General features: G+C 49.4%; 1 protein-coding gene across 1 annotated transcript; it reads right to left on the reverse strand.

Annotated features, from left to right (window-relative positions):
- Positions 1–14,195: 14,195 nt before the first annotated feature.
- STON2 (stonin 2) lies at positions 14,196–100,774 on the reverse strand. The gene is made up of 14 exons (XM_056546695.1): positions 100,629–100,774; positions 89,971–90,083; positions 89,379–89,581; positions 88,977–89,205; positions 33,804–35,618; positions 31,022–31,224; positions 30,869–30,919; positions 18,426–18,669; positions 18,096–18,166; positions 17,932–18,007; positions 17,443–17,576; positions 17,057–17,365; positions 16,884–16,973; positions 14,196–15,712 (listed from the first exon to the last, which is right to left on the reverse strand). Exons 2-14 carry the CDS (start codon positions 90,044–90,046, stop codon positions 15,605–15,607), a joined length of 3,609 nt encoding a protein of 1,202 aa, XP_056402670.1. The 5' UTR covers positions 90,047–90,083; positions 100,629–100,774; the 3' UTR covers positions 14,196–15,604.
- Between the last annotated feature and the right edge of the window lie 7,298 nt (positions 100,775–108,072).

Consider the following 108,072-nt stretch of genomic DNA (forward strand, 5'->3'; position numbering starts at 1 on the left):
CGATTTATGACATGTCACGCGAGGGGTCGGAGTGATGGGCGATAGTATGGTGGGGGCCCGCCCGCCACTGTTGGGTGTCATAGCCGCAGGTCACGCCCTGTATGGGGGAAAGGGTTGTCAACATTTCTTATGTACAATCTGCATAACATGGAGTTTCACCTTTTCGGGATGCTAAGCTCCATCAGGGTTGGGACACATTGCATCAGGGCATCATACCCCACTCACATCCAGAATGGGAGGGGGAGTGTCCGTCCTTGTGGTGGAGGGAGGTGATTGGTGTGTGGTGGGAGGGGGGAATGTCCCTCCTTGTGGTGGAGGGAGGTGATTGGTGTGTGGTGGGAGGGGGCATGTCCCTCCTTGTGGTGGAGGGAGGTGATTGGTGTGTGGTGGGAGGGGGAGTGTCCCTCCTTGTGGTGGGAGGTGATTGGTGTATGGTGGGAGGAGGCGTGTCCTCCCTTGTGGTGGTGATTGGTGTGTGGTGGGAGGGGGAGTGTCCCTCCTTGTGGTGGTGATTGTGTGGTGGGAGGGGGCGTGTCCCTCCTTTTGGTGGAGCCGGGTGATTGGTGTGTGGTAGGAGGGGGAATATCCCTCCTTGTGGTGGAGCGGGGTGATTGGTATGTGGTAGGAGGGGCCGTGTCCCTCCTTGTGGTGGAGGGAGGTGATTGGTGTGTGGTGGGAGGGAGGAATATCCCTCCTTGTGGTGGGAGGTGATTGGTGTATGGTGGGAGGGGGCTTGTCCCCCCCTTGTGGTGGTGATAGGTATGTGGTGGGAGGGGGCGTGTCCTTCCTTTTGGTGATTGGTGTATGGTGGGAGGGGGCGTGTCCCTCCTTGTGGTGGTGATTGGTGTGTGGTGGGAGGGGGCTTGTCCCTCCTTGTGGTGGTGATTGGTGTGTGGTGTGAGGGGGCTTGTCCCTCCTTTTGGTGGTGATTGGTGTGTGGTGGGAGGGGGCGTGTCCCTCCTTTTGATGGTGATTGGTGTGTGGTGTGAGGGGGCGTGTCCCTCCTTGTGGTGGTGATTTGTGTTTGGTGGTAGGGGGTGTTTCCCTCCTTGTGGTGGTGATTGGTGTGTGGGGGGAGGGGTTGTGTCCCTCCTTGTGGTGGTGAAAAAAAGAAAGAAGAAAGGCGCTCCCTGTGGAGTATAGCCAGCAAGAGGGTGGGGAAGGGAAGAATGAAATATCCGTGCTCACCCTGCTAAGTTGTGTAGTGGCATACAAAGCAATGCTGAAATCCTATGGTCTGCTGCCTTCTTGAAGAATTGTGGAATAGAGATGGACTTCAAAGGAACCAGGATTTTCGGCGCTGACCACGGAGGAATAATTGAAGCCCAGGTAAAGGAATAAAATTTAATAGCAATGCGTTTCAACGATGAAGCTGCACAAGCACGGTGAAACGTGTTGCTATTAAACTTTATTCCTTTACCTGGGCTCCGATTATTCCTCCCTGGTCAGCGACGAAAATCCTGGTTCCTTTGAAGTTCTTCTCTATTCCTTGTGGTGGTGGGAGGTAATTGGTGTGTCTGCTCATGCAGCCTTGTCCATCAGTCATCTCTTATACAAAACAAAAGGAGAAAAAAGCAGATATACTGAAGTGGGGGTGCACACCTATATAGATACAGAATATTGCTGTTATAGATAGGTGTGCACTGCACTTTAGTATATCCGCTTTATTCTCCTTTTGTTTTGTATAGGTCTTTTGGGATATACTGCTTTGCACCCTGATATGTACTCTGATATAGAGGTTGAGCCCCCATTTTTTTGTGTTTGGTTGGATTCATCAGCCATCTCTTGTCCATGACTCATGGACAAGCCTGAGGCTGCTGCAGGACTGGTTAGTGTCCCAGTAGGTATGGGGACCCCTAGTGGTGGGATTCTTAGGAGCTTTTTTTAAATTAAATATTCTAAACATTTTAAACAACCATAATACAAAAGGTCTTTAATTATCATTAGTAACAACATATCAAATGTTTTTAGATCTGACAGCGCCCATTAAGGAGAGGGAAGCGTAACTGGAAATTTAAATTAAATACTCCACCTCCCAAAGACATAAATGTACTTAAGAGATGAGTGTTCCATTATTGAGCCATTCTTTCTTTTCACATTAGTTGCCATCAAGGTCTTTCCTTTTTTCTTTTTCAACTGTAAATTTTTATTAAAGAAGTTTTCAAAGATACAAATCCAAGTAAATGAAAAGAACATACAGGCAACATCAAATAGGGCTGAGGCCCAAAAACCATCAGCATGACAAGGAATAGGTAAACAACAAAAAGGAGGACCTCTGTAAGCAAAAGACACCGTATACATGTGAGGGTAGGCCTCCGATGATGGGTGCTTATGACACAAAAACAACCTTGTCAGTAATTGCGATAATATGAAGAGAACCTTGTACACCAGCCCACTGAGGCAAGCTATGGGCCCAAAGGGAAGGGGAGTACAAAACTAGACCACAAGACAAACACAAAACAAACCACAAGACACAAGAGGAGGCAAAGGAGGAAAAGAAAGAGAAAGGAAGGAAAAGATGAAAGAGAGAAAGGTAGAGCGCTCAAGGTGGCTGTCGATCAGAGAATCGGTCCCAAGGTTCCCAAACAGAGATAAAAGAGGGAATAGAATTGATTAGAGAAGCCATGAGGAATTCCAAGGAGCGGACCTCACATATTCGGGCCAACAAGTCAATTTTAGAGGGGGGGAAGGGTCCTCTTCCAGCACTTTGCCACCAGAGTTTTAGCAGCCAAGGCTATATGCATGAAAAGCCTTAACGGGAGGTGGAGTAGGTAAGTCAGAGGGTTCAGAGGGACAAAATCACCCAGCGTATCAGAGATTATACGCTGCACTATTTTCCAATAATCTATGACCAAAATATATGAAGCACTGTACCCAACCCCACAACACCAGCACTGAGCGGGGATGACAGGGTTCAATCTATTCAATAACTCCAGAGTGTGATACCAGACCATAATCAATTTATACTGGGTTTCCTTGTAAACCGTGCAAATGGAAGCCTTGGAAGCCCTCTCCCATATAACACTAGTGTTCAGAGCAGGCTCTCAACGGCCCATGTAACGGTGCGACAGTAGGGGGATGAAGAAGCGGAGAATAAATCTCGGAGACAAATCCCCTCGCCTGAGGCCCACCACGGTATAACCTTTCAAAGCCAGTTGGTATAGAGACCACGGTGGATTCAAATATGGAGGCCATATAGTATCGCAATTGTAGGACGTGAAAGCGCTCAGACAAGGGGAGCTCCCATCGAGCCACCAACTGATCAAAAGACAGGAGGGAACCACTTCCGCAGAGGGAGAGAGAGAGAGAGAGAGAGAACACACGCAGGGTAGGACCATGCCATCAAGGTCTTTCCAATGTTACATTGTGGCAAATGCTCATTATATATATATATATATATATATATATATATATATACACACACACACACACATATATATATATATATATATACACAATTGAAGATGTGTTTATTAAACATTTTGCAAACATAATAATAGAGAAAGGGGAAAGGTGGAGAGGGTTTACGGTTCAGAAGAAGAGTACAGCTGAAAGCGCAGAGGATTTGTGACAGCAAATGTCCAGGGGTTCACCCAGAGCAACAAAAACCCAAATTTACTTAATTGTGAAATGAGACGAGTGCGGTCAGTCAGAACATAGTGGATCTCCACCACCTGGTTCTAAGTACCATGAAGTCCAAAGCTTTCCTTCAGATTTTGTCTGATCTGTGTCGGGAATAGAGGTGGGAATCCTGTCCAGGTGAGGAAGAAGCATTTAAAGAGGTACTCTGCCCCTAGACATCTTATCCCCTATCTAAAGGATAGGGGATAATATGTCTGATCGATGGGGACCCCCGCGATCTCGGCTGCGGCACCCCAGACATCCGGTGCGTGGGGGGAGTGCAGCCTTAGCCAATCATAGCCTCATCTCACACTGAACTGCTCTGGGCTGCGTGTAGCAGAGTGAGGGAGGAAGTTCTTCCCTGTATGGTTTCAGATGATGTCACGCCTGCTGGGGAACGCCCCTTCCCTGTCTGTGAATCTGACTGGGACTGAGCAGAAAATACAGAGCAATATCAAGGTAGAAAACTAAAAAAAATTATAAAAATAAAGGTAGGGGGTGGTCTATCATGATGGGGGCAGCGACCTCGGGGGGGGGGGGGATTATAAAATATAACAAGATCATGAGAAGTACTCTAAGTTTTGTAAATTTCTATTTCCTATGAATTAGGTAGGTAATATGGCGTGCATCATCATCGCCCAAAATAAGGCGTGATCACAATATGTTCCAGATTATCATCGGTGAAATAAGACTGGTGAGTGATTTAAAACTATTTGAAGTTCTCAGAAGCCAGAGAAGTGGGAAGGAAACCTCAAGTTACGACTCTGGCTCATCCAAGGAGAGGGCGATAGTAATGGGGGCATGACCAGAGGTGACCATGGGAAATATAGTGGAAGAGGCTCTATACATATATATATTATATATATATGGGAACAAGGCTCAGGAGATAAGGTAATTGATCCTAGGGTGGGTAATATGTATAGTCCCTGTAGGGGGAGAGGTGAATGATATGAAGGGGCGCAGTCTGGGCATCCATAGCAGACAAGCCTGACCTGTTAACATCCAGCTATCGGGTGGTGTAAAAGTCTCCTCCTATAAGGAGGGTATAAATAGTTTTTTGGAAAAGGAAGATTAGTTCTGAAGAAAATGTGCCCTCTGCACCAACTCTCCAATATATCTCCTGGAGGACTATATGGGGCTTCAGACTGTTAAGGTGGCCGACAATTTTCTTTTGCTTCACATTCCATAAAACCAATTTCAGTCTGTGAGGTTTGGTGTGCGCGGTAGAGGTCGGAGTTGTAGTACCATCCTATCCCCATGCGTTGAGGAAGGGGCCTTGCATGATATGAAAGGAGGTTTCCATCCCAGCCAGCAGAGGTCTCGCAATGTTGGAATTGGGAATTAGAATTCAGGTGTGTCATGCCCCCTCTCATAGACTTGCATTGAAGGGGCGTGGTTGTGATGTCACGAGGGGCGTGGCCAACCCCAGCAGTGGGAAAACAGCATTCGGAACATTTACTTCCAAGAACTAGCCAGTGGAGTACCCCTTTAAATGATGGCCATACTTGATGTCTTGCACCTCGAAGGCAGCCACTTAGCAGATCAAGGCAAGACTGTGGGAGGAGTAGGCCAAAACTGGTAGAGTGGCAGTCCTGAGAATGTCAGCAAAAGTCCTAGGTAGGAGGAGACACAACAGAGAATCCATAATGCAGCAAGCAATAAGGTACAAGTAAGCGCTTTCTGCATGGTCAGAGCAGCGTAGAGCAAAGTCAGTCCAGCAGGTGGCACCAAGGTGAAATAAATGACAAGGTATAAAGTAGGAAGTCAGAGAGAGCACTACAAGGCTCAGCAGAATATTGCAGGAGATACTGGCTGATAGTTAGGCTGATGTGTAGGTCAATGCGCTGTAGCCCAATTGTAGGGTCACAGACGATATTTAGAGAAGTAAAGTCACATGACAACTTCAGGATGGTTGCGTCTATGCGTGCCTGTCCGTCCACACAAAAGGGCACACAGGTGGGTGGTTACAGGAGATATTTAAGCAGCTGTTAGTCCAATCTGGTACTTCAGCCCATTTGGCCTGTGAGGTGGTACCGAGGCCATAGGTGGTCACCTGCACTCAGTATCCTGTGGTGGCTAGTAGTAGGTCTGGGCACAGTCCACTAATACAGAGGTGGTGGGGAAGTGTCTCCCTTACCTTCTGCTGAGCGATGATGGGTGAACATCCAGGCTACCAAGGGGTAATTGCTCTTCCACCATTACAAGCAGTTCAATGCCTATTCACCAGATCCTGGTACATTCCCAGGGACATGTATGGGTGCAGTAATCCGCAGGTCCGGGCCGATGACTAGGATTGAAGCGCACTTCCTGTCGGCTCGCCCTGTATTTTCAGCTGTGGCTTCAGAAAGGTTGCTAGGCCTCTGATCTGGATCCTCTTCCAATGCTCTGATCTGGCACAGCCAATGGCATGCTGGGAGTTTAGAGATCACTGCTCTATAGGGTGCATACATGGTGGCTCGCACACACTTAGGCTCCCGCACCCAATGTCTCTTAGGATCCTTCGCTCAGTGCTTCCTGTCTGAGCAGTAAAGCGTTTCCTAGTTTGATTTCTCCGTCTTGTTGTCGGACGTCATCTGCTCCAACCGTCAAAAAGCGTCACCGCCGCCATCACTATCTGTTGAGAGCTAAGGCTGCGCACTGGTACAATGTTACTGAACTGTCGCTACGAGAACACAACGTGACAGTCGTCTCCATGGTTAAACACCGTTGCTGGGTTCCGAGCATTCAGCTGTTTTGTTTCACTAATTTCCCTGGTAAGTAACCAATTACAATTCTAATAAATTAAAGTAACTAAACTGGGAGCAAAGTAGCAAACTCTCCACCGACAAGATGGAGCAGCGGTCTCTCGTGCGTCACGCGGCTTCATTGCGCAGGTTCCTGGGTCAGGTGGAGGGCGTGTTGTGACAGAACCTGCCAGTGTTATGGGTGAGCGAGGTGCGAGAGTGTGCCGGAGACGTCATGGCGGGAGAGAAGGGTGGAATCTTCAGCGCTTACTGGACCGATGAGCCGGCCAAGTCTGTTTAACCCCTTCATGGGCAGTGATTGCTACAAGACAATAAATGGCCGTATGTGCTCAGCGCAACCACATAGATCTACACTATTTAAATAAAGGCAAATAAAATATATAAAAATGGCCCAATGGAGCGTTTTGGGTGTCTGTCCTTCTCTGGGGTATAAAGTAATAGTGGTGGAGATATATATATATTTATTTACATACACACCTCCAAAATGGACGCCTCTTCAATGTGGACAGGAACGTAGGCGTATACAGAGTTATTAAAACAATAGCAATTATAAAATCACATAAAATCAAATCACTATTAATACAAAAGCCAGACACACACAGCGCCAATAATAGTAACAACAAAGCATATAAAAATAATAAAATCTTTAGAGGCTTGGATAGCCTCGTTCCCTGGGAGATGCTGTCAAACACTACAGAGAGTCATATGGCCGACCAATCAGCGATGTCCACAGAGTGAACAGAACAGTCCGGCCTCGTTCACACTGCAGAGATTCCGCGCAGGGTTTGGCTCGCAGCCTTTCCATTGATTTCTTCTGCTCAGTTCACGACAGAACTTCTGATGAGGAATCGGATTCCAGCGGGTGAACATGTCTTACGGTGCCATCTGTCTATGGGGCGGCATTTATGTACGTGACAAATTGCCGTGGACACAAGCGCCAATTGCGGATAATTTTGAACGGTAGAAATCCACTGATGAAATTTCCAGCTGAATTAATATGAAACATACCCCAAAGGCCGGCGCACTAGGGACGGTTTGGAGACCACTGGCATAGACCAATGCATCAAGCTCTACATGACGGTCCCTCCAGGACTGATTCAGCTTCACTCCGGACAAGCAGCCTCCTCTCCTCCTGTACCACCACGTTCGGATGATCCTCGTATTGCCCCACAGGCACAAAGGTATTACACAAGGAGCCACCATCTTGTTTTTTCTTCACAGCATATCAAAAGTGTGTCTAAAAAGGATCTACAATAATAAAACAAAACATGGAACACGTCACCTTCCATTGCGGGGGACAAGGATGAACTCAATTCCCTGGCACAGACACCCAGTGTTAACGGGAACAGATCCTCCTGATCCCCTAATAAGTTTATACATAGGAGGTCATTCAGCCTGAATCCCAATCACTGCCAGACAACAGCGTCTGCCCAGCACTGAAGGAGTTAACATCAATTCATGGATTGCCGCTCTATAGCGATTCTATGGAGAGCTCCTAAATATAACCTGCTGCTTTGTCTGAACAAGAACAGAAGAGCTGAGGGTTCTCAGGGCTGGGGGAGCGAGGCCCAAGGTCTATAACGCCCCATCAAGCGGCTAATTATCAAACTCCGCAAAGACGGGCGAAGCTCTTAATGACGGGGATGAAATCAGCAAACGAGACAACAGCGGAGTCCTGAATGGTTTCATAGTCAATGGTGAATTCTCAAAGACGATGAGGAGGGGCGCCCCTCAACACCGAAATATTCATCGATCAGCCATAACATTAAAAGGGAGTTATCCAAGGTTAAAAAAAAAATTAAAAACTGCCGATTTCTTTTAAAACAGCACCACACCTGTCTCAGGTTGTGTGTGGTATTGCAGCTTCAGTAATTCAAGTAAATTGAGACAAGCTGTAATATCACACACAACCTGAGCACAGATGTGGCGCTGTTTTTTTAACCTCTTAAGGACCAATGATGTTGTGGAACGTCATGGCACCCTGGGCTTTAAGGACCAATGACGTTCCACAACGTCATGGCGTTTTCCGGTCCCTGCTGCTCGCCGGGCAGAGATCGGAACCAGATGCCTGCTGAAATCCTTCAGCAGGCATCCAGGGCAAACGCCGAGGGGGGCCATGTAGGCCCCCCATGTCGGCGATCGCCGCAAATCGCAAGGGAAATCGCCCTTGCGATCTGCGGCGATACCGGGCTGATCGGGTCTCTGGGACCCGACCGCCTGGTAATTTTGCATGATCCCGGTTGTCACAGACAGCCAGGACCATGCTAAAGAATAGGAGCGAGGTGGCAAGCCTGCCTCCTCCTCCTATCCCCTGCGATCCGTCGGTTAGTTAACCGACCAATCGCAGGGGGGGGGGGCGGTTACTTCCTCCCGTCCTGCCCGGCCCCTTGAAGTCCGGAGAGGATGGGAGGAAGACCAGAGGACACGGCGGGGGACGGGGGAGTGCTGGGGACCGGCCCCGGTACTTACCTCGTCCCTGAAGACCCGGATCCCGGCGGCGGCGACAGGTGAGTTCCTCTTCAGCCGCGGTCGGGCCCTTTACAGCAATGCACGTCGCTGTAAAGCGACATGCATCGCTGTATTGGGACCCTGTATACTACAACTCCCAGCATGCCCAGACAGCCCTTGGCATCTGGGCATGCAGGGAGTTGTAGTTTTGCAACATCTGGAGGTCCACAGTTTGGAGACCACTGTGCCCTTCCAGATGTTGCAAAACTACACATCCTCAGCATGCCCTTACTGTCCAGGCATGCTGGGAGTTGTAGTTCTGTAACATCTGGCCCTTCAGATGTTGCAGAACTACAACTCCCAGCATGCCTGGACAGTTTTGGCATACTGGGAGTTGTAGTTTTGCAACATCTGGAAGGGCACAGATTGGGAACCACTGTATTAGTGGTCTGCAAACTGTAGTCCTCCAGATGTTGCAAAACTACAACTCCAAGCATGCTGGGAGTTGTAGTTCAGCAACATCTGGCTCTAAAGATGTTGCCGAACTACTACTCCCAGCATGCCTGAGAATGCTGGGAGTTGTGGTTTTGCAACAACAGGTGGCACACTGGTTGGGAAACATTGTCTGTTTCCTAACTCAGTGTTTCCCAACCCGTGTGCCTCCAGCTGTTGCAAAACTATAACTACCAGCATGCACTGATAGACTGTGCATGCTGGGAGTTGTAGTTTTGCAACAGCTGGAGGTCCCCCCCTGTGAATGTACAGGATACATTCACATGGGCAGGGGGCTTACAGTGAGTATCGGGCTGCAAGTTTGCGATGCAGCAAATTTTGCGCGGCAGCTCAAACTCGCTGTAACCCCCTGCCCATGTGACTGTACCCTAAAGACACTACACTACACTTACACAAAATAAAATAAAAAAAAAATACTACATATACACATACCCCTACACAGCCCCCCTCCGCAATAAAAATGAAAGCGTCTGGTACGCCACTGTTTCCAAAATGGAGCCTCCAGCTGTTGCAAAACAACAACTCCCAGTATTGCCAGACAGCCGTTGACTGTCCAGGCATGCTGGGAGTTTTGCAACAGCTGGAGGCACCCTGTTTGGGAATCGCTGGCGTAGAATACCCCTATGTCCACCCCTATGCAAGTCCCTAATTTAGGCCTCAAATGCGCATGGCGCCCTGTCGTATTTCAAGGCAACAGTTTGCGCCCACATATGGGGTATCGCCGTACTCGGGAGAAATTGCCAAACAAATTTTGGGGGGCTTTTTCTCCTTTCACCCCTCATGAAAAGGTGAAGTTGGGGGTCTACACCAGCATGTTAGTGTAAAAAAAAAATTTTTTACACTAACATGCTGGTGTTGCCCCATACTTTTCATTTTGACAAGAGGTAAAAGGGAAAAACGCCCCCCAAAATTTGTAATGCATTTTCTCCCGACTATGGAGATACCCCATATGTGGGCGCAAAGTGCTCTGGGGGCGCACAACAAGGCTCAGAAGGGAGAGTGCACCATGTACATTTGAGGTGATTTGCACAGGGGTGGCTGATTGTTACAGCGGTTTTGACAAACGCAAAAAAAACAAAACCTCACATGTGACCCCATTTCGGAAACTACACCCCTCACGGAATGTAATGAGGGGTGCAGTGAGAATTTACACCCCACTGGTGTCTGACAGATCTTTGGAACAGTGGGCTGTGCAAATTAAAAATTTTGTACAGCCCACTGTTCCAAAGATCTGACAGACACCAGTGGGGGGTAAATGCTCACTGTACCCCTTGTTACGTTCCTCAAGGTGTCTAGTTTCCAAAATGGTATGCCATGTGGGGGTTATTTTGCTGTCCTGGCACCATAGGGGCTTCCTAAATGCGACATGCCCCCCGAGCAAAAATGTGAAATTTGGGAGGGAAACACACATTTTAGTGAATTTTTTTTTTTTTTTTTTTACGTATGCAAAAGTCGTGAAACCCCTGTGGGGTATTAAGGCTCACTTTATTCCTTGTTACGTTCCTCAAGGGGTCTAGTTTCCAAAATGGTATGCCATGTGGGTATTTTTTGCTGTCCTGGCACCATAGGGGCTTCCTAAATGCGACATGCCCCCGAGCAAAATTTGCTCTCAAAAAGCCAAATATGACTCCTTCTCTTCTGAGCATTGTAGTTCGCCCGTAGTGCACTTCAGGTCAACTTATGGGGTACCTCCATACTCAGAAGAGATGGGGTTACAAATTTTGGGGGGTATTTTCTGCTATTAACCCTTGCATACAAGTGAAATTTGGGTGGAAACATACATTTTAGTAAAATTTTTTAAACATTTTTTTACATATGCAAAAGTCGTGAAACACCTGTGGGGTATTAAGGCTCACTTTATTCCTTGTTACGTTCCTCAAGGGGTCTAGTTTCCAAAATAGTATGTCATGTGGTTATTTTTTCCTGTTCTGGCACCATAGGGGCTTCCTAAATGCAACATGCCCCCCAAAAACCATTTCAGAAAAACGTACTCTCCAAAATCCCCTCGTCGCTCCTTCGCTTCTGAGCCCTCTTCTGCGCCCGCCGAACACTTTACATAGACATATGAGGTATGTGCTTACTCGAGAGAAATTGGGCTACAAATATTAGTATACATTTTCTCCTTTTACCCCTTGTAAAAATTCAAAAATTGGGTCTACAAGAACATGCGAGTGTAAAAAATGAAGATTGTGAATTTTCTCCTTCACTTTGCTGCTATTCCTGTGAAACACCTAAAGGGTTAAAATGCTGACTGAATGTCATTTTGAATACTTTGGGGGGTGCAGTTTTTATAATGGGGTCATTTGTGGGGTATTTCTAATATGAAGACCCTTCAAATCCACTTCAAACCTGAACTGGTCCCTGAAAAATTGTGATTTTGGAAATTTTGTGAAAAATTGGAAAATTGCTGCTGAACTTTGAAGCCCTCTGGTGTCTTCCAAAAGTAAAAAATCGTAAATTTTATGATGCAGACATAAAGTAGACATATTGTATATGTGAATAAAAAAAAAAATTATTTGGAATATCCATTTTCCTTACAAGCAGAGAGCTTCAAAGTTAGAAAAATGCAAAATTTTCAATTTTTTCATCAAATTTTGGAATTTTTCACTAAGAAACGATGCAAGTATCGACAAAATTTTACCAATAACATAAAGTAGAATATGTCACGAAAAAACAATCTTGGAATCAGAATGATAGGTAAAAGCGTCTTAGAGTTATTAATGCTTAAAGTGACAGTGGTCAGATGTTCAAAAAACGCTCTGGTCCTAAGGTGTAAAATGGCCTGGTCCTTAAGGGGTTAAAGGAAATTAGCTCAAATTTTCTATTCCTTGATGACTCTTTAGTATCACTTGCCCTTGGTGCTGTGACCCCTGGACCCCATAGGCCTGTGTATTGACCCCCGAGGCCTGGGCCCCATAGACCTGTGTGTTGACCCCTGTGATGTGACCCCCGAGGCTTGGACCCCATAGACCTGTGTGTTGACCCCTGCACCTGATATCCCTGTGATGTGACCCCCGAGGCCTGGGCCCCATAGACCTGTGCTGTGTCTTGTGATATCAAATCCTGTAAGTTATGGGCCGCACTACAGATGTGTAGACTCCGGGGTCAAATCACCACTAGTCGCAGCACCTGGTCGGTTTTAATAATATGATTAGAGATGAGAGAACTTACAGTAAATTCGATTCGTCACGAACTTCTCGGCTCGGCAGTTGATGAATTTTCCTGCATAAATTAGTTCAGCCTTCAGGTGCTCCCGTTGGCTGGAAAAGGTGGATACAGTCCTAGGAAAGAGTCTCCTAGGACTGTATCCACCTTTTCCAGCCCACGGGAAAGCTGAACTAATGTATGCAGGAAAAGTCATCAACTGCCGAGCCGAGAAGTTCGTGACGAATCGAATTTACTGTAAGTTCTCTCATCTCTAAATATGATCATTGTATAAAACTAGAGACAGAATTATTTCTTCATCTCCCCCCCCCCCTCCCAGAAAGTTAGATTTTTAAAATTACTTTTATTAAAAAATATATATTTATATAAAAATACAACTTAAAGGAGTACTCCGGCGCGCACTTTTTTCCTTTATCCTGTCCGGGCTGCAAAATAAAAGAACACACACTTTCTCTTACCTGCCAACGAGCCCCCGGAGCTCCAGTACAGGTGTTCGGTCCCCGGGCTGTATTCTTCTTAGCCCGACACGTCACACGGAGCTTCAGCCTATCACCAGCAGAGGCGGGACATCACTGCGGCCGGTGATAGGCTGAAGCTCCATGTGACATGCCGGGCTAAGAAGAATACAGCCCGGGGACCGAACACCTGTACCGGAGCTCCGGGGGCTCGTTGGCAGGTAAGAGAAAGTGCGTTCTCTTTTATTTTGCAGCCCGGACGGGATAAAAGGAAAAGAGTGCGCGCCGGAGTACTCCTTTAATCCTTTGAGTACTTAGCTGAATACTACAGAGGAAATTATTTTATTTTTGAATTTCTGTTCTGAACACAGTGCTCTCTGCTGACACCTCTGTCCATGTCAGGAACTGTCCAGAGCAGGAGAGGTTTGGTATGAGGATTTTCTCCTGCTCTGGACAGTTCCTGACATGGACAGAGGTGTCAGCAGAGAGCACTGTGGTCAGGAAGAAAAGGAAATAAAAAATAAAAAAAAAGTAATTCCTGTGAAAAACCATACAGCAGCTGATAAGTACTGGAAGGATTAAGATTTAATAGAAGTAATTTACAAAATCTGAAACTTTTGGGTACCAGCTCATTAAAAAAAAAAAAAAAAAAAAAAAAAGTTTTCCACTGGAGTACCCCTTTAAGTAACAGTACAATCCAAGCATGTAGACAGTGCAAACCCTGGTACCACTATGCAACATGAAACAGTGCAAACCTGGGGCTGCCCCATAGAGTGCCCCCCCCCCACCCCCATCATAATGACCCCATGACACCCCGCCCCTCCCAAGACCACCATGTAGAAAAATCCCGCTAAAATCTGGTTATCCCATATTCTTCAGACTCTACCTAGATGCCATATTGTTGCTTACACTTGTCTCCCGTCACATCCTCATCCTCATCATCCTCATCATCATCACTCAGGCTGAGTCATTACAGAATTCAGGTCACAAGTCATTACCTGCGACATCATTAGCGCCCATAATTAGCTTTATATAAAAAGGACGAGTCACGTCCGGTCAACAGAATTTACGGAGAACGAGTCACGGCGGCATTTTCTGCATCATACATACCGATCGGCCATGATGGCGCAGAGGATCTATTGGGGGGGGGGGGGGGGGGGGGGGGTGGGGGGGGGGGGGGGGGGATCTGACTGCCACCTCTTCACATCACACAGAAAAACAGGGTGTTAAAGTTTTTAAAATAACTTTTAATTAAAGGTTTTTGCAAAGGTAAAATATTAAAACGTAATTGCATCAAATCAGATTTCTAATGAAGAAGATTCTAAAGCGCGGCATTAAAATTCAGTAAGACAAAAAAATAAAAATGCAACCTCGATCTGCCATTGTACAGCATTTTACAGACAGACATAATAAATAGCTTTGCCCCCCCCCCCCCTCTCCACAGAACTGTATGTACAACAGCAGGTGACCGCAGCTCAACCCCCCCCCCCCATAAAAAATAAAGAAAAAGAATCAGGTCCAAGCTTCCCCCTCCCCAAATACAGAAGGAAAGTCATCATCTTCTCATACTGTGGGGGGGGACGCTATACTGGAGGGCGTGGCCACGTACCGAAGCTCCGCCCCAGTCTGTGCGCTGTGTAAGGCAGCAAGAATCACACACTACGGCTTTGTTTCCCAACCAGAGTGCCGCCAGGTATTACAAAACTACAACTCCCAGCATGCCCGGACAGCCAAAGGCTGTCCGGGCATGCTGGGAGTTGTAGTTTTGTAATACCTGGCGACACCCTGGTTGGGAAACTCTGCACTAGGATCTCCCGCCACGAACCCATAGAAGAGGTTGACACAGACACAATCCCCATACAAAACAAAAGATATCAGATCTGAAGGGAGAATGCTGCAAACCCTCCAGCAGGGGCTCCACTATAGCACGTTGCTTGTGTGATTTTAGGCACTAGACACAAGGCAGTACAAATATGTAGCGCACCCCCCCCCCCACAATTTGTCACCGTTGCCGTCACCGCGTCTGGAGGGTAGTAATGCACTACAGGAGTAAGGCAGCCGGCGCTGGACGAGGGGGGCACAGAGGATCCGGGAGCGGGCGATCACCAACGTCCCACCGGGGCTGGGGGCAGCGTTACCAGGGTAGACATTGTGGAGCTGCACAGATGTGAACGAAGCCGGAGAAGAGAAGTGGGTGCCAGGGCGTAAGCAGACACTGACATTTTGAGGGTGAACTCTAAAAATCGGGAATCACATCATGGCGGATGGGGGTGGGCGCGTCGGCATCCGGTACCTAAGAGGGTGCCAGGGCCCCTCCTCTTCCTCCCCACAGATAAAAACACTTGGTACGATCTTTAAAAAGTAAAACTTTCCAGAGGATCAAATTCATAAAATGAAAAAAAAAAATTTGAATAAAACAAGGGCTGCCGATGGCGGTCCGCGCCGGCCGTCGCTCCTCTGTCATGTGATCAGTCATGTGACATTCCAGTCCCACAGGGAGATACAGCATTAGTCTTATTGGTGACAGGGAAAGGGGGCGATTCCCATCCTTCGGGGGCGCTTTATCAGTTTCTTTTTTGTTTTGTTATTTTCTCTTAAAAGTCACTCACCCCCCCCCTGCGCTTTATAACCCTGGGCGGGGCCCGAGGGGGGAGGGGCTCACCACTCAGCGTCACCAATGGCTTTGGAGAAAACAAAGTCGCGACCGTTCAGGTTCATGATTCCATCTTTGAGATGAAACTTCCATTTATTTTTACTTCTGTGGATCTGGAAAAAAAAAAGGTGAAGAAAAAAGTTTGGAGATTAGAATGGAGGCGGCGGCGGCCATGATGGAAAGAACCCCGGCTACAGGAGCGGGCATTAAGCTGTAGTTGCAGGATAGGTGATAATTAGCTGATCGCCTGGGACCCCTCCCCCCGTGATCTTTGGATTGGGTCCCCGACTGTCAGTGAGGAGCGCGCGTCGTCTACCAGTAGAGGGAACGCGTTCCATTCATTTCTATGGGAGCGCTGGAGATGCCCACGCGCTGTACTCCGGTCTCTTTGGCGCTCCCATTGAAATTAATGGAGCGCATGCCATCTAGCAGCAGACGACACGCGCTCCTCACAGAGCCGAGGCCCCATTCCAGAGATCGCAGGGGTTCCAGTTTCCCACACAGTGTATGGCCGGATGGCACGGTTGTCGAGTGCACGTGCTCAGCATCTCCACCGCCGGGGACTGGACTCTCCCGTCAGATGATGACGCTTCCTGCAGCCGACACCATCGATTTGTAAGTTATTGTATAAATGGCTTCCGGATCTCTTCCACCTCACTCTCTGACATGTTTCGCCTATCTTCCTCTAGTAGTAGTGTGGTCAGGGGAGATCCAGAAGCCATTTATACAATAACTTACAAATTGATGGCATCAAACTAAAAGGGGAGGGGCACAAACACCGCATCCCCCATAGAACTAGATATAGGAGTGTCGGCCGCGTCATGGTCCCAGTGTTTGCTGTGTATAGGGGATAAGTGTATTTACTCTGCAGATGTCCTTTCATGTATTAGAGTATTTACTATTATCATCGGTGTTTGTTTTCCTAAGGAGGTTTATGTAGATTAATAAACAGTTAAACGCACTGACAACTTTGTTTGGAAACAAAAGCTCCCAGCGCCAGGAGGCTGCAGCGTAAAGCGGACGCTATCTCCGTCATAGGACACCACTGCCATCTAGTGGTATCATTTAGTAGTTGCACCTGACAGGGGAGGGTAAGGCTGCATTCACACTACGAGTAGGACTAAACAAAACTACCGATTGTTTCGCAGATGAGCGGCACATGGAGCGAACCTTTGTGCCCCCCCCCCCCATAGCTGCAGGGACCCCCCCCCCCCCCCGAGATCAGCAGATTACACAGATATGAAGACACATGAGTCGGTGCCATGGGGGGGGGGGGGGGCTCACCTTATCGTACTGGCAGACGACAACGTTCTCCGTGTCAAACAGCTCCTGCCCCTCCTCATCGCTCACGTCATCCTCACTGTTCAGTGGCTCCTGCGGGAGGAAGGGGGAAGAGTGACTAAACCAGAGTCTGAGGAACTACAACTCCCAGCATAACCTGCCAACCCAACCTCTACCTCTTCCACTTGGCCGTCCTCGCCATCCTTCTCCTTGTCCTCCTCCTCTTCGTCATCGTAATCTTCGTCCTCCTCTTCATCCTCCTCAGAAGAAGTGTCTCCGGCGCCATCCACCTGCAGGACAAGAGGCGCCTGCTGCTGCCCCTGCTGCTGGGCGTTGGCCATGGTGAGCTGCCCCTGCACCGGCGCTTGGGGAGCGGAGACGGTGGTCGGGATGACTTGGGTCTTGTTGCCCGTGAAGAGGATCTGCTGAGGTTGGATGATGACGCCCGTCTGCTGCGAGAGGCCACCGGGCAGAGGGGCCAGAACCTGGAAGAGATGGGGGCGGTCACCAGGGCATCTGTCACATGACATCAGGGGTGACGCCCACCAATATGGCTCCTCACCTGCTGGATGACTGGGGCTTGGACCCCACCGGGCTGCATCTGGGGAATCATCTGCTGCTGTAGGACCATGGGCTGCTGCTGCTGGATGATGTACTGGGCGCCGTTCGCGGCTCTGACCACCTGCAGGAGTTGACCTACGGGAAAGAGAGGGAGTGTAATGCTCATCATGGCGGCACCGCTGTTAACCATCACACTGCCAGAGCTTAAAAGAACCGTCCATGACCTCAACATTAGTGCCCTCTTATGTGGTGGTGGGGTTATGGAACTGTGTGCGCTGGCTTCTTTGTTATAATGCCACCTCCTCCCTGTGCCGAGCTCCACTCTGCAGTATAAGGGCTGTGGCCGAAGAGTGGAGCTCCGTCACCCGCACTATCACCGTGTACCAATGGTCAGTGCAGGCAATACGGATGACAGATTCCCGTTAAAGATGGCCGCCCCCCTGCCCTAAACCAGGACATGACACCCCCACCCACCCAGCTCTCTACTTACCAGAGTTGGTGATGAGCTGCTGGACAGGGGTGACCCCCGCAGGCAGGGCCAGGGTAGCCGCGGTGGCTGCTGCACTCTAAGGGATGACAAGACAATTGTGACAATGAGCAGACCCCGGTACAATCCAGGACCCTGCCCCCCCTCCCCAGGACCCCGCTGCCTACCATTCCCGGCGGGGCCATGTGCTGGATCAGCTTGGAATCATTGCTCGGGATCAGAACTTGCTGCTGAGAAGCTGAAATCAGAAGGAGCCGCATTACAAGTGATGAAGACAGAGAGGAGACCCCTTAATGCAGCCTGACCCCTCAATCTGCTGTCTAATTGGAACAAACTTATTTTCTGGGAAAGCTGGGTGACAACCAACATGGCCGCAATTTTTACATTCTCCATAATCTGCCTGGAGTGCCTCCTGGGAAAGCTGAGTGGTGGCACTGACGGCAGCCATGTTGGTTGCCCCCCCCCCTCCCTTTCCCATCCTCAGAGTTGTGCCAGACCTTGGTGTGCGGCCGGGATGAGGACTTGCTGTGTGGGTGCTTGGTGAGTAGCGGTCTGCGGCGGCTGCGTCTGCACGTGGTGGTGATGATGATGATGCTGCTGCTGCTGCTGCTGCTGGGACTGCAATAGAAGCTGCTGCTCCTCCGAGTGGAACCCGTCCACCGCCTTCGACTGCATCAGTTTGTTCTCACCACAGCTGGAAGAGAAGGAGGCGGCGGTCAGCGCGGTGGGTGCATCAGGGGGATGAGGCGGTCAGCGCGGTGGGTGCATCAGGGGGGTGCGGCGGTGGGTGCATCAGGGGGGCCCCGGGGTTAGGACACTCACCGTCTTCAGCTCCACCAGGACCTGCTCGTCTACACCCTCGTCCAGGAACAGCTCCCGCACGTCATTGATCACGTCCCTCGATCACCGAGCGATACAGTTTAGGCTGCAAAAAAAGAGAAAACGGATAAAGAAAGTTATAAAAATCTGTAAAATATTTCTATATAAAAAAAAAATCTTAACCCTTCCAGTACTCATCAGCTGCTGTATGCTCCACAGGAAGTTGTGTAGTTCTTTCCAGTCTGACCACAGTGCTCTCTGCTGACACCTCTGTCCGTGTCAGGAACTGTCAAGAGCAGGAGAAAATCCCCATAGCAAACCTCTCCTGCTCTGGACAGTTCCTGACATGGACAGAGGTGTCAGCAGAGAGCACTGTGGTCAGACTGGAAAGAGCTACACAACTTCCTGTGGAGCATACAGCAGCTGATTTCCCCCCCCCCCCTCCAGACAAAACCCTAAAACCTGCATCATAATATAAGTGGGGACCCTTTTCTTACCTAGACCCGCTCACAGCTGATGGTTTGTTGCAATTGCATCCAGTCTCCCAGTGAGGGGCACTATAGATGTGTTCAGCTGATTATTTGTTACAATGTAACAGCGCAGGTAAAAGGTGCTCAGTGAACAAAACGTAACCATATGGACAACGATGTGAAGCAACTTGGGCGGCTACGCTTATTCTATGAGTGGTCTCCGAACTGTGGATCTCCAGATGTTGCAAAACTACAACTCCCAACATCTGGAGGTCCACAGTTTGGAGACCACTGTTCTATGCGATTGTATCTAGTAAAACAAAATCAACCTACACGGCACCGAACGAGTATCCAGACCGGAAACAACTGCAACAAACCCCTCAGCTGTGAGACGTTTTAGGATTTGTGGCCACACTGAACACCACGCGGACGTCATAGTAACAGACAATATGGCGGAGGATCTGCTGACATTACTTATGTGGGGGGTGACTGCTGTGGCCCCCGACACCTCCAGCGTTCCCCTGATCAATACATTCACATTGTGGGTGGAAATGCCCTTTAAGTCACCCTATATAAAGGGGCAACAAGAGGTTCTGCAGCAGCTAGACTCCCCCCTCCCACAACAGATGTTACATGATCTGCTGGGATTTCTAACAGGTTTCTTAGACTCTAATGTCACATCAGGGGCCGTCGCCCCATTATCCGCTGTCACCCTCTATTATCCCCGGAGCTGACGCTCTATTCCCGGCTGTACACACAGAGCTCCGGGGGCTGAGCAGACGCTCTATATATGGGGGGAGGGGCCGTGACGTCAGCTGGATCACCCCTCCCCCCTCTCCAGCTCTGAGTATATAGAGGCGGCGGCAGAGGGAGAGGAGAGATACAATGTATCAGGACGGGAAACAACGTTACAGTGTGTTCTGCTTATTACACTACAGTGCGGACCGTCACATTACACAACAGCATCCGGGGGGACCCTGCACCCAGATAACAGGGGGGGGGGGCCCTGCACCCAGATAACAGGGGGGGGGGCCCTGCACCCAGATAACAGGGGGGGGGGCCCTGCACCCAGATAACAGGGGGGGGGGGCCCTGCACCCAGATAACAGGGGGGGGGGGCCCTGCACCCCCAATAATAGACCCTGCACCCTACATTACCAATAACAGAGGGGACCCCATAGCTCAGACATTTCCTAGATCTAGGGAAAATTATTGCAGACCTAAAGAATATCCGGGCCCCTAATCTCCCCCCCCCCCCCCCCCGTCAGAAGGAAAAAGGCCCCTCCCCCCCCCCCAAGACTGCCAACCCCCTGACCTGAGGCCCCCCCCCCCCAAGACTGCCAACCCCCTGACCTGAGCCCCCCCCCCAAGACTGCCAACCCCCTGACCTGAGGCCCCCCCCCCCCCCCAAGACTGCCAACCCCCTGACCTGAGCCCCCCCAAGACTGCCAACCCCCTGACCTGAGCCCCCCCCCCCCAAGACTGCCAACCCCCTGACCTGAGGCCCCCCCCCCCCAAGACTGCCAACCCCCTGACCTGAGCCCCCCCCCCCAAGACTGCCAACCCCCTGACCTGAGCCCCCCCCCCCCCCAAGACTGCCAACCCCCTGACCTGAGCCCCCCCCCCCCAAGACTGCCAACCCCCTGACCTGAGGCCCCCCCCCCCCAAGACTGCCAACCCCCTGACCTGAGGCCCCCCCCCCCCCCAAGACTGCCAACCCCCTGACCTGAGGCCCCCCCCCCAAGACTGCCAACCCCCTGACCTGAGGCCCCCCCCAAGGACTGCCAACCCCCTGACCTGAGGCCCCCCCCCCAAGACTGCCAACCCCCTGACCTGAGCCCCCCCCCCCCCCCAAGACTGCCAACCCCCCTGAGCCCCCCCCCCCCCCCAAGACTGCCAACCCCCTGACCTGAGCCCCCCCCCCCCCCAAGACTGCCAACCCCCTGACCTGAGCCCCCCCCCCCAAGACTGCCAACCCCCTGACCTGAGCCCCCCCCCCCAAGACTGCCAACCCCCTGACCTGAGGCCCCCCCCCCCCAAGACTGCCAACCCCCTGACCTGAGGCCCCCCCCCCAAGACTGCCAACCCCCTGACCTGAGCCCCCCCCCCCCCAAGACTGCCAACCCCCTAGACCTGAGCCCCCCCCCCCCCCAAGACTGCCAACCCCCTGACCTGAGCCCCCCCCCCCCAAGACTGCCAACCCCCTGACCTGAGGCCCCCCCCCCCCCCAAGACTGCCAACCCCCTGACCTGAGGCCCCCCCCCCCCAAGACTGCCAACCCCCTGACCTGAGGCCCCCCCCAAGACTGCCAACCCCCTGACCTGAGGCCCCCCCCCCAAGACTGCCAACCCCCTGACCTGAGGCCCCCCCCCCCCAAGACTGCCAACCCCCTGACCTGAGGCCCCCCCCCAAGACTGCCAACCCCCTGACCTGAGCCCCCCCCCCAAGACTGCCAACCCCTGACCTGAGCCCCCCCCCCAAGACTGCCAACCCCCTGACCTGAGCCCCCCCCCCCAAGACTGCCAACCCCCTGACCTGAGGCCCCCCCCAAGACTGCCAACCCCCTGACCTGAGCCCCCCCTCCCCCAAGACTGCCAACCCCCTGACCTGAGCCCCCCCCCCCCCCAAGACTGCCAACCCCCTGACCTGAGCCCCCCCCCCCAAGACTGCCAACCCCCTGACCTGAGCCCCCCCCCCCCCCAAGACTGCCAACCCCCTGACCTGAGCCCCCCCCCCCCAAGACTGCCAACCCCCTGACCTGAGCCCCCCCCCCCCCCAAGACTGCCAACCCCCTGACCTGAGCCCCCCCCCCAAGACTGCCAACCCCCTGACCTGAGCCCCCCCCCCCAAGACTGCCAACCCCCCTGACCTGAGCCCCCCCCCCAAGACTGCCAACCCCCTGACCTGAGCCCCCCCCCCCCAAGACTGCCAACCCCCTGACCTGAGCCCCCCCCCCAAGACTGCCAACCCCCTGACCTGAGCCCCCCCCCCCCCCCAAGACTGCAACCCCTGACCTGAGCCCCCCCCCAAGACTGCCAACCCCCTGAACTGAGCGCCCCCCCCCAGACTGCCAACCCCCTGACCTGACCCCCCCAGACTGCCAACCCCCTGACCTGAGCCCCCCCCCCCCAAGACTGCCAACCCCCTGACCTGAGCCCCCCCCCCAAGACTGCCAACCCCCTGACCTGAGCCCCCCCCCCCCCCAAGACTGCCAACCCCCTGACCTGAGCCCCCCCCCCCAAGACTGCCACCCCCTGACCTGACCCCCCCCCCCCAAAAACTGCCAACCCCCTGACCTGACCCCCCCCCCCAGACTGCCAACCCTCTGAGCTCAGGGGCCCGTTCTATGAGGAGACATCCAGGGGCCCCTCTCACAGCTGTGGCCCTTATTTCCCTCCCCCTCGTCATACAGAACACCCGGAGATGGGCGGGAGCACTTGGAGCCCCCATAAGCTCCGCCCTGACACCCCAATCCTCGGCCCCGGGCTGTGAGGTGACACCCGGGACCCGCAGGCACACGGGGGCTCCGGGCTCTTACCACGGGGTTGGCGTTGGCCGCGGTCGCCATGTCCCGCAGTGCGCGCTCCCCGGCCCCCGGCGCTGCCTCCTCTCTCCGCGGCTGCTTCTCCTTTATATACGGACACCGAGCGCGAGACGCAGCCAGCAGGTCACGGGGGGGATGGTGAATCGCGCGAGAAGAGCGCGTCACCGGGGGCGGGGCCGGCGCGGGCTGACGGGAATCGTAGTTCTCGGGCGCTGGGGGAGCTTCGCCTGTTAACCCCTGAGCTGCCAGAGCGGGGAGGCCTCGGTGCAGCACGGTGATGGAGCGGACCCCGCCTGGAGGGACCTGCTGGGACTTGTGGTTCTACAGGGGCTGCAATGCGACAACATTGTGTGTGGTCACCCCTCCCCCTCCGCGACTGTTACTTCTGTAAATGAACCCTTCCCGGTCTGCGGCCTCTGGGGGAGGGGACCCCGACTGTGCACAAGAGCTTACACTCTACAGGAGATAATACAGCCCCCCATGTAGAAGTGAGGTGGTACAGTCCATGTGTGGGCGGGACTGAACAAAGCTTGTGATGACGTCATACGGTGTGAGGCCTGATCCCTAAACATCCATCTGACCACACGGGGGCAGCAGAGAGAATATACAGTGTCTGCTGTACATCCATCTGACCACACGGGGGCAGCAGAGAGAATATACAGTGTCTGCTGTACATCCATCTCACCACACGGGGGCAGCAGAGAGAATATACAGTGTCTGCTGTACATCCATCCCACCACACGGGGGCAGCAGAGAGAATATACAGTGTCTGCTGTACATCCATCTCACCACACGGGGGCAGCAAAGAGAATATACAGTGTCTGCTGTACATCCATCCCACCACACGGGGGCAGCAGAGAGAATATACAGTGTCTGCTGTACATCCATCTGACCACACGGGGGCAGCAGAGAGAATATACAGTGTCTGCTGTACATCCATCTCACCACACGGGGGCAGCAGAGAGAAGAATAAACAGTGTCTGCTGTACATCCATCTCACCACACGGGGGCAGCAGAGAGCAGAATATACAGTGTCTGCTGTACATCCATCCCACCACACGGGGACAGCAGAGAGAATATACAGTGTCTGCTGTACATCCATCTGACCACACGGGGGCAGCAGAGAGAATATACAGTGTCTGCTGTACATCCATCTGACCACACGGGGGCAGCAGAGAGAATATACAGTGTCTGCTGTACATCCATCTCACCACACGGGGGCAACAGAGAGAAGAATATACAGTGTCTGCTGTACATCCATCTCACCACACGGGGGCAGCAAAGAGAATATACAGTGTCTGCTGTACATCCATCTGACCACACGGGGGCAGCAAAGAGAATATACAGTGTCTGCTGTACATCCATCCCACCACACGGGGGCAGCAGAGAGAAGAATATACAGTGTCTGCTGTACATCCATCCCACCACACGGAGGCAGCAGAGAGAATATACAGTGTCTGCTGTACATCCATCTCACCACACGGGGGCAGCAGAGAGAATATACAGTGTCTGCTGTACATCCATCTGACCACACGGGGGCAGCAGAGAGAATATACAGTGTCTGCTGTACATCCATCTCACCACACGGGGGCAGCAGAGAGAAGAATATACAGTGTCTGCTGTACATCCATCCCACCACACGGAGGCAGCAGAGAGAATATACAGTGTCTGCTGTACATCCATCTCACCACACGGGGGCAGCAGAGAGAATATACAGTGTCTGCTGTACATCCATCTCACCACACGGGGGCAGCAGAGAGAAGAATATACAGTGTCTGCTGTACATCCATCTCACCACACGGAGGCAGCAGGGAGAATATACAGTGTCTGCTGTACATCCATCTCACCACACGGGGGCAGCAGAGAGAATATACAGTGTCTGCTGTACATCCATCCCACCACACGGAGGCAGCAGAGAGAATATACAGTGTCTGCTGTACATCCATCTCACCACACGGGGCAGCAGAGAGAAGAATATACAGTGTCTGCTGTACATCCATCTCACCACACGGAGGCAGCAGAGAGAATATACAGTGTCTGCTGTACATCCATCTGACCACACGGGGGCAGCAGAGAGAAGAATATACAGTGTCTGCTGTACATCCATCTGACCACACGGGGGCAGCAGAGAGAATATACAGTGTCTGCTGTACATCCATCCCACCACACGGGGGCAGCAGAGAGAATATACAGTGTCTGCTGTACATCCATCTCACCACACGGGGGCAGCAGAGAGAATATACAGTGTCTGCTGTACATCCATCTCACCACACGGGGGCAGCAAAGAGAATATACAGTGTCTGCTGTACATCCATCTGACCACACGGGGGCAGCAAAGAGAATATACAGTGTCTGCTGTACATCCATCTCACCACACGGGGGCAGCAGAGAGAATATACAGTGTCTGCTGTACATCCATCTGACCACACGGGGGCAGCAGAGAGAATATACAGTGTCTGCTGTACATCCATCTGACCACACGGGGGCAGCAAAGAGAATATACAGTGTCTGCTGTACATCCATCTCACCACACGGGGGCAGCAGAGAGAAGAATATACAGTGTCTGCTGTACATCCATCTCACCACACGGGGGCAGCGGAGAGAAGAATATACAATGTCTGCTGTACATCCATCTCACCACACGGGGGCAGCAGAGAGAATATACAGTGTCTGCTGTACATCCATCTGACCACACGGGGGCAGCAAAGAGAATATACAGTGTCTGCTGTACATCCATCTCACCACACGGGGGCAGCAGAGAGAATATACACTGTCTGCTGTACATCCATCCCACCACACGGGGGCAGCAGAGAGAAGAATATACAGTGTCTGCTGTACATCCATCTCACCACACGGGGGCAGCAGAGAGAATATACAGTGTCTGCTGTACATCCATCTGACCACACAGGGGCAGCAAAGAGAATATACAGTGTCTGCTGTACATCCATCTCACCACACGGGGGCAGCAGAGAGAATATACAGTGTCTGCTGTACATCCATCTCACCACACGGGGGCAGCAGAGAGAATATACAGTGTCTGCTGTACATCCATCTCACCACACGGGGGCAGCAGAGAGAAGAATATACAGTGTCTGCTGTACATCCATCTCACCACACGGGGGCAGCAGAGAGAATATACAGTGTCTGCTGTACATCCATCTCACCACACGGAGGCAGCAGAGAGAAGAATATACAGTGTCTGCTGTACATCCATCTCACCACACGGGGGCAGCAGAGAGAATATACAGTGTCTGCTGTACATCCATCTCACCACACGGGGGCAGCAGAGAGAATATACAGTGTCTGCTGTACATCCATCTCACCACACGGGGGCAGCAGAGAGAATATACAGTGTCTGCTGTACATCCATCTCACCACACGGGGGCAGCGGAGAGAAGAATATACAGTGTCTGCTGTACATCCATCTCACCACACGGAGGCAGCAGGGAGAATATACAGTGTCTGCTGTACATCCATCTGACCACACGGGGGCAGCAGAGAGAATATACAGTGTCTGCTGTACATCCATCTCACCACACGGGGGCAGGATGTATCCACATAAGTTGTGTAAATACTGTACCTGCGGAGGCCATGTCAGCCGTCTCAGCTCTCAGACCAGTGGTGACCCGGAGGACTTCCTTAGGTTTCGTGGATTAACCCCTCGGAGTGGTCACTATTGTTGCGCAGCCTTTATGGTTTCTAGTAGATTTGTAAGTGACTTCAGTTACCAAAAATATCCCCTTACCCATTAAAGGGGTACTCTGCCCCTATACATCTTATCGGCTATCCAAAGGTTAGGGGATAAGATGTCTGATCATGGGGGTCCGGCCGCTGGGACACCCTGCGATCTCAGCCTGGCACCCTGGCGTTCTGAACATTTATGCTGTACTAGGGTTTGGGCGTCAGTGGTCACGCCCCCTCCATTAATGTCTATGGGGAATATATGGAGGGGGCGTGATGGCGGTGGTCACTCGTAATCCGGCACGAAGTGGAGTTACTGGGGTGCCAGGCCGGAGATGACAGGGGGTCCCAGCGTCCGGACCCCGTGATCAGACATCTTATCCCAGTTAAGTCTTGGCCACTAGGTGTCTCACTTCTCTGCAAACTGTCGTCCATCGTCTGTTGTTAGGAATTCCATCTCTACCAGGACAAAGCATAGGAAGTAGGGGGTGGGGCCTAGATAGTTCTATGGACAGGACTGAGAGCCTGGACTGTGCCTGTCTTCTCGTGGATCCACACTGTCCCTGTAAGGTAATTTAAGGCTTCTCGCTCCTGTCACCTATAAAGTTCTGGACAGCTGTCCCTACTTCATTATATACACAGTGCTGCCTCCTGAATGTAGTATGTTCCCCTCCCTTCAGCCTGTCATCATTGTCAGCAGCAGTTAAGTGCTGTGTGTAACCCCTTCCTTGCTGTGCTGCTGCTGTTTTCCTCCTTTACGGTGCGTTCACACTACGGAATTCTCGCGGAATTCCACGAGCGGAACTCCACAGTGTGAACTTAACATTAGTGTGAATGGGTCTCCGCGAGACCCATTCACACTGCGGAATTTCCGCGGTGGACAATTCCGCTCGCGGAATTCAGCTGCGAGAATTCCGTAGTGTGAACGGGGCCTTCTGCTCATAAAGTCCCTTGCAGACCCATCAGTAACCCCACAGGTCATCTATAGGAGGGAACGGTGTAAATCCTCCCCAGCACAGTGCAGCTTTAGTCCAGGGCATTCATACCAGCACTATGCCATGGCATAGCAGAGAGGAGTGGGTGCTTTGATTGGCAAGAGAAGTAAGGGAAAGGAAATGTCTGTGTGTGAACTACTTGCAAACAGAAATATCTGTGCACCATGGAGGGATCTCTCAGGGGGCTAAAAACAGCAGTGAGAGCCCATGAAGCACCTTGACATCTCTCTGGAGGGTTAATTTAACAAAACCAGGATTCAGAAGATCATCATGTGTTCTCAATAGAGTGGAGATAGCGCTCCTGCCAGACTCCTCTGTCCTCCTCCTCCAGACTCCTCTGTCCTCCTCCTCCTCCAGACTCCTCTGTCCTCCTCCCTCCAGACTCCTCTGTCCTCCTCCCTCCAGACTCCTCTGTCCACCTCCTCCAGACTTCTCTGTCCTCCTCCTCCAGACTCCTCTGTCCTCCTCCAGACTGCTCTGTCCTTCTTCTCCAGGCTCCTCTGTCCCCCTCCTCCAGACTCCTCTGTCCTCCTCCTCCAGACTCCTCTGTCCTCCTCCTCCAGACTCCTCTGTCCTCCTCCTCCAGACCCCTCTGTCCTCCTCCTCCAGACTCCTCTGTCCTCCTCCTCCAGACCCCTCTGTCCTCCTCCTCCTGACTCCTCTGTCCTTCTTCTCCAGGCTCCTCTATCCTCCTCCTCCAGACTCTTCTGTCTTCGTCCTCCAGACTCCTTTGTCCTCCTCCCTCCAGACTCCTTTGTCCTCCTCCTTCAGACTCCTCTGCCCTCCTCCTCCAGACTCCTCTGTCTTCCTCCCCCAGACTCCTCTGTAGTGAGAGTCAATATGCCTGACACTATTACGAGGTCATGTAATGTATTTGGCCTCCTTTAGTACTAGTTTCTAGGGGAGGCCTCTGCTGTAAAAAGCCTCCATTGTTGTTGGTGGAGGTGAGGAAGGGGTTACAGTCCAGAGGGTGAGATTGTGAATGTGTAAAGTCCAGCAGTGTCCACTTGGGGGCAGACTGCTCCTATATTTCAAGAAGTCCGTGTAATAGATCAGGCAAATCACAAAATCTGAAAGTCCTGGTGACAGCCGGAGCCCCTGGCAGGACAGCTGCATAGTGTGGCCCCTGGCAGGACAGCTGCATAGTGGGGCCCATGACAGCTGCATAGTGTGGCCCCTGGCAGGACAGCTGCATAGTGGGGCCCATGACAGCTGCATAGTGGGGCCCCTGGCAGGACAGCTGCATAGTGGGGCCCATGACAGCTGCATAGTGGGGCCTCTGGCAGGACAGCTGCATAGTGGGGCCCATGATAGCTGCATAGTGTGGCCCCTGGCAGGGCAGCTGCATAGTGGGGCCCATGATAGCTGCATAGTGGGGCCCCTGGCAGGGCAGCTGCATGGTGTGGCCCCTGGCAGGACAGCTGCATAGTGGGGCCCATGACAGGGCAGCTGCATAGTGGGGCCCATGACAGCTGCATAGTGTGGCCCCTGGCAGGGCAGCTGCATAGTGGGGCCCCTGGCAGGGCAGCTGTTGGGCCCCTGCTCAACCTCTGGCGAGAATCTCTCCAGCAGATAGAGATGTATGAGAGGAGATCGGACAAGGTCCTCTCCGCGGCCCTCATAGTGCGGCATTTCTGATGTCACCCGGGTGTGGAGATCTGGAATCATCTGAGCAGGTTTACATAACGGTAGAAACCGGAGCGAGTGGGAGTGTAAAGTGCGTCACGGCCGCCAGAGAAATGGCGAAAAGTGCCAGAGAAAGGAAGAAAATGGTCACAGCAAGAATGACATCATTTATTCCTCCAGAGCAGCGCTCCGCTGGTTACTAGAAGGTGCCTGGAGGAGAAGACGTGATGTAATATGTCTCCTGCATCCGCCCATCACCTATATCGCCCGTCCCCTGTATCCGCCCCTCCCCTGTATTCAACCGTCCCCTGTATCCGCCCCCCCTGTATCCGCCCGTCCCCTGTATTCACCCGTCCCCTGTATCCGCCCGTCCCCTGTATCCGCCCCTCTCCTGTATTCACCCGTCCCCTGTATCTGCCCTCCCCTGTATTCACCCGTCCCCTGTATTCACCCCTCCCCTGTATTCACCCGTCCCCTGTATCCGCCCCCCCTGTATCCGCCCGTCCCCTGTATCCGCCCGTCCCCTGTATCTGCCTGTCCCCTGTATCCGCCCGTCCCCTGTATCCGCCCGTCCCGTATCCGCCCGTCCCCTGTATTCACCCGTCCCCTGTATCTGCCTGTCCCCTGTATCCGCCCGTCCCCTGTATTCGCCCCTCCCCTGTATCCGCCCCTCCCCTGTATCCGTCCTTCCCCTGTATTCATCCGTCCCCTGTATCCGCCCCTCCCCTGTATTTACCCGTCCCCTGTATCCGCCCGTCCCGTATCCGTCCTTTCCCTGTATTCACCCGTCCCCTGTATCCGTCATTCCCCTGTATTCACCCGTCCCATGTATCCGCCCCTCCCGTATTCACCCGTCCCCTGTATCCGTCATTCCCCTGTATTCACCCGTCCCATGTATCCGCCCCTCCCGTATTCACCCGTCCCCTGTATCCGTCCTTCCCCTATATTCACCCGTTCCCTGTATTCGCCCCTCCCCTGTATCCGCCCGTCCCCTATATCCGCCCTTCCCCTGTATCCGCCCCTCCCCTGTATCTGCTCAATCCCTGTATTCACCCGTCCTGTATTTCCCACCCCCTGTATCCGCCCCACCCCTGTATTCACCCGTCCCCTGTATCCGCCCGTCCCCTATATCCGCCCGTCCCCTGTATCCGCCCGTCCCCTGTATTCACCCGTCCCCTTTATCTGCTCAATCCCTGTATTCACCCGTCCTGTATTTCCCACCCCCTGTATCCGCCCCACCCCTGTATTCACCCGTCCCCTGTATCCGCCCGTCCCCTATATCCGCCCGTCCCCTGTATCTGCTCGATCCCTGTATTCACCCGTCCTGTATTTCCCACCCCTTGTATCTGCTCCTCTCTGATATTTCTTTTGATGTTCGACACTGAGCACAATATTCGTCTTTTGGTCATTTTAATGACATTAGGACGGTGATTGCCCCCTCCATCCCCCATCATTACATGTAGAATCGTCCCACTGGACGGTCAGTGGAGGAGACCTCAGACTGTGCAATACTCCGCCCTGTGCGGCAGATCTCGGGGTCTTCTGCTCCTTGGTCCTCGATCAGTGTCCTCTACTCTTCCTTCTCTAGTGCAGTAAACTTCTAATGTTACCAAAGTCCCTTTGGCGTTAATGTCCGGGAACCAGCGGCTAAGATGGGACGTTCCAAAATGTCAGTCCCTCAGCTCTGCCCCCCTGTGGGGATACTGTGGAGCTGGTGATGGGCCCCTGGGGCCATCTTTCTACCAATCTTCTGTAATTTATTCTGGTTCCTCATTATTGGGCCACACATTCAGCAGGGTTCTCTACAGGATCTTCCTCCGTCTCGGGGTTCAGTGTTTTCTTCTGCTCAATTTCTACCTGATTAGGGAGAAGAATCAGAAAAATCAACATCCAACCCATAGAAGAGTCAGTGAACAAGGGGCCATGATGGGGGTTAGAACCTGATAAATATTATCTCACCTTGTAGTAGTAATGGGCCGAGTAGTTCACCCACTTTTTGAGTTCCGTCTTCTCCTCTACTGAGATGGAACGCACCGCTGTCTTGGAAGCAGATGCTGCGGGCATAGAGAATTCCACCTCCACATACTTGGCAAACACTGGGGGCACCTCCCGGTCTGAACCCAACTCCAGATGGCAGTAGAAGCAGTGGGGGTGACCCCATCCTAAGAGACGAGAAACCTTTTCAGACATTTTTGGGACATACTGACTTGTTCCATCTCATATAAGAAATAATAACAAAATATTAAGACGTAACTTTTAATTTAAATCCTTTAAGTGCAAATTCTCAACAGTACCGCACATCAAAATAACAAAACTGCGCAGACCATGCACCGATACATGAAGTGACCACCGGAGGGAGACCTTCAGGCCGAGCCAGAATACACCCCGCTGTCACCCCAGAGGGGGTGAGTTATACTGGTTATAGGGCAGACTTATGGACATTCTTATTATATCCATTGTCTCGTGTTCGATTTGATGTATATGGAGCTAGATATGTGGATCAGTGGACAGTGTATATAGATTTATTACTTTGGTGTGTGGTATGGTTAGAAATTTGTTCTTAATTTTGTAGAAGTGGATAAATTTCTTGGTTATTTTTGGGTGATCTTTTCCAGTTTCTCCCCCCTATAACACCTACCCTGCCCATTTCTGTGATTTTACATCTCATCTACACTGCTCTAAATCCTAGGTCTGAATGAATGAACTAATCGTATGAAATCCTTTCGTCTTTACATAGTTGAATGTGACAACCAAATCACCAAAAATTATCAATGGAAATCAAATGTATCAACCCATGGAGGTCTGGATATGGAGTCACACTCAAAATCACAGTGGAAAACCCCACTACAGGCCGATCCAACTTTATGTAATGTCCTTAATACAAGTCCCAATGAGGATCAGTAGTGTGTGTGGCCTCCACGTGCCCGTATGACCTCCCTACAACGCCTGGGCATGCTCCTGATGAGGTGGAGGATGGTCATCTGAGGGATGTCCTCCCAGACCTGGACTAAAGCATCCGCCAACTCCTGGACAGTCTGTGGTGGATGGAGCGAGACGTCCCAGATGTGCTCAATCGGATTCTGGGGAACGGGCGGCCAGTCCATAGCATCAATGCCTTCCTCTTGTAGGAACTGCTGACACACTCCGGCCACATGAGGTCTAGCATTGTCTTGCATTAGGAGGAAATCAAGGCCAACCGCACCAGCATATGGTCTCACAAGGGGTCTGAGGATCTCATCTTAGTACCTAATGGCAGTCAGGCTACCTCTGGCAAGCACATGGAGGGCTGTGCGACCCCCAAAGAAATGCCACCCCACACCATTACTGACCAAACCGGTCATGTTGGAGGATGTTGCAGGCAGCAGAATGTTCTACACAGTGTCTCCAGACTCTGTCACATGTGCTCAGTGTGAACCTGCTTTCATCTGTGTAGAGCACAGGGTGCCAGTGGCGAATCTGCCAATCTTGGTGTTCTCTGGCAAATGCCAAACATCCTGCATGGTGTTGGGCTGTAAGCACCACCCCCACCTGTGGACGTAGGGCCCTCATGGAGTCTGTTTCTCACCGTTTGAGTGGACACATGCCCATTTGTGACCTGCTGGAGGTCATTTTGCAGGGCTCTGGCAGTGCTCCTCCTTGCACAAAGGCGGAGGTAGCGGTCCTGCTGCTGGGTTGTTGCCCTCCTACAGCCTCCTTCACGTCTCCTGATGTACTGGCCTGTCTCCTGGTAGCGCCTCCATGCTCTGGACACTACACTGACAGACACAGCAAACCTTCTTGCCACAGCTCGCATTGCTGTGCCATCTGTGTGGGCTGTAGACTCCGTCTCATGCTACCACTAGAGTGAAAGCACCGCCAGCATTCAAAAATGAACAAAACATCAGCCAGGAAGCATAGGAACTGAGAAGTGGTCTGTGGTCACCACCTACAGAACCACTCCTTTATTGGGGGGTGTCTTGCTAATTGCCTATAATTTCCACCTGTTGTCTGTTCCATTTGCACAACAGCATGTGAAATTTATTGTCAATCAGTGTTGCTTCCTGAGTGGACAGTGGGATGAGCAGAAGTGTGATTGCCTTGGAGTTACATTGTGTTGTTTAAGTGTTCCCTTTATTTTTTTGAGCAGAGAATATAAAAAAAAACATTTAGATTTTCATTTAGCAAAAGGTAATCTTATCATTTACCAATAGCCTAATCTACTGTGGTCCCAAGCCCTGAGAGCCAACAATTACAGAAAGCAACAACCAAGGGCACCTAACTCCTAAGTGCCACCAACTCTCAAGAACAACCGCATCCCAAGAGCCTCAGACTCCAAAGAGCCACCAAACCCAAAGAGCTATTAACCCTGACAGCCAACAACCTCTGAAAGCCATCAACCTGCGAGAGCCACCAACCCTCAAGAGTCAAAAAGCCCTGAGAAAAAAACAACCACTGTAAACCAACAACTTCCAAGAGCCACCAACCCACAAAAGCCATAAACCTTGACAACCACCAGCCCCCAAAAGGCATCAACCCCCGAGAGCCACTAAACCCCCAACAACCACCAATCCTGGAAAGCCACCAAACTCTAAAACACAAGGACTGAGGACCATCAACTCCCAAAAGCCAGCAATTCAAGCAATCTAGTTCTAGAGCCTGAACTGGAACCTGCACCGACCAACCAGATACTAAAGGTGGGGTCTTCAGGGCTTTGGTGACCTAAGAGAGACAGACACAGTGTGTGATGGACACATTTTCTCACCTGAGTTCTTATCAGGAAGTCTGCTTATTCTCCATACGATGGCATTATAGGCGTGTTCATATTTTGCAGTTCCCAATGTCACTCTCATTGCTGGCTCTGAACCAGAGAAGCTGGGGGAACCAAAGCTGGCCTCCCTATTTACTTTGGCCTTCAATGACCTCTCCCCAAGTACACTGTCTCTTCGGAAATAGTTCACCCAGTCTGGTGGCACTGGGTGTCGAATTGAGATATTTTCACAGGGAACCTGGGATAAAGCATCCCTGTTAGAAGAGAAGCCAGTAGACATGACCACCCAGCTCTGCAGCTCAACCTCAGCTCCACGAACACAGGCCACAGTTCTGAGGGTGAAAGGCAAAGTCTTTTCAGAAAATACAGTCTGGAACCTCATTAATTCAAACCTGCAGGCATCAATCGGTGTGAACAGAACATTTCTGAGGCTATGGAAAGCCTCCTCATCCACTGAGGAATGGAACTGGCAGTCATGTAGTCTTACCCACTTGGTGGTTGTGGTTGGCATGATATCATGCCTGGAGACAACTTCATTGCCTTTGATGAGAACATCGTTGAGTCCTATCCTGCAGTCTGCCATCCCTGAGATGAAACTAAGAACATGGACATGCGTGACCACGGAGTGTTGAAGAAGCTGGTTGTCCCCCTTGGCCAGAATTCCTCGGAATTCATCTTTAACATCTACAGTGATCTCTTCCTCAATGTAATTCTGGTGCATGGTGCTGAGGTCCACTGTGGGGGGGAGGTGGAACAAAATATCTTGGACTGTTGAGATAAAGCTTATTAAGTCCAGGTAGTCAGCTGTCCCCAGCTTTATAGTCTGCTCCCTCTCTCCAGTGTGAGTGACAAGTGGCATGGGCTGATACTTGCGTTTCTCCCTGTATAACACCCGGTCGATGCGGATGGTGTGAATCCTTCCATTTTCATCATAGTTTTGTAGCTTAGGATCTGAGATCTCATGGTTGACCTCCAGTTTGAATTCTCTAAATGGCTTTTCCAGACCCTTCTCATAGAAGAGCTGTAGGAATCCAGCTTCTGTGACCTTCACATAGATAGGACCCCAGTGTCTAGAAGACATAATGTTTTTTTTCTCTGGAATTCTTAAGAGCATTGGCCATCCTTCTTTAGGCTGAGGTTTTGTGAATGATAAAGTGGGACCGATAGGTTCATCGAATTTCAAGGGGTCGTCTGGTAGAGAAGGGCTCCCAGGAGAATCTGGGTCCTCAATCTGAATCTGCTTGAGTTGTTCTACCACATCTGCCTGTAGGACCTTCTTCCTGTAATCTTCAAACTGTTCGGTATCAAGTTCCTCAGCAAGAATGGAGATTGAATTTCTTTGACTCGACCCCGGCCCACTGGATACTGATGAGTGTTGAGAGCGCCTCTCCTGCTCCTCAAAAAAGGAGATGAATGGGTTGATGGGGGAAGGCTGGATATCCTTCAAGGCCTCGTCAAGGAATGGATTGGGAGCCTTGGTGGGAGTGGAATTCAGTGAGAGCTGTCTGTGCAAAGTGGAGAAGTCAAGTCTCTGAGTCCTGGAGAGGTCGACCAGCGAGCTCTTAGGCCGCTCTCTTTTTTTTAATGCTCTAACACTATTAAAGTTCCTGTCAGGGGTAGAAGGGGATTGTGAGCTCTCAGATGATCTGTGCGGAGAGTCTTTAGGAGTGGGGTCTAGATTCTCATCTTCAAAGGTTACCCAGCTGGGGAACCGAGTCCTTGTGCATGGTGCGGGGTGACCATTGACTGTGCTGGACCAGTTGACGGATTCCATGTCTAGGTCTTCATCTTCCTGAAATGATGAGTTATCTGGAAGAACAGACAACATGATTGTTAATATCGCTGAGGATACAAACATATAACCAGTTCATGGGGTCTTAAAGGGGTACTCCGCTGCTGGACATCTAAAATCTCCCACAGGACCTGGCGTTCTAAACAAACACCGGGTTCCTGCGGCAATGGTCATGGCATCATGCCCCGCCCCCTCCATTCATGTCTATGGGAGCGGGCGTGTCAGCCAACACACCCCCTCCCATAGACATGAATGGAGGGGGCGTGGTGTCTCGAGGGGGCATGGCAGTGACGTCACAATCACAGCCTCCAGCTCCAAGTGTTCTGAACAAAACGCTGGAGCACCAGAGTACCCCTTTAAGGTTGATATAGGAGGGTGCTCTGACCTGCTGATATGACTTCTGTTGTGATCTGGTCACTGAGCAGGAAGCTGACTGCACTGATACCAGCGACCGCTCCAACAATGAGCACAATGTCCCCCCACACTGTCTACAGTCACCTCCACACCATGTTCTCCTGTTAGGTGACTAATCTTCACATATGAACCTTAACGTGTCCAGAGTTTTTCAGGAGCACATGTGTAAAAGGGAACCGAGAAATAACAACTAATAATAAAAAAGATAGGGGAACTCACTGTGGGAGCGGTCTCCCCTGCTGCCCATACAGACCACGGCCGCGCAGTCCACTACACCGACTAATGCTCCTGAGATGAACTTAACCTTGACAGCCACAGCGGACAGCATTGTACAGCGCCGACCCATGAGCTCCAGTCAGAGAACGCACCGGAGCTTATACAACAATAGAAATATTTCCCCCTCTTCTTCCACTCGCAAAACAGCATGAAGCTAAATGTGAAAGTGCTGTTCCCTGTCACATATCGGTCACTTTATTAACTACAAAGTTTTAATGAATATATATGTTGTTTAAACTCACTGTGTTAATACACGTCTTCTGACTTATCTGTGGCGTCACCCCTGTCTTGTTAGATTCCCGCGTCCTGTGAATATTTAAACCCCCCTATTCTGTGTGACCCCCAGACCTGACGAAGCAAGGGGATCCTTGCGAAACGCGTTGTCTCTGCATTTTAAACAATAAACCTGCTTGGTTTTACTCTCGCTGCCTTCTGTGCATCTGTGACAGGCAGCCTCCCTGTAAGCGCCAGTTTGCGATCCACATCAGGGAAAGGCTTACACCTCTCCATTCCATTGATCAGAGTTTTTCAGATACAGAGCTCCAAATCCTCTACATGGACATGACGTATGACCACCAGATAAAATTCTGTTTGTCTGCAGCCACCTCTAGGGGGAGCTCAGAAGGTCACTACACACAGTGTTATTGTATTATGTATAAACAGTCTACAGTAAGCTCCTGAGCTCCCCTAGTGGTGGATGAAGGTAGCAGAACTAGCAGTATGATGTAACTATTGTCTGGGTTTATTTGATAGAAGTAACCCATGCAGGGACATCAGGGACTCCCCCCCCCCCCCCGAACATATAGGTCTGACAGACACGGCTGAACACAGTGCACACATCGTATGGGCTAAACAGAGTGTTTTACACGTGGACTATAGAGGACGGATATTTCCTGGAATTTTCCGATGACACAAAAAGTTGCCGGTCAGATGGAGATGAAGTAAACAGGACATGGGATGGTCCCCAGAATCCCTCCATATACAGCTGGAGCAGTGACCTCTCCTCTGGTCAGGAAGAAGGCAGTGACAGGAGCCGGGACTGTGTGCGGAGATAAGGGAAGGTCCCGCTCCCCTCAGGGGCTCCGGAAGGACGAGCAGAGACGCGGATCATGTGGTTTCCTCAATGATTCTGGGATCTATGTGACAGGGAAACAGATGAGGAGCGAATACCAGCGAATGATCCCGAGGGTCCCCCCCGATTCTCACCTCCTCCCAACCCCCAGTCCTGTGTAATAAAGACTCAGTAATAGCCTAATAGAAAATGGGGAGAGTTATCAAAACTTGTGCAGAGGAAAAGTGGAGCAGTTTCCTGTAGAAACCAATATAATTGCTTCTTTATTTTTCAAGATGAAAGCAGCAATCTGATTGGTTGCTATGGGCAACTGCACCACTCTTCCTCTATACGGGCTTTGATAAGTCTCCCCATTTGTGTTTCAGTTCGTCATTTAAAAAATCTTTGCTTGATGTCAGTGAATGGGAACAGATCCCCTACAGCAACATGGCAGCTGAGAAGACTCCAACTGTGGGATAGTAATAAGGGACTACATTGTCATCAGAAGAGGAAGGAGCAGGGTCTATGCAGGGACTAGACTATCAGCTGCCAGAAGAGGAAGAAGCAGAGTCTATGCAGGGACTATACTGTCAGCTGCCAGCAGAGGAAGGAGCAGAGTCTATGCAGGGACTAGACTATCAGCTACCAGAAGAGGAAGGAGCAGAGTCTATGCAGGGACTAGACTATCAGATTCCAGAAGAGGAAGGAGCAGAGTCTATGCAGGGATTATACTGTCAGCTACCAGAAGAGGAAGGAGCAGAGTCTATGCAGGGACTAGACTATCAGCTACCAGAAGAGGAAGAAGCAGAGTCTATGCAGGGACTAGACTATCAGCTTCCAGAAGAGGAAGAAAGAGAGCTATGCAGGGACTAGACTATCAGCTACCAGAAGAGGAAGGAGCAGAGTCTATGCAGGGACTAGACTATCAGATTCCAGAAGAGGAAGGAGCAGAGTCTATGCAGGGATTATACTGTCAGCTACCAGAAGAGGAAGGAGCAGAGTCTATGCAGGGACTAGACTATCAGCTACCAGAAGTGGAAGAAGCAGAGTCTATGCAGGGACTATACTGTCAGCTGCCAGAAGAGGAAGAAGCAGAGTCTATGCAGGGACTATACTGTCAGCTGCCAGAAGAGGAAGGAGCAAAGTCTATGCAGGGACTAGACTATCAGCTTCCAGAAGAGGAAGAAGCAGAGTCTATGCAGGGACTATACTGTCAGTTGCCAGAAGAGGAAGAAGCAGAGTCTATGCAGGGACTATACTGTCAGCTGCCAGAAGAGGAAGGAGCAGAGTCTATGCAGGGACTAGACTATCAGCTTCCAGAAGAGGAAGAAGCAGAGTCTATGCAGGGACTAGACTATCAGCTACCAGAAGAGGAAGAAACAGAGTCTATGCAGGGATTATACTGTCAGCTGCCAGAAGAGGAAGGAGCTGCCAGAAGAGGAAAAAGCAGAGTCTATGCAGGGATTATACTGTCAGCTGCCAGAAGAGGAATGAGCTGCCAGAAGAGGAAAAAGCAGAGTCTATGCAGGGACTATACTGTCAGCTGCCAGAAGAGGAAGAGTCTATGCAGGGACTATACTGTCAGCTGCCAGAAGAGAAAGAGAATCTATGCAGGGACTATACTGTCAGCTGCCAGAAGAGGAAGGAGCAGAGTCTATGCAGGGACTATACTGTCAGCTGCCAGAAGAGGAAGAGTCTATGCAGGGACTATACTGTCATCTACCAAAAGAGAAAGAGAGTCTATGCAGGGACTATACTGTCAGATGCCAGAAGAGAAAGAGAGTCTATGCAGGGACTATACTGTCAGCTGCCAGAAGAGAAAGAGAATCTATGCAGGGACTATACTGTCAGCTGCCAGAAGAGGAAGGAGCAGAGTCTATGCAGGGACTAGACTATCAGCTTCCAGAAGAGGAAGGAGCAGAGTCTATGCAGGGACTATACTGTCAGCTTCCAGAAGAGGAAGGAGCAGAGTCTATGCAGGGACTATACTGTCAGCTGCCAGAAGAGGAAGAAGCAGAGTATCTGCAAAGACTATACTGTAAGCTGAGGAAGAAAGAGTCTATGCAGGGATTATACGGTCAGCTGCCAGAAGAGGAAGAAGCAGCATTTATGCAGGGACTATACTGTCAGCTGCCAGAAGAGGAAGAAAGAGAGTCTATGCAGGGACTATACTATCTGCCAGAAGAGGAAGGAGCTGCCAGAAGAGCAAGGAGCAGAGACTATGCAGGGATTATACTATCAGCTGCCAGAAGAGGAAGGAGCAGAGTATCTGCAAAGACCGATATTACCTTATCGAGCAGCGCCATCGCAGTTTTTTTCCCCCCTCTACTTCCACTCCTGTCTGACCAGCCGACTCCCTCAAGGACATGGGCCCCTTACCAGCGGGCTGCAGCTCCTGATAGCACATCTGTACCCCAACATGGAGGGGTTATACGCATGAACCCAAGGTTCACCCAAGGTGAGCACAATACCACCCTAAGTTACCTAGGGACCCACTGATCCCACGGAATTGCACGAGGCGCTGTCCGCTCCTTTTTTCAGTATTCTCTTATCCACAGCTACAAAAAGAGGAAGAAAGAAAGTCTATGCAGGGACTATACTTTCAGCTGCCAGAGGAGGAAGGAGCAGAGTCTATGCAGGGACTATAATATCAGCTGCCAGAGGGGGGAGGGAGCAGAGTATATGCAGGTATATTATCAGCTGCCAGAGGGGGAAGTAGCAGTCTCTGCTGTTACATGGAAATATAGCTGAGAAGAAGACTCCTTCTGTGGGAAAGTAAGAAGGACTATACTTTAGGGGAGAGAGACAGGGAAGCAAAGGGTGATGGAATAGTTTTTTTGTGCTATAAAAAAAAAGCATTAACAGCATTTAAGGACTTTTGGTACAAAAATGTTTCATGTGATAACCCCTTGAAACTGAATATGTGATACTGTCAGCTGAGCTATATACACTCGCCGGTCGCATCCCAATCTACTCATCTGTCCCGTTCCCCGGCTGTCACGTCCTGGCGCGCGCGGCTCTGCTCTCTAGGGCGCGCGCGCCGGCTCTCTATGATTTAAAGGGCCAGTGCACCACTGATTGGTGCCTGGCCCAATCAGTGTTAATTAACTCCTACCTGCTCCTTGCTTATAAAAACCCACTTCCCCTTCCTGTCCTTGCCGTATCTTGTTGCCTCAGTGCCAGTGAAAGCGTTTCTTGTGTCTGTTCCAAGCCAGTGTTCCAGACCCTCTGCCGTTGCCCCTGACTACGATCCTTGCTGCCTGCCCTGACCTTCTGCTACGTCCGACCTTGCTCTTGCCTAATCCCTCGTACCGCGCCTGTCTCAGCCGTCAGTTGGGGTTGAGTCGCTATCGGGTGGAACGACCTGGGGGTTACCTGCCGCTGCAAGTCCATCCCGCTTTGCGGCGGGCTCTGGTGAAAACCAGTAACCCCTTAGACTCCGTTCCCCTGGTATGGCCCACGTCATCACCCCACTGACACAGAGGATCCACCCCCAGTATCCTCACAGTATACCCATCCGGATCCTGACACACGTTTTGCTATACACATGTTTATTCCCTTTGTGTGTATTGGAACTAAACCAAAAAAGGGAGAAAAAAAAAGCAAATTGGACATAATGTCACCAAACTCCAAAAATGGGCTGGACAAAATTATTGGCACCCTTTCAAAATTGTGGAAAAATAAGATTGTTTCAAGCATGTGATGTTCCTTTATACTCACCTGGGGCAAGTAACTGTCACGATGCCGGCTGGCAGGTAGTGGACCCTCTGTGCCAGAGAGGGATTGGCGTGGACCGTGCTAGTGGACCGGTTCTAAGCCACTACTGGTTTTCACCAGAGCCCGCCGCAAAGCGGGATGGTCTTGCTGCGGCGGTAGTGACCAGGTCGTATCCACTAGCAACGGCTCACCTCTCTGGCTGCTGAAGATAGACGCGGTACAAGGGAGTAGGCAGTAGCAAGGTCGGACGTAGCAGAAGGTCGGGGCAGGCAGCAAGGATCGTAGTCAGGGGCAACGGCAGAAGGTCTGGAACACAGGCTAGGAACACACAAGGAACGCTTTCACTGGCACAATGGCAACAAGATCCGGCAAGGGAGTGCAGGGGAAGTGAGGTGATATAGGAAAGTGCACAGGTGAACACACTAATTGGAACCACTGCGCCAATCAGCGGCGCAGTGGCCCTTTAAATCGCAGAGACCCGGCGCGCGCGCGCCCTAGGGAGCGGGGCCGCGCGCGCCGGGACAGAACAGACGGAGAGCGAGTCAGGTACGGGAGCCGGGGTGCGCATCGCGAGCGGGCGCTACCCGCATCGCGAATCGCATCCCGGCTGGCAGCGGAATCGCAGCGCCCCGGGTCAGAGGATGTGACCGGAGCGCTGCAGCGGGGAGAGTGAAGCGAGCGCTCCGGGGAGGAGCGGGGACCCGGAGCGCTCGGCGTAACAGTACCCCCCCCCTTGGGTCTCCCCCTCTTCTTAGAGCCTGAGAACCTGAGGAGCAGACTTTTGTCTAGGATGTTGTCCTCAGGTTCCCAGGATCTCTCTTCAGGACCACAACCCTCCCAGTCCACTAAAAAAAAAGTTTTCCCTCTGACCTTTTTGGAAGCTAAGATCTCTTTGACAGAGAAGATGTCCGAGGAGCCGGAAACAGGAGTGGGAGGAACAGATTTGGGAGAAAAACGGTTGAGGATGAGTGGTTTGAGAAGAGAGACGTGAAAGGCATTAGGGATACGAAGAGAAGGAGGAAGAAGAAGTTTATAAGAGACAGGATTAATTTGACACAAAATTTTGAAAGGACCAAGATAGCGTGGTCCCAACTTGTAGCTAGGGACACGGAAGCGGACATATTTAGCGGAGAGCCATACCTTGTCTCCAGGGGAAAAAACGGGAGGAGCTCTTCTTTTCTTATCCGCGAACTTCTTCATGCGTGATGAAGCCTGTAAGAGAGAATTTTGGGTCTCTCTCCATATGATGGAAAGGTCACGAGAAATTTCATCCACAGCGGGCAGACCAGAGGGCAAGGGAGTAGGGAGGGGGGGAAGAGGGTGACGGCCGTACACCACGAAAAATGGGGATTTGGAGGAAGATTCAGAGACCCTGAAATTATACGAGAATTCGGCCCATGGGAGGAGATCTGCCCAGTCATCCTGGCGGGAGGAAACAAAATGTCGCAAATAATCACCCAAGATCTGGTTAATTCTTTCTACTTGTCCATTGGACTGGGGATGATATGCAGAAGAAAAATTTAATTTAATCTTGAGTTGTTTACAGAGAGCCCTCCAGAATTTAGACACGAATTGGACGCCTCTATCCGAGACAATCTGCGTAGGCAACCCGTGAAGACGAAAAATGTGTACAAAAAATTGTTTAGCCAACTGAGGCGCAGAAGGAAGACCAGGAAGAGGGATGAAATGTGCCATTTTGGAGAATCGATCAACGACCACCCAAATAACAGTGTTGCCACGGGAAGGGGGTAAATCAGTAATAAAATCCATACCAATCAGAGACCAAGGCTGTTCGGGGACAGGCAGAGGATGAAGAAAACCAGCGGGCTTCTGGCGAGGAGTCTTATCCCGGGCACAGATAGTGCAGGCTCGCACAAAGTCCACAACATCCGTCTCCAGAGTCGGCCACCAATAGAAGCGGGAGATGAGTTGCACAGATTTCTTGATGCCCGCATGACCTGCGAGATGGGAGGAGTGACCCCATTTGAGGATTCCGAGGCGTTGGCGTGGAGAAACAAAGGTCTTTCCTGGAGGAGTCTGCCTGATGGAGGCAGGAGAAGTGGAGATCAGGCAGTCAGGTGGAATGATGTGTTGCGGAGAGAGTTCAACTTCTGAGGCATCCGAGGAACGAGAGAGAGCATCGGCCCTAATGTTCTTATCGGCAGGACGAAAGTGAATCTCAAAATTAAATCGGGCAAAGAACAGAGACCACCGGGCCTGGCGAGGATTCAGCCGTTGGGCAGACTGGAGGTAGGAGAGGTTCTTGTGGTCGGTGTAGATAATAACAGGAAAACTTGATCCCTCCAGCAGATGCCTCCATTCCTCAAGTGCTAATTTAATGGCTAGAAGCTCTCGATCCCCGATGGAGTAGTTCCTCTCCGCTGGAGAGAAGGTCCTAGAGAAAAAACCACAAGTGACAGCATGCCCGGAAGAATTTTTTTGTAGAAGAACAGCTCCAGCTCCCACTGAGGAGGCATCAACCTCCAATAGGAAGGGTTTGGAAGGGTCAGGTCTGGAGAGGACGGGAGCCGAAGAAAAGGCAGACTTGAGTCGTTTAAAGGCGTCTTCTGCTTGAGGAGACCAGGACTTGGGATCAGCATTTTTTTTGGTTAAAGCCACGATAGGAGCCACAATGGTAGAAAAATGTGGAATAAATTGCCTGTAATAATTGGCGAACCCCAAAAAGCGTTGGATAGCACGGAGTCCGGAGGGGCGTGGCCAATCTAAGACGGCAGAGAGTTTGTCTGGATCCATCTGTAGTCCCTGGCCAGAGACCAAATATCCTAGAAAAGGAAGAGATTGGCATTCAAACAGACATTTCTCAATTTTGGCATAGAGTTGATTGTCACGAAGTCTCTGAAGAACCATACGGACATGCTGGCGGTGTTCTTCTAGATTGGCAGAAAAAATTAGGATATCGTCCAGATATACAACAACACAGGAGTATAACAAATCACGAAAAATTTCATTGACAAAGTCTTGGAAGACGGCAGGGGCGTTGCACAGGCCAAAGGGCATGACCAGATACTCAAAGTGTCCATCTCTGGTGTTAAATGCCGTTTTCCACTCATCCCCCTCTCTGATGCGGATGAGGTTATAGGCGCCTCTTAAGTCCAATTTAGTAAAGATGTGGGCACCTTGGAGGCGATCAAAGAGTTCAGAGATGAGGGGTAAGGGGTAGCGGTTCTTAACCGTGATTTTATTAAGACCGCGGTAGTCAATGCAAGGACGTAGGGAGCCATCTTTTTTGGACACAAAGAAAAATCCGGCTCCGGCAGGAGAGGAGGATTTACGGATAAAGCCCTTTTTTAGATTCTCCTGGACGTATTCAGACATGGCAAGAGTCTCTGGGGCAGAGAGAGGATAAATTCTGCCCCGGGGTGGAGTAGTACCCGGGAGGAGGTCGATAGGACAATCATAAGGCCTGTGAGGAGGTAGAGTCTCAGCTTGTTTTTTGCAGAAAACATCCGCGAAGTCCATATAGGCCTTAGGGAGACCGGTTACTGGAGGAACCACAGAGTTACGGCAAGGGTTACTGGGAACCGGTTTTAGACAGTTCTTGGAACAAGAGGACCCCCAACTCTTGATCTCCCCAGTGGACCAATCCAGGGTTGGGGAATGAAGTTGAAGCCAGGGAAGTCCAAGGAGAATTTCCGAGGTGCAATTGGGGAGGACCAAAAGTTCAATCCTCTCGTGATGAGATCCGATGCTCATAAGAAGGGGCTCCGTGCGGAAACGTATGGTACAGTCCAATCTTTCATTATTTACACAATTGATGTAGAGGGGTCTGGCGAGACTGGTCACCGGGATGTTGAACCTGTTGACGAGAGAGGCCAAAATAAAATTTCCTGCAGATCCAGAGTCCAAGAAGGCCACAGTAGAGAAGGAGAAGGCAGAGGCAGACATCCGCACAGGCACAGTAAGACGTGGAGAAGCAGAGTAGACATCAAGGACTGTCTCACCTTTGTGCGGAGTCAGCGTACGTCTTTCCAGGCGGGGAGGACGGATAGGACAATCCCTCAGGAAGTGTTCGGTACTAGCACAGTACAGGCAGAGGTTCTCCATACGGCGTCGTGTCCTCTCTTGAGGTGTCAGGCGAGACCGGTCGACCTGCATAGCCTCCACGGCGGGAGGCACAGGAACAGATTGCAGGGGACCAGAGGAGAGAGGAGCCGAGGAGAAGAAACGCCTCGTGCGAACAGAGTCCATATCTTGGCGGAGTTCCTGACGCCTTTCGGAAAAACGCATGTCAATGCGAGTGGCTAGGTGAATAAGTTCATGTAGATTAGCAGGAATTTCTCGTGCGGCCAGAACATCTTTAATGTTGCTGGATAGGCCTTTTTTGAAGGTCGCGCAGAGGGCCTCATTATTCCAGGACAATTCTGAAGCAAGAGTACGGAATTGTACGGCATACTCGCCAACGGAAGAATTACCCTGGACCAGGTTCAACAGGGCAGTCTCAGCAGAAGAGGCTCGGGCAGGTTCCTCAAAGACACTTCGGATTTCCGAGAAGAAGGAGTGTACAGAGGCAGTGACGGGGTCATTGCGGTCCCAGAGCGGTGCGGCCCATGACAGGGCTTTTCCGGACAGAAGGCTGACTACGAAAGCCACCTTAGACCTTTCAGTGGGAAACAGGTCCGACATCATCTCCAGATGCAGGGAACATTGGGAAAGAAAACCACGGCAAAACTTAGAGTCCCCATCAAATTTATCCGGCAAGGATAGGCGTAGCCCAGGAGCGGCCACTCGCTGCGGAGGAGGTGCAGGAGCTGGCGGAGGAGATGACTGCTGAAGCTGTGGTAGTAACTGTTGTAGCATAACGGTCAGTTGAGACAGCTGTTGGCCTTGTTGCGCTATCTGTTGTGACTGCTGGGCGACCACCGTGGTGAGGTCAGCGACAACTGGCAGAGGAACTTCAGCGGGATCCATGGCCGGATCTACTGTCACGATGCCGGCTGGCAGGTAGTGGACCCTCTGTGCCAGAGAGGGATTGGCGTGGACCGTGCTAGTGGACCGGTTCTAAGCCACTACTGGTTTTCACCAGAGCCCGCCGCAAAGCGGGATGGTCTTGCTGCGGCGGTAGTGACCAGGTCGTATCCACTAGCAACGGCTCACCTCTCTGGCTGCTGAAGATAGACGCGGTACAAGGGAGTAGGCAGTAGCAAGGTCGGACGTAGCAGAAGGTCGGGGCAGGCAGCAAGGATCGTAGTCAGGGGCAACGGCAGAAGGTCTGGAACACAGGCTAGGAACACACAAGGAACGCTTTCACTGGCACAATGGCAACAAGATACGGCAAGGGAGTGCAGGGGAAGTGAGGTGATATAGGAAAGTGCACAGGTGAACACACTAATTGGAACCACTGCGCCAATCAGCGGCGCAGTGGCCCTTTAAATCGCAGAGACCCGGCGCGCGCGCGCCCTAGGGAGCGGGGCCGCGCGCGCCGGGACAGAACAGACGGAGAGCGAGTCAGGTACGGGAGCCGGGGTGCGCATCGCGAGCGGGCGCTACCCGCATCGCGAATCGCATCCCGGCTGGCAGCGGAATCGCAGCGCCCCGGGTCAGAGGATGTGACCGGAGCGCTGCAGCGGGGAGAGTGAAGCGAGCGCTCCGGGGAGGAGCGGGGACCCGGAGCGCTCGGCGTAACAGTAACAGGTGTGGGCAATATAAAAATCACACCTGAAAGCAGATAAAAAGGAGAGAAGTTCACTTAGTCTTTGCATTGTGTGTCTGTGTGTGCCACACTAAGTATGGACAACAGAAAGAGGAGAAGAGAACTGTCTGAGGACTTGAGAACCGAAATTGTGGACAATATCAACCATCTCAAGGTTACACGTCCATCTCCAGAGATCTAGATTTGTCTTTGTTCACAGTGCGCAACATTATCAAGAAGTTTACAACCCATGGCCCTGTAGATAATCTCCCTGGGCGTGGACGGAAGAGAAAAATGTATGAAAGGTGTCAACGCAGGATAGTCCGGATGGTGGATAAGCAGCCCCAAACAAGTTCCAAAGATATTCAAGGTGTCCTGCAGGCTCAGGGAGCATCAGTGTCAGCGTGACCTATCCGCCGACATTTAAATGAAATGAAACGCTATGGAGGAGACCCAGGAGGACCCCACTATGGAGGAGACCAAGGAGGACCCCACTATGGAGGAGACCCAGGAGGACCCCGCTATGGAGGAGACTCAGGAGGACCCCACTATGGAGGAGACCCAGGAGGACCCCACTATGGAGGAGACCAAGGAGGACCCCACTATGGAGGAGACCCAGGAGGACCCCGCTATGGAGGAGACTCAGGAGGACCCCACTATGGAGGAGACCCAGGAGGACCCCACTATGGAGGAGACCCAGGAGGACCCCACTATGGAGGAGACCCAGGAGGACCCCACTATGGAGGAGACCCAGGAGGACCCCACTATGGAGGAGACCCAGGAGGACCCCACTACGGAGGAGACCCAGGAGGACCCCACTGCTAAAACAGAGACATAAAAAAAAGCAAGACTACATTTTGCCAAAGTCATTCTGGGAAAACGTCTTGTGGACAGATGAGACCAAGATAGATCTTTTTGGTAAAGCCCATCATTCTACTGTTTACCAAAAACGAAATGAGGCCTACAAAAAAAAAAAAGAGCACAGTACCTACAGTGACATATGGTGGAGGTCAATGATGTTTTGGGTTGTTTTGCTGCCTCTGGCACTGGGGGCCTTGAATGTGTACAAGACATCATGAAATCTGAGGATTACCAACGGATTTTGGGTCGCACTGTACAGCCCAGTGTCAGAAAGCTGGGTTTGTGTCCGAGATCTTGGGTCTTCCAGCAGGACAATTACCCCAAACATACACCAAAAAGCCCCCAGAAATGGATGACAACAAAGTGCTGGAGAGTTCTGAAGTGTCAGCAATGAGTCCAGATCTAAATCCCATTGATCACCTGTGGAGAGATCTTATAATTACTGTTGGGAAAAGGCGCCGTCCAATAAGAGACCGGGAGCAGTTTGTAAAGGAAGAGTGGTCCAACATTCCGGCTGAGAGGTGTAAGAAGCTTATTGATGCTTATAGGAAGAGTGGTCCAACATTCCGGCTGAGAGGTGTAAGAAGCTTATTGATGCTTATAGGAAGAGTGGTCCAACATTCCGGCTGAGAGGTGTAAGAAGCTTATTGATGCTTATAGGAAGACACTGATTTCAGTTATTTTTTCCAAATGGTGTGCAACCAAATATTAAGTTAAAGGGGTATTCCAGGCCAAAAATTTTTTTATATATCAACTGGCTCCGGAAAGTTAAACAGATTTGTAAATTACTTCTATTAAAAAATCTTAATCCTTCCAATAGTTATTAGCTTCTGAAGTTGAGTTGTTGTTTTCTGTCTAACTGCTCTCTGATGACTCACGTCCCGGGAGCTGTGCAGTTCCTATGGGGATATTCTCCCATCATGCACAGCTCCCGGGACATGACATCATTGAGCAGTTAGACAGAAAACTTCAGAAGCTAATAACTATTGGAAGGATTAAGATTTTTTAATAGAAGTAATTTACAAATCTGTTTAACTTTTTGGAGCCTGTTGATATATATAAAAAAAGGTTTTGCCTGGAATACCCCTTTAAGGGTGCCAATAATTTTGTCCAGCCTGTTTTTGGAGTTTGGTGACATTATGTCCAATTTCCTTTTTTGGTTTAGTTCCAATACACACAAAGGGAATAAACATGTGTTACTGCAATCCTTTCCTGTGAGGAATACTTCATTTTCATGAAAAATATCAGGGGTGCCAACATTTACAGCAATGACTGTATCTAACCCTGCCATGGGTTCTACTCCTACCCTAAGCATATTTTGTGTGATACCTCTGAGCTGCCGTATCTAATACTGACTGTTGTGTATCTAAGCTGAAGATTGTGATACAGTCTTCCAGATTGGCACAACATTACTTGTTGATTTCCTGGAGGATTCTGGGCTGATACGAGGGAAGGACATGACAGCCGGCAGCGGGTGAATCATGGCTTCCAGTTAGCACCCGCTTATCTCTGGAGGATTCTGCGTCTCTAAACATAAATGATATAATCTGTGTGTAACTGGGACACGACTGTCAAGGACCCCTCAGGGCCACATATCAGAGCGTGGGAACCAGAGAGACAACCCGCGCCAAAAACCACAAAGAGTTGTGATTAAGAAATGAAATATACAGTCATGGTCGTAAATGTTGGCACCCCTGAAATTTTTCAAGAAAATGAAGTATTTCTCACAGGAAAGGATTGCAGTAACACAGGTTTTGCTCTACACATGTTTATTCCCTTTGTGTATATATATATATATATATATATATATAGATCTCCTCTCCTCTGTGTATATATATATATATATATTGCAGTAACACAGGTTTTGCTATACACATGTTTATTCCCTTTGTGTATATATATATATATATATATATATATATATATATATATATATATATATATATATAGATCTCCTCTCCTCTGTATATATATATATTGCAGTAACACAGGTTTTGCTATACACATGTTTATTCCCTTTGTGTATATATATATAGATCTCCTCTCCTCTGTATATATATATATATATATATATATATATATATATAGATCTCCTCTCCTCTGTATATATATATATATATATATATAGATCTCCTCTCCTCTGTGTATATATATATATATATATATAGATCTCCTCTCCTCTGTATATATATATATAGATCTCCTCTCCTCTGTATATATATATTGCAGTAACACAGGTTTTGCTCTACACATGTTTATTCCCTTTGTGTATATATATATATATATATATATATATATATAGATCTCCTCTCCTCTGTATATATATATATTGCAGTAACACAGGTTTTGCTATACACATGTTTATTCCCTTTGTGTATATATATATATATATATATATATATATAGATCTCCTCTCCTCTGTGTATATATATATATATATATTGCAGTAACACAGGTTTTGCTATACACATGTTTATTCCCTTTGTGTATATATATATAGATCTCCTCTCCTCTGTATATATATATATATATATATATATATAGATCTCCTCTCCTCTGTATATATATATATATATATATATATATAGATCTCCTCTCCTCTGTGTATATATATATATATATATAGATCTCCTCTCCTCTGTATATATATATATAGATCTCCTCTCCTCTGTATATATATATATATATATATATATAGATCTCCTCTCCTCTGTATATATATATATATATATATAGATCTCCTCTCCTCTGTATATATATATATATATATAGATCTCCTCTCCTCTGTGTATATATATATATATATATATATCTCCTCTCCTCTGTATATATATAGATCTCATCTCCTCTGTATATATATATTGCAGTAACACATGTTTATTCCCTTTGTGTATATATATATAGATCTCCTCTCCTCTGTATATATATATATATATATATATATATATATATATATAGATCTCCTCTCCTCTGTATATATATATATTGCAGTAACACAGGTTTTGCTATACACATGTTTATTCCCTTTGTGTATATATATATATATATATATATATATATAGATCTCCTCTCCTCTGTGTATATATATATATATATATTGCAGTAACACAGGTTTTGCTATACACATGTTTATTCCCTTTGTGTGTATATATATATATATATATATATATATATATAGATCTCCTCTCCTCTGTATATATATATATTGCAGTAACACAGGTTTTGCTATACACATGTTTATTCCCTTTGTGTATATATATATATATATAGATCTCCTCTCCTCTGTATATATATATATATATATATAGATCTCCTCTCCTCTGTATATATATATATATATATATATATATCTCCTCTCCTCTGTATATATATAGATCTCATCTCCTCTGTATATATATATTGCAGTAACACATGTTTATTCCCTTTGTGTATATATATATAGATCTCCTCTCCTCTGTATATATATATATATATAGATCTCCTCTCCTCTGTATATATATATATATATATATATATATATATATTGCAGTAACACATGTTTTGCTGTACACATGTTTATTACCTTTGTGTGTATTGGAACTAAACAAAAAAAAGGAGGAAAAAAAGCAAATTGGACATAATGTCACCAAACTCCAAAAATGGGCCGGACAAAATTATTGGCGCTCTTGACTTAATATTTGGTTGCGCACCCTTTGGAAAAAATAAGTGAAATCAGTGTCTTCCTATAAGCATCAATAAGCTTCTTACACCTCTCAGCCGGAATGTTGGACCACTCTTCCTATAACCATCAATAAGCTTCTTACACCTCTCAGCCGGAATGTTGGACCACTCTTCCTATAACCATCAATAAGCTTCTTACACCTCTCAGCCGGAATGTTGGACCACTCTTCCTATAAGCATCAATAAGCTTCTTACACCTCTCAGCCGGAATGTTGGACCACTCTTCCTATAACCATCAATAAGCTTCTTACACCTCTCAGCCGGACTGTTGGACCACTCTTCCTATAACCATCAATAAGCTTCTTACACCTCTCAGCCGGACTGTTGGACCACTCTTCCTATAAGCATCAATAAGCTTCTTACACCTCTCAGCCGGAATGTTGGACCACTCTTCCTATAACCATCAATAAGCTTCTTACACCTCTCAGCCGGAATGTTGGACCACTTTTCCTATAACCATCAATAAGCTTCTTACACCTCTCAGCCGGAATGTTGGACCACTCTTCCTATAACCATCAATAAGCTTCTTACACCTCTCAGCCGGAATGTTGGACCACTCTTCCTATAACCATCAATAAGCTTCTTACACCTCTCAGCCGGAATGTTGGACCACTCTTCCTATAACCATCAATAAGCTTCTTACACCTCTCAGCCGGACTGTTGGACCACTCTTCCTATAAGCATCAATAAGCTTCTTACACCTCTCAGCCGGAATGTTGGACCACTCTTCCTATAACCATCAATAAGCTTCTTACACCTCTCAGCCGGAATGTTGGACCACTCTTCCTATAACCATCAATAAGCTTCTTACACCTCTCAGCCGGTATGTTGGACCACTCTTCCTTTACAAACTGCTCCCGGTCTCTTATTGGACGGCGCCTTTTCCCAACAGTAATTATAAGATCTCTCCACAGGTGATCAATGGGATTTAGATCTGGACTCATTGCTGACACTTCAGAACTCTCCAGCGCTTTGTTGTCATCCATTTCTGGGGCTTTTGACGAATGTTTGGGGTCATTGTGCTGCTGGAAGACCCAAGATCTCAGACACAAACCCAGCTTTCTGACACTGGGCTGTACAGTGCCACCCAAAATCCATTGGTAATCCTCAGATTTCATGATGTCTTGTACACATTCAAGGCCCCCAGTGCCAGAGGCAGCAAAACAACCCAAAACATCACTGACCTCCCCCATATGTCACTGTAGGTACTGTGTTCTTTTCTTTGTAGGCCTCATTCCATTTTCGGTAAACAGAAGAATGATGGGCTTTACCAAAAAGATCTATCTTGGCCTCATCTGTCCACAAGACGTTTTCCCAGAAGGATTTTGGTTACTCAAGTTCATTTTGGTAAAATGTAGTCTTGTTTTTTTATGTCTCTGTGTCAGATATATATATACACACACACACACATATATACACACACACACACACACACTGTATCTGAGGTGAAAAAAAAATTATATATAAATAAATAAATAAATATATATATATACTAGCTTAATACCCGGCATTGCCCGGTTTTTCCTTCCTAATCCTTGTTGGGGAGGAAAATAAACAGAGGAGGAAGCTTTTAACTTCATATCCCGTCCTCATATATTGTTGTTATATCCCAACCCTATTTCCCGACCTCCTATCCTGACCTCCTATCCCTTCCTCCTATCTCAACCTCCTATCCTGACCTCTTATCCAGACCTCCTATCCCGTCCTCCTATCTCGACCTCCTATCTCGACCTCCTATCCCAACCTCCGATCCCAACCTCCGATACCGTCCTCCTATCTCGACCTCCTATCCCAACCTCCTATCCCAACCTCCGATCCCGTCCTCCTATCTCGACCTCCTATCCCGTCCTCCTATCTCAACCTCCTATCTCGACCTCCTATCCCTTCCTTCTATCCCAACCTCCTATCCCGTCCTCCTATCCCGACCCTCCTATCCCATCCTCCTATCCCGACCCTCCTATCCCATCCTCCTATACTGACCTCCTATCCCGTCCTCATATCCTGTCCTCCTATACTGACCTCCTATACCGTCCTCATATCCTGTCCTCCTATCTCGACCTCCTATCCCAACCTCCGATCCCAACCTCCGATACCGTCCTCCTATCTCGACCTCCTATCCCAACCTCCTATCCCAACCTCCGATCCCGTCCTCCTATCTCGACCTCCTATCCCGTCCTCCTATCTCAACCTCCTATCTCGACCTCCTATCCCTTCCTTCTATCCCAACCTCCTATCCCGTCCTCCTATCCCGACCCTCCTATCCCATCCTCCTATCCCGACCCTCCTATCCCATCCTCCTATACTGACCTCCTATCCCGTCCTCATATCCTGTCCTCCTATACTGACCTCCTATACCGTCCTCATATCCTGTCCTCCTATACTGACCTCCTATCCCGTCCTCATATCCTGTCCTCCTATACTGACCTCCTATCCCGTCCTCCTATGCCGTTCTCCTATTCCGACCTGTAATATGTGCACCAGGTATTGAAATATCTCCAGCCGTACGGAAGTTATGTGAGAACATACATTTCCCATTGATTTGCATGGGACTTTAAACAAAAACCCCGACCCTCACAAATGGGGGTAGTTAAGGGTTAAATTAACTATCCTATATTTTAAGTGGATATATAAGTAACATGTGACCAAGTATTATCAAAATATCTTCAGCCATTTGGAAGTTCTGCAGTAACATATATTTCCCTTTGACTTGTATAGGAACATTTAAACATTTAAACATAAACCCCGCCCCCGGCAAATGGGGGTGAGTAAGGGTTAAATCACCGATCCTATGTTTGTTGGTGACATATAAGTAACATGTGACCAAGTGTAATGGTAATATCTACAGCCGTTTGGACGTGATGCTGGAACATACACACATATATATGTATATATCCTGTATATGAGGTGACATATATATATATATCCTGTATATGAGGTGACATATATATATATATATCCTGTATATGAGGTGACATATATATATATATATCCTGTATATGAGGTGACATATATATGTATATATCCTGTATATGAGGTGACATATATATATATAAGTATATATCCTGTATATGAGGTGACATATATATATATATAAGTATATATCCTGTATATGAGGAGACATATATATATAAGTATATATCCTGTATATGAGGTGACATATATATATAAGTATATATCCTGTATATGAGGTGACATATATATATGTATATATCCTGTATATGAGGTGACATATATATATGTATATATCCTGTATATGAGGTGACATATATATAAGTATATATCCTGTATATGAGGTGACATATATATAAGTATATATCCTGTATATGAGGTGACATATATATAAGTATATATCCTGTATATGAGGTGACATATATATAAGTATATATCCTGTATATGAGGTGACATATATATATATAAGTATATATCCTGTATATGAGGTGACATATATATATATATATATATAAGTATATATCCTGTATATGAGGTGACATATATATATAAGTATATATCCTGTATATGAGGTGACAATCATATATAAGTATATATCCTGTATATGAGGTGACATATATATAAGTATATATCCTGTATATGAGGTGACATATATAAGTATATATCCTGTATATGAGGTGACAATATATATAAGTATATATCCTGTATATGAGGTGACATATATATAAGTATATATCCTGTATATGAGGTGACATATATAAGTATATATCCTGTATATGAGGTGACATATATATAAGTATATATCCTGTATATGAGGTGACATATATATAAGTATATATCCTGTATATGAGGTGACATATATATAAGTATATATCCTGTATATGAGGTGACATATATATAAGTATATATCCTGTATATGAGGTGACATATATATAAGTATATATCCTGTATATGAGGTGACATATATATATATATATATCCTGTATATGAGGTGACATATATATAAGTATATATCCTGTATATGAGGTGACATATATATAAGTATATATCCTGTATATGAGGTGACATATATATATATAAGTATATATCCTGTATATGAGGTGACATATATATATATATATAAGTATATATCCTGTATATGAGGTGACATATATATATATATAAGTATATATCCTGTATATGAGGTGACATATATATAAGTATATATCCTGTATATGAGGTGACAATCATATATAAGTATATATCCTGTATATGAGGTGACATATATATAAGTATATATCCTGTATATGAGGTGACATATATATAAGTATATATCCTGTATATGAGGTGACATATATAAGTATATATCCTGTATATGAGGTGACATATATATAAGTATATATCCTGTATATGAGGTGACATATATAAGTATATATCCTGTATATGAGGTGACATATATAAGTATATATCCTGTATATGAGGTGACATATATATATAAGTATATATCCTGTATATGAGGTGACATATATATATAAGTATATATCCTGTATATGAGGTGACAATCATATATAAGTATATATCCTGTATATGAGGTGACATATATATAAGTATATATCCTGTATATGAGGTGACATATATATATGTATATATCCTGTATATGAGGTGACATATATATAAGTATATATCCTGTATATGAGGTGACATATATATATATATATATATATAAGTATATATCCTGTATATGAGGTGACATATATATATATATATATAAGTATATATCCTGTATATGAGGTGACATATATATATGTATATATCCTGTATATGAGGTGACATATATATAAGTATATATCCTGTATATGAGGTGACATATATATAAGTATATATCCTGTATATGAGGTGACATATATATAAGTATATATCCTGTATATGAGGTGACATATATATATATAAGTATATATCCTGTATATGAGGTGACATATATATATATATAAGTATATATCCTGTATATGAGGTGACATATATATATAAGTATATATCCTGTATATGAGGTGACAATCATATATAAGTATATATCCTGTATATGAGGTGACATATATATAAGTATATATCCTGTATATGAGGTGACATATATATATAAGTATATATCCTGTATATGAGGTGACATATATATATAAGTATATATCCTGTATATGAGGTGACATATATATATGTATAAATCCTGTATATGAGGTGACATATATATATGTATATATCCTGTATATGAGGTGACATATATATAAGTATATATCCTGTATATGAGGTGACATATATATATAAGTATATATCCTGTATATGAGGTGACATATATATATGTATATATCCTGTATATGAGGTGACATATATATATGTATATATCCTGTATATGAGGTGACATATATATAAGTATATATCCTGTATATGAGGTGACATATATAAGTATATATCCTGTATATGAGGTGACATATATATAAGTATATATCCTGTATATGAGGTGACATATATAAGTATATATCCTGTATATGAGGTGACATATATAAGTATATATCCTGTATATGAGGTGACATATATATAAGTATATATCCTGTATATGAGGTGACATATATATAAGTATATATCCTGTATATGAGGTGACATATATATAAGTATATATCCTGTATATGAGGTGATATATATATATTTCCAGTACGTTTATAGGGATAGCACTGGCTGCCATTAGATGTCCTCGCCGCGTGGTGAACACATGTGACGGCTCGGATCCATATATATATATAACGGAAATCCGTTCGGTTTCTGTGCGGGATCCAGATTCTGCCGCGGTCCTGGCAGCTGAACTGACGCCCCAACCCTGATATTATGCGGCGCTGTTTATTATACAGGACATGACTGTGCACAGGTTGGCGGTGTGTATTATATATGGTGACCGTTACAATCACCTGACTCATGGACACGTGCGGTGCTGTTTATTATACAGGACATGACTGTGCACAGGTTGGCGGTGTGTATTATATATATGGTGACCGTTACAATCACCTGACTCATGGACACGTGCGGTGCTGTTTATTATACAGGACATGACTGTGCACAGGTTGGCGGTGTGTATTATATATATGGTGACCGTTACAATCACCTGACTCATGGACACGTGCGGCGCTGTTTATTATACAGGACATGACTGTGCACAGGTTGGCGGTGTGTATTATATATATGGTGACCGTTACAATCACCTGACTCATGGACACGTGCGGTGCTGTTTATTATACAGGACATGACTGTGCACAGGTTGGCGGTGTGTATTATATATATGGTGACCGTTACAATCACCTGACTCATGGACACGTGCGGTGCTGTTTATTATACAGGACATGACTGTGCACAGGTTGGCGGTGTGTATTATATATATGGTGACCGTTACAATCACCTGACTCATGGACACGTGCGGCGCTGTTTATTATACAGGACATGACTGTGCACAGGTTGGCGGTGTGTATTATATATATGGTGACCGTTACAATCACCTGACTCATGGACAGTGCGGTGCTGTTTATTATACAGGACATGACTGTGCACAGGTTGGCGGTGTGTATTATATATATGGTGACCGTTACAATCACCTGACTCATGGACAGTGCGGTGCTGTTTATTATACAGTACATGACTGTGCACAGGTTGGCGGTGTGTATTATATATATATGGTGACCGTTACAATCACCTGACTCATGGACACGTGCGGCGCTGTTTATTATACAGGACATGACTGTGCACAGGTTGGCGGTGTGTATTATATATATGGTGACCGTTACAATCACCTGACTCATGGACACGTGCGGTGCTGTTTATTATACAGGACATGACTGTGCACAGGTTGGCGGTGTGTATTATATATATGGTGACCGTTACAATCACCTGACTCATGGACACGTGCGGTGCTGTTTATTATACAGGACATGACTGTGCACAGGTTGGCGGTGTGTATTATATATATGGTGACCGTTACAATCACCTGACTCATGGACACGTGCGGTGCTGTTTATTATACAGGACATGACTGTGCACAGGTTGGCGGTGTGTATTATATATATGGTGACCGTTACAATCACCTGACTCATGGACACGTGCGGTGCTGTTTATTATACAGGACATGACTGTGCACAGGTTGGCGGTGTGTATTATATATATGGTGACCGTTACAATCACCTGACTCATGGACACGTGCGGCGCTGTTTATTATACAGGACATGACTGTGCACAGGTTGGCGGTGTGTATTATATATATGGTGACCGTTACAATCACCTGACTCATGGACACGTGCGGTGCTGTTTATTATACAGGACATGACTGTGCACAGGTTGGCGGTGTGTATTATATATATGGTGACCGTTACAATCACCTGACTCATGGACACGTGCGGTGCTGTTTATTATACAGGACATGACTGTGCACAGGTTGGCGGTGTGTATTATATATATGGTGACCGTTACAATCACCTGACTCATGGACACGTGCGGTGCTGTTTATTATACAGGACATGACTGTGCACAGGTTGGCGGTGTGTATTATATATATGGTGACCGTTACAATCACCTGACTCATGGACACGTGCGGCGCTGTTTATTATACAGGACATGACTGTGCACAGGTTGGCGGTGTGTATTATATATATGGTGACCGTTACAATCACCTGACTCATGGACACGTGCGGCGCTGTTTATTATACAGGACATGACTGTGCACAGGTTGGCGGTGTGTATTATATATATGGTGACCGTTACAATCACCTGACTCATGGACACGTGCGGTGCTGTTTATTATACAGGACATGACTGTGCACAGGTTGGCGGTGTGTATTATATATATGGTGACCGTTACAATCACCTGACTCATGGACACGTGCGGCGCTGTTTATTATACAGGACATGACTGTGCACAGGTTGGCGGTGTGTATTATATATATGGTGACCGTTACAATCACCTGACTCATGGACACGTGCGGTGCTGTTTATTATACAGGACATGACTGTGCACAGGTTGGCGGTGTGTATTATATATATGGTGACCGTTACAATCACCTGACTCATGGACACGTGCGGTGCTGTTTATTATACAGGACATGACTGTGCACAGGTTGGCGGTGTGTATTATATATATGGTGACCGTTACAATCACCTGACTCATGGACACGTGCGGCGCTGTTTATTATACAGGACATGACTGTGCACAGGTTGGCGGTGTGTATTATATATATGGTGACCGTTACAATCACCTGACTCATGGACACGTGCGGTGCTGTTTATTATACAGGACATGACTGTGCACAGGTTGGCGGTGTGTATTATATATGGTGACCGTTACAATCACCTGACTCATGGACACGTGCGGCGCTGTTTATTATACAGCACATGACTGTGCACAGGTTGGCGGTGTGTATTATATATATGGTGACCGTTACAATCACCTGACTCATGGACACGTGCGGCGCTGTTTATTATACAGGACATGACTGTGCACAGGTTGGCGGTGTGTATTATATATATGGTGACCGTTACAATCACCTGACTCATGGACACGTGCGGCGCTGTTTATTATACAGGACATGACTGTGCACAGGTTGGCGGTGTGTATTATATATATGGTGACCGTTACAATCACCTGACTCATGGACACGTGCGGTGCTGTTTATTATACAGGACATGACTGTGCACAGGTTGGCGGTGTGTATTATATATATGGTGACCGTTACAATCACCTGACTCATGGACACGTGCGGTGCTGTTTATTATACAGGACATGACTGTGCACAGGTTGGCGGTGTGTATTATATATATGGTGACCGTTACAATCACCTGACTCATGGACACGTGCGGTGCTGTTTATTATACAGGACATGACTGTGCACAGGTTGGCGGTGTGTATTATATATATGGTGACCGTTACAATCACCTGACTCATGGACACGTGCGGCGCTGTTTATTATACAGGACATGACTGTGCACAGGTTGGCGGTGTGTATTATATATATGGTGACCGTTACAATCACCTGACTCATGGACACGTGCGGCGCTGTTTATTATACAGGACATGACTGTGCACAGGTTGGCGGTTTGTATTATATATATGGTGACCGTTACAATCACCTGACTCATGGACACGTGCGGCGCTGTTTATTATACAGGACATGACTGTGCACAGGTTGGCGGTGTGTATTATATATATGGTGACCGTTACAATCACCTGACTCATGGACACGTGCGGCGCTGTTTGACGGGAAGCTGCCATGTTTGTCTAATTCTGTACAATCTGGGAAAACTCCAAACCAGGAACTTCTGCAGAGAACAGAACAGCAGCGTCTGAACAAGGCCCAGACGTCCTGGAAAGATATAATCAGACTGAGGTGCAGAACAGATCTCAAGTCATCTACACTGCGCTGAGACACTGTGACAGATCTTCAGAGAGCTGCACAAACCACCGTCCTCAATAGTATCAAGATGCTGCAAGAAAAATCAAGTAAAAAGACAATTTTACTGATTCCCTCCTGGATTGTGAAGGTCGCACCTAGGAGGGGGCACTTTCTTTTCCCCCTGACTGCATATGTTGGTGCTATTACCAATAATAATAGTAGTGATGATATCAGCAGCGAGGCCGCACCCGGGGTCAGGTCCTGGGCTGGACTCATCTGAGCAACCCCCACAGGGACTATTACTATAATATACAAGTCAGCTGTGATGTGCTGCAGCCAAAACAATGACCACATTCTGCAGAGCATTGCAGCCACACAGCAGCTCTTAATGCACTGAGGCGCAGAACATTTCCTTTCATCTTCCTCTGTCTTCATCAGTTGCCCCCGGCCTGGTGTACAATATGTCTGTATAACCCCCCCATGGCCCGGTGCACATTACACGCGTCTCCAAGTCGCGTACATTACACGCGTCTCCCGGTCCTGTACATTACACGCGTCTCCCGGTCCTGTACATTACACGCGTCTCCCGGTCGCGTACATTACACGCGTCTCCCGGTCGCGTACATTACACGCGTCTCCCGGTCCTGTACATTACACGCGTCTCCCGGTCCTGTACATTACACGCGTCTCCCGGTCCTGTACATTACACGCGTCTCCCGGTCCTGTACATTACACGCGTCTCCCGGTCGTGTACATTACACGCGTCTCCCGGTCCTGTACATTACACGCGTCTCCCGGTCCTGTACATTACACGCGTCTCCCGGTCCTGTACATTACACGCGTCTCCCGGTCCTGTACACTACACGCGTCTCCCGGTCCTGTACACTACACGCGTCTCCCGGTCCTGTACACTACACGCGTCTCCCGGTCCTGTACACTACACGCGTCTCCCGGTCCTGTACATTACACGCGACTCCCGGTCCTGTACATTACACGCGTCTCCCGGTCCTGTACATTACACGCGTCTCCCGGTCCTGTACATTACACGCGTCTCCCGGTCCTGTACATTACACGCGTCTCCCGGTCCTGTACATTACACGCGTCTCCCGGTCCTGTACACTACACGCGTCTCCCGGTCCTGTACATTACACGCGTCTCCCGGTCCTGTACACTACACGCGTCTCCAGGTCCTGTACACTACACACGTCTCCCGGTCCTGTACACTACACACGTCTCCCGGTCCTGTACATTACACACGTCTCCCGGTCCTGTACACTACACACGTCTCCCGGTCCTGTACATTACACACGTCTCCCGGTCCTGTACATTACACGCGTCTCCCGGTCCTGTACACTACACGCGTCTCCCACTCCTGTACACTACACACGTCTCCAGGTCCTGTACACTACACACGTCTCCCGGTCCTGTACACTACACACGTCTCCCGGTCCTGTACATTACACACGTCTCCCGGTCCTGTACATTACACACGTCTCCCGGTCCTGTACATTACACACGTCTCCCGGTCCTGTACATTACACACGTCTCCCGGTCCTGTACATTACACACGTCTCCCGGTCCTGTACATTACACACGTCTCCCGGTCCTGTACATTACACACGTCTCCCGGTCCTGTACATTACATACGTCTCCTGCTGCTCCAGTTGGGGATTCTGGTTTGTATATTATCCAGGAGTCCTGACACGCTGGAGGCCGCAGGGCACTGACTGGAATCCCTCATTGTTCCCATTAAACAAAGGCTGGCAGCGTTAACTCTTTACATGGAGCTCAGAGACTTCTACTAGAGGAGATGAGACTTTGGGTCTCAAGTAGAAGATCTGTGATTGTTGGAGAAAGGAAGATGATGTCCTCTCTGATCGGCTTCTCGGCCGCTGGACCATGAAGGGAGAAGAACCAGATCCCGGAGGAGGGTGGAGATGGGGGCATGGGGTAATACATGGAAATCCCAATATATACCTGCCCCCAATATATATACCTGCCCCCAAATACATTTACCTGTCCCCAATACATATACCTGCCTTGTTCACATATACCTGCCCACAATACATATACCTGCCCTCTTCACATATACCTGCCCCCAATACATATACCTGCCCCCAATACATATACCTGCCCCCAATACATATACCTGCCCACAATACATTTACCTGCCCCGTTCACATATACCTGCCCCGTTCACATATACCTGCCCACAATACATTTACCTGCCCCGTTCACATATACCTGCCCACAATACATTTACCTGCCCCGTTCACATATACCTGCCCCGTTCACATATACCTGCCCACAATACATTTACCTGCCCCGTTCACATATACCTGCCCACAATACATATACCTTCCCTCAGTACATTTACCTGCCCCGTTCACATATACCTGCCCTCAATGGAGCCCAACACAAAAAAAAAACGCAGCAGCGGATATAATGGCCGTCACCAATGCTGCCTGACGGTCCCCATGGGCCAGATGCCGATGTGTTGTGATATTTTTTTCCAGGTGTGAACTCCGACCTACCGGGAACACAACTAAGAAGGAAAAAATACAATAAACTGCATAAAATGTATAAAAAGAAAAACAGGACCCTGAGCTCAGCATGGAGGGGGTATTATACCTGATAGCAGAGAGGAAAGTGTTAATGGGGGGATGGTCCCCACCTCAGGGACAAGGTAAGATAGAGGGGTCCTAATCCCCCGCCGGCCCCCACCCCTGATACAACAGAGATACAAAGAATCACAGAGCAGAATCTGACACCTGTTACTATGGCAGCCGAGCGGAATCCCTTCTGTTCTATGGAGGAGCCTGGGAAACTGCGCCATAGGCCCATAGTGGGAACAGGGGGCAGAGCCGGTGCCAGGAGGGACAGAGGAGGGACCCGGGCACACAGAGACCCCAGAAACAAAGACAGTGTTTCCCAATTAGGGTGCCTCCAGCTGTTGCAAATCTACAACTCCCAGCATGCCCGGACAGCCAAAGGTTGGGAAACACTGAACTAAGAAGTGTCCCCAGCAGGGCTGGGCCGGTGTAATGGCCACTTGCTGCCTGTGTTATCTACTTCTACTATTTCCCATAAAAGTCAATGGACAACTAAAAAAACAAAAAAAACGCCGCCCCATGTGAATGGGGACTTACAATTTGTAGTTTGTCATAGAGAAGTCGGACTCCAGCACATAGATAAGATGCTATACGGTCAGTGCTCACCTGGTGCCGGCGGATAAATATTCCCGGCTGCAGCCGTCACTGAATGTGATTTAATATGATGACAGCGAGGAGATACCATCATTAATATCCGGGCCTGGCAGCGCAGGGTTAACAGCGTCCCCTCCCTTTGGTTGAGGAGAAGATTCATCTGAAGGATTATAAAGGTCCCTGCGAGGGAACCACAGCTGCAAACGTCCTCACCCATCCGATGACATCATCACCACCAAACCTGTGATGTCACCAGCAACCAGGCGCCAAAACATTGTCAAAGAGTTAAAGAACTGATAGAAGTGATAAGATATTGTCCACATACTATAGGGACAGGGGCAGCTCCATGGCGCCACCTGTGGGAGGGCTGGTGATCTGTCATAGACCACCAGATCTATCACCGTCACCTACAGTATTATAGTCTGTACATGAATTATACATCTAGACTTCTGACCAAGCATGGGCAGGCCCGTCGATACAGGACAGGCAAACCAAGGAATTGCTTGGGGCCACGAGCAGAGCCGGTGCTTGTTGTGCCGTCCTCCTGCCCCTATCCTGGTTCGGCAGCTTGCCCTGTCGGCCGGGCCAAAAGTGCGAGAGCCTGGAGCAGTAGGCAGAGACTAAAACCGCTCGGCCTCAGGCTCCTATTTCTGTGCCCGCCCCGGCTCACCTGTAAACTAGGCTGTAGTTGGCGGGAACTCAGGATGTCCCCGCCCCCAGTGCCATACGGCTACGTGTGTGACGTGTCGGCCTTGTATTGACATCCGCTCACGTCACACTCCCAGAATTCAAGGGCCGGCGTTACTACGTCCTGACGCCGACCCTAGGTATTCTGAGAGCGTGACGTGCGCGGTGTGCGAACATCATTACCGTGCGTTATGTAGCAGCAGAGGTACCAGTCGGGGGGGGGGGCTTGGGGGGTCTAATCTAGGGGTACTAGTAGTTGAATCCCCTCCCCCCCAGTAGGCAGGTAGTACTGGGGGGAGGGGGTTATTCTGGGGGTACTACCTGCCTACTTGGGGGGGAGGGGGTTAATCTCCCCCCCCAGTAGGCACGTAGTACCCCCAGATTAACCCCCTCCCCCCCAGTAGGCAGGTAGTGCCCCCAGATTAACCCCCTCCCCCCAGTAGGCAGGTAGTACCCCCAAATTAACCCCCTCCTGGGGTACTGGGGGTACTACTTGCCTATTGGGGGGGAGGGGATCAATCTGGGGGTACTATATAACATGCCTAATGGGGTGGAGGGGGGGGGGGTAATCTGGAGGTACTACCTGCCTACTGGGGGGAGTGGGTTAATCTGGGAGTACTACATGTCTACTGGGGGGGGGGGGGGTCTAATCTGGGGATACTACCTGCCTACTGGGGGGAGGGGGTATACACCTCTGTCTGGTCCTGTATAGGTAAGGTGGGGAGGGGGTGGAGTGGGGCCTCCATGTCTATTTTGCTTGGGGCCCCCAAATTCCTTCAAACGGCCCTGAGCATGGGTACTAGGTGGTATATTCTGCTGTATACCCTGAACATGGCTACTTATCTGAGTGACACATAACCCTGATGTCACGTATGGGCAGGGAACAGTGAAGCCCTAACTCAACCCACAGCCACTGTCCCTACCTAATGCCTATCCACCCTAAGTAACGGATCGACAACCACTATGACAAACCCTCCCTGCTAAGTGTTGGGGCAGCGTTGTCAAAATAATAAAAAAAAAAAACAGTAGGAGTCGTAAAAACAGCTGGAGGCACACAAACTAACAGCGATACGCTAAGACACACACACGGTCAAATCAATGTCAGTCTAGCCAAGGTCGGTACCAGGAGATAGCGGAGTACAGGAACGCAGACCAAGAGCAGAGTCAGGGAAAAATCAAAGATCAGTAAACAAGCAGGAGGTGTCAACTAAGGTATAATGAACTGATCACTGCTCCTCGCTTATATAGGCAGGTGATCAGGGATACACCTTCCAGATAGGCCGCATAGCTGAGAACCACCCTAGACCACACAGTTGAGCTCCCAGCAGCTCCAGCCCAACTAGAGTCATTTAACTCTTCATGCTCATCCAGAGCCAGACATTACACCTGAACTGTATTTACACTGTGAGTGCCCATCTTCTGGACAATTCCATGCACCATGGTGCTGATAAAAATGTAGGGGGCTGCATGGGGAGCCCCTTAGGAAGGAGCTGATTGGTGTGTGTGACCACGTGATTACTGTGGGCAAGCATCCATACTCTTAATATATAGGCGAGGTTCCCATCCAAATACTGTGTAATGCTGTTGTGTGACAAAGAAGCTGTGCTGAGCTGAGGGAGCATATGTGAAGCTGTGCTGAGGGATTCTATGAGAAGCTGTGCTGAGGGATTCTATGAGAAGCTGTGCTGAGGGATTCTATGAGAAGCTGTACTGAGGGATTCTATGAGAAGCTGTACTGAGGGATTCTATGAGAAGCTGAGCTGAGGGATTCTATGAGAAGCTGTACTGAGGGATTCTATGTGAAGCTGTGCTGAGGGAGCATATGTGAAGCTGTGCTGAGGGATTCTATGAGAAGCTGTGCTGAGGGATTCTATGTGAAGCTGTGCTGAGGGATTCTATGAGAAGCTGTGCTGAGGGATTCTATGTGAAGCTGTGCTGAGGGATTCTATGAGACGCTGTGCTGAGGGATTCTATGAGAAGCTGTGCTGAGGGATTCTATGTGAAGCTGAGCTGAGGGATTCTATGAGAAGCTGTGCTGAGGGATTCTATGTGAAGCTGTGCTGAGGGATTCTATGAGAAGCTGTACTGAGGGATTCTATGAGAAGCTGTACTGAGGGATTCTATGAGAAGCTGTGCTGAGGGATTCTATGAGACGCTGTGCTGAGGGATTCTATGAGACGCTGTGCTGAGGGATTCTATGTGAAGCTGTGCTGAGGGATTCTAGGAGAAGCTGTGCTGAGGGATTCTATGTGAAGCTGTACTGAGGGATTCTATGAGAAGCTGTGCTGAGGGATTCTATGAGAAGCTGTGCTGAGGGATTCTATGAGAAGCTGTGCTGAGGGATTCTATGAGAAGTTGTGCTGAGGGATTCTATGAGAAGCTGTGCTGAGGGATTCTATGAGAAGCTGTGCTGAGGGATTCTATGAGAAGCTGTACTGAGGGATTCTATGAGAAGCTGTGCTGAGGGATTCTATGTGAAGCTGTGCTGAGGGATTCTATGAGAAGCTGTGCTGAGGGATTCTATGAGAAGCTGTGCTGAGGGATTCTATGAGACGCTGTGCTGAGGGATTCTATGAGAAGCTGTGCTGAGGGATTCTATGAGAAGCTCAGTAAACAAGCAGGAGGTGTCAACTAAGGTATAATGAACTGATCACTGCTCCTCGCTTATATAGGCAGGTGATCAGGGATACACCTTCCAGATAGGCCGCATAGCTGAGAACCACCCTAGACCACACAGTTGAGCTCCCAGCAGCTCCAGCCCAACTAGAGTCATTTAACTCTTCATGCTCATCCAGAGCCAGACATTACACCTGAACTGTATTTACACTGTGAGTGCCCATCTTCTGGACAATTCCATGCACCATGGTGCTGATAAAAATGTAGGGGGCTGCATGGGGAGCCCCTTAGGAAGGAGCTGATTGGTGTGTGTGACCACGTGATTACTGTGGGCAAGCATCCATACTCTTAATATATAGGCGAGGTTCCCATCCAAATACTGTGTAATGCTGTTGTGTGACAAAGAAGCTGTGCTGAGCTGAGGGAGCATATGTGAAGCTGTGCTGAGGGATTCTATGAGACGCTGTGCTGAGGGATTCTATGAGACGCTGTGCTGAGGGATTCTATGAGAAGCTGTGCTGAGGGATTCTATGTGAAGCTGTGCTGAGGGATTCTATGAGAAGCTGTGCTGAGGGATTCTATGAGAAGCTGTGCTGAGCTGAGGGAGCATATGTGAAGCTGTGCTGAGGGATTCTATGAGAAGCTGTGCTGAGGGATTCTATGAGAAGCTGTGCTGAGGGATTCTATGAGAAGCTGTGCTGAGGGATTCTATGTGAAGCTGTGCTGAGGGATTCTATGAGAAGCTGTGCTGAGGGATTCTATGTGAAGCTGTGCTGAGGGATTCTATGAGAAGCTGTGCTGAGCTGAGGGAGCATATGTGAAGCTGTGCTGAGGGATTCTATGAGAAGCTGTGCTGAGGGATTCTATGAGAAGCTGTGCTGAGGGATTCTATGAGAAGCTGTGCTGAGGGATTCTATGAGAAGCTGTGCTGAGGGATTCTATGAGACGCTGTGCTGAGGGATTTTATGAGAAGCTGTACTGAGGGATTCTATGAGAAGCTGTGCTGAGGGATTCTATGTGAAGCTGTGCTGAGGGATTCTATGTGAAGCTGTGCTGAGGGATTCTATGTGAAGCTGTGCTGAGGGATTCTATGAGAAGCTGTACTGAGGGATTCTATGAGACGCTGTGCTGAGGGATTCTATGTGAAGCTGTACTGAGGGATTCTATGAGAAGCTGTGCTGAGGGATTCTATGAGACGCTGTGCTGAGGGATTCTATGAGAAGCTGTGCTGAGGGATTCTATGTGAAGCTGTGCTGAGGGATTCTATGAGAAGCTGTACTGAGGGATTCTATGTGAAGCTGTGCTGAGGGATTCTATGAGAAGCTGTACTGAGGGATTCTATGTGAAGCTGTACTGAGGGATTCTATGTGAAGCTGTGCTGAGGGATTCTATGTGAAGCTGTGCTGAGGGATTCTATGAGAAGCTGTGCTGAGGGATTCTATGTGAAGCTGTACTGAGGGATTCTATGTGAAGCTGTACTGAGGGATTCTATGTGAAGCTGTACTGAGGGATTCTATGAGAAGCTGTGCTGAGGGATTCTATGAGACGCTGTACTGAGGGATTCTATGTGAAGCTGTACTGAGGGATTCTATGTGAAGCTGTACTGAGGGATTCTATGAGAAGCTGTACTGAGGGATTCTATGTGAAGCTGTACTGAGGGATTCTATGTGAAGCTGTGCTGAGGGATTCTATGTGAAGCTGTGCTGAGGGATTCTATGAGAAGCTGTGCTGAGGGATTCTATGTGAAGCTGTGCTGAGGGATTCTATGAGACGCTGTGCTGAGGGATTCTATGTGAAGCTGTGCTGAGGGATTCTATGTGAAGCTGTGCTGAGGGATTCTATGAGAAGCTGTGCTGAGGGATTCTATGTGAAGCTGAGCTGAGGGATTCTATGAGAAGCTGTGCTGAGGGATTCTATGTGAAGCTGTGCTGAGGGATTCTATGAGAAGCTGTACTGAGGGATTCTATGAGAAGCTGTACTGAGGGATTCTATGAGAAGCTGTGCTGAGGGATTCTATGAGACGCTGTGCTGAGGGATTCTATGAGACGCTGTGCTGAGGGATTCTATGTGAAGCTGTGCTGAGGGATTCTAGGAGAAGCTGTGCTGAGGGATTCTATGTGAAGCTGTACTGAGGGATTCTATGAGAAGCTGTGCTGAGGGATTCTATGAGAAGCTGTGCTGAGGGATTCTATGTGAAGCTGTGCTGAGGGATTCTATGAGAAGTTGTGCTGAGGGATTCTATGAGAAGCTGTGCTGAGGGATTCTATGAGAAGCTGTACTGAGGGATTCTATGAGACGCTGTGCTGAGGGATTCTATGTGAAGCTGTGCTGAGGGATTCTATGAGACGCTGTGCTGAGGGATTCTATGTGAAGCTGTGCTGAGGGATTCTATGAGAAGCTGTGCTGAGGGATTCTATGAGAAGCTGTGCTGAGGGATTCTATGAGAAGCTGTGCTGAGGGATTCTATGAGAAGCTGTGCTGAGGGATTCTATGAGACGCTGTGCTGAGGGATTCTATGTGAAGCTGTGCTGAGGGATTCTATGAGAAGCTGTGCTGAGGGATTCTATGAGAAGCTGTGCTGAGGGATTCTATGAGAAGCTGTGCTGAGGGATTCTATGAGACGCTGTGCTGAGGGATTCTATGAGAAGCTGTACTGAGGGATTCTATGTGAAGCTGTACTGAGGGATTCTATGTGAAGCTGTACTGAGGGATTCTATGAGAAGCTGTGCTGAGGGATTCTATGAGAAGCTGTACTGAGGGATTCTATGTGAAGCTGTACTGAGGGATTCTATGTGAAGCTGTGCTGAGGGATTCTATGTGAAGCTGTACTGAGGGATTCTATGAGAAGCTGTGCTGAGGGATTCTATGAGAAGCTGTGCTGAGGGATTCTATGAGAAGCTGTGCTGAGGGATTCTATGTGAAGCTGAGCTGAGGGATTCTATGAGAAGCTGTGCTGAGGGATTCTATGAGACGCTGTGCTGAGGGATTCTATGAGAAGCTGTACTGAGGGATTCTATGTGAAGCTGTACTGAGGGATTCTATGAGAAGCTGTGCTGTGGGATTCTATGAGAAGCTGTGCTGAGGGATTCTATGAGAAGCTGTGCTGAGGGATTCTATGAGAAGCTGTGCTGTGCTGTGGGATTCTATGAGAAGCTGTGCTGAGGGATTCTATGAGAAGCTGTGCTGAGGGATTCTATGAGAAGCTGTACTGAGGGATTCTATGTGAAGCTGTGCTGTGCTGTGGGATTCTATGAGAAGCTGTGCTGAGGGATTCTATGAGAAGCTGTACTGAGGGATTCTATGAGAAGCTGTGCTGTGCTGTGGGATTCTATGAGAAGCTGTGCTGAGGGATTCTATGAGAAGCTGTACTGAGGGATTCTATGAGAAGCTGTGCTGTGCTGTGGGATTCTATGAGAAGCTGTGCTGAGGGATTCTATGAGAAGCTGTGCTGAGGGATTCTATGAGAAGCTGTACTGAGGGATTCTATGTGAAGCTGTGCTGAGGGATTCTATGTGAAGCTGTACTGAGGGATTCTATGAGAAGCTGTGCTAAGGGATTCTATGAGAAGCTGTGCTGAGGGATTCTATGAGAAGCTGTACTGAGGGATTCTATGAAAAGCTGTACTGAGGGATTCTATGAGAAGCTGTACTGAGGGATTCTATGAGAAGCTGTACTGAGGGATTCTATGTGAAGCTGTGCTGAGGGATTCTATGAGAAGCTGTACTGAGGGATTCTATGAAAAGCTGTACTGAGGGATTCTATGAGAAGCTGTGCTGAGGGATTCTATGAGAAGCTGAGCTGAGGGATTCTATGAGAAGCTGTACTGAGGGATTCTATGAGAAGCTGTGCTGAGGGATTCTATGAGAAGCTGTGCTGAGGGATTCTATGAGAAGCTGTACTGAGGGATTCTATGAGACGCTGTACTGAGGGATTCTATGTGAAGCTGTGCTGTGCTGTGGGATTCTATGAGAAGCTGTGCTGAGGGATTCTATGAGAAGCTGTGCTGAGGGATTCTATGAGACGCTGTACTGAGGGATTCTATGTGAAGCTGTGCTGAGGGATTCTATGAGAAGCTGTGCTGTGCTGAGGGATTCTATGTGAAGCTGTGCTGAGGGATTCTATGAAAAGCTGTGCTGAGGGATTCTATGAGAAGCTGTGCTGAGGGATTCTATGTGAAGCTGTACTGAGGGATTCTATGTGAAGCTGTGCTGAGGGATTCTATGAGAAGCTGTGCTGAGGGATTCTATGAGACGCTGTGCTGAGGGATTCTATGAGACGCTGTGCTGAGGGATTCTATGAGAAGCTGTACTGAGGGATTCTATGAGACGCTGTGCTGAGGGATTCTATGTGAAGCTGTACTGAGGGATTCTATGTGAAGCTGTGCTGAGGGATTCTATGAGAAGCTGTACTGAGGGATTCTATGTGAAGCTGTACTGAGGGATTCTATGAGACGCTGTACTGAGGGATTCTATGAGAAGCTGTGCTGAGGGATTCTATGAGAAGCTGTACTGAGGGATTCTATGTGAAGCTGTGCTGAGGGATTCTATGAGAAGCTGTACTGAGGGATTCTATGTGAAGCTGTACTGAGGGATTCTATGAGACGCTGTACTGAGGGATTCTATGAGAAGCTGTGCTGAGGGATTCTATGTGAAGCTGTGCTGAGGGATTCTATGAGAAGCTGTACTGAGGGATTCTATGTGAAGCTGTGCTGAGGGATTCTATGTGAAGCTGTGCTGAGGGATTCTATGTGAAGCTGTACTGAGGGATTCTATGAGACGCTGTACTGAGGGATTCTATGTGAAGCTGTGCTGAGGGATTCTATGAGAAGCTGTACTGAGGGATTCTATGTGAAGCTGTGCTGAGGGATTCTATGAGAAGCTGTGCTGAGGGATTCTATGAGATGCTGTGCTGAGGGATTCTATGAGAAGCTGTGCTGAGGGATTCTATGAGAAGCTGTACTGAGGGATTCTATGAGAAGCTGTGCTGAGGGATTCTATGAGAAGCTGTACTGAGGGATTCTATGAGAAGCTGTACTGAGGGATTCTATGAGAAGCTGTGCTGAGGGATTCTATGTGAAGCTGTGCTGAGGGATTCTATGTGAAGCTGTGCTGAGGGATTCTATGAGAAGCTGTGCTGAGGGATTCTATGAGAAGCTGTACTGAGGGATTCTATGTGAAGCTGTGCTGAGGGATTCTATGAGAAGCTGTACTGAGGGATTCTATGAGAAGCTGTGCTGAGGGATTCTATGAGAAGCTGTACTGAGGGATTCTATGAGAAGCTGTGCTGAGGGATTCTATGTGAAGCTGTGCTGAGGGATTCTATGAGAAGCTGTGCTGAGGGATTCTATGTGAAGCTGTGCTGAGGGATTCTATGTGAAGCTGTGCTGAGGGATTCTATGTGAAGCTGTGCTGAGGGATTCTATGAGAAGCTGTACTGAGGGATTCTATGTGAAGCTGTGCTGAGGGATTCTATGAGAAGCTGTCCTGAGGGATTCTATGTGAAGCTGTGCTGAGGGATTCTATGAGAAGCTGTGCTGAGGGATTCTATGAGAAGCTGTGCTGAGGGATTCTATGAGAAGCTGTGCTGAGGGATTCTATGAGAAGCTGTGCTGAGGGATTCTATGAGAAGCTGTGCTGAGGGATTCTATGAGAAGCTGTGCTGAGGGATTCTATGAGACGCTGTGCTGAGGGATTCTATGAGAAGCTGTGCTGAGGGATTCTATGTGAAGCTGTGCTGAGGGATTCTATGTGAAGCTGTACTGAGGGATTCTATGAGACGCTGTGCTGAGGGATTCTATGAGAAGCTGTACTGAGGGATTCTATGAGACGCTGTGCTGAGGGATTCTATGAGAAGCTGTACTGAGGGATTCTATGTGAAGCTGTGCTGAGGGATTCTATGTGAAGCTGTACTGAGGGATTCTATGTGAAGCTGTACTGAGGGATTCTATGAGACGCTGTGCTGAGGGATTCTATGAGAAGCTGTGCTGAGGGATTCTATGTGAAGCTGTGCTGAGGGATTCTATGAGACAATGTGCTGAGGGATTCTATGAGACGCTGTGCTGAGGGATTCTATGAGAAGCTGTACTGAGGGATTCTATGTGAAGCTGTGCTGAGGGATTCTATGAGACGCTGTGCTGAGGGATTCTATGTGAAGCTGTGCTGAGGGATTCTATGAGACGCTGTGCTGAGGGATTCTATGTGAAGCTGTGCTGAGGGATTCTATGAGAAGCTGTGCTGAGGGATTCTATGTGAAGCTGTGCTGAGGGATTCTATGTGAAGCTGTACTGAGGGATTCTATGTGACGCTGTGCTGAGGGATTCTATGAGAAGCTGTGCTGAGGGATTCTATGAGACGCTGTGCTGAGGGATTCTATGTGAAGCTGTGCTGAGGGATTCTATGAGAAGCTGTGCTGAGGGATTCTATGTGAAGCTGTGCTGAGGGATTCTATGTGAAGCTGTGCTGAGGGATTCTATGAGAAGCTGTACTGAGGGATTCTATGAGAAGCTGTACTGAGGGATTCTATGTGAAGCTGTGCTGAGGGATTCTATGAGACGCTGTGCTGAGGGATTCTATGAGAAGCTGTACTGAGGGATTCTATGAGAAGCTGTGCTGAGGGATTCTATGAGAAGCTGTACTGAGGGATTCTATGAGAAGCTGTACTGAGGGATTCTATGAGAAGCTGTGCTGAGGGATTCTATGAGAAGCTGTGCTGAGGGATTCTATGAGAAGCTGTGCTGAGGGATTCTATGAGACGCTGTGCTGAGGGATTCTATGAGAAGCTGTACTGAGGGATTCTATGAGACGCTGTACTGAGGGATTCTATGAGAAGCTGTGCTGAGGGATTCTATGAGAAGCTGTACTGAGGGATTCTATGAGACGCTGTGCTGAGGGATTCTATGAGAAGCTGAGCTGAGGAAATATGAGAGAAGCTGAGAACCTGAGGAAGCCTGTATACCTCTACCCTTATATAGAGGCCTGTATACCTCTACCCTTATATAGAGGCCTGTATACCTCTCCCCTTATATAGAGGCCTGTATACCTCTCCCCTTATATAGAGTCCTGTATTCCCCCCTGTTATATATAGAGTCCTGTATACCCCTCCAGTTATATATAGAGGCCTGTATACCCCTCCAGTTATATATAGAGGCCTGTATACCCTCCTGTTATATATATATATATATATATATAGGCCTGTATACCCCTCCTGTTATATATATATAGAGGCCTGTATACCCCTCCTTTTATATATAGAGGCCTGTATACCCCTCCTGTTATATATAGAGGCCTGTATACCCCCCTGTTATATATAGAGGCCTGTATACCCCTCCTGTTATATATAGAGGCCTGTATACCCCTCCTGTTATATATAGAGGCCTGTATACCCCCTGTTATATATAGAGGCCTGTATACCCCTCCTGTTATATATAGAGGCCTGTATACCCCTCCTGTTATATATAGAGGCCTGTATACCCTCCTGTTATATATATATATATATATATATAGAGGCCTGTATACCCCTCCTTTTATATATATAGAGGCCTGTATACCCCTCCTGTTATATATAGAGGCCTGTATACCCCTCCTGTTATATATAGAGGCCTGTATACCCCCCTGTTATATATAGAGGCCTGTATATCCCTCCTGTTATATATATAGAGGCCTGTATACCCCTCCTGTTATATATAGAGGCCTGTATACCCCTCCTGTTATATATATAGAGGCCTGTATATCCCCCTGTTATATATAGAGGCCTGTATACCCCTCCTGTTATATATATAGAGGCCTGTATACCCCCCTGTTATATATAGAGGCCTGTATATCCCTCCTGTTATATATATAGAGGCCTGTATACCCCTCCTGTTATATATAGAGGCCTGTATACCCCTCCTGTTATATATATAGAGGCCTGTATATCCCCCTGTTATATATAGAGGCCTGTATACCCCTCCTGTTATATATATAGAGGCCTGTATACCCCCCTGTTATATATAGAGGCCTGTATATCCCTCCTGTTATATATATAGAGGCCTGTATACCCCTCCTGTTATATATAGAGGCCTGTATACCCCTCCTGTTATATATATAGAGGCCTGTATATCCCCCTGTTATATATAGAGGCCTGTATATCCCCCCTGTTATATATATAGAGGCCTGTATACCCCTCCTGTTATATATAAAGGCCTGTATACCCCTCCTGTTATATATAGAGAGGCCTGTATATCCCCCTGTTATATATAGAGGCCTGTACACCCCTCCTGTTATATATATAGAGGCCTGTATATCCCTCCTGTTATATATATAGAGGCCTGTATACCCCTCCTGTTATATATAGAGAGGCCTGTATATCCCCCTGTTATATATAGAGGCCTGTATATCCCTCCTGTTATATATAGAGAGGCCTGTATATCCCCCTGTTATATATAGAGGCCTGTATACCCCTCCTGTTATATATATAGAGGCCTGTACACCCCTCCTGTTATATATATAGAGGCCTGTATATCCCTCCTGTTATATATAAAGGCCTGTATACCCCTCCTGTTATATATATAGAGGCCTGTATATCCCTCCTGTTATATATATAGAGGCCTGTATACCCCTCCTGTTATATATAGAGGCCTGTATATCCCTCCTGTTATATATAGAGAGGCCTGTATACCCCTCCTGTTATATATAGAGGCCTGTACACCCCTCCTGTTATATATATAGAGGCCTGTATACCCCTCCTGTTATATATAGAGGCCTGTATATCCCTCCTGTTATATATAGAGAGGCCTGTATATCCCCCTGTTATATATAGAGGCCTGTACACCCCTCCTGTTATATATATAGAGGCCTGTATACCCCTCCAGGAGCTGCTGCGGGTGATACAAGATGTTTATTTAGTCCTGAGATAAACCCTCGGTATCTGTGCAGGAAATCTCCAGAACACTCAGACGAAAAGCAGAAGATCTGTCAGAGCAGCCGCAGTGTTACAGGTTCCGGGATCGGCTCCTGAACGTTCCGGACTGTCAGATCCTGGATTTAAGGAACATTATTGATATACACATTGCACATATATAAGCAACCGGGGCGGAGCTGTGACCACTTTTACGTCTACTGTACGACACGCGGTGACACTGGCGCAGAACATTGCACACAGCGGTATTATACATTATATAATCCACAATGTGAGACAACGTGGCGCTCACCACCAAGTATCCTCCCAGCATGCACTGCACATATGGCTGCACCCCACAACTCACCACAGGAATCTGGCGCCTTCTCACGTGAATATACTGAGGCCAACGACAGCCGCCAGTGATGACTGCGCAACACAGGAGAAAACGAGACCTCACATGGGGTGACTGCTCCAATCCTGCCAGGGAAAGCTGGGTGACAACCAATATGACTGCTACTTCTGCTCCTGCAAGGGCTGTCATTCAGCTGTATTAGACTCCTGAGTGGCCAGTCTGGGCATACTGTCATACAATGTGGCAGATCCACCATTTAAGAGACTTGAAAAGTTGAGTATTATGTTGAATGAAAGCAGTATGGCGGCCATTGTAGTTGTCACTCATCTTTCCAAAAACAAGTACCAAAGAACGACTGAACAGAACCGGGTATTGTGTCCTAATCAGGAGACGATCTGTCTTCACTTTCTGCAGTTTTGGTGCTTGCGCCTTTTAAGAAGGAATCTCTTCTGTCTGCGGCCGATACCCACCGGTGATTTCCTCACTGATCCCTATTGTCTTCTCCATCTCCACATTGTGGCTGCTGCCCTGGAGACGATATCAATGAATGGCGACAGAGAAACACAACAGGACCTGAGAGTCCTCATCACAGGACCATCTGTAGAACCTTAGGGCTACTAGGGACTCCAGACTCCTCTGTCCTCCTCCTCCTCCAGACTCCTCTGTCCTCCTCCTCCTCCAGACTCCTCTATCCTCCTCCTCCTCCAGACTTCTGTCCTCCTCCCTCCAGACTCCTCTGTCCTCCTCCTCCTCCAGACTCCTTTGTCCTCCTCCTCCTCCTCCAGACTCCTCTATCCTCCTCCAGACTCCTCTATCCTCCTCCCTCCAGACTCCTCTGTCCTCCTCCCTCCAGACCCCTCTGTCCTCCTCCTCCAGACCCCTCTGTCCTCCTCCCTCCAGACCCCTCTGTCCTCCTCCCTCCAGACTCCTCTGTCCTCCTCCCTCCAGACTCCTCTGTCCTCCTCCCTCCAGACTCCTCTGTCCTCCTCCCTCCAGACTCCTCTGTCCTCCTCCCTCCAGACTCCTCTGTCCTCCTCCCTCCAGACTCCTCTGTCCTCCTCCCTCCAGACTCCTCTGTCCTCCTCCCTCCAGACTCCTCTGTCCTCCTCCCTCCAGACTCCTCTGTCCTCCTCCCTCCAGACTCCTCTGTCCTCCTCCCCAGACTCCTCTGTCCTCCTCCCTCCAGACTCCTCTGTCCTCCTCCCTCCAGACTCCTCTGTCCTCCTCCCTCCAGACTCCTCTGTCCTCCTCCCTCCAGACTCCTCTGTCCTCCTCCCTCCAGACTCCTCTGTCCTCCTCCCCCAGACTCCTTTGTCCTCCTCCTACCTCCAGACTCCTCTGTCCTCCTCCCTCCAGACTCCTCTGTCCTCCTCCCTCCAGACTCCTCTGTCCTCCTCCCTCCAGACTCCTCTGTCCTCCTCCCTCCAGACTCCTCTGTCCTCCTCCCTCCAGACTCCTCTGTCCTCCTCCCTCCGACTCCTTTGTCCTCCTCCCCCAGACACCAGGCTCCTCTGTCCTCCTCCCTCCAGACTCCTCTGTCCTCCTCCCTCCAGACTCCTCTGTCCTCCTCCCTCCGACTCCTTTGTCCTCCTCCCTCCAGACTCCTCTGTCCTCCTCCCTCCAGACTCCTCTGTCCTCCTCCCTCCAGACTCCTCTGTCCTCCTCCCTCCAGACTCCTCTGTCCTCCTCCCTCCAGACTCCTCTGTCCTCCTCCCTCCAGACTCTTCTGTCCTCCTCCCTCCAGACTCCTCTGTCCTCCTCCCTCCAGACTCCTCTGTCCTCCTCCCTCCAGACTCCTCTGTCCTCCTCCCTCCAGACTCCTCTGTCCTCCTCCTCCCTCCAGACTCCTCTGTCCTCCTCCTCCTCCAGACTCCTCTGTCCTCCTCCCCCAGACTCCTTTGTCCTCCTCCTCCCCCAGACACCAGGCTCCTCTGTCCTCCTCCTCCAGACTCCTCTGTCCTCCTCCTCCAAACTCCTCTGTCCTCCTCCTCCAGACTCCTCTGTCCTCCTCCTCCAGACTCCTCTGTCCTCCTCCTCCAGACTCCTCTGTCCCCTCCTTCCAGAATCCTCTGTCACCTCCTCTGTCCTGCAGACTCCTGTCCCCTTCCTCCAGACCCCTCTGTCCTCTTCTGGACCCCTCTGCCCCCTATTTCACAGAGCGTTTGAACTGCCTTCCTCCTAATATCTGCCATGAAGGGACAGTCGGGAGACCCCCCCCCCCCCCATACACATAATAATATATGGTCCACTGAAATCAGTGGGTTTGGCTGATGTTGGTCCGATGTGTGCGGTCACCTTTATGCTCCTGCAGTGGGAGGGTTACCGTCCCTTTAAAGAAGGTGAGTCGGCTCCACCCCCAGCAGAGATTCTTGTGACGCCACTTCCCTGACCGGCGGTAGCACTTGGCTCCGGACATCGTCTTATACTCAATGTTGATTCCACTTTAAATTCTTTTTACAAGTGACACGCGGAACAGGTTTTTCTGGTGAGAAGCAACTTGGCGCAGAAACCACAATGTGACAGCGAGACCGGCAGAATGTGCGGCCCCGGAGCCCAGCAGCTACATGAGTCAGCCCATCCGCTGCCTCCGGCCGGTCCTCACAATGGGCCATTCAGCCCGAGCCAAAACCTCCCGTCCATGTGCATACGGCATCATCCAGGGAGTCCAGAAGGGCAACCACAGTGACATTTACCCCGCAGCAGCGACATTTACCCCGCAGCAGCGACATTTACCCCGCAGCAGCGACATTTACCCCGCAGCAGCGACATTTACCTGCAGTGAGATTTACCCCGCAGCAGTGAGATTTACCCCGCAGCAGTGACATTTACCCCGCAGCAGTGACATTTACCCCGCAGCAGTGACATTTACCCCGCAGCAGTGACATTTACCCCGCAGCAGCGACATTTACCCCGCAGCAGCGACATTTACCTGCAGTGAGATTTACCCCGCAGCAGTGACATTTAACCCGCAGCAGTGACATTTAACCCGCAGCAGTGACATTTAACCCACAGCAGCATCTTTTACCTGCAGTGAGATTTACCCTGCAGCAGTGAGATTTACCTGCAGTGAGAATTACCCTGCTGCAGTGAGATTTACCCCGCGGCAGTGAGATTTACCCCGCAGCAGTGAGATTTACCCCGCAGCAGTGAGATTTACCCCGCAGCAGTGAGATTTACCCCGCAGCAGTGAGATTTACCCCGCAGCAGTGAGATTTACCCCGCAGCAGTGAGATTTACCCCGCAGCAGTGAGATTTACCCCGCAGCAGCAGCATCTTTTACCTGCAGTGAGATTTACCCCGCAGCAGTGAGATTTACCCTGCAGCAGTGAGATTTACCTGCAGTGAGATTTACCTGCAGTGAGATTTACCCTGCAGCAGTGAGATTTACCCAGCAGCAGTGAGATTTACCCCGCAGCAGCAGCATCTTTTACCTGCAGTGAGATTTACCCCGCAGCAGTGAGATTTACACCGCAGCAGCAGCAACTTTTACCTGCAGTGAGATTTACCCCGCAGCAGTGAGATTTACCCCGCAGCAGCAGCAACTTTTACCTGCAGTGAGATTTACCCCGCAGCAGTGAGATTTACCCCGCAGCAGCATCTTTTACCTGCAGTGAGATTTACCCCGCAGCAGTGAGATTTACCCCACAGCAGCAGCAACTTTTACCTGCAGTGAGATTTACCCCGCAGCAGTGAGATTTACCCTGCAGCAGCGACTTTTACCTGCAGTGAGATTTACCCCGCAGCAGTGAGATTTACCCCGCAGCAGCATCTTTTACCTGCAGTGAGATTTACCCCGCAGCAGCGAGATTTACCTGCAGTGAGATTTGCCCCCCAGCAGCCACATTTACCCACTTTGACCAATTTCCACATCTTATGATATACTAAAACTTCTGGAATCTCCCACCATTGTACTTCGCTACAGAATGTGTTGTTGCTCTGAAGAGTGTACAACAGTTACACAGTCCCAGAACACAGATCACGTACCACCTCCTAACATGGAGGATTTGTCTGAAGAGCTTACAATCTGTCATTTCTATTCCTGCCTTGTGTTCACACCACCTGTTGTACGATCAGTGTGGGATGGCAGGGGAGCAGATGGCGGCTCATCGCTATGTGTCTCCGTACACAACATATGCTGCAGAGTCTATAGAACAAGATTAAACACCTGTCCCCAGAAGCTTGCAATCTAATGCTGGGACACAGCCTACAAGCTCATATGAAAACTTCACGTCTGATCCGTGCAGAGGTGACGGCTCCACATCATCCCCCCCCCCCCCCCCATTATAAAGATTTTTCCATAATTCTCCCAAAAATAATTAACAGACGTCAAATTGTTTCACCTGACGGATCCGGACGCTCCGGGGACTGGAGAGTAGATCACAGATTTGGTAACACCCGATCCGTCTCCAGTCCAGGCTGCACACAGTTAATAGTAACGCCGCACTCACCTGAGCCCCCAACTTCTGCAGAACTTCTCCAGCCCCCGACCGCATCACCGCCCACACCTCATCCAGTGCAACACACAACTGTCCCCCCTGGTAGTGGCCAATAAAGCTCTGCACTCACCCTGAGCCCCGCGCTGTGCAGAGCTGTGTGTGTGTGTGGGGTGAGGTATGCACTGTGCATGCTTGAGCACGGAGCCGTCATTCAGGGGAGGATTCATTCCCTTTCATGTGAGTGTGGGTAGGGCGCAGGCTGAAGACAATAACCAAAGAGGGAGTGCAGAACAGCAGGAGGCTCTGCGCACACCGCTCCGCTCTCTAGAGTGTAAGCTCTTGGGCCCGACTGCACAGACTTCCCCAGCCGCCTTTTCCCTGAAGCGTTTTTTTTCTTCTTTTGCTGTAAAGTGAGAATCATCTGATAAATGTTCTAGTCATCAAACAGGTAAACAAGGCAAAGACGATAAGAGCGGCGAAGATGAACGGCGCCATCCCGACGCGCCCAAAACGTAAACAGCGACTCGTAAATCACAGGGGGCAAAATTCACCCGAGGACCCGCCTCAGGCAAACACCTGACTCACCGACAACACAGCCGGCTCCCGGTGATAGGGAACATAGCAAGCGGTCAATATGGTGGAGCGTAAGCTCTTGGGGTCAGTGGGTAAATACGTTGCACACAGCAAAAATCAGTGCATCCCCCTGCGTAACTATAAGACAGCGGACTTCAAAATGGAAACCGCCAGTTAGTGCAAAACTACAACTCCCAGCATGCCCGGACCAGAATTATAAATGGAACATGATAGACAGAGAACCCCCTTAGTGTAACTATAGTTGCAAAACTACCACTCAGCTGTCCGGGCATGCTGGGAGTTGTAGTTTTTCAACAGCTGGAGGACCACAGTTTAGGCTATAAGGGGTGCAGAGGTAGCAGTGATAATAAAGTTCCAAGTCACTTCTGCCCCATAAGAAGACACCAGTATTATAAATGGCACGATAGACAGTGCACCCCCCCAGCATAACTATAGGACAGTGTTCTCCAAACTGTGGACCTCCAGCTGTTACAAAACTACAACTCCCAGGTGTGGTTGTAGTTTTGCAACAGCTGGAGGTCCACAGTTTGGAGACCTAAGCTATAGGGCAGAGTTTCCCAACCAGGGTGCCTCCAGCTGTTGCAAAACTACAACTCCCAGCATGCCCGGACAGCCAAAGGCTGTCCGGGCATGCTGGGAATTGTAGTTTTGCAACAGCTGGAGGAACCCAGGTTGGAAACCACTGCTGTAGGGAGTTGCTGAGGTAGTAGTCGCATCAAGGCCCCTCTGTCCCATAGCAAAGCACTAGTATTATAAATGGCACATGACAGACAGTGCTACCTCCCCCACCCCCGGCGTGACTATAGAACAGTAGTCTCCAAACTGTGGACCTCCAGTTGTTGCAAAATTACAACTTCCAGCATGCCCAGTAATATGAGAGTTGTAGTTTTGCAACAGCTGGAGGACCACAGTTAAGACACCTAGGCTATAGGGGTAGCAGTTGTATTAGGGCCCTAGGTCCCCTCTGACACTGGTATTATGAATGGCATGGGAAACGCAGGGGGCCCTGTTACACATTCTGCCCTGGGGCCCACAAGTTATACACATTAGGCTAGCTTCACAAGGTCCCCCTCTAAGTCCATGCACTGACGCTCTCCGACCTCTAGGGGCCCTGCAGTTCTGTAACACCATGAAAGTCCTTCTTCATATATAGAAAGTCAGGACTGCAGTGAAGACTGACACAGACACCGAGGAGCGGCCCGTCCGCCATAAAGATCAATGAAAAATAAAAGCGCTGGAGACTGCGGACCCCACAATACCCCTCCAGGTCACATGTCCCGACAGCCCCCGCACCAACCTCCATCCACCTGCACAGCTGCGGAGAACATTCCTGCCCCGGCCTGTCCTGTCTGAGCTCAGGTTCTAGTGTCTGCACAGAAATAACATACAAGTCTCTGCCTGCAGATAAGACGATTCTCCTCCACAATCCAGTACACGTACAGAACCAGAGGGGGCGCCACCTCCACCCCATCTAATGTCCATGGACAGAATCAAGTCCCATGTTACAGAAGAATAGTGAGTGCAGCTCTGGAGTATAATACTGGATATAACTCAGGATCAGTACAGGATAAGTAATGTAATGTATGTACACAGTGACCTCACCAGCAGAATAGTGAGTACAGCTCTGGGGTATAATACAGGATATAACTCAGGATCAGTACAGGATAAGTAATGTAATGTATGTACACAGTGACCTCACCAGCAGAATAGTGAGTACAGCTCTGGGGTATAATACAGGATATAACTCAGGATCAGTACAGGATAAGTAATGTAATGTATGTATACAGTGATCTCACCAGCAGAATAGTGAGTACAGCTCTGGGGTATAATACAGGATATAACTCAGGATCAGTACAGGATAAGTAATGTAATGTATGTACACAGTGACCTCACCAGCAGAAAAGTGAGTACAGCTCTGGGGTATAATACAGGATATAACTCAGGATCAGTACAGGATAAGTAATGTAATGTATGTACACAGTGACCTCACCAGCAGAATAGTGAGTTCTGGGTCATGTGATGCAGATACTTTGTAGTCCCTTGTATATTGTATAATATTACCTGGGATTAGCCTCATGGTGTCCGGGCAGCCTGTCCTGTGTCTGGTGTATGAAAGAGACAACAGCAGTGTCACAGGTCTACACAATAAAGTAGTGAGACCCCCTCCCCCTCAGAAAACAACGGCCCCTCACCCCCCACTCACTTATTTACACTGCAGGCGGCTGTGCCCCCCCCCCCCTAACACCTGTCCCTGACATTCCAGCTGCTACACACATGGACACCGCACATCTGTAGTCACAGTCACAACAAACATGACCAGGACCACCCCCCGGACACGTGAACAGGATCAACCCGACACGATGAACCTGAGAATAGATCATACATGCCCCGGTGGGCACTATATACATCATACATGCCCCGGTGGGCACTATATACATCATACATGCCCCGGTGGGCACTATATACATCATACATGCCCCGGTGGGCACTATATACATCATACATGCCCCGGTGGGCACTATATACATCATACATGCCCCGGTGGGCACTATATACATCATACATGCCCCGGTGGGCACTATATACATCATACATGCCCCGGTGGGCACTATATACATCATACATGCCCCGGTGGGCACTATATACATCATACATGCCCCGGTGGGCACTATATACATCATACATGCCCCGGTGGGCACTATATACATCATACATGCCCCGGTGGGCACTATATACATCATACATGCCCCGGTGGGCACTATATACATCATGCATGACCCGGTGGGCACTATATACATCATACATGACCCGGTGGGCACTATATACATCATGCATGACCCGGTGGGCACTATATACATCATGCATGACCCGGTGGGCACTATATACATCATACATGACCCGGTGGGCACTATATACATCATGCATGCCCCGGTGGGCACTATATACATCATGCATGACCCGGTGGGCACTATATACATCATGCATGACCCGGTGGGCACTATATACATCATACATGACCCGGTGGGCACTATATACATCATACATGACCCGGTGGGCACTATATACATCATACATGACCCGGTGGGCACTATATACATCATACATGACCCGGTGGGCACTATATACATCATACATGACCCGGTGGGCACTATATACATCATACATGACCCGGTCGGCACTATATACATCATACATGACCCGGTGGGCACTATATACATCATACATGACCCGGTGGGCACTATATACATCATACATGACCCGGTGGGCACTATATACATCATACATGACCCGGTGGGCACTATATACATCATACATGGCCCGGTGGGCACTATATACATCATACATGACCCGGTGGGCACTATATACATCATACATGACCCGGTCAGCATACACATGACATCCTAGGTGATCACACACTTCACTGCTGTCTACAGAATAAACCTCTCAGGGATTTCGGACGTTTTCCCTTCAATAAGCAAATACAAAAGACGTGTTCCCGGCCCCACAATGCCCAGCAGAGGCTTCCAGCAGGATCCAGGCCATGGCCCATTGTTCCCAGTGTTCCTGACATCACACATTGCTGAGGGGCCCCACATGCCCCTCCACTCTTCTTTTCCTTCGGCCCCCCACCAATCCTGGAGAACACATTATATCTGTGCTGAGGATACATTATATCTGTGCGGAGGATACATTATATCTGTGCGGAGGATACGTTATATCAGTGCGGAGGATACATTATATCTGTGCGGAGGATACGTTATATCTGTGCGGAGGATACGTTATATCTGTGCGGAGGATACGTTATATCTGTGCGGAGGATACTATATATCTGTGCGGAGGATACGTTATATCTGTGCGGAGGATACGTTATATCTGTGCGGAGGATACGTTATATCTGTGCGGAGTATACGTTATATCTGTGCGGAGGATACGTTATATCTGTGCGGAGGATACGTTATATCTGTGCGGAGGATACATTATATCTGTGCGGAGGATACGTTATATTGGTGTGGAGGATACGTTATATCTGTGCGGAGGATACATTATATCTGTGCGGAGGATACGTTATATTGGTGTGGAGGTGGCCGTGTTACCTGTGGAGGATACGTTATATCGGTGTGGAGGTGGCTGTGTTACCTGTGGAGGATACGTTATATTGGTGTGGAGGTGGCGGTGTTACCTGTGGAGGATACGTTATATCGGTGTGGAGGTGGCTGTGTTACCTGTGGAGGATATATCATATCGGTGTGGAGGTGGCGGTGTTACCTGTGGAGGATACGTTATATCGGTGTGGAGGAGGCGGTGTTACCTGTGGAGGATACGTTATATTGGTGTGGAGGTGGCGGTGTTACCTGTGGAGGATACGTTATATCGGTGTGGAGGAGGCGGTGTTACCTGTGGAGGATACGTTATATCGGTGTGGAGGAGGCGGTGTTACCTGTGGAGGATACGTTATATCGGTGTGGAGGAGGCGGTGTTACCTGTGGAGGATACGTTATATCCTTGTGGAGGAGGCTGTGTTACCTGTGGAGGATACGTTATATCCTTGTGGAGGAGGCGGTGTTACCTGTGGAGGATACGTTATATTGGTGTGGAGGTGGCGGTGTTACCTGTGGAGGATACGTTATATTGGTGTGGAGGTGGCGGTGTTACCTGTGGAGGATACGTTATATCCTTGTGGAGGTGGCGGTGTTACCTGTGGAGGATACGTTATATCGGTGTGGAGGTGGCGGTGTTACCTGTGGAGGATATATTATATCGGTGTGGAGGAGGCGGTGTTACCTGTGGAGGATACGTTATATTGGTGTGGAGGTGGCGGTGTTACCTGTGGAGGATACGTTATATCGGTGTGGAGGTGGCGGTGTTACCTGTGGAGGATACGTTATATCGGTGTGGAGGTGGCGGTGTTACCTGTGGAGGATACGTTATATCGGTGTGGAGGTGGCGGTGTTACATGTGGAGGATACGTTATATCGGTGTGGAGGTGGCCGTGTTACCTGTGGAGGATACGTTATATCGGTGTGGAGGTGGCGGTGTTACCTGTGGAGGATACGTTATATCGGTGTGGAGGTGGCGGTGTTACCTGTGGAGGATATATCATATCGGTGTGGAGGTGGCGGTGTTACCTGTGGAGGATACGTTATATTGGTGTGGAGGTGGCTGTGTTACCTGTGGAGGATATATCATATCGGTGTGGAGGTGGCGGTGTTACCTGTGGAGGATACGTTATATCGGTGTGGAGGTGGCTGTGTTACCTGTGGAGGATATATCATATCGGTGTGGAGGTGGCGGTGTTACCTGTGGAGGATACGGTATATTGGTGTGGAGGTGGCGGTGTTACCTGTGGAGGATACGTTATATCGGTGTGGAGGTGGCGGTGTTACCTGTGGAGGATACGTTATATCGGTGTGGAGGTGGCGGTGTTACCTGTGGAGGATACGTTATATCCTTGTGGAGGAGGCTGTGTTACCTGTGGAGGATACGTTATATCGGTGTGGAGGTGGCGGTGTTACCTGTGGAGGATACGTTATATCGGTGTGGAGGAGGCGGTGTTACCTGTGGAGGATACGTTATATCCTTGTGGAGGAGGCTGTGTTACCTGTGGAGGATACGTTATATCGGTGTGGAGGTGGCGGTGTTACCTGTGGAGGATACGTTATATTGGTGTGGAGGTGGCGGTGTTACCTGTGGAGGATACGTTATATCGGTGTGGAGGTGGCGGTGTTACCTGTGAAGGATACGTTATATTGGTGTGGAGGTGGCCGTGTTACCTGTGGAGGATACGTTATATCCTTGTGGAGGTGGCGGTGTTACCTGTGGAGGATACGTTATATTGGTGTGGAGGTGGCGGTGTTACCTGTGGAGGATACGTTATATCGGTGTGGAGGTGGCGGTGTTACCTCTGAAGGATACGTTATATCCTTGTGGAGGTGGCGGTGTTACCTGTGGAGGATACGTTATATCGGTGTGGAGGTGGCGGTGTTACCTGTGGAGGATACGTTATATCCTTGTGGAGGAGGCTGTGTTACCTGTGGAGGATACGTTATATCGGTGTGGAGGTGGCGGTGTTACCTGTGGAGGATACGTTATATCCTTGTGGAGGTGGCGGTGTTACTTGTGGAGGATACGTTATATCGGTGTGGAGGTGGCGGTGTTACCTGTGGAGGATACGTTATATCGGTGTGGAGGTGGCGGTGATACCTGTGGAGGATACGTTATATTGGTGTGGAGGTGGCGGTGTTACCTGTGGAGGATACGTTATATCCTTGTGGAGGAGGCTGTGTTACCTGTGGAGGATACGTTATATTGGTGTGGAGAAGGCGGTGTTACCTGTGGAGGATACGTTATATCGGTGTGGAGGAGGCGGTGTTACCTGTGGAGGATACGTTATATCGGTGTGGAGGAGGCGGTGTTACCTGTGGAGGATACGTTATATCGGTGTGGAGGTGGCGGTGTTACCTGTGGAGGATACGTTATATCGGTGTGGAGGAGGCGGTGTTACCTGTGGAGGATACGTTATATCGGTGTGGAGGTGGCGGTGTTACCTGTGGTGGATACGTTATATCGGTGTGGAGGTGGCGGTGTTACCTGTGGAGGATACGTTATATCGGTGTGGAGGTGGCGGTGTTACCTGTGGAGGATACGTTATATTGGTGTGGAGGTGGCGGTGTTACCTGTGGAGGATACGTTATATCGGTGTGGAGGTGGCGGTGTTACCTGTGGAGGATACGTTATATCCTTGTGGAGGTGGCGGTGTTACCTGTGGAGGATACGTTATATCGGTGTGGAGGAGGCGGTGTTACCTGTGGAGGATACGTTATATCGGTGTGGAGGTGGCGGTGTTACCTGTGGAGGATACGTTATATCGGTGTGGAGGTGGCGGTGTTACCTGTGGAGGATACGTTATATCGGTGTGGAGGTGGCGGTGTTACCTCTGAAGGATACGTTATATCCTTGTGGAGGTGGCGGTGTTACCTGTGGAGGATACGTTATATCGGTGTGGAGGAGGCGGTGTTACCTGTGGAGGATACGTTATATCCGTGTGGAGGTGGCGGTGTTACCTGTGAAGGATACGTTATATCCTTGTGGAGGAGGCGGTGTTACCTGTGGAGGATACGTTATATCGGTGTGGAGGTGGCGGTGTTACCTGTGAAGGATACGTTATATCGGTGTGGAGGTGGCGGTGTTACCTGTGGAGGATACGTTATATCGGTGTGGAGGTGGCGGTGTTACATGTGGAGGATACGTTATATCGGTGTGGAGGTGGCGGTGTTACCTGTGGAGGATACGTTATATCCTTGTGGAGGAGGCGGTGTTACCTGTGAAGGATACGTTATATCGGTGTGGAGGAGGCGGTGTTACCTGTGGAGGATACGTTATATCGGTGTGGAGGTGGCGGTGTTACCTGTGGAGGATACGTTATATCGGTGTGGAGGTGGCGGTGATACCTGTGGAGGATACGTTATATCCTTGTGGAGGAGGCTGTGTTACCTGTGGAGGATACGTTATATCCTTGTGGAGGAGGCGGTGTTACCTGTGGAGGATACGTTATATCGGTGTGGAGGTGGCGGTGTTACCTGTGGAGGATACGTTATATCCTTGTGGAGGAGGCGGTGTTACCTGCAGTGCCCGTACCAGAGGCGTTCTCACTGGTGGAGTCATCAGGGTGGGTAGACGACCAGTCTGTGCAGGAGGGTCCGATGCTTGTGCTGCTGTCCTCATAGACCTCTGTGCTGCTGTGAGAGTGTAATGGGGTCTGTCTGGACGGACTGCGCTCCAGGAATTTCCAGGGTGATGTTTTTGAGGCTATAGAAGAATAAGAGGGCAGATAATATGGGAGTGTCCTGTAATGTCCTGGCGCTCAGTGTATATGTTCCCTGGACTATCACTGTGGTGGTCTGGTGTGCAGTCACATGCTGGCCCTATATAATCTGCAGGGGCCTACTTCATCCAGAACACTAGAGGGCGTCACTACCTGCCTTCCATGGTGATGGAGGGATTTCCGGGCGCCGCTCATCACACTGAACCCAGCAGAAGACATCAGACCTCAGAGGACTTGGCTCTCCATCCCTGCAGTCCAGCCTGGAGTTAGTAGTGATGTTGGGGACCCCAGGGCCCTCTGATCTTGTCTGGACTGTCTCACGTTGGGGGGGTTTCCTTGATTTGTCCACAGTAAATTGTCCTATAAAATCGACAAAACACAAATGAAAGAAATCTGAAGGTGATGGAGATGATGATTAATATGATTATTGTGATAAAAATGACCACACCCACTACATGTAGGGCCACGCCCACAATATATCAATACATTTTACTATCAATTCCCCTATGCTAGTTAAAGACCTGCCCATAAATAGAGCTCCGCCTACAATAAATAAAGCTCTACCCCATAACTATAACCACACCTAAAACAGATAAAACCCCACCCATAATTATTAGACCAAATCCACAATAAAAAAAAAACATCTGCGACACATATAGCTCCACCCATTATGATAATCATTACACCTGTAATATATGGTGGTGATCCTGGACTCAAGGGGGGGCAAACATGAGATGATTCATGGTTACCTTGTACAGTGACATCATCATTGAAGGACACCCACTGGGATTTTTGGGTGACACCGGATTCACCCAGTGATGTCATCCTCTCAATACCACTCTAAAATTCATAGTAAGAGGGTCTGGAGAGAAAGAAGGAAAGAGATAAAACAAGTCAACAACATATGTGCACGTATCCTGTACTGATCCTGAGTTATATCCTGTATTATACCCCAGAGCTGTACTCACTATTCTGCTGGTGAGGTCACTGGGTACATACATTATATTACTTATCCTGTACTGATCCTGAGTTATATCCTGTATTATACCCCAGAGCTGTACTCACTATTCTGCTGGTGAGATCACTGTGTACATACATTACGTATCCTGTACTGATCCTGAGTTATATCCTGTATTATACTCCAGAGCTGTACTCACTATTCTGCTGGTGAGGTCACTGTGTACATACATTACATTACTTATCCTGTACTGATCCTGAGTTATATCCTGTATTATACTCCAGAGCTGTACTCACTATTCTGCTGGTGAGGTCACTGTGTATATACATTACATTACTTATCCTGTACTGATCCTGAGTTATATCCTGTATTATACTCCAGAGCTGTACTCACTATTCTGCTGGTGAGGTCACTGTGTACATACATTACATTACTGATCCTGTACTGATCCTGAGTTATATCCTGTATTATACTCCAGAGCTGTACTCACTATTCTGCTGGTGAGATCACTGTGTACATACATTACATTACTTATCCTCTACTGATTCTGAGTTATATCCTGTATTATACCCCAGAGCTGTACTCACTATTCTGCTGGTGAGGTCACCGTGTACATACATTACATTACTTATCCTGTACTGATCCTGAGTTATATCCTGTATTATACCCCAGAGCTGTACTCACTATTCTGCTGGTGAGGTCACTGTGTACATACATTACATTACTTATACTGTACTGATCCTGAGTTATATCCTGTATTATACTCCAGAGCTGCGCTCACTATTCTGCTGGTGAGGTCACTGTGTACATACATTACATTACTGATCCTGAGTTATATCCTGTATTATACTCCAGAGCTGTACTCACTATTCTGCTGGTGAGGTCACTGTTTACATACATTACTTATCCTGTACTGATCCTGAGTTATATCCTGTATTATACCCCAGAGCTGTACTCACTATTCTGCTGGTGAGATCACTGTGTACATACATTACATTACTTATCCTGTACTGATCCTGAGTTATATCCTGTATTATACTCCAGAGCTGTACTCACTATTCTGCTGGTGAGGTCACTGTTTACATACATTACTTATCCTGTACTGATCCTGAGTTATATCCTGTATTATACCCCAGAGCTGTACTCACTATTCTGCTGGTGAGATCACTGTGTACATACATTACATTACTTATCCTGTACTGATCCTGAGTTATATCCTGTATTATACTCCAGAGCTGTACTCACTATTCTGCTGGTGAGATCACTGTGTACATACATTACATTACTTATCCTGTACTGATCCTGAGTTATATCCTGTATTATACTCCAGAGCTGCGCTCACTATTCTGCTGGTGAGGTCACTGTGTACATACATTACATTACTTATCCTCTACTGTTCAATATATATATAGAATAATTGAAGATATGAGGAACTCTTTTATTTTATATAAAAAGAAATACAAAACATAAACCAAACATAACAACCATAACAATGATAATCAAACATAAGATAAACCTAATGCATAACAAATAATATCACAAACAAAAATCCCTTCTGGTCCAGGACAACACACACTCCATACCTATATACACACACACCGCCAACCTATATAACTATATACATGACATACCTATATAACTATATACACCACATTCTATATAACTTTATACACCACACGTACCTATACAAAAGAATATTTTTTTTTTTTTTTTTTTTTTTTTTTTTTTTTATATAATATATGCACAAAAATCTAATCAATAATATACATATATAAGTATATATACACACATATACACCTACACATATCCATACACTAAATAATAAACACACAAAAAAAAATATAAGAATTTACTTATAAATATCCCCCACCTTTCCTATAACCTACACAAAATTATACACAAAAATATACATCAAATAATATAACGTTATTCATTATATATGTACAGTCCCTATACATATATACACAACTCCTACACATATATACAACCTTTATACAATATACAATCCCTACACCATAACACCAACCCCTCAGGGCTCCGGTTCGATGTCTGTAAGCCGCCTACATCTTTTCATCTTTATCAAAACAAAAATCTCTGGTGACAGCTTCAGCCCATCACCAGGGAGGAGATTACTAGGTTAGGGCACCTTAAAGGAGAACCCCCTCCACAGGGTAGAGGCACTAAATGCACCAAACTTTTCATACTCCAAAGAACGAACCTTCACCAGGTCACCGAGCGTGTTCCTACAAACCTCGTCCACGGGGAGGATTTTCTGTCTCGTCGACACTAAACACCTCGCTTGCCACGTGTGATACCTGACCACTGCGCTGACTATAAATGAAGTGCACCGGTCCCGGACACCCAGATCTTTGAAGGCCGCATAAACCCACTCAGCATAGGAAAGGGCAGCCAGCCGCGGCCAGCCGATGGAAGCTCCCACCCTTTGATATACCTCTATATTAAAAGGGCACTGAAGCAGGAAGTGGTCCATGTCTTCCAGAACACCCCCACACTCCTCCCGGGGACAACCCTTTTCATCAGAGTTCCTGTACTTCAGATTGCCCCTTACATATAGCTTACCATGGAAGCCTCGCCAGGTCAAGTCCCAATACTTCAAGGGGATCCTAGGTGAATTTAAAAGAGCCAACCCAATCCCTTGATCCCGACCTGGGCAATCCTTGAGGGCCAGTGGTTTCTGGAAATGGCTCAGCAAGACCCTGTTATCGAGGATTTTCCTCGGCAGAGTTCTTACCTCCCACATCCCCAGCCCCCACCTCCTGATGACCTTCAGAACCAGTGCAACATAAGTCGGGAGATGCCCGTGTGACGTGCGAAGATCCTTCACTTGACCGCCTCTCTCCCATTCCTGGAAGAAAGGCTGAAACCATCTCCTGCAAGAGACTACCCACGGAGGAGCCCTCTCTGTCCAGAGGTTTGATATATTGGTCTTTAAAAAGGAATTCACTAGGAATACCACCGGGTTGACCATACCCAACCCGCCTAGTCTCCTCGTGCGGTAAGTCACCTCCCTCTTAATTAGGTTCAGTCTATTCCCCCACAACATTAGGAAGAACAGACTGTAGACCCGGCTCCAGAGGGGTTCTGGCAAAAGGCTGACACTGCCCAGATAGATTAACAACGGGAGCAAGTAGGACCTGATCAAGAAGACCCTTTCCCTAAAGGTCAAAGACCAACCTTTCCACTGTTCCACTCTTTTGGAGACATCTTCCAGTCTGCTTTCCCAATTTCGTGTGGGGTAATCCCCGGGACCAAATTCGATGCCCAGAATTTTTGCAGATTCCTGGGGCACAGGGAGGGTGTCCGGGAGACAGAACTCAGGGTCTCCACCTCCCAACCAAAGACTTTTGCACTTTTCCCGGTTGATCTTAGACCCGGATGCCTCCGAGTAGCAATCCACCTCCGACATCACCCATTCCGCCTCCCCTTGCGAAGAGACAAAAATGGAGACGTCATCAGCGTATGCCACTACCCTTAAGGCCGAATCCGGCACCGCCGGGTCCATCCTCACCCCCGCCAATGATTCGCGATCTAGCCTTCGAAGGAAGGGGTCGATCGCAAACACATAAAGCAAAGGGCTTAACGGACAGCCTTGACGCACACCAGACTCCACCCCAAAAGGGCGGCCCACCCAACCGTTTATCAATGGAAAAGTCTCAGCCCCTGCGTACAATGTTCTCAGCCAATCCACAAACCCCCCTGGCAGACCGTATTTCAAAAGAGTGGACCAGAGATACTCGTGATCAACTCGATCAAAAGCCTTTGCCTGGTCCAGGGACAGCAGAAACCCCTTCCAGTGACCAGCCCGACCCTGCTCCACGGCCTCGCGGACACCCAGCACCGCACTAAAAGTGCTACGACCGGGAACAGAGCAGTGCTGGGACCCCGAAAGGAGCTGGGGCGCAAATTTCACCAACCTGTTGAATAGCACTTTTGCCAGAATCTTTCTGTCCACATTGAGAAGCGCTATGGGACGCCAATTCTCAATGTGGGACGAGTCTTTACCCTTTGACAGGATGATCAGAGCCGACCTCCTCATTGACCTCGGCAGAGTGCCCGAGGATAGACACTCATTTATTACCTCAGTCAAGAGGGGAACCAAGATGTCCTTAAAGGTCTTATAAAACTCGGATGTTAAGCCATCCGGACCTGGCGACTTTTTGAGGGCAAGCCTCTCAATCGCCAGCTTCACTTCCTCTTCTCTGATCTTCTCTGTCAAAACATTAAGAGAGGGGTCTACTCCTGACTGAGGAATGGCATCAGCCAGGAAAGCCGCCATCTTGCCTCGATCTAGATCCCTCTTCCCCAAGAGGTGCGAGTAAAAGGCTCTGACGACCTCCAGGATCCCCGATCTGGACTTGTTCAGAGATCCTGTACTATCGACCAGGCCGGTCACGATCTTACAATCCACTGACATCTTACAGCTCCGGAAAGGGTCGGGCGAACGGTACTTCCCGAAATCCCTTTCAAAAACTAAAGATGCGTGTCTATCATACTGGCACTTCTTTAGCAAAGATTTCACTCTGGAGATTTCCTCTCGGTCACCTCCAGTCGAGACAAGAACCTCGAGTTTCCTCCTTAGTTCCTGATAGAGGCGATCCCTATTCAGACTCCTAAGGTTCGCGGTCTGGCGGAAGAATCTCGCAGCCCGTTTTTTGAACATCTCCCACCACTCTGACTTAGTGTTGCATAAGTCCAGTAATGGTACCTGGCTCTGCAGAAACTCCTCAAAGGACCGTCTTATCTCCTTGACTTCCAGGAGGGACGAATTCAGCTTCCACAATCCCCTTCCCATCCTGGGGGTCTCTGAAACATTCAAAGAGAACATAATCAAACAGTGGTCGGAGAACTCCACCTCAACAACCTGTAAAGGTGAAGAGACAGAATCCTCCTTCAAAAAAAACCTATCTATCCTAGACCTGATCTCTCTACCTCTAAAGTAAGTGAACCCGCTGTGACCTGGGGTGTGCCGGATGTGGACATCCACCAGGCGAGACTCACTAGCTATTCTATTCAAGGCGACGCTATCATAATCTAGCCGATCCCTGGAGCCTCCCCTATCAAGAGACCTTGTAACAGTATTAAAGTCTCCTCCAAAGATGACCTGCCGGCTAGTAAAAAGTAGAGGCTTAATCCTCATAAAGAGACTTTTCCGGTCCCACCTAGTCTGTGGACCGTAGATGTTTATAAGACGTAATTCTTGTCCCTTCATGAGGACGTCTAATACCAGACATCTCCCCATTTCTAGCTCGATTACACGTCTGCATTCTACCTGAGCGGTTTTAAAAAGAACCGCCACCCCGCTATACGGCTGGGCCGCAAGAGACCAGTGAGAGGGCCCATGGCGCCACTCACGCTTCGCCTTATGGATAGCGGTTAGATCTGTCAACCTGGTCTCCTGCAAAAATAAAATGTCGGCCTCAATTCGGCCGAGAAAATCAAAGGCCGCAAATCTTGCCGCATCTGACTTTATGCTGGCGACATTAATACTCGCCAGCGTCAACGGGGAGGGTGCCGCCATCATGTGTGATCAAGCTAGACAGCCCTCTTCTTCCCTCCCCCTCCCTTTTCCTTAGTGTCATCATCAGAATTACCCAATTTACCCCTTTTTAAGCACAGAGACATATCCATATTTACAGAATTTACAGAGTTCCCCTCTTTTCCAAAGGTCACCTCCTGCACCCCACCTGGTCCTGGGACAGCCTCCCTCCCCGTTACCAGAGAGGAGGACTTGACGCTCCCAGAAGGCCTCACTTCAGACACCGGCACCTCGTCCCCGGCCTCCTCATCAGAGGAAGAGATGTTATCCCTGAGGACTTGGTACCGGTTAGGGCTATCTACCAGAGGGGAGGCGGTAGATCCTTCCGCTGGTACCTGGACAAGGGTGAGGGGGACTGAATGATCCCACTCCAAAGAAGGGGACTCCTTCTCCTTGCTCCTCTTCCTCCTCTTTTTCCTGGCACCCGATTTTCTCTTATTCTTTAGCCACTCTTTGCTCTCCTCATCCATACTCTCTCCTGGAGAGGAGGTAGCAGTGATGGCCCTCTTATCCTCCTCCTCCTCCTCTCTATCCAGTCTCCTGGCCTCCTCCTCCAGCCCACCATCGCTCAGATCCTCAGCAGAATCCACCATCTCAGGGTCAGGTAAAGCTACCTCAGCTGTCACCTGAGAAGCCCCTTCCCTTTCCCTTTGGCGTGCCTCCAAACGCCTCAGCCTAGAAGGTGTCATTCTTTTCTTCCTTGGACCCGTAGTCTCCCCGCCTCCGCCGGTACCCTCCCCAGTGGAGTCAGCATCTCTGCTAACCCCAGCTGGAGATTCCACCGCATTGGCAAAAGAGACCGGACAGCGGCTGAAGGGGTGACCGAGGTCCCCACACAGGTGACAACGAATGTCCCCACAGGTTGCGGCGAGATGTCCTAACCCTCCACACAACGCGCACTTCTGGACCTTACATTGTGCGCTGAAGTGTGTCGGGTCACCGCACCTATGGCAGACCTTCGGCTGTCCCTGGTAGAAAACCAGGATCCTGTCCCTCCCCAGAAAAGTGGAGGAGGGAATGTGGGTGACAGAATTACCCGAAACCTTCAACTTGACCATGAAGGTCCAGGCCCCTGACCAGATACCAAATTCATCCCTGTTCTTCTGGGGAATACTGACCACCTCTCCATAACGCCCAATCCAGGTCATGATGTCTATGCAAGAAAGAGATTCGTTACACGTTAATACCGTCACTTTCTTGATGTTATTCTGGCGAGAAATTGCCTGGACAGCAAAGTCTCGCCACTCGGGTGCTATCTTTGCCAGCTCGTACCGAGACCAAAAGAGCTCGAGCCCTTCAGCCCGGACGAAGCTGACATCGAAAAATGGGGTACCATGAGGATGTATCAGGGCAAAGATGTCACCTGCCCTGAAATCCATCTTGAGGAGGAGCTCAACTACTTTTGTCCTGTTTGGACAGGTATCACTGCCCCTCCACCTAAGACGGACCACATTCCTCCTGGGGACCCCAGACCCGGCTGTGGGGAGTGACCATGACTCCTCTCCTCTCCTTTGCTCTCGGAAGGCCCCGAGGCCGTGCCTCTCTATCCAAAAGGACAGTTCTACCTCTCTACCCTCTACAGTGATAGATTTATCCCCCCTCCGCAAGGCCTCCAGAAAGCGCCTCTGAAGGTCACTATGCCCAGGACCAGAAGGTGCAGGATTCCCATGAGGCCCACTTGCCCCGGCAGCAACACTGGCATAACTCCTAGCGGGCGCCGCTGCCGGGGGTTCAGATGGACCAACCTCACTCTCCACAGAAGCCATACTCACCCCCCCTCTCGCACTCACATCCCCTCCATCCATCCTCTCATCATCATTCCCATCCTCCCTCACTCCCTCTACCCCATTCACACCTCCACTCAGTCCTGGACCAGACCCCACAGACAGACCCCCCATATGTACATTATTTACAGTATTTACATTATGTACACATGTGACCTCAGCTTCATCGGGTGCTCCTGACCAGTCTTGCCCCGCCCCAATAATAGACTCTGACTGGTCAGGAACCCCCTCTGCCTCACTGGTCACAGGAAAGTCCTTTGGGACAGGAGGCAGTCTAGCTGCAGGAACAGTTCCTATTTTGTCCATAGACCCTCCAGTCCCCATGGGTTTGAGGACAGTCCCTTTAATGTTCTCCACTGCTTTAGCAGCCGCCTTTGCCAGTCCAGCCTTGGCCGGTTTTATTATCCCTGCCGAGGTGCCACCTGCCCCAACCGCAGATGAGGTTCCCCCTCGAGAAGCCTCTGCAGGTGACACCCCGACAGCAGAAACCACACCGGCCGCAGACCCCACCGCGGAGCCTACTTTACCACCAAGCGCCTGGTAGCGCCGCTTATCTCCGCCCTCGCTCCTCATCTCCGGCACCGGGAACAAAGCTTTACCACTGCCCGCCTTGCCCTGTCCCGGTGCCGAAGAAAAGCAGCCTCCCGCTGGGCTGCTGACCTCACCAGACATGTCCGGCTTCACAGCCGAAATCGCCCCGACACTCTTACCGCTACTACAAGCTGAAACAGTGTCACATGACTTTCCCGTAGGGACCTCCATACTCTGCCCACTGCTCTTCCCTTGCACAGAACCCACCGCAGGGCCCTGACTAGGTGGAGCTGGGGAAAGGGGGACATAGGAAAATGATACCGACTCACCCCCCTTCTGGTCATTCCTTCTCCTCCTCCTCCTCTCTCCCTCATCTGGTACAGGGTCTTCTCCAAATGTGAAGCGCTCCATGTGTACTGGAGACTCCATCTGCCTGATGATGGCCATGAGTCTCCCCCCGGGGTCACTGCTCTCCTCCTCCGAGCTCCTCCTGGATCCTGATGTTGAGGCCGGTGGTCCTTGTCCAGGACAGATCCCACTCTGAGACCCCTGCGATGGATCCTGGATGTTAGTGGGGTCACTATCCTCCTCAGCAGGGGGGTCACTCTGGCTTGGCCCCTTCTGCCCCTCACACCTCTCCTGGTTCAGCAGCTTCTCCAGGAAGGGGCCGCTGTGTGTCTGAATGTCCATCCTTTTTCTCTCCAACATGTTTATTTCGGACTTAAGCTTTGTAATGTCCTTATTAGCCTCTGCCCGCTTGCTCCCGGACGAGGTGTTTGCCCGCACTCGGGCGCATCTCAGCTCCTCACGCAGCCTGAACAGTTCTTTGCCTTTCTGCTTGTAGGCCTGTGTATAATAGGCAATCCTGGAGCTGTAGTCGCTGACAGGCTCCCGGGGCCTCCGCACGCCCCAGCCCTTCACCTCCATATATCCCATATATCCTCCTGAAGCCTCGCGGCTTAGGTCAGGGTCCAGAGGGGGGGCAGGAGAAACATTGCTGCTTCCCCCACCAGATCTCCTTACCCCCTCCGAACAGGCCGGTCGCTGTGCATCCTCCGTCCCCGCCGGCCTACTCCGGGAACCAGAGGCCTGGGACTTGCTTTCCCTCTGCATCCCAGAAACCCGCTCCCTCCCAGGGCAGAAGGGAGCAGGAGCCTGGAACCACCTGGATCGCTCCCAGCAGCAGCAGCACTGACTCTAACGAGACACACCCGATCCACCTGAGGATTACACCCAGTATACAGAACATGGGAAGTTGTACTGTGCACTGTCTATATATACTGCAGTTGCCCTGTAATTCTTTCATCCCTCCGGTTGTTCTTTCTGGCGGCTGACAAGAACTTGGGCATCAATCCTGAATGACTAGACACAGTGGCAGGTTCTGGGGTCTCATATTTGGCCCTAATTACCAGATGGGGCCACGCCAATCTCTGTACAACACTACAGAATATGTTGGGCTTTATAAAACATAAATATGTATCTGTCAGGAGGTAGAGAGGACAGAGCGATGTTCTGCAGATCTGTAGAGAGGTCAGTGGTGTAATAATCTGCAGGATATATCATTATGTATCAGGAGGTAGAGAGGACAGAGCGATGTTCTGCAGATCTGTAGAGAGGTCAGTGATGTAATAATCTGCAGGATATATCATTATGTATCAGGAGGTAGAGAGGACAGAGCGATGTTCTGCAGATCTTTAGAGAGGTCAGTGGTGTAATAATCTGCAGGATATATCACTATGTATCAGGAGGAAGAGAGGACAGAGCGATGTTCTGCAGATCTGTAGAGAGGTCAGAGGTGTAATAATCTGCAGAATGTATCACTATGTATCAGGATGTAGAGAGGACAGAGCGATGTTCTGCAGATCTGTAGAGAGGTCAGTGGTGTAATAATCTGCAGGATATATCACTATGTATCAGGAGGTAGAGAGGACAGAGCAATGTTCTGCAGATCTGTAGAGAGGTCAGAGGTGTAATAATCTGCAGAATATATCACTATGTATCAGGATGTAGAGAGGACAGAGCGATGTTCTGCAGATCTGTAGAGAGGTGAGTGGTGTAATAATCTGCAGAATATATCACTATGTATCAGGAGGAAGAGAGGACAGAGCGATGTTCTGCAGATCTGTAGAGAGGTCAGAGGTGTAATAATCTGCAGGATGTATCACTATGTATCAGGAGGTAGAGAGGACAGAGCGATGTTCTGCAGATCTGTAGAGAAGTCAGAGGTGTAATAATCTGCAGGATATATCACTATGTATCAGGAGGTAGAGAGGACGGAGCGATGTTCTGCAGTCTGTAGAGAGGTCAGAGGTGTAATAATCTGCAGGATATATCACTATGTATCAGGAGGTAGAGAGGACGGAGCGATGTTCTGCAGTCTGTAGAGAGGTCAGAGGTGTAATAATCTGCAGGATATATCACTATGTATCAGGAGGTAGAGAGGACAGAGCGATGTTCTGCAGATCTGTAGAGAAGTCAGAGGTGTAATAATCTGCAGGATATATCACTGTGTATCTGTTGGTGTAATAATCTGCAGGTATGTACAGTACTGTCTCCCATTCCCCTGTGGTCTCTTACCTGTGGTTGTGGTCGGTCGCTGTGCGGGGAGCCGGCGGTTCGGTGTTTGGCTGGTGACAGCCGGGAGGATGTGAGATATCTAGGACTTGTGTGGGCGTATAGGAGAGGGAAGTCAGCTCTTCACTTCATAGTGAGCGTGTGCTGGAGAAGGGGGGCGCTCTTCACCTCATAGTGAGCGTGTGCTGGAGAAGGGGGGCGCTCTTCACCTCATAGTGAGCGTGTGCTGGAGAAGGGGGGCGCTCTTCACCTCATAGTGAGCGTGTGCTGGAGAAGGGGGGCGCTCTTCACCTCATAGTGAGCGTGTGCTGGAGAAGGGGGGCGCTCTTCACCTCATAGTGAGCGTGTGCTGGAGAAGGGGGGGCGCTCTTCACCTCATAGTGAGCGTGTGCTGGAGAAGGGGGGCGCTCTTCACCTCATAGTGAGCTTGTGCTGGAGAAGGGGGGCGCTCTTCACCTCATAGTGAGCGTATGCTGGAGAAGGGGGGCGCTCTTCACCTCATAGTGAGCGTGTGCTGGAGAAGGGGGGCGCTCTTCACCTCATAGTGAGCGTGTGCTGGAGAAGGGGGGCGCTCTTCACCTCATAGTGAGCGTGTGCTGGAGAAGGGGGGCGCTCTTCACCTCATAGTGAGCGTGTGCTGGAGAAGGGGGGCGCTCTTCACCTCATAGTGAGCGTGTGCTGGAGAAGGGGGGCGCTCTTCACCTCATAGTGAGCGTGTGCTGGAGAAGGGGGGCGCTCTTCACCTCATAGTGAGCGTGTGCTGGAGAAGGGGGGCGCTCTTCACCTCATAGTGAGCGTATGCTGGAGAAGGGGGGCGCTCTTCACCTCATAGTGAGCGTGTGCTGGAGAAGGGGGGCGCTCTTCACCTCATAGTGAGCGTGTGCTGGAGAAGGGGGGCGCTCTTCACCTCATAGTGAGCGTGTGCTGGAGAAGGGGGGCGCTCTTCACCTCATAGTGAGCGTGTGCTGGAGAAGGGGGGCGCTCTTCACCTCATAGTGAGCGTGTGCTGGAGAAGGGGGGCGCTCTTCACCTCATAGTGAGCGTGTGCTGGAGAAGGGGGGGCGCTCTTCACCTCATAGTGAGCGTGTGCTGGAGAAGGGGGGCGCTCTTCACCTCATAGTGAGCGTGTGCTGGAGAAGGGGGGCGCTCTTCACCTCATAGTGAGCTTGTGCTGGAGAAGGGGGGCGCTCTTCACCTCATAGTGAGCGTGTGCTGGAGAAGGGGGGCGCTCTTCACCTCATAGTGAGCGTGTGCTGGAGAAGGGGGGCGCTCTTCACCTCATAGTGAGCGTGTGCTGGAGAAGGGGGGCGCTCTTCACTTCATAGTGAGCGTGTGCTGGAGAAGGGGGGCGCTCTTCACCTCATAGTGAGCGTGTGCTGGAGAAGGGGGGCGCTCTTCACCTCATAGTGAGCGTGTGCTGGAGAAGGGGGGCGCTCTTCACCTCATAGTGAGCGTGTGCTGGAGAAGGGGGGCGCTCTTCACCTCATAGTGAGCGTATGCTGGAGAAGGGGGGCGCTCTTCACCTCATAGTGAGCGTGTGCTGGAGAAGGGGGGCGCTCTTCACCTCATAGTGAGCGTGTGCTGGAGAAGGGGGGCGCTCTTCACCTCATAGTGAGCGTGTGCTGGAGAAGGGGGGCGCTCTTCACCTCATAGTGAGCGTGTGCTGGAGAAGGGGGACGCTCTTCACCTCATAGTGAGCGTGTGCTGGAGAAGGGGGGCGCTCTTCACCTCATAGTGAGCGTGTGCTGGAGAAGGGGGGCGCTCTTCACCTCATAGTGAGCGTGTGCTGGAGAAGGGGGGCGCTCTTCACCTCATAGTGAGCGTGTGCTGGAGAAGGGGGGCCCTCTTCACCTCATAGTGAGCGTGTGCTGGAGAAGGGGGGCGCTCTTCACCTCATAGTGAGCGTGTGCTGGAGAAGGGGGGCGCTCTTCACCTCATAGTGAGCGTATGCTGGAGAAGGGGGGCGCTCTTCACCTCATAGTGAGCGTGTGCTGGAGAAGGGGGGCGCTCTTCACCTCATAGTGAGCGTGTGCTGGAGAAGGGGGGCGCTCTTCACCTCATAGTGAGCGTGTGCTGGAGAAGGGGGGCGCTCTTCACCTCATAGTGAGCGTGTGCTGGAGAAGGGGGGCGCTCTTCACCTCATAGTGAGCGTGTGCTGGAGAAGGGGGGCGCTCTTCACCTCATAGTGAGCGTGTGCTGGAGAAGGGGGGCGCTCTTCACCTCATAGTGAGCGTGTGCTGGAGAAGGGGGGCGCTCTTCACCTCATAGTGAGCGTGTGCTGGAGAAGGGGGGCGCTCTTCACCTCATAGTGAGCTTGTGCTGGAGAAGGGGGGCGCTCTTCACCTCATAGTGAGCTTGTGCTGAAGAAGGGGGGCGCTCTTCACCTCATAGTGAGCGTGTGCTGGAGAAGGGGGGCGCTCTTCACCTCATAGTGAGCGTGTGCTGGAGAAGGGGGGCGCTCTTCACCTCATAGTGAGCGTGTGCTGGAGAAGGGGGGCGCTCTTCACCTCATAGTGAGCTTGTGCTGGAGAAGGGGGGCGCTCTTCACCTCATAGTGAGCGTGTGCTGGAGAAGGGGGGCGCTCTTCACCTCATAGTGAGCGTGTGCTGGAGAAGGGGGGGCGCTCTTCACCTCATAGTGAGCGTGTGCTGGAGAAGGGGGGCGCTCTTCACCTCATAGTGAGTGTGTGCTGGAGAAGGGGGGCGCTCTTCACCTCATAGTGAGCTTGTGCTGGAGAAGGGGGGCGCTCTTCACCTCATAGTGAGCGTGTGCTGGAAAAAGGGGGCGCTCTTTACCTCATAGTGAGCGTGTGCTGGAGAAGGGGGGCGCTCTTCACCTCATAGTGAGCGTGTGCTGGAGAAGGGGGGCGCTCTTCACCTCATAGTGAGCGTGTGCTGGAGAAGGGGGGCGCTCTTCCCCTCATAGTGAGTGTATGCTGGAGAGGGAAGTCAGCTCTTCACCTCATAGTGAGCTTGTGCTGGAGAAGGGGGGCGCTCTTCACCTCATAGTGAGCGTGTGCTGGAGAAGGGGGGCGCTCTTCACCTCATAGTGAGCGTGTGCTGGAGAAGGGGGGCACTCCACCTCATAGTGAGCGTGTGCTGGAAAAAGGGGGCGCTCTTCACCTCATAGTGAGCGTGTGCTGGAGAAGGGGGGCGCTCTTCACCTCATAGTGAGCGTGTGCTGGAGAAGGGGGGCGCTCTTCACCTCATAGTGAGCGTGTGCTGGAGAAGGGGGGCACTCCACCTCATAGTGAGCGTGTGCTGGAAAAAGGGGGCGCTCTTCACCTCATAGTGAGCGTGTGCTGGAGAAGGGGGGCGCTCTTCACCTCATAGTGAGCGTGTGCTGGAGAAGGGGGGCGCTCTTCACCTCATAGTGAGCGTGTGCTGGAAAAAGGGGGCGCTCTTCACCTCATAGTGAGCGTGTGCTGGAGAAGGGGGGCGCTCTTCACCTCATAGTGAGCGTTCGCTGGAGAAGGGGGGCGCTCTTCACCTCATACTGAGCGTATGCTGGAGAAGGGGGGGCGCTCTTCACCTCATAGTGAGCGTGTGCTGGAGAAGGGGGGCGCTCTTCACCTCATAGTGAGCGTACGCTGGAGAAGGGGGGCGCTCTTCACCTCATACTGAGCGTATGCTGGAGAAGGGGGGGCGCTCTTCACCTCATAGTGAGCGTGTGCTGGAGAAGGGAGGCGCTCTTCACCTCATAGTGAGCGTGTGCTGGAGAAGGGGGGCGCTCTTCACCTTATAGTGAGTGTACGCTAGAGAAGGAGGGGCGCTCTTCACCTCATAGTGAGCGTATGCTGGAGAAGGGGGGCGCTCTTCACCTCATAGTGAGCGTATGCTGGAGAAGGGGGGCGCCATGGATACCACCTTATTACACTACAGAATAAGGATCCCCCACATGGCCTTCAGGACTGCGCTGTGGGGGTGTAGGGGCGTCACTTCTGGGCACCAAACACTGCAGTGTCCATTCAGACAAGGGTCCAAAACATACAGAAAGAAGGATGAGGCCCCTCATGGCTATAAACCAGCTACAGGGGCCACATCTATGTATATCCAGGCATCGATCAATAAACACTGCAGAGCCTTAAAGGGCCAGCTCCAGCCTTTTATACAGAAATCTTCTTCCTCTTTCTAATAGACATTACAGCGCACACATAATTTCAACTTTCATTTATTTTTATAAACCTACCCGGATTTGTTAGATTACCCCGAGAGCCCCCTCCATGGTGCATGGCTATATGTCATTCTCTCCATTTCAGGGGGTGAGACCAAAGCTCGGCTGATTGCCAGTAGTAAACACACAGGGACACATGAAAGAAACAGTAGGAGAGAGGAAAGGGTTAGACTAAGCACTGAACAGGCTGCACTGTGCTGGGGGATGATTTAAAGTACACTTCCATAGATAGCCAATGGGGGGAGGGGGGGGGGGAGAGAAGGGGTTATTGGTGCAATAGGTTTACAAGGTGCAGTTTGAAAAGAAAGGAAACAAACAGTACAGCAAGGAAGGGGTTACACTAAGCACTGAATAAGCTGCACTGATGAAATTATATATACAGTACAGCTTTTCAGAGAATGTGGTGAGAGAAGGGGTTACCAACACACTAGGTTATTGCAAGGTGCAATGTGAGCAGAAATATTAGGACAGCAGGGAAAGGGTTACACTCAGCAGGCTGCTCTGTGCTGGGGATAATTTACAGAACACTTTTAAGGATGGTGTTTGTGGGCAGAAAGGAAAAACTACAGCAGCAAAGCAAGGAAAGGATTATACTAAGCACTGAACAGGCTGCACTGTGCTGAAGGATGATTTACTGTACACCTCTATAGATGGCACATGATGGGAGAAGGGGTTACTGGAGCACTAGGTTGTTGCAAGGTGCAATGTGAGCAGAAACTGTAGGACAGCAAGAAAAAGTTACACTAAGCACTGAGATGATAGGAAATCCTTGATTTACCTTGCATAAACAGTGCAGAGCCTCTGTACACTCTTAGATTGCAGGTACTCAGCCCGGACTCTGCACATAGTATCTAACCCCCACCCACTTTCCTGTGTTCCCTCTTAATCTCCCTGTCTTTAGAGACGATCTACCACCCACAATCATGAATGCTGTTCCTCTGCTTTGACCAGTCTTAAGTGTTACTCATTGGCACCATCTTGCAGCATGTCCAGTCCTGGACCGGTGTCTTACTTACTGACCTTATGGGTAGAGCTGCAATGTCTACACTGCCTACCCTGGGTAGGATATACCAGGGTGGCCGTTGGCTGCAGGTAGAATCAAATTGGGCCCCTGGCTGTAGGTGGGATATACCAGTCTAGATATTCTACTACAGGGAAGGAACTTGGGTATGGGTAGCATATGCAAGGAGTGGGTAATACATACCAGGCTGGGCTATGGGTGGGATAAGCATTATGCCTGGCTTGGCCCCAAAAGGGCATAGTGTATGCCAGACTGGGCCACTGGTGTTTGTAGAATATGCCAGGCTGGGCCTCGGTTGTAGGTAGGGGATGCCAGGCTAGGCTCTGGGTATGGTTACGGTATGCCAGGCTGGGCCACTGGTGTCGAAAGCCTATGCCAGGCTGGACCTCTAGTGTTGGTATTATATGCCAGTCTGGGCCCCTGATGTTGGTATATGCCACGCTGGGCCCCTGATGTTGGTATTATATGCCTGGCTGGGCCCCTGACGTTGGTATTATAAGCCAGGCTGGGCCCCTGACGTTGGTATTATATGCCAGGCTGGGCCCCTGACGTTGGTATTATATGTCAGACGGGGCCCCGGTGATCGCTCACTGGTCTCCTCTCACTTCACAGATTTACAATCTTCTTTATTTTTTTCAGTGATATTGGTTTCCATGGCGACGCTTCATCCCGGCAACGTAACTTCACGAATCTAAACATCTCTCATCCGCCTTTAAATTGGAAAGTTTATTGAGCTCCGGGGCTGAATCTAAGGTGGCATCATTAACCTCTTCTCTGCTGGAGGAAGCTGTCGGTATGAGTGCTGACCCCTATAATGGCCGCGGTATCGAGCGCACTCACCTGCGCCTGCTGTCAGGGGAGATTTGGTGCACCCTCTGGATGCAGCACAGAGAGCGATACCAGATAACTGCTCCAGCCGCCTTCTCTGGGGCCGCCAGGCAGGAAGTTCTGTGCCCAGGCATGCTAGTGGTGGCGCCAGCTCTGCCATGACTCACTGGTGGCGTCCCGACAGAGCGAGTGGTTATCAGACCTGACAAGCGCCCACAGGATGGCAAACTGCGAGGAGGAAGAACAACAGGATCAGAAGAACAGAACTGACCCCAGGACTGGATCCTACACCTGATGAGTGCTCCGGAGCGCCCCCCACAGTCCATATATATCTCTCATATTAGTCTCCCCATGCTGAGATGGCTGATAGCAGAGAGCAGTAGCTTGTAGTCCACTATGAAGTGAGCGGGCTCCTCATATTATAGAGAACGCTGTGCCCTGCCGCCCTCGCTGATGTTTCCTGCTCTCAGGGCCATATACAGGATATCGCCCCTCCGTATAAACAGCGATACGTTACAATGTTTACACGACACCACCTAAATATAGGACCTGAGGATCGGAGAGAGAAGCGCTGAAAGGTCAGACGGCGCCTCCGGCGATATATTAGGCGTCCGCGCTGCAGCCTCGTGGGGAAAATGAGAAGCTGCTGGAATCAAACGCTGTTCACACCCACTGTAAATCAGAACTAGAGGGGGCACAGGTAAGTTCTGTAGCCTCCAACCACAATATTACTGTTCTTCATCCTCCAGGTGTTCTGTAATCCTCTGTGCTGCTGTGAAGTACCGCTCAGGTCTCGTGATAAAAGGCAGATTTATTAATACTCTCCCTATTGGACAATTCCTACTTGTTATGAGTCCGGCTGTGCCTGTAAGCCTAGACCCCCGCGATCAGCTACAATCTGTCATTAAACCTATAACAGGAGATCATTTCCCTACAGCACAACCAGAGGGGGAATGAGGTATTACACAGTGTCCATATCAGATCAATAGGCTGTATGTGATACAGGACAGGATGGGTCCTCCAGAAGGGGAGACGCTCTTCACTCCAGGACATGAGGGTCCTAAGAATGAGACCCCCCTCTACTGACCCCCCAACAGAGTGTATAACAATGACAAACCCTGTAAGACAACCCAAAGATGAAGATTGACAAATGTATTCATAGGACGCACTGTTCGTAGATTTCCTGGTACCGGTCAGACGTTCATTTTTTTACGTGACCCCCCCCCCCCCCCCCCCCTCTCTTGGTCAATAATTTGGCAACAAGCCAATAATATGTAAATAAAGCGATAAAGAATTATGACGCATTTTACAACCTGACGAAACCATGCCCCCTATTCTAGACAAATTCTGGGGCACTGGAGTTAGTAAACCTGCCCCAATATCTGCGCAGTAAGGGTACATGAAGGCATCACAGAAGAAGGGTTA

This window comes from Hyla sarda, chromosome 11 (assembly GCF_029499605.1).
Source record: "Hyla sarda isolate aHylSar1 chromosome 11, aHylSar1.hap1, whole genome shotgun sequence".
In the NCBI taxonomy this organism is placed as follows: Eukaryota; Metazoa; Chordata; class Amphibia; order Anura; family Hylidae; genus Hyla; species Hyla sarda.

Bases quoted from the DNA above. Each gene is read 5' to 3' on its own strand.
- STON2 (XM_056546695.1), bottom strand. From the start codon at position 90,046: ATGACATCACTGGGTGAATCCGGTGTCACCCAAAAATCCCAGTGGGTG. The intron at 31,225-33,803 runs GTGAGAAAATGT...CTCGTCTCTTAG, and splicing joins ACTTCCTGATAAGAACTCAG to GATGGGGTCACCCCCACTGC. The intron at 18,167-18,425 runs GTCTGGCACAAC...TTCTGATTTCAG, and splicing joins CATCCCGGCCGCACACCAAG to CTTCTCAGCAGCAAGTTCTG.